Source organism: Ochotona curzoniae, unplaced genomic scaffold, assembly GCF_017591425.1.
Source record: "Ochotona curzoniae isolate NIBS_2020 unplaced genomic scaffold, NIBS_Ocur_1.0 contig_2754, whole genome shotgun sequence".
NCBI classification, from domain to species: Eukaryota; Metazoa; Chordata; class Mammalia; order Lagomorpha; family Ochotonidae; genus Ochotona; species Ochotona curzoniae.
The window spans coordinates 14,357,443-14,501,621 of record NW_024465582.1 but is presented as its reverse complement, the minus strand read 5'-3'; the positions used below and the strand labels follow the sequence as shown (position 1 = coordinate 14,501,621).

At 42.6% G+C, this 144,179-nt stretch overlaps 1 protein-coding gene across 6 annotated transcripts; it reads right to left on the bottom strand.

The window, feature by feature from the left end:
• Positions 1–80,859: 80,859 nt before the first annotated feature.
• Positions 80,860–139,245, bottom strand: NPR3 (natriuretic peptide receptor 3). 6 transcript variants are annotated; one of them, XR_005883525.1, is made up of 9 exons: positions 137,475–138,773; positions 129,145–129,267; positions 120,159–120,325; positions 96,004–96,139; positions 91,591–91,685; positions 89,327–89,462; positions 87,027–87,114; positions 81,414–86,057; positions 80,860–81,303 (listed from the first exon to the last, which is right to left on the bottom strand). XR_005883525.1 is itself a non-coding variant. In XM_040977445.1 (9 exons), the coding sequence occupies exons 1-9, from the start codon at positions 139,243–139,245 to the stop codon at positions 85,946–85,948; spliced, it is 987 nt and encodes a 328-aa protein (XP_040833379.1). In that variant the 3' UTR covers positions 80,860–85,945. The 6 variants fall into 6 exon arrangements, 5 of the variants coding, with proteins under 5 accessions (XP_040833379.1, XP_040833380.1, XP_040833381.1 ...); XM_040977445.1 differs by lacking the exon at positions 137,475–138,773 and adding exons at positions 138,910–138,930; positions 139,137–139,245 and having other exon boundaries at positions 80,860–86,057; XM_040977446.1 differs by lacking the exon at positions 137,475–138,773 and adding exons at positions 138,910–138,930; positions 139,137–139,245 and having other exon boundaries at positions 80,860–86,057; positions 87,027–87,111.
• Positions 139,246–144,179: the final 4,934 nt, after the last annotated feature.

Sequence of the window (144,179 nt, the reverse complement as noted above, 5' to 3'; positions counted from 1 at the left end):
CTCAACTGTATGTGGTGCTTAGGAACAACCTCTTTAGCTTCCCTATTTTACTGAGCCAACACACATACTCTTTGATGGAATGGGAAAGATTTGCCCCAGGAGGAGTTAGGACAGCTAGATTCCGTGTCCATCTCTGAGGCGAATCAGCTAAGTGCCCTTAGACATTTCCACCTTTCCTTGCTGTTCTCACTTCCAAACAAAAGATTTGGACTTGGATGAGCTGTGAATTCCTTTTAAACTTTACCATCCCAAGAAACCTAGAAAATAAGTAGAAGCACTGGTACATGCAGTCTTTGCCAAAATGACTCTCCAACAATTCCTTTAGCACAATGTACTGAGAGGACCCCTCAAGTGTCAGCACTGTGGTTTTTAATAAGTCACTGCCTCCTTTTTAGCCTTTTCTTTTTTACCTGTAAAATCAAGAATTGGAGGGGATCACCTATAACCTCTTATTATTCTAAGCCTGTGTAATTCCTCTGTCTGTGTGAGTGTGGGAAGGCTGCACATGGTACTTCAGAAAGGATTTGGGGAAAAGGAATTAAAAGGTGAGTTTGTCTTGATACAAAAAAAAAATCTATGCATATAAGGGCTTCAAAAGGTGCATAAGATATGTGCAGGAAAAAACTATGAATGGATTTCAAATATTTTGTGAGATAAACTCATCTTTGAATTTTGTTTTTTTCATGAACTTTTTGACGTATGCTTGTGTACCATAAACAAATTTTCACGTCTTTGAAAACAAACAACTCCTTAGAATTTTTGTGAAAAGGGTTTTAAAGAAAGCCCTTTTAATTTTGGTGCCTCATAAATTTCGATTTATTATATTTTGTCTGTTAGGCTTCAAACTGACACCTAATAAAGTATTTCATTATTAGATAATAGTTATTAGATTATTAGATACACTTAAAATAAAAGGGCCATAAAATAGAGTAATGGCTACTCTGAATAGGTGATTTACTGTGCTTTGATAAAATGTGGAGCAAATGGACTTAGTCCTTGTCCTCATTTTATGTTTCATGTTTTTCAAAAAGCTCTAGAGCTCTGAATCTCCAGAATTTCACCTGATATAGCAAGTAAATCTAAAGCCAATGGAAGAGTTATTATTTTACAAAACTGTCAATATTAACCTCACAAGAATGCTTCATTTTAAAATATTAATTGATGTTAGATTAAAACCCATAAGTACTTAAAAACCTGTGATTTAAGTTTCTATTATTTCCCGACACAAGAAAGTGGTATTTTGACAGAAAATTTTTTTTAAAAAAAAAGATGCTGCATGTAGAATTTCCTATTTGTTAAGGAGAATGCTTGTGAATACCATTGTGTATCTTCGACAGAAAGACTGCTATGAGAAGTAGAAGAGAGAGCTATGCCAAAGCACTTAGCACAGTGTTCAGTAAACATTGGCAGGTAAAGTTGCCCTTCACTCTTTTCTTCCTCCTACAAATGGATTCCAAGACAAACCTCAAAAGAATCCTGAATCCTGCAAGTCCTCAATATCTATATCCCTTGTGTCTGGAATGGTGCCTGACTTATACCTGTCCTCTGACTCATTTGCTAAATGAATGATTATGTGACTATTATTGCTATTTTCCCCATCACTCTTCCTCAGGAGTGAGCTCGTGTAGCTTATATGTCATGCGTAATAGTGTATTGTGGGGCGATATAATTTAACTTTTCAAACCATCCATTGAGGGAATAGCTGGCATTTGACACAACAAGAATGCCTGATTGACAAGATTGTTAAGAACGTCTGAGTCCCAGCTTCAGTTCCAGTTTCAGCTTCCAGCTGATGCATACTCTGAGAGGTAACAGGTGATAATTTAATTAGTTGGGTCACTGTCACCCGTGCGGGAAACCCTGGTTAAGTTCATGGCTCCTGACTTCTGCTTGGCCCACCCCAACTGTTGTAGGCATCCAAGGAGTGAACCAGAGAATGGAAGATATCTCTCTCTCCTTTACCTTTTTTCTCTGCCCTTCTTCCATCCCTTTTTTTCTATAAAGAAAATATAGATTTTTACTTTTTTAAAGTACACCATAAGAGAAATATAATTATCCCCATTTTGCCAATGAAAAAACTGAGCTACCAAGAGGAAAGATATGTTTTTAGAGTCACACTAAGGGTAGCTGGGGAAACAGAACTCACTCCCAAGAGAGCCTGGCTCCAATGTGCACAGTCCTGACCTCTGGCTAATATGAGATCTAGCAAATTACCTGTCGGGTCTTTATAGTTTCACCATTTTCACTGCAGCTTTTCTAACTTTCACTGATTATAACACATTGTTTTACATTGCTTTTCTTTCAAGGAAGCTGATATTTCACAATTATTAGCCCTTTGCGTTTCTTTGAGAAATGAAAAGGTATATGTTTTAATCAACGAGAAGGACAAAAAAAAACCCAACATTCCTAACGCATCTTGAACATGGCAATGAGAAGGCAAAGCAGTAGGTGCCAACAGCCACTGTCTCTGTCATGGCAGTGACCATTAATTTGCCCTCAGCCAGTCTCTTCCCAGAGGAGCTGGTACCCATTACTAATCACATCCACACAGCTGCACACACTGGGACCCTCCCAGGTACGGGGGAAGTGGAGTGACCCCATATCTCATTACTACCTTAACACCAACTGATTATCCCAAAGAATTTTCTTCAGCATATAATATGGCCTATAGTTCATTTTTTTTTAATTCCAGGAATTGTACAACTATCTGTACTGTTCCCTTTGACATGTCCTCTTGGGCGAAAACACATCTATTTCAGTGATGTTGTAATTACTTGAAACTTTTTATAAGACTTCCATTTGGCATCCTTTTCTGAATCAGTGACTAACATCTTTACAAATATCAATCTAAACACTCCCCTTACTCAGTTCCTTGCATGTAAAGACACTCAAGTACTTGCTGAATTCAATAAAATTAAATTATATTTCAAAGCTCAAAATTACCTTCAGGGGACCAAGATTCATTACCATTGAGTCTATTCAAAAGACATACAGGAAAAATCATTTGAAAGAAACTTGCATATATATATATATATATGCATAAAATGTATATTATAAAATGTATATTTTATGCATGTATATTTATGTATTGTGTGATATATGTGTGTATATGATGTATATATGTATATAAAATATATGTATAAAATGTTTATAATGCAAAGTCTTAGATTTTAATATTATAGATTTGAAAACCAATGATAACAAAACAAAAACCAAAGCTTTCAATATGAGCTTGCATGGCTTTTAAATTTAGAATATTCTTTTGCATTTACATGCCATGCCTCAGGTAATTTCAAAGAAGAATTTCTTAAATGTGTTACATAATATCACCACACTTGAGGTCATGTGTGCAATTTCCACAGAGATTGCATTGCATTGAAAAGGACAACACATATTTAAATGAGTATATTCTGCAATGTTTGTTTGGGGTGTTTTTTTTTAATCCACTGCTTTAGAATGGTGCTTCTATTTTAGATATTTTTGTGAATATAAGTCATGACACAGATTCCATGAGGAACATGATTTTAAAAATAAGAGGAGTAAACAATTGGCACTTAGGTCCAAGGCAGGCAGTCAACTGGCTGAAGAGTCATCTCCAAGTCTGTGTCCAGCTCTATAAAGGAGGGCAGCAACCATGCACCACCTAGAGCATCTTCCCAGGACTCAGCAGCCCAGACCTTTGCCCTGCCAGATATGTAGACTAAGAATCCACAATATCATTGCAGTTCTGTGGAATGAAATCAAAACATGGACATCCCATAGACAATATAACAAGGGCCTCTTGGCCTTTCAGACCAGACCATAAGAGGGCAGCCAAAGAGGATCCATATGAGCACACATCATTTCTGTCAGCTGTGTAACCAATGAAAATAGCCATACTCTCAATGCAAACCGCCCTTCCACCAAACTCTAATTAAACACAAACAGTTGTTATCACTCACCTATGGATAGAGTGACGGTACATGGGAAGGGTATTCCAAGCAAGAATATCCCTAATTATGAGGTTCTCTAGGAAGAGAACTTTCTGGAACTTATGGATGAAAGGATTGAGAATGGGAGTAGGGAGGGTGCCAAGATTGGTGGCTGAGGACTCCAAGCCATCAGAAGCCAGTGGTGTTTGTGTTGAAGGAGACCATTCCAGCAGCCCCTTTTGGAGCCAGTGCCCTTGGAAGGGAGCCCTGCTAAGAGCAGATGTTCCTGTGTGACTGCTGCTTTCTCTGTGGGTGAATGTGAGGCTGAGCTGAAAAGGAGGTGGGGACAGTGGGAAGCCAAGGCTGGTTCCCCTCTCCCAGTGGAAAGGAGAAGTGTGCAGCCCGTCATCAAAAGAAAACATTATAAAGTGCCTGTTTATGTGCTGAAGTAATTTCTAATTACTGGAGGCAGGGACCGTGGTCTGGTGTGGTTAACAGAGGGCGCTCAGCCCCAGGACAGTGGCCATTCTGTTCTTTCTGCCCTCAGCCTCCTCGTGTGACTGGCTACGAGTCACCCCACCTCCCTGATCCCCAGAGCCCCCTGGGCTATAAGATTTGGGTGAAACTACCCATTCATTCCGTACTTCGCATCTGGCATACTCAAGCCCTTCATAAATTTAGACTAATTAATTGCATCCCTCCAAGGCCAGAAATGATGATTATGAAGTTGAGGATGCCATTGGTGATGGGAGACACAGAGTTGCAGTGACTTCCCTACAGAGGTGAGAATCCCCAAGTGTGGCCAAGAGCTAATCTTGGGCTATCACCACTCAGCCCTACACCCGCTCAGACCACAGCAGGGAGTTCTCTGGGTGCTCTGAGGAGAAATGAGCAGTTTACACAGCCTTTGGGACAACTCAGATTAGGTGTGAAAGAAATACAAAGCATTTCTAATACAGACAGGAGCTTTGTTTTTATAAAACCACCCTGGGATTCCTGCCGCCCTTAAAGCACTGGGTACAGCTACTTCCTGGTTGGCCCCTGTGCCCTGAAGACTGCCACAACATCAAGTCATTGGGACTAGAGTGAGTAAAGCTCCTTCCCTTGGTCATTTTTCTCTTGCAAAATTTTTTACTTATTCCCTGAAAAGTAAGGTTTAAATAACCAAATGATATGCTAACTCAGGAGAGACAGAGTGAAAAAAAGAGCAGGCTTTCCTGAACATTCTCCTACCCACTGCCAGCAGCCCTCATCAGACTTATTCACACCAAATTCTCCAATTTCATGTCTTTCCAGGTAATTGCAAAAATGAAATTAATATTTGGGAAGCCAAAAAGCATACACTAACTCTCAAGTCCATGTTCTCTCTAGCTATGTAACACAGCCACCTATAAAAAAAAAAATAAAAGGAATTGTAATGTCTAACTTGTAAAGGTATTGTGAAGATTAAGATACCCATTTCAAACAGATAAGTATTTATCACTAAATTTGGGACTACATACACTCCCTCATTTTATGGAATAAGATCATTGAGAGAATGAATTTTGCAAGGTTTTTCACTCAACCTTTTGCTAAAGGGATCTGTCCCCATGTTAGGGTAATAGAACAGCAAGGGTGGTGTTGGGCTCTGTGATGACGGTGCACATGTCCTCTCTGAGAGTGCCCAGGTCCCAGTCTTGGCTCTGCTTCTGATCCCAGCTTTTTAAATGCAGATCCCTAGAGGCAGCCAGTGATGGTGCAAGCAGCTGTATCCCTGCAAGCCTCCTTGCAGATGAAGTGGGTCCCTCCTCACAGCTTCAGCCCAAAGCTTGGCCATGGCAGGCCCTGGGGGAATCCTAATCACTTCTCTCTCACTCTTGCTCTGGCTCTCCCTCTCTCTGCCTCTTTCTTTCCCTCCTTTACTTCCTCCTTTCTCCACTTCCTCATCTCCATCCCTCAATCCTTTTCAAATTAAAAAAACTACAAGTGGAATATTGATCTGCCCCATATCTTGAACAGTCAAGAAGAATGCACTAAACAGAGTAGATGCCAGGCAAAAATAGCAGGTGGGTATCAGATGAAAATGTGTTGTATCTAGGAAATAATTTTATTCTCTTTTGCCTGCACCATGCCTTTAGTTTCTTTAGAAAGCTTCATCCCTTTCAATAGTGCTTCAAAAAACATGCTGGTGTGCTTTTGTCACTGATTCTTTTGTAGTTATTCTATGTCAAAGAACATGTTCTACCTGACTTCTGTCCTTTGGCCCTGTACCTGATTGGATTTTTTAAGCTATTTCATGTGTATTATGAAAGAATTCATGTTCTTCCATAGCTAGATACAGTCTTTTCATATGGCCACAAAATCGGTGTTGTTTTAAACAGTGTGACTTCAACTTCTAAAACTGGACGAGTTTTCCTGCTTGTTGCATCGGTTATGGAGGACAGTATGTGAGACATTTCCCACTATGGTTCTTGGTTCTTCTATTTTTCCCATTTATTTTTCAAGACTGAGTAGAAGCTGAATTGCATGAGGTCCAGCTATCCTTAAAGTTCTAATCCAGTTAAAGTCTATGACCACCTTCGTCTACATTAAGCTGTCCAGTTTTGCCTGCTTGTTGGTACAGAACTGATATCACCAGTGTTTGTTTTAGAGGGATGCTACGAGGTTAAAAAATGTTTTTAACCTGATAAACTGCTCATTTATTTAATTTAATGTATCTTTTTTTAAAATGTAGTGTGTATCGCTGCTATCAAATAAAAGGACTCCTAATCAAACTATTACATATTCCTTGACAGTATGATACTAGCTTTTTGAGTATCAATGCCACAATATACTTAAATAGCAGAATGTTGGACTTGTGACTGTTGCTAAAGGACTACAGTGTTGTAATAATAAGGGGGAAACATTTATGGTGGAGAATGGAGAAGTTAAGGAAGGGGATTCCTGTACCTACAAAAGCATAGATATTATTTTTAAAAAAACAGAAAAATAGCATATCAACCCAAAAATTTCATAGATGGATTTATAGTTTTAAATGAAGCTAAAATTAGTTATTTAAATTTTTACAGAGGCAGTTAAATATTTAGTAAATAGAATTAATGATTACACTAGCTTATGACAAATATCTTGAAGGCAGCTTACAAAAGACTAATATTTAATAGACCTTAGCTAGGTAATACATTAACTAAAAGCCTATTTCAAAACAGGAAGTGTGTCTTTAAATTCCTGAACATGTATGCGTTCTGTGGGCAGACAGTAAACATAATTATGCCTCTTCATAATGCTGTAGCAGAGGTCAGGACTAATGCCAGCATTACAGACGCACAATGTTTTCAGGGCTTTGTGTTATTTATACACTATATTTTTATAGAAACTGTTTTTAGTGTTATCTAGGTATACATAATTACAATTTCTGGAGATAATATGTGCCTTTACATGTTAGTACATTTGGAAAAACAAATAGACTTAGTTTGTGTGCTGAGTGTATGGTTCCTTTGAAACCACCGATTCCAGACTGTTGATTTCAGAGTAAACTTGTGACTTGTGCTTCTTCACTTCTGGCTTTGGGACTATTTTATCAACTGTACCTGGATACAGTATGAGAGAGGAGCTACTGAAAACTTTAGTTTGTGGATGTGAAATTAACTGTTTTAAAACCACAGACACAAGCATTAGAAAATTTCCCAACAGTTTGATTGTTTCAATTCAGTGAATTTAGGCAACAATTAGCCAATAGTAACTATTTTACACCTGTAGAATGTTTTCAAATTTTTCCTTACTATAGAGAGAACAGATTTCATAGATACAATTCTAAGAAAATCATTATTCCTTCCTTCCCTTCATCCCTCTATCGCCCAAGCCTTCGAGTCTCTTCCTTCCTTCCTTTCTTTAATTTTTATAAAAACAATCTTTAAAAGACAGGAAGCACTTTACACAGCAATTTAACCTTCACACGACCTTGTAACTGAATAGAGGTTCTGCTATTCACTGTAAAAGCACCATTGGAAAGATTGCCATTAGATGTTCCCAAGTCAGAGTGTCCTTTTTGGACAGTTAGGGGCAACAGCCCATTTCCTTTTGCTCTGATTGAAAGCACTGTCTGGCAGATGGAGGTAGGCCCTTAGAGAAGATCTTTGGGAAACGTGTGGAGTAAAATGTTACAAATTTGTTTTCATAATGTTAAGTGAATCTACTAGCAAGAATGTGACTGCAAACATTTAAACATATTTTTTAAATTTGTTGCAAACTTCCTTATTCTGAAAAATATCATTTGTTCTTGAGAGGAGGTCTATGTTCTTGCCTAAACTCTTGGCTCAGAGGAAAAATGGCAATTTCCTGACAGTCAAGGAGAGCATACAAGGTTGATCTCTTTCCCATCATCTTAATTAGACTGGCATGGAGTGCATTAGCTAAACTAACGACTTTTCAAACTTGGCATCAGTAAAAAGTTGCTAGCCCCAAGTATCAAGTTCTAGCAAACTCACTGTGAGCCACTGTGACTGCCATGTCTACAGCCTATGGGCCAGGCTGCATCTTGGAGGTGGAAGCTGACATTTCTTTCTTGAGGGAACACCATCTTCCTATCATGCAGCGTCCTGGAGGAGAAACTGATGCTTATGGTGCTAATTTTAAATATGCCCATTGTCCAGCTCCAACCTGACACCACGCCCCATGGAAGTTCAGTGGGAGCTGTCCAGGTAATCAAGGTTTAGACATAAAAACTTCTGGGAACAGTTAAAAACCAAGCTGAGTTTACATTTAGCAAGTTTGTAAAACTTATCCCTAGCAATCTTCTCTTTGCAGGGTCCCTCCAGAGTTCTTGGGAGCAGTCTAAGCATTATGTGTGCATGGTTATCTGTTTTTAAAATTTGCAAGCTTAACCTACAAGTGTAAACTTTTTCTTACAAAGACCCTAAGCTATATGAACATTCTCTGCAGAGTCCAGAGCTGCCCTACCCCTATTTCAATCTGCATTGTACTTTTATTATGTTCTGCTACGTAGTACAACCTTTTTGAGGGAATTAAAGTGCCTGGGAATGATGCAGGATTATGGCAATAAGCTGGGAAAGCTGGTGTGGTGATGGGTACACTGGTTTAGAGACAGAGACATACAACGACTGTTGGGAGATCAGTAAGCCTTGTAAAAGACAGTGTGGGCCAGTGCAGGAGGGCCAGACCAAATTGGCTCATCATCACTTCTACCTGTCATAGAAGCAAAGGAGCCTATGAAGATTCTTAGAGCGGGCTCTGTGGAGCCCCTCATGTCAGAGTGCTTGCAATCAGATCCTACCTTCACTTCAGAAACCAACTTCTTACTAATGCCCCGAGAGACATTATATGACTCAAATGCTTGGTTTCCTGCTACCCACAAGAGGGGTACCCAGAGAGAGTTCCTGGCTGCTGGTTCCTGGCTTCAGGCTGGCCCAGCTCCAGCTATTGTGGACACCTGAAACATGAACAGTGCATGGAAGACCTTTCTCTCTCTCTCTCTCTCCCTCTCTCTCTCACACACACACACATACTCTACTTTTTAAATAAGTAAAATGTTTTTTATTGAAAAAAATAGAAGCTCATAAACACCACCATTTCATTGTAAAGGGGCTATTGGCTTTATATTCATTTTAGAGATTAGAAATATGGAAGAGAACAAAGATAAAGCAAATAAATTGAACAAAACTATGAAGCTAATTTGCAAAATTAACAAGAATAGAGTTCATGTCTTCCTGATTCCTGGTCAGCTTTTATCATAAGTGACACCTTAAGGGTCAGAGTTTCCATCCAAGAAAATTGAGCAAAAGAAAAAACTCAACCTTTAAGCTCTTTGACTTGCATTTGCAGTAAAATATTTACCTGTTTGCCTGAAATGCTTCCTCACACCTCCACAATTCTTGTTTGAGCAACAAATTTCAGAATAGACTTTGCAGGCAAGGCTGTGATACTCTGGCACTGATTCCATTTTTAAAAAAATCTAACCAGCCTTGTTCATCTCTGGTGACAGAAATGAGAGAGTGATTGAGGAGGAGGGAGGGGAATCGGCTGGGGAAAAGCACTCAGGGAACTTGCCTTGCTCTGCATCTTGCACGGTCATCAAAGGTCATGAAACAGAACGCCTCAGAACTCTGCCTGCCATTCTGTATTCAGTAAACATCAACAAAATACACAACTAACGAAAATAACCAAGAACCCATAAAATTAAATGGAAACTATGTAAAAGAGTGAGCAAGGGCTCTCGAGACTCAGTTCTTCCTGTTGCAAGGGAAAGCAGTTCCCAGGTAACCGTGGGTCACACATCTGCCTCCCTTGTATCTCTCACTGTCACTGGGGAACAATGCCATTGGCAGATGTAGAACGACTATCAGGCAAAACAATAATATTATTACTAGAAAAACTGCCAAATGTTTCCAGAAAAATTCCTTCCCAGCCATGGGGTCGCATTGTCTTTCTCTTTATCCTCTGATACTTTAGTTTCTCTGTTGAAGTTTGTTTATTTTTTTCTCTTTCCTTTTTTTTTTCTAAATGTATGAACTGTCAGATGACCCCATAATTCTAGGAGCTTTATGTTTCTGTTCTTCAATGCCCTAGTTCAACAAGATTAATTCCAATAAAGTTAAGTACAGACTTCGGTTTTTTTTACTCTATTTTCAAAAAGTTTGATGCTAACTACCTTCTCAGTATTTTTTAAATGTGTTTTTTCCAATTATAAAAAGAAATACTCTTTGTGTAAATGAACATGATCATAAAGGTCACCACTGTTCACATAAATGGACTTTCTTTGTCAGGTATCATATTTGAGATCATGCTACATTCTCAATCTTTATTCATTTTTTGATAACAAATCATTAGACAGCAAAAATTTTACATTTTTCAAAGTGATGTCTTATCCTTTATTTCTCCAAACTAGATCCTGTGCAGACATACTAAAACAACTTAATATGAGTTTATTTTGGTGCAAAAAAATTTTTTAACTCCATGCATAACTTTTACATAATATGGATTTTCTGTGAATTTTTTGAAAAGCTTTTATGTGAAAGAAAAAAACTATTTCCCTTTTCTTGAGAAGATGTTGATTTTTCTGGCCAGGATGGTTCAACAGGGATTAGATTTCTTGGCCAGAATATCAACAAAGAAAATAAACTGAATTGAAAGCTACTCAAACAAAAGAAGGCAGCAGAACACAAGGGTAAAGAGTCAGACAAAAAACAAGCTCACAGCTAATGTGATACATAATGGGAAACACTGAGTGTCAGAAACCAGGCAGGACTGTTCCCTTTTACCCTCCTGGCTTACCTTGTAACAGAAGACCCAGCTGGTGCAATTATGAAATCAAATCAATGAAAGTAACCATTCCATGGGGCAGGAGGGAATATGAATAAGAGGACCTAGAACAAGTGTTTTCTGGTGGGCACAGGTGCAGAGAGAACATTCTATGGTGATGGAAATGTTCCATGTCTTGATTGTGGGTGTGGCTTACACAATGGTACTTAATTGCCAACGCCAAACCATACACTTGACTTGAGTCAGTTCTATTACTTGGAAATTCTGCTTTAAATGGACATGGGGGAGATGAGGGATATTTTCTAAGTATTGACAGTGCTTACAGTATAGGAGCAAAAAAAAGAATGACTTTTACGTTTTATGTACTTGAAAAGCATTTGAAATTTATTTCCATAAACATGATAGTTTTATTAGTTTAATAAAAAATGAATACAATGATTATACAAAGAATAAAATTTCCAATTCTTATTTCTGAGCAAAAAAATGTGTAAGAAAAGTCAACAACACATCAACTGTTAATGAGTTAAGACAGGGGAGATGAAGGAAGGGGAGGAAAAAAGGAAGGTAGGAAAGAGGTCCCCAGAATCTGAACATCTCTTTCCCATAATCTTGAATATTCCAAACAGATCTTCAAAGACGAATGTCTTTAGCTTATGTAATGTTCATTATTTAGAAATCTTCAATTTAGTACTCTTCAATGCTAGACTAAAATATTCAACTCAGTCCAACGATGAACATCTACTATATACCCAAACTTGTGGGAACTATTATGAAGGATTTGAAAAAATGAATCCAAGACAAAATATAAATATTTATAGCACACATATCCTTTAAGAATTTAGTATCTTAATATTTAAAAGAACACTGAATTTCAGATTCTATTGTAATTCCTTCAGGAAAGAAACCACTAAACTCATTTTAAAAATTTCAGTCTTGGGGCCAATGAAATGGTTCAACCAGCAAGTATCAGCATCCTATATGGGTACTGGTTCTTGTCTTAGATGCTCAGCTTCCCATCCAACTCCCTGCTTGTGGCCTAGGAAAGCAGAGGAGGATGACCCAAAGCCTTGGGACCCTGCACCCACTTGAGAGATCTGGAGGAAGCTCCTGGCTCCTGACTTCAGATTGACTCAGCTTTGGCCGTTGTTACCATCTGGGGAGTGAACCAGCAGATGGAAGGTCATTCTGTCTCCTTCTCCCTCTAAATCTGCTGTTACAATAAAATAAATAAAGCTTCTTTTTAAAAAAAATAATCTACCAGAGGCTAATTCATAGTCCAATCTTAAATTTAAAAGAAAAAATGCACAAAAAAATATATCCAACAAATCACTTAAAAGTTTAGGGAATGCAGGACCCATATATGCTGATTGTTACTAAAACTGAAATTCTCCTATTGGTCTAAAGCAAAACTAGTACCCAGCCTCACAGCTTTTGTTGACTATCTGATTGTCAGGATTGATTCTACCAGGTATAATTTTCTACAGATAATCCTACAGACGCCTAAGAGTGTTTTTTTTTAAAATCAGTGTATCTCAGAATAGTAAGACAGAGGAATATAGAAGCCATGCTCCTCTAATTGATAGGTAGGATGTTCCTCTAAACTGCTCTCTCATCCTCCACTGCAACCCATGCCCCTTGAATTGTCTGCAGGGCACCCTTGGCATCCATGGAGGCCTGAAATGGATTTCTGTATATTGATATCATGCATCAGACACGATTAACTAAACAGCTAAAATAGAAACTAGCCATCAAAGTGGGCATCTAGCCGAGCAGTTAACATGCTAGTTAAGACGCCCACACGCCATATCACAATGCACGGGCTAACATCCGGTCTCAGCACTTGACTCCAGCTTCCTGCCTCTAACACTCTGGGAGGCAGCCAGCGATGGCTCCAGCAGCCAGGGTCTCATCACCCAGATAGGAATCCTAGATTGCCTTCTTGGCACCCAGCTTTAACCCCCAGACCAGAGCTGTTCTGTTTGGGAAGTAAACCAATAAATGGAAGTTCTGTGTGTGGGTGTGTGTGTTTCATAACTTTTTCTCAATTTATCATATCTAAATTTTTTTTTAATTAAAACCAGCCTTAATTCAGGAAACTGAATTGGTTCTGACTCTCTTTTTCCATGGTGGTACTGACTGTAGTGCCTCATTCCTGGTAGGAGATCTGTAACGACGTGAATATCTACACAACCTTGAGCTCTTTCCAAATAAGTGTCTGAGGAAAAGTCTTAGGGGAGTCAACTTGTGAAGCTTTATAATCTCTCTGCCTAGCTCTCTCTCTCTCTGAAGAGCATTGTTAGTAGAATGCTCTGTCTCCCTGGCTGGAGTGGTATGTAGGATCGTATCACATCCTAACATAGAAGAGAACTTGCTAACACAGAGCATGTGGCTCACGTGCTGTAAGAGGCTGCTACAAACTGTGCTGCTTTATCTTTTCTTTCCTCACAGAATAAGGAAATTGTTGACCTCACCCTCTCAATTTCAGAATTAATGATATGATAGACCTTAACGAACCCTCAGGTAGCACTAAGAACTTCACACAAAGATTTCTTTCTTCTGACCACTGGAAGATAATTCCAAAAAGCAACTTTAAATCTTGTGGCCCTCATCTCCTACCTTTGGGTGAGCCTTTCATGGTTCTGTGGGCCTCTTCTTAAACAGGTAAGGGTGTGACAGGTGAAACTAAGGAAGTGTAAATTTATATATGTAGGTAAAAAGGGGGGAAAGGACCCAAAACATTGTAAGAATGGATGAAAAAAAAAAAGAGATGAGCAAAGAATCACTTAAGATAGCTTGCTCACCTTTGGATACAGACTTTTACGCGTGATGCCTCATTCTCCTTGCATCCAGGTGGTGGCACTGGTGCTCTTTCTGCCTTCCCCTGTGGGCAGCATTCAGTTGGTTGTCCTAAAATATTAGGAAATCAAGAAGGTAAAGGAAGAGATGAAGGAGGCTTGGCTGCCCAGTACTGGGTCTAGTGAAACAAAGTTTCCTGAAGGCCACTCCCTTGTCAAGCATTACCTTAACAGCATTATAACAACCTGTAAATTAGAGAGGCAAAAAGGAAAGGAATTGAGACAATGATGGAATTTAGCTAATAGATGAGATGTCCAAGAATTGAGCAGGGAGAGTCACTTTGGTTTTAGGACCATCTTAAACATGGTTAAAATAGACCATCTAGGACCTAAATTATAAAGAGTATAGCCACAAACACATAAGTCAATTTCCATCATTCTCAAAAACTTATAGAGCCCCAGCTTTACAAGTTTCCCCATTTAGTTCCTCTCTACACAGTTTGATTTTTATAGATGCAAAGAAAAAAGAGAGAGAAGTCTTCTGGTTTATGCAAGGTCACCTAGGAAGTTAGTACTTGAGTTCTCTGGAATCTTTCAGTGGATATGCAAGAACACCAGATGACAAAAGTATCACTACCTAGACTTTGCTGTACTTGACTCTCACTTGGAGGATTTTTGGTTCAGTTGAAGAAACCTCTAAATACACCTATTTCAAATAAGCATTTTCCCACATATTTCTGAAATTCAAAACTCAAACACAGAAATGAATCTAAGCAACAAAGAGACCATCTCAGGCTTTCCTATGGTCTTGGAAGAATTATCTGATTTTGTTCATCAAACACATATATCTACATCATGACCTACAAATAAGATAAACAGTATTTTGAATCCTGTTTTTAGATTCCTCTTCAGAGAAAGAGTGATAAATGGACACTTTGGTTTCTGATTCATTTCTAGTCTCTATCCAACCGTTGAGTAACTGCCTGATCGTCTGTGTTGTTGATTACTTGTTCTGTAAAGCGGAGTCACTCAACAGCTTTCATCTTTAATTCATGTCCATCTCCATCACCCATCACGGTACTACTGAAACCCAGTTTGTGAGCAATGTCTCCCCTCCTGGAATTCCTTCTACCTAGAGAATTATTTGCTCAAGATAAGTTATCTTAAATCTAAAATCTGTATTTATTTTTAAAAAAAATGGTTTAGGAGTACCTGACTTTTTCACTTCTGTCATCTTTTCCCATAGATTTTGTGTGTGTGCATAAATTCTTTTTTTAATTAATTTATTTTATGATATAGTTCCAAAAGTTCTAGAATTTTTAGGGCCACAAAAATATGCAGTAGATAAACCCAGGCCTTGACCAGCAGAGACCATGAGAATGAATATATTTATGTCTCTTGCTTAAATACTAACTGCACTGTCAATTGGTATCTTCTGCATATGAGAGAAAGCAAGGAATAGGACAGTCTAACAATGGTTATGAGTTCCAGAAATGAATGTCATGTGAATTCTAACCATCCAATTGAAGCAATTATGGCCATCACTTCTAGGGAAAGTAAATACACACACATTAGTAACAAAGGTGACCTCTTGTGCTCACTTCGGCAGCACATATACAAAGGTGACCTCTTTTCAGCCATCTTGAGCAGTATCTTCTTGTTTAACCAAGCTGAATAGTGCAATTTTAAGAGAAAGCACTTGTATATGTAGTGGATTTGAGTTGATCAATAAAAAATACTGACCCCAACTAAGTAAACAAAAACTCAAAGTTTGAATAGTATCTCTGCCTGGGACAATTGAGTATCATCTTGTTCACTGTAACACAAAAATTTCCCTGCTGCCACCTAGCTTTTCTCTGGAACCATGAAATCATTTGTGAGTATGTCATGAATGTTTATCTTTGACTAATCATTTTTATTTAATGAGAAATTAGACAGGTAAAAAATATTATTCTTCTCTGACTCGCAGAAGTCCACATTCAGCTCAAAGATCTAATTCAAATATTTATCTAAAAACCAGACCAACCGCATGAGTACGAGTAACTCAACATTCATTAAACCATATCTCTCTAGAGTCCTGTTGTATTTTTCCTTCTTACATTTTAATAAAAAGATATTTGACAGAATCAAAACAAATGCAGTAATGAACAAATATGTAAGACTGTCGGTGCTTGGGTAGTGGGTTTATTCCAGATTTCTGAGATTGCACACACTAACATTCCACTTTCAGCTTCTCTTTTGACCTCTTCCGTATTTCACAAAACAAACCCTTTCCTTTAAGATAAAAAGTCACGGAAAGACTGTTTACAGGTCTTTGATAGTTTTCCTTATCTACAAACCCTAATAAAAGTGTTGATGGCTTTGGCAAGGAAACAAGATAACTGCCTTTTCCAACCTTAAATTGTGGTCCAGAGTCGTGGCTTTTGTGAAGTTTTAGGCAAGCAAACAAGCCGCGCTTAACCCTTCTCTGCACCTGCCCTTCAAACCTTGTTCTTTCCACATCCATCTTTGATGAAAACTGTAAAGAGAGTGATGCAGATGGGCCAACATTTTGTTCTCTTCCCACCTCCTGGTTCATCCAGATGCTTTCTCCTTTCAGGTCTATGGAGGGGAAAAAAAATTCTGACTTTTTGTCTCAGTGCTTCAAATAGCAACTCCCTTTGCTCGCACAAAATCTTCTAGAATCTCTAACTAGGTAAAGCAGTTAGAATGGTTTTTGAAATGCAGGTAGAGGTCTCAGAATCACATTTTGGTCTATCCTCTCCACTTCCTTCAATTACCTGCCTTCTTACTACTGCCTGTGAAGGGGTCTCAAAGAATTCGCAAGTTAATCATGGCTCAATTTAGAAACTGCTTTTTACTTGAAAGTATATATTCCCTCCCTCTGGACTCGTTTAATTCACTATGTCTCCCATTCATTCCTGTATCAATGGAGGATTGGTTATGAATGCCTTGCTCTTCATGATGTATGACTGACTTATCTAATTATGCTGGAAGTCTCAGTTTAAGCATCTACCATTCTGATAGACAGCGAGTTCTGCCTTAGCTATCCTGTCCCAACACAGAACTCAGAGCATAATGCATGCCTGGCTTTCTGATGTTACCTACTTTTCTCTGCTTCAATGTTTCCTTGCTAGAGAGAACTCCGCTTAGATCATACCTCCTTCACCCTGCCTGCTTCTGTCTACCTAATCTATTAAGCATTTTTCCTAAAGCACATATATGCAGCTGATAAACTATATGTGAGGGCTTCAGAAAGTTCATGCAAAATTCATGGCATGAATACACAATGTCTGGATTTCAAAAATGTTTTTGCATCAAAATAAACATGTATTTTAATTTTATTTTCCATAAACTCCCAAAATTCTATTTTCCATATTTGATGTTCCCTTGCATTTATCTGCTTTTAAGTGTGGTGCCTTTGTTTAATCACTACCACATCCCCAGTATCATGAACTAAGTTAATACCCACTAAAAATTTGTTGATTTGGCAGGTGAATAAATGAAGTGAGTAATATGACAATGTGTGGCTAGCTATTTAAAAAGGCACATTAAAATATGTGCATGGCTGATACCGCTCACTAGAAAAAACAAACTTGTTTTATGTTTCTGCTTACCCTTTATTCCTATCACTTTCTATTCCCAACTCAATGTGTTATGTATAGCAGATGCTCCATCCACTTACTGAGTAGACAAATAATGTTGTGTCAGTTTATTAGGTGTTATAGGTTTTAGTAGAAGCTTTGTCCCCAAAAGCCATGCTGATGTTTAAACACTGAGCTGCTAATTTTAGTGGTTTATGGATTAAGGGTTAAGATCTCATGTAAGTAAGGTGAACCCTGACAGGTGGGTTGAGTGGGAGGTCTTACTGGGGATGTGCCACCTGATTGATTATTTCTGTTCAGAATCTGGTTGGCTCTTCTCTGCTTCCTGACTGACACACTCCTCCTGACAACTGTAAGAATCTTTAGGGGACTCACTACAACACCCAACAGACTACCCACTTGTCTGTTCTACATGTACCTAAACAGGAAGCAGCAAGTCACCTTTGTGAAACAGAACAACACTGGAAGACAACTGGGGAAATAAAAAAACACAAAACATTACTAAGGTAAAGCTCCATTTTTACAGATGTAACTAAAAAGTTAGTACTGTGCCATGTATCCATGTGTATATACTTGAAGGGCACAGACACCAACAGTAGATACAGAGCTATGAAAACACTTCATACATTGTTTGCATTGTAGTCTTGTAAAATAGACCTAAGTGACAGGCTGTGTTGTTGTTGTTTTTGCACAACCATAGCTCTGCATTACTAATTCCCATTCAGGCTATATTCATGGTCTGTAGTCTGAGTCTTTTCCATCCCAGCCTGTAAATATGCATTCTTTCTCAGACCTGAGTCTTATTCCATAAACCCAAAAGTCAATCACTTCTCCAACTGACTTTGAGTTTAGTGAGTTGCAACCCTACACCAACAACAAATTCTGGAAGGATAAGAGGGAAGGAATTTGGAGCCAGACACTATATAGAAGAGAAATCTCCTTGGATAATTCTATAGCTTCTAGGATTCTTTTTTCAAATATCCCACTCACAGAAAAGATTTATAATGATGGCATCCCATGGAAGTATAAATATCTGTGTTAGCCTTGTCCCCGACACTAGCTCAAGCCGTCCTTGCACTTGAAATACTTTCACCCTCATGCCCATCTGAGTCTCCTTTGACTTTTATATGATAACTTAATGGACTTTAACTTCATCATGCTGAGTTATTTGTTGCTTTTTTTTTTTTAGTGTGACGTTATATGCTATATAAATACATGTACATTCTCTAAAGCAAATGTGTGAATCAGTTAACAACTGCAATTTGAATCTCTGTTAGTGGTGTCAGAACTATTGAGGATCTCACATCTGAAGTAAATTTTCCCCTTTGGAAACATGGTATGGCATTCAGAGCTTCTCTTCAAAGAGAGACAGCAACAGAGCCACTTCCATTGACGGAGCCATCATCAGAGACACCTGAGCTAGACTGGGGTACTCAGCAGTACCCTCAAAGTCTGGGGGTGTGAGCACAGAGGGATCTAATCCCCAGCACACCCAGCAGCTGGCTTCTATGGCTTTGGAGCCATGGCTTCCTAGTCTCTGAAGTCACAGGAGTGAAAGGATCCGAGAGTGATAAAGGATTGTCCTTAATGTGTTAGAGGAAGTGCCAGAGCTTCATCATTTGATGGATGCCTAAGACTTTCTTGAGGTGGTTAGGCACGGGGGAAGAATGATGACAGAGCCAAACACTCAAACAGCAACGTTCAAGATAAATTGCCATGTTGCATTCATGCACGTGTACACATGTACTTCTTTTAATTTTGGATTTGAAAATAATTTAGAATATTCAGGAAAGGTACAACATCACCTGTTATTTAAATCTGCTCTCAACTGCTTTTTCAATTGCATGTTTCTCTCTCTTTCCCTTTCTTCTCTTTCTTTGTCGCTATTAAGTGGCTTCTATATATCTAATTATTTTGAATCAATGGAGAGTAACTTGCCTGCATCATATCCCTTCTCTTCTAGATAGTTCAGTGTGATTTTCTAAGCTTGTGAACATACTTTGACATAACCACGGTGGCTATAGCTTTCAGCTTCCTAATTTCCACGGCTTTCTCATGGTGACTAAATCCACTTTGGCACTGCTTCACCATTACAATGACCCCTTTCCATTTGATTAATATGTTCAGAGTTGTTCTCATGATCTGACCCTTAAGAATTTTTCAGTGTGATTTACTATGGTGAGTAAAACTTTAATATTGCATCAAGTTTCTCCTATAAGCTCTTGGCTCTGCTGTCTTCCCTTCATACCCTCCACCAGACCACCTCTAATAACTCAGCTATCGTTACATGGAGCGTGGGGGTGGCCACTAAAAGGTTTCATTTCATGGGGCCAGTTGAAGCATTTTGTCAGAAATCCATCCACTTATCCTTAGAGAAAAATCAGATAATATATTTAGGAAAAATCAAGCTGTTTTTATTATGGGTTGTGTCATGACTTTTGGCTGCAGTTTTGGATTATTGTCCCTTAACAACTGTGAGAGATGAAGAACAGAACTAAGAATGGGGAAAGTCACATCCTGAAATATAAAAGTTGATTTCATAGAGAGGAAACAATATCTCCCACATTTTATGTTGTTTTTAAAAATGTAGTTGGGCTGAGCCACAATGTGCGCTTCCAAAAGAGAAGACATCTAATAACTGGAAGAATCAAATGTGCATATATTAATAGGGCATCTCTCCCAACATTGGACGCTTCAGTCCTACTAAGTTTCATTTTGGACTCTCCAGTGTCATCAGTCAACATAATGGCTTTTGTACATTTTCACATCTGTGTCTCCTATGAGTCACAAAATGGCTTTAGATGCAATGTCTCAATCATGTCTCTGTTTAAACCTCCTAATGACTTCCCAAGTTGTTACTATAACATGAAGTCCACAGCCCACATAATATCTTCCAACTCTACTGTACCCAGTTCCAACCACAGGCCTTTTTCATTATTTTTTAAAGATTTATTTATTTTAGAGGAAAAGCATATTTACAGAAAGAAGGAGAGACAGAGAAAGATCTTCTGTCTACTGGTTCATTCCCCAAGTGGCCACAATGGCTGGAGCTGAGCCAAAAAAGCTTGGAGCTAGAAGCTTATTCCAGGACTCCCACACAGATGCAGGGTCCCAAGGCTATGGACCGTTTTCTATCGCTTTCCCAGGTCACAAGTATGGAGCTGGATGGGAAGAGAAACAGCCAGAACGGCATCCATATGGGATCCTAGTGCTTGCAAAGCGAGGATTTAGCCAGTGAGTCATTGTGCTAAGCTCCCAAGCCTTTTTCTATCTCGTGATCATTTCTTTTGCCAGGAAAGCTCCTTGCATTCACTGCAATCTATCACCCCATATATTTTATATCATCATCTGTCACCTATTTGATTGTAAGCTTCCTGAGGGCAGCACCATATCCCTGGGACCTAGAAGAGAGCTTGATTATGTAGTAAATGTTAATTTACATTTTACAGTGAATGGACAAACCACCATCCTATCATTTTATGAGCTAAGTATCATTCACCTTTTGTGCTTACTTTTTCATCCAGATACCTAATAGTCACCATTTCCACATAGGTTTCCACCAGTTGGCCTGGCTTTATTATGATTCACTTTGGCTTCTGTGTGGATCGCTCCCTTCCTGCTGTGGAGCTTTGCTGAATGCCGAAGCGTGGGAGTCTGCTTCCCATGTGGCATCAAAGCAAGGAAATCCTTGACCACTGGGAAGGAAAGATGATCATATGCTTTCTCCTTTCATCCTCTTAGGGAAGAAATCAGCTAATGCTTTCTGTAACGTGTCAAAGAACAAATCATCTGGGTTTTTGTAGCTCACACAGTTTCTATAACAACTGCAAGATTCTACCCTCATAGATTGAAAGCAAAGGTGACAAATACATAAGCTAATGTTGTGGCTGTGTTCCAGTAAAATCTCACCTACCAAAACAGATGGCTACTGGACTTGTCCGAAGGCCAGTGTATTTCAATCCCTACTCTAGAAGGGCTTCTCAAAAGTTCCCAAAAGGAGACAGTGGCACAGTGGGTAAGATACTGTTTGGAATGCCTTCATCCCATATTAGAGTTACCTGGGATTGAGTCTCTGTTCCATTCTTAATTCCAACTTCCTACTAATGTGCACCTTGGGAGGCAACAGTGATGGCCTGAGTAGGTAGGTCTCTGAAACCACAGGAGACCCCAAGCTGAGATCCTGGCTTTAAGCAGGTTGGCCCAGCCCTAGGAAGTAAGCCAACACATGAAACATTTCTATCTTTATCTATCTAAATATCTCTATCTTTATTCTTTTCAAATAAATAGGAATGATTAATTTTTTTCAAAGTCCATAGCAGAATCTAGTGCCTTCCTTGGTTTTTTAGACCAACCATACATTGTTGCAATTACTTTCCCTCCTCCTTCACTTTCCCATTCTTCAGTAGAGCCACATTCCAGATAAATGACCTGCACACAAGATATGCAGCCTGAGACCCTGATTCTGCTCTCAGAAAACCAGGCTACACCACCACCCTCAAAAATATAAGTACATTCTTCTAATAAATCAAATGTTGTTTGATTCCTGGCAGTGAGTACAAACGTAATTTTTTTTACTTTGCTGGAAAATACACCATAAATAAAAAGTACATCATAAATAAAAATACACATGAAACCTGATTTTTCTAACAATGCAACATTATCTCTTCTGGGTTTTATGGGCCAGGTGCCCATTTTCTCATAGAAATTACTTTAAATAAACATTATAGACCTGCCAAACCAATAAGCCAAGTGTAAAATTTTATTTAGTAGAAAAAGTTAGATAGTCAAGCTGTGCAAAAGTCTTGCTTTTGTGACTCATGCCTTAATTTCATTCAACATGTTAGAAGAAGAATGTCTTATGTGAGGAAATTCAGAGAGTCATACGTTAGGAAATGCCAAACGATTTTGGCAGCAGTTTGGAAGCTGATCCAGGAATTTTAGATTTTCTACTCTTAGACTATTTCTTTTCTCTTTTTATTTTTAAGTTTTCCTATATCCTCATGGAGTTGGGAATTAATTGTTAAATATTCTGCTATATCTGTTGTCAAAAATTTTCTCTCCAATCCCATGTTGTGGAGCAGTAGTGGGTTAAGCCACTGCTTACGATGCTGGGATTCATATGGGAATGTTGGTTAGAGTCCTGGGGTATTCCGTATTCCGTTTCTCATGCAGCTCCCCCCTTTAATGCACCCAGGAAGGCAGGGATGGTGGCCTCAAGTTTTTGAGCCCTTGGCACCCCTCTGCAAAGCCAGGATGGAGTTGCTGGCCCTCTTCTGGCTATCATAGACATTTGATGGAGATCTCTCTTACTTGCTTCTACTCTCTCTCTCTCTCTCTCTCTCTCTCTCTCTTTTGTTGTTGTTGCTCCTGATTTCAAACAAACAAATAAATCTTTTTAAAAATATTTTAAATTATCTTTGTTTTCCCACCATGATTTTGGTAAGTGGTGACACGATTATATCTGCCAAAGCAATCTCTAACTTGGATCACTGCATAAATTGGGAACGTGACATCAAGTCCCATGTGATAGCAGGCTGCTGCAAGAAAGCATTAAGATCATTTGTAGTTGTAATCTACTGGTTTTTAACCATATCAACCATTTCACATAGGAGTGGTTTTATGAAACAACCACAGCTAAAATATAGATATATACTTCTGATGGTAAATTTTTCAATCTGTGAATTCTCTGTATTCCACTCTGATTGGAATGGAGGAAAACAAGTCCCTTTCTCAATTTAGGATACCAGAGTTTCCTTTAGACATCCTCTTTTTCCAATTCTTCTCCTCTGTATGCCTTGAGTTGTTGCTGTTATTTGTATTAAATCCGGAAAATGGGACTAATAATAATTGTACAACCTCATGGCATTATTGTGAAGATTAAGCAATGTTTATTAAATAGATTAGATGTAGTTCCCAGAGCAGAATAAACACTTAGTAAATGTTGACTGCCACCTCCACACTCACTGTTGTCATCATTGCCATCAAAGTCATTGTCGTCGTCATCTCCATGATTCTTTCAGCAGTTCATGTAGACGTGTTTTACCTTCTCTAGACTAACTTTTTTTTTCACTTTTCATGAAGTTTGCTTAACAACATCTGGAGCAATGTTTCGCAATAGTTTAAACTCCATTTTTATAAGCATAAAACTTTTTATAGTAACCCTACACTCTGCTATGCTATGATAAGCATCATTGAGCATCGTCTTGGATCATGGGGTATTTCATTTGAATTTTCTTTTGGCTGTATTTTCTGTAGCTGATCTTGTGAAACTATTCATATTTTCACTTCTCCAGGCTTTGATGCTGCTGCTGTGGCAACCCATACAGCAATCCCAAAGCACTACATCCTCCTTCCCATTCTCAAGGAACTTACCGACAGTGACAGACAGGCAATCCAGTAACCTATAGTATGATTTCACATGTGTGAAATAGGTGAATAAAGGAAGGCAGGATAGATTCGAGTTGTGATGGAAGGCAGATGCCTTTTTATACAACACTCCTGTTTTCTAAATTTCCCTGACTCCTCATTAAAGTGTCTCACACTGGTCAGTCCTCCCACTCAGTGGAAAATTATCTCATGATCATCATTACTACTCCCAACCCAGCTCCTCCACCATATCATCTCCCCCAAGGAAATTTCCATGAGCTCAAAAATGAGATTCCAATGAACCTTAACAACAAAGAGTAGGTCAAATCAGTTCACATTAAAAAGGATAAGTGACTCCTATCTCAATGCACTAACCCAGTGTTCACTCTTTATACTGAAATTCCCTGATTCCTGGGTTTAGTAGTGAAAGTATGAAAAGAGTATAAAAAACTTAATTAGAATATTGAGCTAATTATCCCTAAGGGCTACATTCCCAAAGGCGGAATTTCAGTATGACTAGCCTGTGTGTGTGTTGTGTGTGTGTGTGTGGTGTGTGTGTGTGGTGTGTGTGTGTGTGTGTGTTCTTGAATAGGGAAAAGTGGGGTCATTGGCCTGAATATGAACAACTGCCCTTCACATAGCTCTTTGCAAAGTAAGAATTTTTTACATATTATGTGGGTTTAGATTTGGCCCTATCTATGAAGAGAAAATTTCAAACATGATACATGAATTGCCAAGGCATATAAATGCCATATAAATTGTCTCTTGCAAATGTGTCAGTGTCCTTTTTACAATAGATAGCTTATGAGGAAAGGAGAGGCATAATTTCAAATGAAATGTAGGCGTATCGAGTGATTACGAAGTTTCAAGGTAGATGCTTAAACTGTTGGCGTCTTTGAGAAATAAAATTTAATCCAAGATGATTTGAGAAGATGAATCAGAGGTTAAAGAACACTACACAAATACTTCTGCTGTCTACAGCTAAATTGCTTGTGGGCACTTTTCCATCTGTAAAGAGGCAGGAGACAAGATTAATGTTTGTTTGACATTCTTGCCATTAGGTATAAAGTTTAGTCTTCAGTGGGGAAAGGGAATCATTTGTAGTATCCAAAAATGGAGGACAAAAAGCCTTCAGCTAAGGAAAGAAAAAGTCTAGACTAGATATTAGGAAAAAGAATGTTGTCGTGAACTAGAGCCACAGAGTATTAGAAGGTCCCTGACGGGGTCAAAAGACTTCTGTACAGAAAGAATGGCTTCATTAACATGCTCTAGGAACCCAAGGGATGGCTAGAGAAACCCAAATGGACTCGGGTCTTTTACTGATTCTATGGCCTAATAGGTCAGAGGGTTGGATCAATCAATAGGAAGCCATGTTCAAGGCACAGGGAAAAAAGCAGTCATTCCTGGAAGAATGACACTTTGTTGAAGAAAACTGAAGAGATGAAAGAATCTCTTCCTTCATGCTGACCTCTAGAAAGGTATTCAAAGAGACACCAAGCAGAGCATGTCAGTCAGACTGGAAAGAATGAAAAGTGAGCCTGAAACCCTAAACTTTAGAGAAATTCAGAGAAATGAGCATATAGTGTTTTAATTCCCTGAAGCCTTGGGGTGGAAAGATTTTTTATGAACCAGCAGCTTACTTTACAGAGAGGCCAAAGCCAGGCCTTTATGAACATACATAATAGGCCACATTTTCCAACAATAGGAACCATCTTTAATAGATATGTGAAGGTGTAATTTCTACCCCAAAAGTGTTGCACTGTGTTCCTGTCACCATATTCATTGAAATCAGCAGAACTTACTCTAAGCCATCTTTCTAAGAGCCCAGACCAAACTATGCAACTGGAATACCAACCCAACAGGGCTGGGCAATCTGTCTGAGACACCGTGTCACCCCATCCTTGGACAGAATTCATTTAGTTCAGCCTACTGGCAGGGATCATGATATGTCCATCCTGCCTCTCTCTTTCCCATTTTCATTCAAAACAGGAAGAACATCCCTAAAAGCAGGAAACTTTTAAGACTTCTCATTGTTCTAGTCGGTATGGGTATATAACAAATCATCTAAAAACTTAGTCATTTAAGAGAATAATCGTCACTTATTCTTGTTGGGTTCACCTGGAGGCCTGGGTCTGACTGGAAGATACGCTTCTGAGGTAGCTCGCTCGGCGTCACTGATGAGTTGATGCTGTCCTTTGGGCTCAGTTCCTCTCCATGTCCCCAGAGCTCTCTGAGCATCTTTACAGCATGGCAGCTGACTCCTTCCTCAGCAGATGTCCCAGTGAGGTAAAGCTACAGTGACAATCCTAGCTGGCTTTGAAGGTCACACGCCTTCACTGTATTTCCTTGGTCAAACCAGATCGAATCTGATGCAGTATAACTGGAAACTGCAAAACTAAAGAGGTTGATATGCTTACCTTCTCTCTGAGGACCCAGTTTTCACAGAAAGCAATACTGACTATGTAATGAAACATTGTACTGAAGAGGCAGTTGGGGATGCATCAATTAATCACTGAATCCAAGTTTGTCTCAGCCACTTCCAGGAACTTATCTGTTACACCTCATTGTAAAATTAGTGCTGTTCTTTCTTCTCCTGGGTCTTGGGGAAATCACGTTTTCTCTGCCTTAGTTTCAGGTATGGTTTGTCAGGTCCATGTTGAAAACGCCTGTTTTTACAGATACTAGCTCACTCTTTGTTGATTCTAGCCTCCAAATAATCTGCTCAGACATTTGGCTTTGTTCATCTAAAATTTGGTAAATGCATGCTGTACACCAGGAACCCAATATTGAATGGAGCAAATGGCATTGCTAGCTTCATGAAACTTATTCTTGTGGATTAAAGCAAACCAAAAAGAAAAAAAAAAATCCACAAGCACTTTGGGCAGGAGATGAATTGGTGAATGGGAAATATCTTTCCTTTCTCTCCATCTCTTCCTTTCCATTCTCAAGTAAATAAAAAACATATTGTAAATAGATAAATATTAAAATCTGAGAAGATGATAAATGCTAGAATGAAAATAAAATATCTGGAAGGATAGGGATAATAGGGAAAGTGGATGACTTCAGTTGTGTGACCAAGAAAGCCTTCTCTTGGGAAGCAGAGTCCTAGTTGACAAGAACTCAGGTAGGTGAGGGGCAAGAATTCCAGGCAGAATAGTGCATGCCAAGTTCAAAAGGAAAAGCAAGTGTGGTATATGTTAGGGACCAGAGAAGATCCCAAGATGAAGGGAGAGGAAGCAAGCAGGAAGGAAGAGATAATGAAGACATACAAGGATGAGAGCCAGCTCTTGAACAAACCTATGACTGTGTAAGTGGTTTGGCTCTTATCCCAAAAGTGACTGTAAGACATTCCAAGGTCCTTTATCTTATAATTAATGCTCATTATCTCTTCTTCATTTCTTTACTATTTCCTTCCTATCTACACTGGAATTTTACTACATCACCTTCTTCTAGCCTTCCATACACATAATGGAATTACATTTCTCTGCTCTCTCAAACATTGGTGAAGCCATATGACTAGTACTGGCCAATAGATTGCAGTAAAAAAAAAAAAAAGTGACTTGTAGTGCCTCTGGGTCAAATTCTTTAATTGTCAAGGTAAATTCTGCAACTTTTTCTTCCTCTTATGGTCCTTAGATGGTAAGGACCCATTTATCAGACCCAGTCCTTGAAGGACTATATAATAGTTACAAGAAGCAGAACTTTCTGTGTATGTTAAACCACAGAGATTTGGGAGTTGTGAGTTAACAAAATATGGTCTGGATTATTCTAATAAGGCACCAAATTGTTCTTCAACAAAAAATAACTTCTAAGCTGACTTGCTGCCAGTCAAGCCAACTCACACTTTTACAATGACTGCTGGTTGTTCTCTGAATAAAAATTAAATAATCATTCTTTCTGATCTTCAGTTTCTCTGAATAGTTACCTCACTTTACTCCCCAATTCTGCTCCTATATTTAGTCACTAGGAGATACTGAGTATTACCATAACTTATTAATAACTCATGAAGCTAACATTTAGGAAGTACATGTTTGCTTGTTCAGTGATAGGAATGTAGTTTATTATTTAAGTTTTAGAAGGCGGGGAGAGATTTTGTTCACAATCTGTTGCCACTCAGGTGTTGGGAAGAATCTCGGAATGGGGAATACCAACTCCATTTCTATACCCAAGACAATACACAACACACAAGGAGGAAAATAGTTACTGATCTTTTATATTTTTTCTCTTGAGACCATTCATAAGGACATATGTTTAATTTTTGATAACTCCCTCAAGATCCTTAGTGTTCATTGTGTTTGTCTAGAATGCCTTTATCAATAAAGAAAATCTTTTCCACCTACATCCATCACATGACAGCTTGATGCCTTCTGCCAGAGGTATATTATAAATGAGAATTCCAAGCAACAAAAAAAAAAATAAGCCTAGAAAAGCTTAATTTCTTTCAAATGTCCCTCTTGGCTCAAAGAACTGAATTCAGGCACAGTATTCTTTAAACCGTTTCCAATTCTTCTGATCAAACAGGCTAGACTAATATTACCTGGGGGTTTGGCTACATCCAAGAGGCCCACATTACCACGCCATCTGTTAAAGCTGCTGGATTGTTTCTGTTTGGTGAGATTCCCACATCATATGGGATATATTCTCACGCTCTGAACTATAGCCGAGACATCTTACTGGAGCAACTTACCACAATCACACATGATCTTTGCAGATATTTTCTTATTTGAAAAACTCAAATAAAATTTCATATTATAGTTTCAGCTACTCAGAAAGTTCTGCATCCATTAATTAGACATAAAGCAAGTATTCTTTCTGCTTCTAATCTTAGTGTATTTTGAGATGAGGCCTTTAGGAAGAAGGTTGGGTTTGACAAAGTCAAGTAGGAAGAACAATCACAGTAGAATCAGTGCTCTTAGGATCCCAAGGACCTGGGTCCTATTGTAGCAGGTGGAGCCACTTCCTATGATGCTGTGATGCGAGCATCCCATGCAGGCTCCAGCTCATGTCCTGGCTGCTCCACCTCCAGTCCAACTTCCTGCTGCCACACCTGGGAAGGCAGCAGGCTATCATCCAAATGCTAGGGTCCTTTCCACTCCCATGGGAGACTCGAAGGAGGCTCTTGGTTTCAGTCTGCCACAACCCTGACTGTTTTGGCTGCTTAGGGGATGAATCAGTAGATGGATCTCTCTCTCTCTCCTCTCTCTCTCTCTTTCTCTCTCTCACTGTGTGTGTATGTGTGTGTGTTTCTCCATCTCGATTTCTGCATTTCAAGTAAGTAAAAGAAATATTTCCAAAAAGAGAGATCCCAAACATCTCTCCCCTCATCTCTCCTTCCCTCTTTCTCTCTCTCTCTCCCTCCTACCCTACCTCTCTCTTTCTCTCTGCTTTGAGGATGCAGCAGGAGGACAACAAGCTGTAAGCCAAAATAAGAGCTCTAGAAACCAATCATGCTGACACCTTGACTTTAAAAATTTTTGCCAGCAGATTTTTTTTAAAATTTCATTTCCGTTGCTTAAGTTGCTCAGGTCATAGTATTTTGTTATAATCTGACCAGATAGTGATAAACAGTAATTCAAAATACACCAATAATTAAAGTGTAGGAAAAGAAACTATGAAATTCACATAAGAAAGCATAGAATGAATCTTCATGACATTGAATTTGGCAAAGGTTTCTTAGATTTGTTTACACAAAAAGCACGAGCAAAGAAAAAAAGACTAAAAAATGTACTCAAAAATAAAAAAGTTTATGTGATTCAGACATTGTTTTTTTAAAAAGACAATGTAAAGAATGAAAAAAATACTTCCAGATAATATGCTAGGTAAAGATTTATTATCCAGGATATCTGAAGGATAAAGTTCCAATTTAGAATTTATAGTCTTCCAAATACATCCATCTGCAACTTCTCATTTCAGTTTCCTCAAAATGAAAATATGGGGGTAGATATTTACTTTAGTAGCCCTGGTCAATCTATTTCATGTTGCATTGCCCAAACTGACTTAATAGCATATGTATTAAAAGTTCACATAGATTTTTTAAACTATACTATCCAGCAATCCTCTTTTCAACCCTTTATTTCATAACTGACAGAATATTGAACTAATTTGATCAATAACACTTACAAATGACCAAAGAACGCTAATTGGAAGACATCAGCTCAGCCAATCAGAGGTGTTATTTGCCTAGTAGAACACAGATGGCCAGTCTCCAGAGCTCACAAGCCGTGATATCAGTTTGCCCTGTCGTGGAAATGGGAAGAGGTAGAGACTAATAATGCAGAGAAAACATACATAAACTTGTTACCAGAGCCATTCCTGTGTTCATATGTGCATGTGTGAGTATGTGTGTATTCATGCATGTGTGTGTACATGTGGTTTTTCCTTATTTGATATTAATAAATTCCATTTATTGTTGTATATTTGTGACTCTGTGAGAATGTTTTTTAAAATTATTACAAAAGTATTCTTATTCTTCCATTATCTCTTCAGTGACTCATGTAAAGATTGCTAATGAGTTAAGATCATTTGACATAATTTCTGCAAATGTAAGATACATCAAAATATCTCCATGTCAATTATTCAAAGTCACACATTAAGTAATAATACACAAGTTTTTAAAGCTGTGCTTCTTCTAGTGTGTAAATATATGCTTGTGAATCAGAAAGTACCCACAATTACTATTTTTCTGAAACCGTAGGTCATTTATACTATAATTTCCTACTGTTTATTTTCCTTTGACCTTTTGAAGAGTAATGGACTATACATAGTTAGACTACATGTATGGTTACCTGTTACAGGTCTTAGAGATTTGATATACAGGCAGTTTGTTACCTTAGAAAGTTAAGACAAAACTTCAAAAGATCATAATTAATACTTACAGAAGATAGATGTCAGGCACTTTGTTTCCTAAGCACCTAAGCATTTTTGCTACAAAAAAAAAAAAAAAGACAACTAGCCCTCCCATCTACTGGTTCACTACCCAAATGCTCAGAACAGCCAGAGCTGAGCCAAGCCAAAACTAGGAGCCTAAAACTCCATCTGGATCTCCCATGTAGGAGGCAGAGATCCAACACCTTGAACCACAAATCATGAGACATGAATGGTGTTTCCCAGGGTGCACATCACAGAAAGCTGGAATTTTGAAGTAAAGCTGGGACCCAGATCCAGGCACCCAGTATGGGATGCAGCTGTCCCAATCAATCTTAACCACTATGCCAATACACAAATCTATGGGCATGTGTCTTTTAATTGCTGATAAACATTTTAAAGAAATTGTGCATTATCTAATGTCTTAGAAAATTAAATTGACTCCCAGATCACCAAGGTAGCGGCATAAACTGATGTGATTTGGCAAGCCCACATAGCATGACTTGGCTTTTCTATAGTGTGAGAATGTTAGTGAGACTCCAGAGATATTGGCTCAAGTTTGAGGTGGCTGAGGGACTGGGGCGAGGGGAGGTGGTACTGAAGAACCAACAGGAAAAGGTTTAGCAACAGGTCTGTGGTCCAGGGGCAGAGCCCAAAGGTTGCAACGTGAGAAAAGCATCAAGAATCCAAGAGGAGAGTTGAATTCAGACTCAGTGGAGAAAAACTGATGCTTGATGGCTTTCAGAAGCTGTTTCCTAGAGTTTCCATGGTTCAAGGAGTTTTCCATGTTTCCGTGGTTCAAGGAGAGATCTAAAATCCTTCGGTGTCCTCAGCAGACTGAAGTTCAGAAATTCTGTACCCGTATTTCTTCCCAGGAATTAATCCAACTAGAATATTCAGATACCCTAGATCTTTCTTAATGTGAGAGTCAGTGAAAGTTCTAGTCCTTTGTGGAAAGAAAAGAGTGGAAATAGAGTTGTAGGGCACTCTCAAAGAGAGAAACACCTGGGAGGAGTGGGCCTAGGCTAGAGTGACCACTTGGCATGCAGAGTCTCTGATAAATATGTTTCAGTTTTAGGAAAATGTGAATGCAAAATACATATATCAGGGTGTTTATCCTTCCATGCCAGTGTGTTTGAGAATTCTGTGCTTGTATGACCTGTACATATGTGTGTGTGTGGGTGGTGGAGGGGGCTGTTTATTTCTAACAAGTATGCTCTGGGATACATAGATGCGTAGTATATCATGTTTTCTGCCATTGTGTTTTCTTTTTAAGACTAGTAGCATTCTTTGTTGCGTGTCTTCTTATCGTGTAATTTTGTATTAAAACATATAGTCCTTTTTTCCTAATAAAATAATCATTCTTGCAAAAAAAAAAAAAAAAGAATTTTGCAGTTGCCACTGTGAAAAAAGCAGTATGGATATTTCTTTAAAAGCTAGAAATAGACTTGCCATATGAATCATTCCACTTCTGGGTACAAAGCCCAAAAGATCTAAACACTTGTATTAATGAGATACCTGCCCCATGTTTATAGCAACAGTGCTCACAATAGGCAAAATACGGACTCATCTAAGGTGCCCATTATCAAATTAATAAAGAAAATGTGGTATCAATTACGTATATATGTGTGTGTGTATATATACAGGTGCCTGATCTCGTCTGATCTCAGAAGCTAAGCAGGGTCGGGCCTGGTTAGTACTTGGATGAGAGGATTGGATACTCTATTCCAGACTCTTCCTTGCTACTTTTCTGGCTGTACAACTTTATAATTTCTTTTTAATTTTTATTTATTAATTTATTTGAAAAACAGAGTTACAGAGAGACAGAGCTCTTCCATCCACTGGTGCAACCCCCAAATGGCTGCAATATCCAACTCTGGGCCAGGCTGCAACCAGGAGCCAAGAGCTTCATCCAGGTTTCCCATTTTGATGACAGGGGCCCACACACTTGGACCATCTTCTACAGCTTTTTTTTTTCCTCAGGCCATTAGCATACAACTGGACTAGAAGCAGAGTAGCTGGGACATGAACCAGAATCCATATGGGATGCTGGTGTCACAGGCAGCCACTTTACTCACTATACCATCACCAGCCTCAACCTCAGACTCTTGAATTAGCATTTCTGAGTTTTGATTTTCTCATCTGTAAAAATTCAGTAGAAAATTGCCATTTGATTTGTTGCCAATCAGTGAGCTTTTTTAGATAACCAATAGGAAGTCTATTAGAGTCTGAGTTGTGCCCCTCAATTCACAATTTAAAGCTGTAACCCTCAGTACCTCAGAATTTGACTGTCCTTGAACACCAGACCTTTTAAATGGTGATTATGTTAAAATAACACCACTAGAAAGGCTGCTAGTCCAATCTGACTAGACCTAAATAAGAAGAGGAAATTGGGTATATGTGGGTGTGGGGGCAGCCAGAGAAGGCAGCCCCGCTACAACCCAAGGAATGAGGCCACAGGAGAAACCAAACCTGTCAGCACCTGGATGTTGGACTTCCACCCTGCAAAACCAAGGAGAAAACACATTTTGTTGTCTAAGCCACCCAGTTTGTGGCATGTTATTATGGAAGGCCTACAAGTGAACACAATATGAAAGTCTGCTGTTGAAGTTACTAATGACCAAACCTCTATAAGAAACTGCTTTTGATACAGTAGATTTTTATCTAAGAAAACTGTTTCCAACTATTTCAATCTCTCCTTTTTTCTCTCAGTTGCTTCTTCCCAATTTTTAGAAAGTTTAAACTTGTACAGCTTAAAACTCAGCTCAATAGCAGAATTAGAAATGACTTAATTTTTAAATTTATCCTTTTTAAATTAAAAGACAGAGATAAAGTTATCCAATCTACTTGTTTACTCTCCCCAAATGCCTGCCACAAGTGGAGCTGGGCCACACTGCAGTCAGGAGCTTACAACTAAATATGGGTGTATCATATGGGTCACCTAAGCCGTCTCCTAGGATGTGTGTTAGCATGAAACTGGACTCAGGAATATAACTGGAGCTTAAACCAAGCACTCTGAAGTGGGATGTGTCATCTCAAGCAGCATCTTAATTGCTGTGTCAATTATCTGCCCCTAGAAGGTACATTTTGTTCATTCTATTCCATCCCTTATTTTTATTTAAAAAAAATTGATTTTCTCTCTTTAACAGCATCTATTTTATTTTTTATTAGAAAGTCAAATTTACAAAGAGAGGAGAGACAGAGAGGAAGATCTTCCCTCTGAGATTCACTCCCCAAGTGACCACTATGACCAGTGTTGTGCTGATCCGAAGCCACGGGCCAGGAGCTTCTTCCAGGTCTCCCACATGGGTACAGGGTCCCAAGACTTTGGGCCGTCCTCAACTGCTTTCCCAGGCTATAAGCAGGGAGTTGGATGGGAAATAGAGCTGCCAGGACATGATCTAGTGTCCATATGGGATCCTGGCTCATGCAAAGCAAGGATTTAGCCGTTCTACTACTGTGCTGGGTCCCAAAATTGAATTTCAACATCACGCAATTGGACATTTATTGTAACATAAAAGACTAGTGGATAAACAACTACCTTTGCCATAGGAATGTTACAAAGAAAAACTTGGGAATGCCCTTAGTATGATGCATAGTCATTAACAAGTGTTCACTGTACAGTAGCTCCTTCTGTTTAAGAAAGGGCATTTTTTAGCTGGATCACATTGATAATTATTGATAAATCCAGCTTTCCAACAATGCTTTGGATACTAAAACTCTGATTTCTCCCCAATCCAAACCCAGTAAGTTTTCTTGATAATAATTGACCTGATCTAATTTAGATTAAATCTTTGGAAACCTGCTAAGTTCTATAATACTTAGTTTAAATCCAAGGGAACTGGAGGAACTAAGAGGTGCAGACCTGCCATTAGCCTTCCACTTGGTTCAAGGACTAGATCAAAGCCAGACTTCAATACTGAGCCTGTAAATAGCAGTCGACTCTACAGCCCATCCTCCTTTTCTTCTCGAAGAAAAAGGCAGTTCAGTGAGGGCTGGCTGGCCACTAGCTCATTCCTTGGGGCCGTTCTGATTGATAGTCTGAGTCTTCCATGAAGGAGTCCTCATAGCCCATCAGCTCCAAGCCTGATCCATTCTCCTAATCCTTTAGCGGGGAGGGGGAAGAGTGGGGAAGGGAGGAAGAACCCTGAGTTTCCTTTTGACCCTTGTCCTTGAATGTCTACATGGATTCTTTCCAGCTGTGTTGAATTATTCCTTTCTACTTTTTCATCTTTGCTTTCCCAGCGTTTCCACAGGCAGATACCCAGACTCAAGACATGTCCTAGTTTGCAGCCTGGATTTCGGTGGAATGCCCGTTCCTGTTAAACTTTGAAGGCTATAGTAAAGATTGCGTTAGGGGCAGTTACCTGCTGGCCATTAACCATTGCCTCTGGTCTGACCTGAATTCACAGAGAGCCTGGTCACCCGACAGCTTAATCAATGAGCCCCTTTGGCTTTCAGATGGCAGGGCCAAGAGTTTCATCAAAGAAGCTTATGTGCTTTCAGAAACTCAGAAGATTCCAGTTGTTTTCAGCAGGCCTGAGAGGTTAAAATAAACAAATAAGAAAAATGCCAGCTTGCCCTCTCATTTCTTCTCATACCGGGTGCCAGCCAAGGCCAGTGCCGGACAGGCCGCCCCAAAGAAACTGCGGCAATAGCCCTGAGGCCAAGCCACGCGACCAGAGCTTTCACGGCACTAAGTGCCTGCCTTTCTCTCCTCACTCCATGCTCTATTTCTAAAAGTGCATGAAATACCCATTGCTATATAATTACCAAATGAATACAAGGCCTTCCAACCCCTCTCTCTCAGCACCTAGCTCCTAATTTGAATGTGGATGCATTAACACTTTCTACAGTGTTTGAAAACAAAGTTTCATGCAGAAAAGTCCAGCAATTGTTTGTGTTTGAACACAAGATAGAAACTTGACTCCCAAGGGCTCTTTGGTCTAACTAGGCAAATATAATCTATCAGATCACGTGTCTTGGTTGCTTGCCGCTGCATAGCCAGAGGACCTAAGTGAGTGTCCCATGATGACGTTACATGGTGAATACATAGCCTCTCTGTGTGCCCTTAGCCCTCTTGCCTTTGTGAGAGCTTTTTTTAAAAACTCATAAACAGATCCCAGACAGCTCACAGCATGACTAAGGGTCCTACTTAAAGGATAACTTTTGGTCCCCAACAGCTTGGGTACCTTTTTCAGCTGCATAGATTTTCTCAGTGGGAATGGAGTTGAAAAGCGTTTGAATACTTTATTGGCCAGTTTTACTTGCCAGCCTTCAGTTTTTAGAATCTGAATACAAGAGCATTGTGCATCTTTCTTGTCCAAGATGAGAAGAAAAAGTGTATAAACCACTCATAAATGATATCCTCCAAATACCTCAAATACCTCCAAGTACCCAGCATGTGCACAATAGACTTGAACTGGCCCACCTGTCTTTCCCTTAACCTTCAGCTTCTAGATCTGCTCTGATTCTTCCATTTCCATTTGTACTTGGATCATTGAGGCTTAAACTGCCAGAATGATCTTTGATGCCTCTCTTCCTCTTCCCTTACATGGAGCAGTTAAAAAATTCATCTGGGGCCCTAGATGTCTTGTTTAAAATTTCCCTTCTCCATTCTCTTGGCCACTGGTTAAGCATCTATATTCCCACAGCATATTCCTAGGATGTCTAAGAATCACATGGCTCTCTTTCTCTGTCTTCCACTCCATCCTATGCATTACTCTCAGATTAATCAGGACTCATCATTGCTTTTTTGTATTACTCCTCACCACAAAACTCAGTGGTCTCACTGTTAGTAAAGCCCAAAGTCTTCAGCCTAAAGTTAAGATTGCTCCAGCATCTGACCACATCCTGAGTTAAAAGGGACACCTCATATTTCCTATGGAATATTTCCCATTTGCATTTATACCCTTGTTCATGCTATTTCCACCCTCTGGAATCTCCCATTTATCTTTTTCGTTCAAATTTACAGTTAGAGACTTGGCCTAAAACCCATACTCTCCTTAAGAATTTTTCAGGTAACTTCTGCCTCTGGCTCAACAGATCACAGAGATTATAATCCCAAATGACAATTGGTTTATCTGTTTTATACGGCATGTTCAGCCAAAGAGTCACAAACAAAAACAAATCTTTCTGTCCAGATAACATTCCCTACGGGTTCCGTATCATAATCGAGATTGTGGACTGAATGTTTGCCCCCATATCCATATGTTGAAACCCTAATTCGCAGTGTGGTGATATTTGGGATAAGAATCTTTGAGAAGTCCTTGGGGTTAGATGAAGTTGTCACGATAGAGTCCCTCATGATGTGATTAGCATCCTTTCAAAGAGGTGATGTCGGAGAGTTTGTACCGTACACATTTACATATACCAAGCACACTCAAAGAAGTCACCTGAAGATAGAAAGAGAAGGCAGCCATTTGCAACCCAGAATCAAGCTGTCCTGGTGCCCTGAGAAATATATTTATATTATTTAAATCACTCAGTCTATGGCATTTTATTTCGGGAGCTTGAGCCAACCAAGCCACTCATTGCGTAGTACTGTGCCTAGCACATCATAGAAACACCTAAATATTTGCCAAATGAATGACTGTATATGTCAAGTGTGTGAAAATTTCCTTCAATCAAACAGAAAGCCGGGGAACTCTCTGACACAGCCCCCATCCCAGCTCCAACTCAACTCAACCAGAGAAAACTCATCCTTACCTCTAAGCCACAGATGCTAAACAGGTAGCCCAGATGCCACGTGATTCATAACTGTTTCTCTGCCCAACATCAGAGCGATCTTCCAGTTATTACTTGCTAGAATTTTAAAAATTGGGATATTTCATATAAATATATGGATTTGTGCAACAGCAGACCCTCAGTGACAATTGACTACCATTTATAGATAAGGCTTGTATGTTTCAAAACACAAAGCAAATGGTTTTCATGACTTTTTGACCCTTGTGCAAGAGTTTGAATTTGAGACCCACAATTCACATCTTTCCCACTCGCCCTCAGCTCAGTAGCTAAATTCTACTCCTCTAATTTTGCCTTTCTCATACCTGAACTCACCAGCTACCACAGCCTTAAATTGCCTCTCCTTTTCCTCTTTGTATTTATTTTTTTAATTCTTTTTTTCTTTGAGAGACAGGCAAACAAACAGAGAACTCCCATCCGCTGGTTTGCTCCCCCAAATGCTGACAACATCTGGGGCCAAAACTGACAGCCAGGAACTCAGTCATGTTTGCCATACAAATGGCAGAAATCCAACTTCTTGGGCCACCACCACTACCTCTGTGGGTCCACAGTAATAGGATGCCAGCGTCAGAAGTTGGAGGCAGAACTTGAGTCCAAATACTCCAAAAGGATTTGGGCATCTTAACAGCATATTAACCCAAAGATGGGCTGCCCATTCCACTCTTTACAGAGCTAGCATAAACTTTCTTGAAATCAAGATGGGCCCACATTATTTCTTCTCATTTTGTCCATTTCTTCATGGAAAGAAGATTAAGAGTAGAGCTTTAGAAAGAGGTCAGAGGTTTCAATGCTCCTGAGTAGAGATGGAATTCTTATTCAGTTCAAGGTTTTATGGCTTCAGCTCTTAATCTTTATTGTGTACTTTAGCAATGGGTTTCTTCCTTTCCAGTATATGCTGTTGTTATCTGTAATTCGGCCCAACTTAAATCAGCAAATATCTATTAGGTACTGAAAATGTCACAATGATTCATTGCTGTCCTGGAATCAGCAAACATTCTCACTCTGCTTGTTGAAAATTCTTGCTCTTTGAATACCCTGCCTGTTGACAGATTACTGTCTTTAGTGAAGGGAAATAATTTTCTCCTTCACTAATTACTGTAGACTAATGAGCATCTACACTGTTAAAGCTAGATCCTAGACATTTCTGGGAAATAAAATCAATGTTTGCTTGCCAACACGAGGTTTAAAATATGTTTGTGCTTTAGTGTACATTCTGTTTTTCTGATAGATTTAAAATTCACATGGCCAGAAGCTGATTCTTAACTCAAATATGAGTTGAATTTAATCAGCACTTGGGTTCTTTTTTTTGTTGTTGGTTGTGGTGATGACAAATAGTCACTATTAATTCTAGGTAGATACTATGGTTGTCCTTACCTTTTCCATTGCCTTCCAAACCTCTACTGGTTTCTGGTAGCTGGATAACAGGGAGCAAGGAGTTATAATCCTAAGGACAAGAATCAGACCTGTTTCATGGGTGTAGGACCTGGGTGGTCACACAAGCCCTGCTCAGAGGGCCATGGTCTTGGTTAATTCACTTTTGTTACCATCTATACATCTTTAACAACTTGTGAATCATAACTCCACTACTTACTGATCAATGAGATTGAATTTGGGGTCACTTCCTATACTTTTTTGATGCCAATGCCATGAGTTTGACATTAGGTTCCTGTTAGATATATCAGCCCTGTTCAAATGCATGTTGTGAAAGATACCTCCATATGTATCTTAACAAAGTTCTGTGAGCTGAAATACAATAGAGAGTATGACGTTGGAGCAAATATTTGACTTAGCAGTAAGACTCGAGTTAAGATGTCCCCTGTTGGAATCCCTAGGTTCAACATCCAGCTCTGACATCCTGATGCAGCTTCCTGCTAATGTAGACTTTGGGAGGCAGTAGAGATGATTCAGTTAGGTTCCTGCCATCCACATAGAAAATGTGGACTGAGTTTCTAGTTCTCAAATTGACGTGGTCCAGCCCTAATCATTGTAAACATTTGGGGAATGGGCCAATAAATGGGATAAATTTCTCTCTCTCTCTCTTCTGTCTGCTTAATAATTTTTCTAAATTTAATTTCACACTTTTTTATGAAAAGGGCCCGAATTTCATGTATGTCAAATAGATAGTTTTAATTTGAATTTTTCCCTGGACATCTAAGTTTGGGAGATAAGATGGCAGAGACCTGTTGCTGTAAGTGATCTTATATCATGAAGTCTGCACCCATGGATGAGCAAGTGAAGGCCCTGAGAAATGAGCTGACTTTCCAGAGATCACCCACTTTCCCCTGGCATTTTAGAAGAGAAAATGGGGTGGAAGCCAGAATCGCTTTGCTGAGAATTCAGAGGCCTTTTTCATGAGTTGGCAGTTGGTTACAGGCTGAGAAGCCCCTGCTGTATCCAGAGCTCTGCTAACTACTTGATTACTGGGCAGTTCTTCATCTCCTACCTCATCTCTTTTTACGTAGTTTGGTTTCAAAACATGCATACATTTTTTCCTTAAATTTTTTTAAGAGATTTATTTATTTTTATTGCAAAGTCAGATATACAGAGAGGAGGGGAGTCAGAGAACAAGATCCTCCGACTGAGGATCTACTCCCCAAGTGACGGCAACAGCTAGAGTTGAGCCAATTTGAAACCAGGAGCCCAGAACCTTCTCCGGGTCTCCCACACAGGCACAGGGTCCCAATTCTTTGGGCAGTCCTCCACTGCTTTCCCAGACCACAAGCAGAGAGCTGGATGGGAAGTGGGATCGCCGGGATTAGAACTGGCGCCCGTATGGGATCCTAGCACCCAAAGCAGGGACCTCATCTACTAGGCCACCACGCCAGGCCCTGCATACATTTTTTAAAAGACAGGTTTTGCATTCTCCTTCACTTTCTGATGATCCACCTTTCTTTGGTAACTGGATATCTCACCCATGACAGAAAGGCCGTGGCCAGTCTGTGGAGTCAATGGCCAGCTTTTACTCTTTGGGAAGGAGGATGAGTCCCACCTGTAGGTGGTCCAACTCAGCACCAAGCTGCTTATCTCCACACCTGGTTCTCGTTTGTGATGCTGAAACTATTTCTTGCTTATTAGGCATCATCTGCTCTCAATTTTTAAACCCCAAGTTTGGCATAATATGTTTTTAATAAGTGGCGACAACAGAATCCACCTTTTCATTGGGATGACATCTGCTGAACTCAGCCATTGCATCTCGTAGCTTGAAATATGACTGTCACAGGAGGTGAAAAACATGAAGAATGTAAAACCTGACATTTCTGACACTCTCCTGCCCAAGTTGGGACACTTACTGATTTCCAAAAAACACATGTTTTTTAGTAAAGGGAGGACATATTAACACTATAAACTGCTAAATACTAAAATGAAAATAGACACAAGACAACTGAATAGTACCCTATAGCCATTTTAAGGTGTATAGAAGCCAGTTGTACATAAACTAAAATTGAAATGTCAATGAAGTAGTCACAGGATGTAGTTAAGAACTTGCATTTTTTAACATATTGGTTACTCAATATCATGTCAATTAATTCCATAATGTTGTAAATTGTCGTTGGTGTTATGTTAGGGCTTTTATTGCTCGGTATGGTATTCTGCCAGCTCTGCCTTCAGACCAGAGATGGTCTCCCCAAGAAACCGTTGAATTTATCTGGACAATAAGATGCTGGACTCAATGCTTGGTATATGCTGTAGTGAAAGAATCTTGACTGAATTTGCACTGTAATACTGCAACAAGGTGGAGGAATCCACCATGGGGGGAAGGGTATGGGGAGGGGTTTGGGGAATCCCAGAGCCTATGAAACTGTGTCACATAATGCAATGTAGTTAATAATAAAAAGGGGGTGTTGTTTAATAACATTTTATCTTTGCAGAGGAGTCTCCATCTGCATTTTTGTCCCTCAATTTTGAATTAAAAGATGCAGGTTTTAATTGGGTGGGTAAAGTCACTAAGGTGTTTCATCATTGCTCAGTTTCTATTTCTTCATGTTTTTCAATTTGTATCACTTGGATTTTTGAAATCCATTAGTTCTTTACATGGTATTTTGTCACTAAACTTGGCCAAGAAAGATTTAAGATATGCGTTTTGTTTTAAAATCAGAGACTAGTCCAAGTTACAAGACAAATATAATTGTAAAGTTGCAAGTTTTTAAACGTATGTAATTAATAGCTAAATTTTAATAGGATTTTTTTGGTTGCTCTATAATATGTTTTGAAATGCCCATTTGCCTAGTATTAACACACATAACCATTCATGTATTGGGCAGAGATATTTTGGTCCTGGTGTGGGCAAGGATATTTTAATTTTAGCATGCTAAGTTCTTTGATGTTGGGTTGGTGTCACAGGTGTGGGCCAGCAGAGCTCAAGTCTGAAGCCATCTCAATTCTCTTCCTTTAAATTAAAGGCCAACCTGAATTGGTGGAAATGTTTACTTTTTCTTCTAAAATAAGTGTAATAGTTGCCTTCAAGTTCTCCTCCTTTCAGGAGAAACAACCCTGCTATGAATGACCAATAACATTCTAAGCCCTTTTCCTGTTCAATTCCAAAATGAAGCTCTCTTCAGAAGAATTTCTGAGAAGCCTTAGGACATGTTTTTCAGTTTCACAGATCTGTTCTACCACAACCCTAGCCCCACCCTGTTTTTCTGATTTAATTGTCCAATGTCATTGGCTCTAAATTACACAAATTCAGAATCCCTTCCTACCTCTTCACCCATGTTCTTATAATACCTATGGAGGAGGCTACACATGAAAGGTTAATCTCTCGGGTGATGAATGAATGAATCAACGTAAATTAACAAATGAATACATTGGAAATGTATCTGTCAGGATGACCAATTGCTAAAGTTAAAAATTCAGGTTTAAACTAAGGGAACCAAATGCATACTTACCTAATCTTCTATATTATTCCTATGGATTGTATTTAGTGTTAAGGACATCTGTATGATAGTTTTCCCATAGTTGAATTCCTAATAGAATCAATGGGAAAATAGAAATTTTATGTTTTTCTCCTTAAATTTGTTCAAATTAGTAGACAGATATGAGAACTTCACAAAATATTCAATAAGATGTTTTTGTTTTCATTTTTTGTCCCTTTTGGAAGTCTGAACTAATGAGTAAAAGAAATCACAGCAGGATTTTTTGTTACATTTTTCGCATCTCAAAATTCCAGATCAGCAATTTTTTAAAAAATGATTAATGGTCACACTCCAACTAGACTTTGATATCACTACAATAAATGGTTTATCCTATTGTGTGAATCAAGCTCTTTTCTATGTAAATGAACTATGGTTCTACCACTCTCTCCTATCTTCAGCTGTTGGCATTGCTCTGCTCTCCTTGGTGTTCCTAGCCTAGCGAATAGCACGCTCCAGCATTGATGGTAGACATGGCAAGCAGTAGCATAAGGAAGCCTGGAGCTCCTTGAGACAGGAGCCTGTGTCTTGTTCACACGGACGTGTCTCTCTTACATCCTGATTTCCTCTGAATCTACCACATTGGCAGTTAACTAGTATTCAATTCCAAATCTGTTGAAATAGTAACCAGAATTTTTGTTTGTTTTTGTGTATTAGAGCTAAGCCTAGAGGGAAGAGAGTGGACAGAAGGGATTAGGAAATGAGTGATGTGTGACACTCATTTTGAGAGGAATGCCCTGTTTGATAGATTTCAAGAGCTGTCTTTAATCAGGACTTTCCTCTGAGCCAGGCACCATTTCTTGCACTGTGCGGAACTTATCTCCCATACTCTTCATACAAACTTAGGTGTTATTATCTTCACCTCCTAGGTGAGAAAAAGCAGCAGGCATCCACAACCAAGCGGGATCTCCTCTGGCACATCACAAGTGAATGGCCAGGAGCTTAAACACATCCACACGCTGAAACAGAGCAAACCACAATATGTGGGAATATATACAAAACCCTGGGAATCATTGAGTGAGATCCATTCCAAACAAAAGGAGTGAGGATTGTGACAAACTCCAGAACCCAAACCCCATTGAAAGGTGTCAGCTTTATGATATGAGAAAATGTGGTGTATTGAGACTAGAATTTAGGAGTTTTCCAAGAGAATTTGGAGTTTCAAATGTTGCTAGTTAGCCTTAATTTAAAATAGACTCTTGAGATTCAAACATCCATCCCTGGGTTATCAGTTTGCAAATTTTGTGGTACTGCTGCCCACCTAAAATATGTTTTGAGCAGCCAGGGGGCAGCATAAGGGTGTAAAGTGCTGCTGGAGGAACAAATAGATCCAATGAAAGGCAAGTTTCCTTTGCTTCTCAGTCTTGCCCAAGGAGCAGATGTCAGGAGCGCCAGTGCCAGCAGTGCTGCTGCAGAGCAAGGGCCCACAGAGGCTGGAGGAGGATGAGATAAGCCCCTCCCCGGGGCACATTCCACCGCCTGCAAGCCTCCCGGGGCAGGCACATTCCGCGTGCTCAAAAGGCAAAGCTGTTGATTTAAAAGATTCTTAGAATATTCTGGTCCATATTCTGCAGGGTATTGCTTTAAAAACAACGTATCTAGGCCCTACTTGGGACTGTGGGTGCTCAGAAAAGTGTATGGGAGACACATCCTGACACATCCCCAGGTAGAGTTTCTGAGGGTCGAGCCAGGCCCTTCATTTTTTGATTTGCTCTCAGTAAACAGGACCAGTCCCATCACTATGTCACCAGCTCCTTCCCCATTCTTTCCCATGGTTTTTTAACTTCTGCAGACAGCTGGAAGATTCAAGTGAATATGAATGTCTTATTCGAGGGAAGTTTCACAACAGTTGCAAAGTTATCTACAAAAATTACCTCTGGAAAACATAAACAGCTCAATAATGAGCCTCCCCTCCCTTGACTGCAACAGGTTCCATTGGCTTAATTAGGGAGTTTGGATGATGGACCACTGAGAAATGATGTATGTCCACAAGTCCAGGTATACGATATGGACCACTTGAATCAGAAACTGTGAACCTGTGAGCTGTGGAAGGAAAGTTGAGGCCAGGATGTGATCAGCTATTTGTATCAATGGGGCAAGAGACACCAAAACTTATCTGATAGAATGTTTTTCTGCCGTTTCTGAGAGCCTTCCCTCCCAAACACACATTGAGAACCACCGTGGTGAAATAAATAAAAATAGTAATAATGAGCAATAAGAGAATGCTTATGTAAATATGGGAGAGTCATCTAATGCCTGTTATGCAGCCTTAGAGCGCAAAGCTTATAGCAATACTATAGAAAATATTGGTGCTATTCTTTGAAACAGAAAAAAGCAACAAGAATTTTAATTGATATCAACACTATATATGATCTCAACTCTATACCAAAACATGAGTAAAAATAAATGGAAGGAGGTACAGCAGAAAGAAAGAAAGAAAGAAAGAAAGAAAGAAAGAAAGAAAGAAAGAAAGAAAGAAAGAAAGAAAGAAAGAAAGAGAGGAAAAGAGAAGAAAAGAGAGGAAAAGAGAAGAGAAGAAAAGAGAAGAAAAGAAAAGAAAAGAAAAGAAAAGAAAAGAAAAGAAAAGAAAAGAAAAGAAAAGAAAAGAAAAGAAAAGAAAGGTGAAAAGCCATGCTGAGATAGCAAAGCCTACAGATTGGCCAAACGGGACACAAAGCGTAGTGTGAGACTGAGCTCAGGGAAGATGAAAAACTTGCTGTTGAGCACATGTTCACTGTGACTGGCTCCTATAATAGTCCCTGGAGAGATGATAAATGCATGCTGCACAGAGCAATGCCCCCATTGTTCCACTCTAGCACAAGGGTCCTCAGAGGTGGTGCCCCCAGGGTTAGCCCTCATGACCCTTTAACATTCACCACCCAACAGTACTTTGCAGATAAAGATCCCTGAACTATTGTGCTCCTTGCTCAATAAAAAAGAATGGAGGCTCTGCTGCTGCAAAACAGAACACAGAAGAATGCATTCCATTATGTGCTTATTCCCTCCGCAGGGCATCTACCCCAGGAATTGTTCCTACACATACAAGCCCTCCTCCTTCTTTACTGCTTCTCCCACACTCTCCCCAAGCCCCCCCCCCACTCCTGTTTTGGTGCACTCCAATCACAGGCCAGTTCCTGTCCCTGTCCCCAGGTCTCCATCTTCACACTCCCACCCACCTGGCCCAGGGCATCAGCAGCATCCTGGGCTCTCACTAATGAATACCTCTGCTTTCAGCCTTAACAACCTTCTGTACAACCTCCCCCCCTTTACACCAGCCTGAGGAAGCCAACCTTTTTTTTTTTAACAAATGAGGGCATTAAGACAGAGAAGGTGAGAAGAAGATATGTTCAAGGTTCTAGAACCAGAAAGCAAATCCAAGTTGTTTTAGACTCCCAAGTGTATCAATTGTCACTGCAATATCCCCACCCCCACAACCTGCTTTGCTTCTAAATGCATTTCTAGTTCACTTCGTAACCCATGATAACCTTTCTGGAACCCACTTCTCTTTTCTTCCTCTTGCTCAGTCACCCAGCAAAGCTTCCTCTCTTATTTTCTGCTCATTTATGCTGACTGGCCTATTAGAGAGTTCTCTGTGTAAAAATAACATTTATCAGAGAAATCAGCAATCGTGATTTAACAGATGAACACAGACAGGACACCCAGGCAAAGCTATTCAACATTTGAAAGGTGCCTAAAGTCTTGCCCCAGAATTTCTATAGCAATGGACTTCTACCTCCTCCCACCTCTCAAAGCAAATGTACTTCTGGGTCATCAGCAAGAAAGGTCGGCTTTCTTTAAAAATTGTTTTTCACTGGATTCTATTTTACTAATGTTTGATTTAGTCTTGAAACCAGAATTGCACTATTTCAGATGTGTTACAGATTAAAGGGAACACTGCAGGCTGACCTAGGGGCACAACCACCAAAAGTAATATAGTAACTCCAAAAAGCAAATTTTCAAAATCCCCATCTATAGATGGGGAAGTTTGTATAGTTTGTCACAATGTGTGTAAAACAGTGGATATGTGTCTGTTCTCCATCCAAATCCATTCAGTTTCCTGTTTGAACAGACCGGTAGCCTCCCCTTGGACTCCATGGGGCATCATGAAGGGATTTCCACCAGGTCATTGTTTAAATGTGTATATCCCTTTCAGTGGCCTGATTACTTGAACAGCCACATGGCTCTTGATCCTTCCCTCCATTCCTGGCTCTTCCTCTGTATCCCTACTTCACTCCATCACCAAAACCCTGGCCTGCATAGCAGAGGTGATGTCTGACACTAGCCGTGACCAAGATGAGCTGAGCTGAGATGAGGCCCAGGGTTTTGTTTCTGACCAGCAGGCCTTTCTGATCTCAAATGCTATTCCTTGGAAACCCCACCTCTTTTCCTAAGGGTATTTTCAGAAAAAAAATGTCAATTGTTTGATAATCTCACATCACTTCTTTGAACATTTTCTGTGTTCAAGTTCTGGTACTTACTCAAAAATACAGTCCTGGACCGAGATTTTTTGAGAAGTGGGTCCAATTCTGTGTCAACACCATTTGTGAGACCTCAGACCAACAAAATAGTTCTATTACATGCTCTGTGAGAAAGACACTTTTGCTTTCCTCATGGAGAACCTAGCACCCTGGAGTCGGAGCTGTCTCAGCCTCAGCACCTGTTTCATTCAGATCCTAAACAGTGAGAATGTCAGTGCAAACTGGAATCAAATTTGAAAACTTATCAGATTTCTAAAAAGCAAAGTGAGAAGTCAGAAGACAGGTGTTTGTGGAAATTTTATACTGTCATTTACTTCTACTTTCCTAGTTTTCTGAAATGTGTATGTGTGTGTGTGTGATGCACACGTATACAAAAGCCATATGGAGGAGCCTTAGTTATTTCTGAACAAATATTTCCTGAGTACCTGCTGTCAGCCAGACACATATTTACGTTAAGAATAAAACAGACCAGGCCCCTTGCCTGCATGGAGTTCCTGTTCTCTCAGGCAAAGACACGAAAGTACAGTGAGTAATTCTTCCATGAATGTCACCTATGAAAAATGCAAAAATGACAAGATCTATGGACAAGAGAAGAGTGTCAAGCAGGTTCTGGTGGGTGGAGCAGGGAGGAAAGAGGAAGGGAGTGGAAGAAAGGTTCATAATGAGAAGCCTAGACCAACCAGCCCAGAGGAGAGACAGGTCTGAGCCAAAACTTGGGGGAAGCAGTCAAGGAGTAAGTTGGAGAAAGCATTGCAGGCACAAGAAACAGGAACATTCCCGACATTCAGGAAAGAATAAAAGAGTCAGTGTGGCCCAAAGGGAGAAATGGTGGGAACTACAGCAAAGGTCAGTGTGGAGCTCAGGGGCCACAGTGAAGACAAACAGGGAGCCATTGCATGTTTGAAACAAAGGAGGGATATTATCCGCTGCTTCCAGCTTCCAGTAGCTGACTTGTATGCAGGGTTAGACACTCAGAGGCTGGAGCCAGCATTAACGTGGGCCTGGGTTCACATCCAAGCTGCTCCACTTCTGATCCAGCTCCCTGACTGTGGACTGTGAAAAGCAGCGCAAGACAGCCCAAGTGGTTGGGCCCCTAATGCCCACATGGCAGAAGTGAATGAAGCTCCTGGCTCCTGGCTTCTACCTGGCCCAGCCCTAGCTGCTGCAGTCATTTGTTTAGCGAACCAATCTCTCCATCTCCCTCTCTATAACTCTGACTTTCAAATAAATATTTAAAAGCAAAAACAAAGCCTTTGGGCAGATGAGAAAGGCATCTGGCATACTCATAGTGTTTATTGCAGTGGCCCTGACGAGACATCATGGGGCAGCAGGCAGAAGGAAGACAGGGGGTGGGAGCAGTAGGCCAACTTGGGATCTATGTTGATGGACAGCCAAGATTTATAGACAGAGTGGGAGGAAATGGACAAAGTCAATAATGGCCTTGAATATTGTAATGAAAATGTTTCTGTTTGTAGCCCATAGGATAACTTTATTTTACATTCATTTAGCCCTATCTAAATTGTTAACTGCAGACATTCTGTGATCATCCTGAAAAATTTCAACCCTACTCGCTTTATTTTCCCATCATCATTTGTTTTTCACTTAAGCAACAGCAACATCTGGTACGAAGCATGTTTTACGTAAATGATTTGATTATTGCCTATCAGTCCCCATGAGAATATAAGCAACAAGTGTTCTCCACATTTGTTGCCTTATCTCTGCTGCCTAGAAGAATGTGGAGTGTAGCAAACACATATTAAATGAATGGGTTTGCATTAAATGTAAAAAAGAGAGAAGTAAGGAAAGTAGGTTGAAAAACAAGAAATTCAAGCTCTCTGGTTACAGAGACACATATATCCACACACAGATACAAAAAATAATGGAATGGAAATAAAAAGTAATACAAAATGCTAAATGAAAAAAAAATGTTGTTTTAAGAAACTAAATTCAACTTTTATGTGTTCATTTTCTACAAGTTAAATTAAGTCTGGACCCGTGTGTGTGTGTGTGTGTGTGTGTGTGTGTGTGTGTGTGTGTGCAAAAGATTTTAAATCTTATCAATGGCTATTGAATGGACGATAGAAGCTATACTAGAAATCAAAGAAACTATGATATAGATTTTTTAAATGACTCTTGAGCTAATGCAGCCAATGCTCTATTCTTCTAAACAGTGCTGAACCGTAAGAGCAACATCTGGTGGCCCTTAACTCTGAAGCGGCTCCCAGATGACACATACTACCCATTCACAAATGAACTGCAGTTTAAGGGCACAAGGTCAGCATCAGAAAGTTAACCTTTTCAACTCCAGCTCTCATTGATTCTACACCAGTATGGTCAGAAGGTGCAGAAGCCTCCTGTCACTGAAACAGTGACAGTATGCACTGCCTGCAGCCCTTCCTAGGGTTGAAAAGGGATTGACTTACATGAATTCCCATCCTAAGTAACACAAAGTGTATATTATTATGAAAGCAAGATGCCCAAAAGGGAAAGAATTCCTGAATCCCATTCTTTTGCTTTTCCCCTGCTCTAGCCAAATCAACAAGTAATCTTTTCTGTAGGATGCATGAACTGGAACAACATAGCTTAATGTCCCCAGTAGAACCAGGAGGCTTTTGGGGTCATACAGTAGCCACTCTCCTAAACCAACTGTAAAAACACAGTGCTGTGCTATGACAAAATTAATCCAGCTACACACATTCACACCTGACAAGCATGTCATTCCCTGACGGAGGCCCATCCTGTCAGGTTGGTCTGTAGAAGAGCACTCTTCCAGACAGCTGTAACTTCTCACGGTCGATCTAGATGGTGACAGCGAAATGCTAACAGCATTTGACAGTGACCTTTAAATCTGATGAACCGTTGAACTTCATGGAATTTGTTCCTCAAGTAACACAAAGGCTCCCAGTTAGGTTTGTTCTGCTTACCCTACTACAATAGTCTAAATACAAGTGTATGAAATTGTGGGGGCAGGGGGAAGACACTGCAGACCTGCATCCCACCATTTTCCAAAAACTTGTTTTTGGACTCTCCTCACTGGCCACAGAAAGTTAAAGATAAAATTCCATGCAGAACATTTTGTTCTTTTTCCAGGGAGTAAAACGAGTACACCAAGGGGGAAGAAAAGCAGCTTTGGCCAGAGATGAATCCTGCAAGGGTCAGAGTGGAGAAAAATCTCAATTTGTCCAAGCTGTTGCTATGGCCTTAAAATATGGAACCATGCAGTGTTTTTGGCTGATTTCCCAGGGGCATATAGTTTCCAAATTCCTGGTTCATCTATCAAGAGCTGTAGGTTGTTTCATGTTGCTTAAGACATTTTGGGTGTTGCCAATAGCTCCTTCCCTTCAGATAGCATCGCCCTGCTCTTCCTTGAATGTTTTCATGTTGGCTTATTTGAGCCAGAGGCCATAAAAATACATCAAGGGCTTTGCTCGGGGGTGTCACCACACCCCAATTGCATCCCATAGTCTGCACCTCTCAACACACAGCTCTCTTCCTTCGTTCTTTCCTTAAGGGTTATTTCATTTCAAGGACTAAGCTTTAGAAGGCTTAGGAAAATGGAGGTGATCAACAAGTCAACACAAAACCGTAATCCAAGATGATCGTTGCCTGGAGATTTGGGAATGTTTTTCAGCAGTCTTGTCTTCAATTAAATTATGAAATCATCTCAATGGCTTTGCCTCCTCATACTCTTCATTCGGCCCACACCTAACTATTGTTCCTTTAGCTTGATCCTGTCCAGGAGATCATTGGCTTCTATTTCCTAGTGAGTACAGAAAGCCGAGATGTGACTTACAGAATGCTATGGATCGTTCTATTACCATTGCATTTTGAGACCCTCTATCACAAATGTCCTTGGGAGATTTCTCTGAAGGACAAAGCCATTCCAGAAGCTGAAAGACTTTGAAGCCATAGGGTTCATTGACGAGGAACAGACCTTCTTATGAATGTTATGTAGAATGGTGAACATGAAAATTCAGTCAATTAACTCCCCTAAACGAATGGTTCTCAAAAAACAGGAAGGACTGGCAGCTCAATGTTCTTTTAATCAAATCATCTGAAAGCATAAACACAGGAATTCCATATCTCCAACGCCTCTGACAGATGAAAGACGACTCACATTGTTGTTTCGGGTGGCCAGCAAGGCATTATCTGGAATATTCAGAGGAAAGCAAAGTAATGCCAGTTCTTTAGAACAATTCTGGAGAAACTGCCAACAGATCTGGCATCTCTTCATAAACAGTCAGCTTCCAATGGTCCATAGAGATTAATCACCTGCAAGGAGAAATGACCTCATCAGCTTTGGCCTTGACGTCATGAAACCACTATTGCTTGCTCTTCCCACTGACAAACAAAAGGCCTTCAAAGTCCTTGGCGAGTCCATTTCCCTATTCCTGTCACCAAGAGCTCTCATGCATTTAAACGGCACTGCCTTCATAAAGGGACCCCTTGCTGCCTTGCTGATCCAGGAAGAGAGAGAGCAAACAGACGCTTATCTGCACAACCAGAGGAACAAGCTGCTCCCCAGCTTGAACATGTGCCTGCAGCCCAGCAGGACCCCAGGAGGATGCTGTCTGGCAGGAGGCCTTCCCCACCCCTCCCCCTGCAGCCCTCTCTGGAGGCCCAGCACCCTGAAAGAGCTCATTCATTCTACATGGGTGAGCAATTTCCTCCCAAGTGCCTACTCACCCATGGCCAACCCAATTACAGTCAAGATTGATGTGTCTTCCTAATGTACTCAATCTACCTTAGTTACTTTTTTTTTCTCTTTGAAAAAAAAAGAAGAAAAAGAAAACTTCAGACATACAAGATACAACATGCAAATAATGGGATGATTTGTTTAAACAGAGCTGGGACAGAAACAAAGAGGAGGGTCACAAGAAACATCTCAGAAATACTAACTTCCCATCTCCCACCTACACGCACACCCTCCAGCAAGGCCAGGAGGTGAAGACCCTTTCTCACAGTGTGGGGAAAGTCACAAGCTGTGGTGACGGGAACGCCACAGGAACCCACAGGAACGCCACACACTCTGGGCGCGTCCTCTCCCTGCCTGGCTGGGTTGCTACAGCCTGCTCTGGAGACATGCATTTGCCTCTGTCCCATTTTACCCAGAGTAGTGATGACTTGGTACAGCTGCACTGGGATCCTAAAACCTCTGAAGTTCACGACCAAAACTTTGCTCATAGGGTCAGCTACAAAATGTACAGTGCCCAGAAAAAAAAAAAAAAACAAAAAGAAAATGTAGATCATTTGGCCACAAAAGCAAGAAAAAAAAAATGTTTTCTTTCTTCTGTGGTCTGTATTGACCTTTTGAGATTGGCTTCTTTGCTAATCTTCCAGTTCCTTAGGTACAACAGGGAACATCAGAGCCAAGGAGGTTTTTCAGGTATCCAGTACCTGCCTTGCAACAGAGACACGCATGAGTCTGACCTGAATTCTCCCTTACCCCTGCCCATAGCCCCAGCAGGGGCACAGCAGGGCAGCCAATAACTAGAGAGCATCAGGGAAAGCAGGAGGAAGCCAGAGTCAGGAGGACCAGTGAAGGAAAGTTCAGACTGTTCCGTGTGTGTTCTCTCACCCTATCCAACTCCACTCAACAAAGCACAAATCCAGGGAAAAGTTTACCACGTGTGTTAGGATGGCCACCACAGGCTGTCAGACACTTCCAGACCATGGGACCCTGTACAGCTGCCCTGGTTGCCCACCCATGAAGCCAGCCCTACTTTCTTCTAACCCAAGTGAATATTCTGTGAGGAGAAAATTACAAGTTTTCTCCAGAACATAGATTGAGGTAAACAGAGGGGTACACAATACATGGTATGTAACTGGTTGTTCTCTTGTCATTTTCTTAGACTAGATGCTCAGATACAGGACAAGTGAAGCCAGGCTGTCAGCACCAGAGGGGATCTTGACACACACCAAAGGTTAGGAGGCCCTGGGCCTCCCAGTGCCACCTGCAAATTCTAACAGGACTGCTTAGCTTCATCGCTGCACGAGTGGCGAAATTTGTTTCATTTTGTTTTGTTTTGTTTGTTTTATGCCCAGGGTCACTTGAATATTTATAATATTATTCAAGAGCCATACAAAGTTATCAACTTAAAAATTAGCCATGGCATTCTGATGCAGTGAGCAAAGTCTCTGACTGCAATGCCAGCATCCCCTGCAGGTGCCAGTTTGTGTCTCAGCTGCTACACTTCCAATCCAGCTCCCTGCTAATGGCCAGGGAAAAGCAGCAGATGGCCCAAGTGTCTGGATGCCAGCCACACACATAGGAGACCCTAATGAAGCTCCTAGCTTCTAATGTCGTTTTAGAATGTGAATCAATGGGTGGAAAATCGTTGCCTCTCTGTCTTTCACTCTCTATAACTCTGACTTTCAAATAAATAAATAAATCTTAAAAAGAAAAAAGAATTATCCTGCTGCAGAGTCATTGAATACACAATTTCAAGTCCCACCCGACTGAATTATTTTGTTAATTTTATATGGCCTGCAGGCTGGAAATTCCCCATATTTGCTAGGTACCAAATGGAGCTATGTGCTGGTCAATAGTTTTATTCATTTATACATAAGAGAAGGTTAACTAATTTCTTTTAAAAAAAAAATTCTAAAGATTTATTTACTTGCAAAACAGAAGGAGAGAGTGAGAAGATTGCCCATCTGTTGATTCACGCCCCAAATGGCCACAACAGCCAGGGCATAGCCAGGCCAGAGCCAGGAACTAGGAACTCCATCCATGTCTCTGACACGGGTGGTAAGGACTACAATGCTAAGGCCATTGTCATCTGCTTCCCAGGCACACCAGCGGTGAGCTGGATCATGAGCGGAGTACCCGCAGCTCAAACCAACACTCTGAGAGTTTGCAAGCATGCCAAGTGGTGGATGCTAGGCCACAATGCCTGATACAATTTGTTTGACTTAAGATACACTTTTTGTATGTCTGAAATATTTTTGCAGTTTGTAAAACTATCCAAGTTTTAAAACATTACAGCATGCGTTTGATTTTATCATAAAACACCAATTTTTAAATGTCAGCTCTTGTGATCTTAAGGGAAAAGTCTGTATCCAGCAGGGTGGTGGGAGAGGGCGGGAAGGAGACAAGAGGAAGGGAGAGGAAAGGTTGGATTAAGCATCAGTGGGAAGCATCTTGTTTAAGATCACCTTCGTGGGTCTATCACTTGTCGCTGCTATTGGACAAGTGCAGCATCGTTGGTGTTCGTCATTAAACCTTTACCAACTGCTGCTTAGTGCCATGGCTTGGAGTGTGGATGTTTTGTTCCCCACCCTCTGCCTTCAAATAAATTGCAAGTCCTTTAGGTCTCATCCAGATTTGCCTGTTCCCCCCCCTGCTTAGCACAGTGATACGTAATTATCTCCAGACTTCCCAAAAGCCTCAGGAAAATCAAGCAGCTGGCATGGGTGAGATCCTCCAGCTTGTCTTCTCATGTTCATTCACAGCCATTACTAGGTGAATGAGTTTCAGGGAGAATCATATGGTAACCTTTAGCTGAGTAATCCATAAATTCAGAAAAGTTTGTATTGTGCACATGATAAATTAGATGCATAAATAACCTAAAACATTACTGTCACCGTATTCTCTATTTAAAAAACAAAGTTCAGACAGCATTCACTATGTGATCAATACTCTTATTTTATTCAGTTCTTATAATCATCCCAAGAAACTAACCTGCTGTTGTGTCCTCTGCTTTCCGGAGGAGGAAACTAGCTCAGGAAATGGGGTGAAACTAAGAATAGAGGTGCTGGGATGTGAACCCCCAGCCCTGGAGTACAGCAGCAGCCTCTCTAGTTCTCTGCCTCCTACAGTGTCAGTGGACTCACAATTTGAAAGCTCAGGCCAGGCCACCAACTGCTTCTTGCCCGGGAAGCCAACTTGTAGGCTTGCCAGATTGAGCAAATAAAAATATGAGACGCTCAGTTAAAATTTTATTTCAGATAAACAGTGAATAATTTTTTCAGTATAATTATATCCCAAGATGGCATGGAGACATCCTTATATTTAAAGGTCTTCATTATTTGTCTTCAATTCAAATTTAACTGAGTGCCCTGTATTTTATCTGGCCACCTTGCCAACTTGCCATCCCTCATTAACTCAAAGTGACTGTCACCAATTGCTGAGATGACAGCAATGTGACTTTTTGAGGCAGATAGAAGAGAAATTCTAGGTTGTCGCTGGTGTCAGAAACAAGAACAGACCCTGTTTGCATTGATAAAAATCTAGACTTAAATAGCGACCAAAATGAACATCTCTCTTAAACTCACCAGTTGAACTAAATGGCAGCATGGACTCCCTCCCTGCTATATCCTTAAACCTTAATCCATGTTTGCAGAACGAGGGCTTTCTGACCTTCAATTTCTCACCTTGTAAATGACAATGTTTCACTGGTCTGTTGGGAAGGTCAAGCGAGGTTACATATGTCAACATTTACTGTAATGCTGTTTTCAGTCTCATGTGTTTGGGCATATGAAATTAAGAAGTTATGTCATTTTTTTCCCCCAAGAATAAATATTGTTAATCCAGGCCACTTTCAGGGAACACAGAAACCAGGAAGTCTAATATTTAAACAGATTAAGACTAAAAACAAATGTACTTGAAAGTATATTTTTGAAAACGAACAATTTAAATTTCTGAAGCCAGTTATGAAAAGCACTTCACATCCATGCAGAGAGTCATATACAAGTTAAAATGACCATTTACACATACTCTTCATTTCCATCATTATGAGATATCAACTTATTAAAGAATTTATGTGTGTTCATTTGAAAGTTGGAGTTACATAGAGAGGGAAAGGCACAGAGCAATAGACCTTCCTTCCAGTGGTTCACTCCCCAAAAGGCTGCATCAATCAAGACCAGGCCTTGCTGAAGCCAGGAGCCAGAAGTTTCTCCTGGGTCTCCCACATGGGTAGCAAGGGTCCAAACACCTGGGCTGTCTGCTGTTTTCCCAAGCCAATCTAAGGGAACTGGATTGGAGACAAAGTAGCCAGGACACAAACCAGCACCTATATGGGATGCCAGCATTTCAAGTAGTGGCTTTATCCACTGTGCCACAAGGCCTGCCCAAGATACCAACTTTTAAAAATGATGTGCAAATCAAAAGCAATTGCTATGATTTAGGTTCATCCTTTTGAAACTAGCTAGCTACCAAAAGCAATTAGTTGGAACAAAGATGATATAACTGTGGGGGTTATATAATAGGAGGTATACCATGGGAAGAGGAAAAGAAACTATGTTATAAGTGAAAGTATTTTGATTGACCAAACTGTTCAGGTATTTCCTCAAATTCTTTGGAAAATAAAATTCTCACAAGAGAATTTCAGAGGCATGTAGTCCCCCAAATTTTTTATGATGGTATGCCTCAGTCTGACCAGGCTCTAAGTATTTGCAATATAACTCTCCTGCTAGAAATCCCAGGATGCATTTGCAGAAAGTCTAAGGACTCTGAAGAGAAATGATGGACATTGAGAAAAGAGAGAAACCACTGGGACAAATGAGACACAGCACAATCCTGGGACTCCAAAGAGCAGGAAAGAACGTAGGCCTTACAAGTCAGAAAATGCCAATTCTTGCCTTGGCTCTTCTACGGATGTGCTGGGCGACACTGAACAACTCAATCTCTCTGCTCCCCCGATTCCCTGTATTCCACATGGAGCCCGTAACACTGCCAGGAGAGCGGTCAGGGTAAAACCGTTAATGCAGCACTAAGTGAGAGGAAATAAAATGATTGCTACAAACAGTTTTCTTATACAGCATTTCTAAAATAAAGGGATCTGGTGACTGGAATGGGGAGAGATGCCACAGGCAGAAGACAGGAACTGTTTGTACGGCGCAGTTCACTGGGTGCAGGGAGAAGCAACTGGGGAAGGAAAGGCAGATACACAGCCCAGAAAAAGAACCCTACTTCCACAGAGCGCAATGTTAACTGAGACAGTGATGACTTCCAGTGTCTCAGACTGGTCACTCCGGTCACCAGACATGTAGCTCATCTTACCAAATCACTTCAAACAATAGTAACAACTGCATTTGTGCTGTGCCTGAGTTGGTTGCATGGAGCTGGTGTGAAATTGGAGTAATGAATCAGCAGAGAGCCAAGGAAACATCATGGGTGTGCAGGAGAAATTCAGGGTCGCAGGTGATGGCCAACAATTTCTACCGAACCAGATTCATGCATTCTACTTGGATGATTCCATGCGGTACAAAGGTTCTGACTAGGAAGCAGTTCTCAGACAGAAGGAAAATGAACTACAGTCAAATCAGGTCATAAATTTAGCCTCATCCTTTCCTTTTGTAATCCTGTGGGTGACATCTACCAGCTTTAAGAATAAACAAGGGGCCCGGCGCGGTGGCGCAAGTGGTTAAAAGGTCCTCGCCTTGCACCCCCGGGATCCCATATGGGCGCCGGTTCTAATCCCGGCAGCCCCGCTTCCCTTCCAGCTCCCTGCTTGTGGCCTGGGAAAGCAGTCGAGGACGGCCCAAAGCTTTGGGAACCTGCACCCGTGTGGGAGACCCGGAAGAGGCTCCTGGCTTCGGATCGGCATAGTATCGGCCCGTTGCGCTCACTTGGGGAGTGAATCATCGGACGGAGGATCTTCCTCTCTGTCTCTCCTCTCTGTATATCCGCCTTTCCAATGAAAAAATAATAAAAATAAATCTTTAAAAAAAAAAAAAAAGAATAAACAAGGCACCTCCTCTCAGCCACTTTCAAATCTCAGTAGAACACACAGAAAGGTCTGTGGGCAAATTTCTTTTTTGTTTTGTTTTCTTTTCCATTTCTTCCGGGTCTCCCATGTGGGTGCAGAGTCCCAATGCTTCGGGTCATCCTCTACTACTCTCCCAGGTCACAAGCAGAGAGCTGGAAAGGAATTGAAGCAGCCAGGATATGAACTGGCACCCACATGGGATCCTGGTGCATGCAAGGCAAGGATTTTAGCCACTAGGCTATGGCGCCAGGCCCTGGGTAATTTTCTTCAAGTACCTTTCCCACCAGGCTTCAAGCCAAAGAGAAGTATTCCCCATCTCTGGAGACCCTCTTCCTCCAGGTCGGATTACCTCCACCCTGCTGGACATGCTCTACAGAGATGTGGTGCTTCTGGTCTTATCAACCTCTTCACTAACTCACAGCCCTTTCTGGCACAGAGTGAGCTAATACAGCAGGCACAATCCTGGGTCACAAGTTTACAAAACTTGCATAAATTCTCTCAGAACCTTGCTCGAGAAGGTACATCTTGGTATCTAGTCTTTTTTCTTGGCTGCATGGGCCTCAAGCAAAACTGGATATAAAAAAATTTCATTTGGCATCTCATTTTATTAGCAACATGATAGTCAAATCTGAGGAGGTATATACAAAAGGATAAATGGTCATTTTTAGGGTTCCTTGGTGCTCAAGAAGGTAGGAATAGAGAGCATCTCTCCTCATAGAGTTCACAGTGAAGGGCAGAAGAGGGAAAGTGAGACAGCCACCACAGCTGAGACAGCATTTACAGGGAATGTTTATTGATGACTTATTATGCTCATGCTGCTGAAGTCATGGCAAACGAGAACACAGCATCGAAAATGGTAGCTGTCAGGACTTCAATGATCCATGATATGATGGCGTACAACAAATTCTGTAGTATGATGTTCCCCTCACTCGTGATTCTCAAACTTCAGTGTGCATTGGCATCATTGGAAGGCTTACTGAAAAACAACTTTCTGGCTTATTTCAGGGTAGTTGGAGCCAGAGGTTGTGCATCTGTCCAGTTCATTTAAAAAAAAAAAAATTGATTTACTTATTTGAAAGACAACATTACAAAGAGCAGATAGGAAGAAAGAGGTGGGGAGAGAAAGAGAGAGAGATCTTCCATCCACTGGCTTACTCCCTAAATGGTTGTAATGGCCGGAGCTGTAGCAGTCTGAAGCCAGGAACCAGGAGTTTCTTTTGGGTCTTCCGCATTTGTGGCTGGAGCCCAAGCATTTGAACCATCTTCTACTGCTTTCCCAGGTGCATTAGCAGGGAACTGGATTGGAAGTGGAGTGACTCCCCCACAGTTGGCCGCTTTACCCGCTACACCATAGTGCCAGGCCCTAGTTAGTTCTTAAATGAGGCTGATGATTTGAGGAACATACTTCCAGAACCACTGCTCTATGTCAAAGGGTTTCATGAAGAAGTTTTATATAAGCAAAGTGATCACAACTCATTAGAATCTCTGATTCAGCAAGAGTGATAACCATATTTGGTAAGCAAATCAGTTCAATTTTAGCATCTCAATTAGTACTGATGTTCAGTTTAGGAATACCCTAAGGTCAACTGAAGTAGTCTTCATTAATTATTAAGGACTTAGTGTTCAATGAAGTATAACCAATGAACCACCCCTAGAGAAGAGTGAGGTTTAATGTCCAACACAGGCACTCTTAGACTGCTGAAGCCTGAAGCAAATGGCTCAGCCTGACCTATAGTTTTTGATACCTCATCCTGTGCAAATCAGAGCAAAGCATGGCCAAGTCAAGAAACCATCAGAATGTCGCCAAGCACACCCGACAGAAAAGATACCGGGAGTTTTAAACTCAATATGCTTTCATCTCCAAGACAGCATGTTTTTTTCTCTTTGGTTCACTCCGTGTTTGTGACGGAAGTGAAATTCTTCTCCGACAGGCAGAAAAGATTTATGACTGTGAAAGGACAGATTTTACCTGGCAGAGAGTCTGTGCAAGGTTTGCTCTCTTTCATCCCGAGTGCAGTTGCTCTTTATTTTGCAGATACTAATATTAGGCCCAGTTAATCATTGCACATTCCTTTTATTAGGTGAGGAGTTACATTCTTGAAACCACTCGCAGGAAAACAATCCTTGCCTTCCAGACCACCCTGAGCTGTAGACTTGGGGTTTCGGCAGCGGTAGCATGGCTAGGCCATGTGGCAGACATTTGGGCAGCCCAAAGACATCTGCTGCTTAGCCTCAGTCCTTTGGAAGTGGTTCGAGAACTTCCTCTTTTCTCATTCAGTTGGCCCAGGATTGCTGCTTCTGCAAACATCATGAAGGTGTTAGTGCCACCAGAGTATTAGACCTTGTTGCCTCTTTCTCCATAGGCCAAAGTGCCTGTGATAAGGGCAAGGCTGCAGAAATAGGATATGTTCAATAGACTTAACTGAAAATCCTGATACATGCAATATTCATGCCAACTTTGTACAAAATATAAAGCTGCTAGGCCATATTCATTAATCCTAAGTTAATATTTCTTGATTCTCACAGTCTTTTCTAAGTTGATGATTGGCAAATTAGTCACTAATACACCATAAAAAACATAGTTATCGAATTCTGGAGCCAACCCCCCTAGTTCTCCTGAACTTATTTGCTGACTGAAGTATGCAGTACTATGCTAACTGTGCCACGAAATGTCATCTCCGCTTTGGAGTTATTCAATAAAAATATCTGGGTTCCAACTTGAGACTTCAGGATGTCTGTGACACAGTCCCATTCCTTTCCCCCTGATCCAGTCAGGGTGGTTAGCAGTCCCTTTGCCTGTGCCATGGGGACCCTGAGAGAGAGAGAATTCTTAGGTGAGTTCAACAGAAGTCTAGGTCCCCAGTGAACATTAGCAAACAGTAGCAATGATTCCCATTTATCATGGTGGTCCTTCATCCTTGACAAGTGACAGTGATGGAAATAGGGAGTGAGGACGTGAGGCAGTTATGTCAACAGGCAGACACAGCTCTAGCTTTGCCTCCAAGTTACAGTTAGAAGAGACTTTAGAGTCCTAAGTACTGACAGCATTTAGCCTGCTGGGGAAGATACTGACATCCCACAACTGAGCAGGGATCACCGTTCAGGTGGGAGATCTGGCTTGAGTCCCTGGTTGTGGCTCAGACCAGAACAACCCTGGCCATTGCGGGCACTTAGGAAGTGAATCAGCAGGTGGACATTCATGTTTCTCTCTCTTCAAATAAGTAAATTAAAAAGATCTCTAAATGAAATCTTGAAAAGAAATCATGAATTAGTAAGCAGTCCTCAGGATGAACACAGTGGGATAAAAGTACATGTTGCCAACAAGATACTAAGGTGACCAGCTCTACAAAATTTAATGACTGGTAAAATTGGCACATCTACATAATGTTTCCAGCATACCTGAGAACCATTTACTCTCTTAAGTCCTTATCACTTATTTCTCCGCCACCCCTAGACACCATGACATTTGAACAGGGACTTCCAAGGGGCCCAAGACTGCCCCTATGTGGCTACGATCCCACAGCCTGCTTGAGCCTATCCGAAAGAGGCTCATTTGCCTTGTTCTTTCCTACAGAGTACCTTCTAGACACCCTTCCCTCTGGAAGGTTCACTTCACGTGACCACTCCTCCAAGGAGCACTTTCTGGGCCCTGCTCATTCTAGAATCTCGGAGTCATCACCGCAGGTACCAACAAGGCCAGCCCTCCCCTGCTGCCTGAGCCAGGAAGCAGACAGCAGTGCTGGCGACAGGCAGGCCATGAGACAGGGCACAGGAGCCTCCTCTGTTTCTACCTCTCTTCTCCTTTTTAAGTGCAGGTTGGAATTTTTTTTTCTCCATGTTTCCCTGCCACTGTTCCTTTTCCTCCCCTTCAATTCTTTCTTCCTTCCTTCAGCTGTTTCCCCAGGAACTGTACATCCTGCTGAAGCACTACTGATAGGGCAAACATTCTATGTGCACTTACCTTGCTCACAGATAGGAAAGAGACACATTGTTGGGCTACAAATGATGAAAACTGGAACCCAACACAACAGTCCCAAAGAATTCTACTTGAGCAATGTTCCTTGCAGGCATTTCATGCTTTTACTGAATTTCTTCAACTGTCTTCCCAAACATGCTCTTTGGTCCATCAACTGTGTCAGTGAAACTTGAATTATGTAGGGTATGACTCCTGTAACTCTGCAAGAAATCAAGTGCAGGCCATTCATTGAGAGTAAATCTCTCTTTCTAAAAGATCGTATTGGCCGTTTCTCTAGCAGCGCTGTCACCCAGGCCACTGCCTGTCCTAATCATCACAGTGGTATCTTCCTAGGACAGCATTATTAGGACTTGGCTTACTAGCTTGAATTTCATTGCTTCTTTATAGACCCATATGAAATGGGGAACAAGTCCGTCCATTTTCCAGGGACCACATGAGAGAGAAAGTCTAGTAGCAACATGTGGTATTCCCAGCCTTACCATGCAAATCCCTTCTAAGTGAAAATCATTCATGCTAAAATTGGGGTCTTGGACAAGACTAAAAGGTAACTTCTTCCAGAATAGTGCATCTCAGTTGAGGTGAAATCATGTGACACTTCAGGGAGGGAGTGTCAAGGAAAAAGTGCCAACAACCTTGGGCTAAAGAGGGTCAGAGAAATGGAAAACTTCGCTCTCAAGCCCCCCCCCAGACTGCCTTCTGGAGTTTGATGTTCTAAATGAGCTGGATGGGTTCAGGAGGCAGCCTGAGCCGTCAGGAACCCCCTGAGATGGGAACCTCACCCAGCAAAGGCAAGCCCTCCTCTTTCACTTTGAGAAGGAGGAAAACACACCCAGGGCCTGGTTAAGCCACCAGGGAAAACAAAGTGCAGCTTGGGCAATGAGCCCAGCCAGGGAAGATTTTGTTCCTCATTACTCACTATCAGTTTGGCCGAAGAATTGTTGTGGGTTTTGAAGTGTTTTATATTTTGTTTTGTTTGCATCTGGGTGGCAAATTTCATCCAGTTGAGAATTCTGGGTGGTTTCCCCAGGGCAGAAGTTCCCAAACCTGTCCTGCAGAACTTCCCGGGGAGATCTGTTTAGCCTCAAACCTCATGTTCTTGGCACTTTCAGTCATCCTTTGGCGCGGTGAAGCAGAGCTCTCAACAGAGCTCAGAAGGATGCTCTGGAAAAGGGCCCAGCGAGGCAAGCCCTCCCCTGCTGGTCCTCCCCAGGGCCACCGCATGGTGGCATTGCCACAGAAAATGTGTGCATGCATCTGGGCCCACCAAGGCTAGGTCTTTACACACAGGGTAATAATGCATTTACAATATTGCTGGCAGCTCCTGTTCCTCTTCCTCAAGCTTATGTTCTTCAAGCAGTGACTGTACTGAATTGTAACATTCATTCTTCTGCCTTCAACAAATGGACAGGTCCAGTAGGAAATCCACATTTGCTCTTGTGAATGGCATACTTCTGTCTAAATCTCAAAAATGCTCAGAAATACTAAGTCAGGTTTTTGCCTCCTTCAAGTCTCTGGGGAAGTCTCAACTGACAGTCCGTTGTTTCAGGACACATAGGAAACAACAGTAGTGCTCCATCTTGTTTCAGTTCTTGAGAGGACTGGAAAAACGAAGGCATCCACTCCCATGATATGGAACATTTTAAAAAGTCAAAATAGTCTCCTAACAGCCAACGACAGAGCAGGTGGACTATCAGAGATTGTCCCAATTCTAAGAAAAAGTCAATGCATTTGCGAAACAAATTGTACTTTGCTACAGGCTAAATTTAAGATTATATTTTTCAGAGGTGTAATTAGACTAAAACACAGCAATATGATGCAGTGTATGCATGCACACACAGACACACACATTTACCTGAAATATGTTCTGAAACATAACTCACCCTTATCACCTGCTCTGAATTCTGTTCTGTTTCATCCCATTCGTTTCTATTTCATACTTTTTAAAAACACTAGTTGTGACCCACACAACTGATTTCCCATCCACATGCCACAGGGTTACAAACACTTTTGGTGATAGGAAGGGGTTGGGAAAAAAAGAAAGTTTCTGACACAATTTTTCTCACTTTTATTGAAGATTCCCCAAATCTGCCATTGAAAATGTCATTGCTTCAGTCAAAAAAAAAAAGTGATGTCTTAATAAAAATAAATGAACCCTAAACAGGTGACAGATTCTACCCGGTCCATCCTGAAATTAAGTGAGTTCCATCGCACTGGTGGAGAAAGGAACATGAACCCAAGAGGAAGGCGGTGGAAGTGAAAGCATGAAAGCCTGGAGGAATACAGTCTTGTTCATGTTAAAGTGGTGGTTTGGGGCAATGTGTGGCCAACTGCTCTGGGCCCCTGTACCCACATAGGAATCATGGAGAAGCTCTTGGTTCTAGCTTCGGACTGGCCCAGCTCTGGCCACTGTGGCCCCCCTGGGGAGGGAACCAGCTTGTAGAAAGCCTCTCTCTATCTCTCCTGCTCTCTCTGCAACTCTGCCTTTCAAATAAATAATAAATAAAAACCTTACAGGGAAAAAAAGTCCAGAGCGGCTGGGCAGGGGCCTTTCTGAGACATTCACAGCAACTGAAGATTCCAGGCCTTGGCTCCTTCCCCAGCTGTAGGTGGTAAGAATGTGGGCCGCTGCCCTCTCCATCCTGCTCAGATCTGGGGTGGGAAAAGCAAAGTGTATGGAAATAGAAAGGCCAAGATCAAACCCAGTGAGGCCTGCCAGGGACAGGAGGTCTGTCACCTTTGCTTATACTGCACTCCTTCTCCCTCAGGAACAACCCCCTCTTACACCCTCTGAACTCCAGCTGAACTTTCTGCTGAGACCACTTTCCTGTCCTTTCAAAGCCATCTAGGCACTGCAGACCAAGAACTGTCTTTGCTTGACCAGCCGTCTCAGCTCCTATAGTGTCAGTTCTCTGAGGGTCCTGAGGCTGTGTCTGGAAGCCAGCACAGTGGCCACATACTCATTCCCATTGACTTTTACCCTTTCATTTGGAAAATATTAATACATCACCAGTATGCATCAGCATGTAAGTGTTCATCTACAGGAGCAGCTGCCTTCTCTCTGCTTGAATGTGGTGGGTTCTTGCAGGTATTCTGTGAGACACCAACATTGGCAACACCATGAAATGGTTGGAATTGCCCCACCAAGTCTAGCTACTTTTTTCACCTTTCCCTTCACTCTGCCATCTCCTCTAAGCATGACCAAACTCCTAAATGAAAACCCAGCCTGTGTGGACCCTGATTGCTGCACCCTCAACCCTGAATACCTCACAGATGAACCTACCACTGCACTAGCCCCTCCGAAAAGCACCTTGTCACTGGTTTACTAGGAACATTGACTACACAGTTTGGCTTGGACTTGCTGGAGTTATGAATCCCAAAGCTCCTTGTAGTTCTTAAAAATTTGAGATAGCTCTTCCTCCTCCCAGCTCCCCCATAAGCACATGCAAATGGCTGTTGTGAGAAGAGCACATGTTGGCATAACTGCCTCCCTGGCTGCTAGGGAGCACTCACCAAGTTACCTATCAGAATTCTTCCACATGATTCTCCTTTTGTGCCTCACCTTGCCAGCCTCCCTCATGCATCATGGCTGACTCAGCAGCAGAAGTCAGAAGAGGTGAGACCCACAAGCATTTAAAGACCAAAATCCTGCCCAAAAGAGTCAGCACAGCACCCAAAGAAGCCAGCCGAGACCAAGAAGGGAAGGGAAGGGAGAGAGGCCCTGGTCCTTCACTCTGATTGTCCTTGGGTTCTAGAAGCCAGTAAGCTCCCTTCTTGCCCTTTTACCTAACCCCAGTTATGTGTCTGTAGCTTGCAACCAAAAATTCCTGTCTATAGCAACTTCTAATTTCTTTTTCCTGAGTGCTGACATGCTGCTCCTAAACTCAGTATCTGCATCCCATATATACATGTTTTTTAATTCAAAGGCAGACTTTCAGCTTGTTTTATTTTATTCATAATTCTAATGTAGCTAGTCACAGATCCACACACAGAGCTGTCAGTTCTACTAAAAAAACGGGCCTTCTGTTAACTTGGGGTAACTGAACTAATTCTCACAAGTTCTTGTTGGGTAATAAGTAAAACAAAAATGATTTTTCCAGTAACAGCATCTCATTCAAAAAGGTTCTTGAGGTGGAAGACACTGACTCAGTTTTTTTCTGAGTAAATCATCTGTTCTTTGGAACACTTCAGTTCCTGTTCTCCAAGATGACAACTGGTTACCGGAGAACTCATGCAGCTCCTGGTGATTTGTAAAAGGAACTAACCACAGATCCAAGTAGTATCCTCTAGTCCTCACTAGCTTACATCCTGGGCAGGTAGCTTGGTCTCACCCTAGAGGTGCAGCTGGCCAGAGATGAGCCTGGAGCATCCTCTGGCTGGAGTCAGTAGCCTTGGTGACTTTCCTCTGGCCACAAATTCACCATATGTTGCTAATACAAACATATCTAGTCTTAGTTAGGGGAGACTTAATTCAGAAAGATTGTGTAAAATGGGGAGGAGGGTTAGCAATAGGAGGAGGTGTACTGAGCCAGTATGGGGATTCTCCAATGATAAGGTCTGCAAGGTTGCAAGGATAAGGCAAGAGGGAAAGGCAGAACTTTTCCTCCATAGACAGGAGTAAACACGGATGGAAAGAACCAGGTGTGATCCAATGGGATGAAATGTGGCATGAGGTTAATTCTAAACTTGCATGTAACTTCCTGCTACACCTAAGGAAAATGACTATGGAAAAACTAGGACTGGTTTCCGGGTACCAATCTGGATGTTTCTGCAGCCCTTGGGTGTTTGGCCTTGGGAGAAGTTCCTTGGGATCCTACCTTCTTCAACTTCGTCTTGTCTTTTCCGGAGTCTGCCAGAACTACAAGCAGTGCGTGTGATAATTCATCCCTGAAAAGCAGGAACTGCTGAAGCTTCATGCCCTTGTGACTCAATGGCAAAAGATGAAAGCTGTTACAAAGAGCTGCAGAGGTGTAGACAACCTGTCCTCTCCCTAAAGCTTGTCTTCTAGAATGTGTCAGTGTGTGCACTCAGCACTTCCCACAGGAAGCTGGGTGCAGCTTTTGCCTCTACTGCAGGAGCAATGGTTTCATCCAAGCCAAGCAGTACAGGGGAAGATCACCTACAGAGACATTCACACAAAAAAACGTCCACACATACATCAAAAATACTGTCCCCACGACATCAGCCAGGATGTCACATTAGAACCTAATTACATCATCCAAATAACTTGCTAATACTGTGATCTCACTCACCCAGTTCATCTTTTGCATCTTCATGGAATCATTAATAGAGAAGACAAAATTACTGAATGACAGGAAGTGCAAGGCTCTGAGACAGACCACTAGAAATATATTTGCAAATTAACAGTGCTCCTTAGTGAAGTCATGTCCTGCCTGAAGTTTATTCCTGTGTTGGCCCAAGTGAATCATTCGTCTGGGATTGTGTTAGACAGACCCTAAGGTGACTTTTCATCATCCTCATTTTTTCTGTCCATGACCTCTTATACTCTTCTCCTCTTGGATTTGAGTGCTAATTATGAGTTGCTCTTAACCGGCAGAATGTGGCAACAACACTGCCATGTCTTACCTGTGACTGTGCTAAGTTATCTTGAACTCCATATCACTCGACACTTTCTCCTTAGCTGATTTTGAAGGAGTGCGTGGGCATGTTAGGAGGTCCAGAAGTTGAGGAGGAGAGGGTGGCCTTATGTAGCTGAGAACAGTCTCTACTCAGCAGCTGGCAGGGACCCAGGCTGACATTTTTAATCAAGAATAAAAAAAAAAAAATCCTACCAACAATGTGGGGGAGCTTGGAAATGCATACTTGTCCGGTGAGCCTTGATAAGATTCCATATGCATAGAAATTGTGAAGGTAAATACGTGTTGTGCCAATGCACTATGTTTGTACCAATTTGTTACAAACTATAGGAGACAAATACAGAGACATATGCTGAGGAAACAAAAAACTCAGAAATATGCTATGGGACCTGGCATAATGGTTCAATGACTAAATCCCCATATTCAAGGATCCCATATGTGTGCTGGTTTGTGTCCCAGTTGCCCCACATCCCATCCAATTCCCAGCTTAAGGCCTTGAGCAGCAGTAGAGGATGAGCCAAAGCCTTGGGACCCTGCACCTGCATGGGAGACCCGGAAGAGGCTGCTGGCTCCTGGCTTTGCAGCAGCTCAGCTCTGGTTGTTGTAACCATTTGGGGAGTGAGTTAGCAGGTGGAAGATCTTTCTGATTCTTCTTCTGTCCATAAATATGACCTGCCTTTCCAATAAAATAAAATAAATCTTTAAAAAGAGAGAGAGACACTATAGTTCTGATCCTTGGCTCAGATTGTATTGCCTCCATGGATAGTTGACTAAATCAAGTCTTAGAGACCTAAGAACTAAGACAAATCTCGTCAGTGGCTTTGTAACCAGCATATCCCTTCTTATCTCTGTACCTCAGCCTCCCCATTGTGAAATGAGGGCACTATACTTGGAGAGCTCTAAAGAACCTCTTAAGTCAGAAAGTTCATAACCTAAGTCTACAAAGAGGAAAGATAAGCTTGAAATTCACTTAAACTGAAATGAAACAGGAAAGAGTGAAGTTTAGAAACAGTACAACACAAAGGAGCAAATATTGAACCCCAAAAGGAAATTCAGCTCTGAATGAAGCTAGCACATGCACTCACAGCTCATAGCAGTCAATGAAATAGGGAACTGGCATTGTGTCACTGTGGGTTAAGCTGCTGCTTACAATTCTGGCACCCCGTGTCAGGACAACAGTTGCAGTCCCACTTGTTTCACTCCCAATCCAGCTCCCTTTTAATGCAGTTGGGAAATCAGAAGCAGCTTAACCCACACGGGAAAACTAAATGGAGTTATAGGTTCTTGGTTTTGGCTGCGCAGCCCCAGCCATTGCAGCCACTTGAGAAGTGAACCAGCAGGTAAAAGCTCTCTCTCTCTCTCTCTCTTTCTCTGTGTGCCTCTTTGTCACTCTGCCATCCATATAAATAAAAAATAAATATTAAAAAATCGAGGAAAGAATTCAAAAAATTAATCAAGACTGGCCACAGACATACTGCCAAATCCAGCCAACCGGGCAATGAAGCCGTTAATCCCACCCAACTTGTTTTTATGGGCATCATTCTAAAGACATCTAATGTTGAAAAATAACCTAGCTCAAGTGTCTACCAGTAGATTAAAAAGGGTGGGGGGAGAATTACCCTCAGTCCAACTCTGAGAAACTTAGAGAGGAAACCCTTCTCGTGCTTCCCACCCCTAACAACAGACATGAGACTGATGTCTCGGCTCCTGGTTAGCTGGGAAAGCCAATGTTCTTAGAAATAAGCCAGAGCAACAAACTCATGCAAAATAGTTTTGTGGCTCTCCATTTTCTAATGCTACATAAAGAGATGCTTTGAATAGTGCTGCATTCTGGAAAGAACCACGGTTAAGTATTTTCTAAGTTTTCAAAATCAATGGGGGATATAACTGAGGACATAAATTCTAAAACCATCATAAGCTGAATGTTGGAAAGAGAGAAGCAAGTGTTCTTTCCAGTGTGAGGCAGTGAGGGCGTGGGGGCGGGGCGTAACTGCTTAATAGAAACTTAGAATGAATCTACTCTTACAAGCCTAATCCATGAATAAACTAAGAAATAGAACTTTGCTGGAAAAAAAAAATTCCTTATGGATTTACAAGTTGCTATAAGTCCCCAAGGAGTTAGGGGAGTAGGGTTGGAGCTGTAAACTTGCCTGAGGCATTCAAGTCTGTACCATGTAGTGAAAACTTGGAGACTGGCATCTTTCCACAACAAAGACACTACTGATACCCCAAACCAGACCTATCTGGCTGGCTGCCCCCTCTGTTAAATAGTACTTAGTGTGGTTTTAAGAGTAACTTAATGGTTGTTGGCTTAAGAAAGGGGAACTTGGAGGGACCACAGAATATAAGAAAACAGAAAGAGCCAATCTACATTTCATAGAAACCTGCAATTTGAAAACATCTCTAAATTTCAGTAATTGTGTGTAATCTAATAAAATTTGAAGTTTTAAAGATTAATTTCATTTTTATATGAAACGCAGATATAACAGAGAGAAAGAGAGACAGAAAGAGAGGTCTTCCATCTGCTGGTTCACTCCCCAATTGGCTGCAATGGCCAGAGAACCCAGTCAGGAGCCAGGAGCGTCTTCCATAAGTCCAGGGCCCCAAGGACGTGAGCCATCCTGTGCTGCTTTCCTAGGCCATGAGCAGGGAACTGGATCAGAAGTGGAGGAGCCAGGTTACCAACTGGCACCCACATGGGATGCCAGCCAGCCCTGCAGGCATAGGTTCAACCTACTACACCACAGTACCATTCCTGAAGGTTCAAATTTGTAATTACTTAAAAACACGTAACTATAACCAGAAAATATGTAGACATACATCTTTATTCTTCTGGACTAAAGAGTTAACAGAGGCAGGTACTACAGTACCACTTGTTAATCTGCTGCTCAGAATGTCTGTACTCCATATTACAGTGCCAGTTCGACTGCCTGGGAAAGCAGTCGAGGACAGCCCAAACCCTTGGGACCCTGCACCCACGTGGGAGATCCGGAAGAGCTCCTGGCTTGTGGATTCAGATTGGCGCAGCACTAGCCATTGCGGTCACTTGGGGAGTGAATCGTCAGATGGAAGATCTCCCTCTCTGTCTCTTCTCCTTTGTGTATATCTGCCTTCCCAATAAAAATAAACAAATCTTTTTTTAAAAAAAGTTCATTCTTTATCGATCGTATGTTGAACTCTTCTCTGAAATGCCCTCATTTTGTCCCTTCATTTTACCAAGGCATTTTTACAAGATGTTTTAAAATGTGAGCAGATATGGTTCATGGGATCTTTTTGTTCATCAGGGACCACAATTTTCAGAATTACCATTCCACTCATATCACCAGAAATGCTATGATCCAATGCCAGCTTATTTTGCTAAATGCTGGAAACCAGTATTTTCAAGGTCAGAAGCTTTTAGTGTCATTGCACTGAATAGTTGAATTGTGTTTGGTCAAGTATATGTTGGCACAATGTATAGCCTTTGGAACATCTCCCAGGAAAATAAAATGTTCATCATCATGATTCACACATTCTCCCCGGCTATATACCTCACCATGTCAAAGGAGTGCAAGACCATAACTCAAGAGACAATAGGAAATAAAATTCAAGGTAAAAAATGTGATTTCTTATTTTAGCACTACCCATAAGAGATGTTCACTGGGCAGACAAGCAAAATGAGACACTATGTCTTTCTCTCCTTCAAAATAGTATGTTGCTGACCTGAAGCACAGTGTTTCCAAATTAAACAGACCAGATATTGGTTCCACAACTACAACTACAATCTGAACAACAAAATAACTTGAGACGAGAATGCTTTGCTCCTGTGACTGGTCCTTAGGGAGTCCAAGTGATTTATGTGACCTCCTAAAAAGCCAGCCACTTCAGCCTGAGGAAGCATCAAGATTCCAACAGCACTGGTCTATTATACGAAAGGCACCTACAATGACCCTGTGATGAGCTCCCAGAAGATAGCAAAAGCCAAGGGACATGAGCTTTCCATCATTAGGGACACACACAAAAGGCTTGAAAGAAGAGCCTTAGAAAGTTTGTAAAAAAAAATAAGGTGGAATTTGGCAGTGATGATTAGTAAAATGCCAGCTTAGCGTGAAACTAAAACAGGATATTCGGGATGTTTTCCACCATTGATCAGAAAACTCTTATTTTGTCCAAACTTCTCTGTATTTTGAAGACCGTTTGAATATCTTTCTGCCCTTAAAGATGGGAATACCCGAGGTTGACCAGATGTTTTCAACACATTTGGACCTTGTTATGAAGTTGAAGAAAGGTGTTGTCACTTTACATTCATGAACATGGCTAACATCTAAAAAACAATAATATAAAATAATTAGTGTTGGAAAACATATGAAGAAATTGGAACCTTTGTGCACTGTTGGTGGGACTATAAAATACAATTGTCATATAAAACAGAATGGAATTTCCTCAAAATATTAAATATAAGGATTATTATATGGTCAAGTGAGCCTATTTCTGGATATATACCCAAAAAATTTGCAGGCAGGGTTCCCAAGGGGGAGTTGCTCACTTGGAATAAAAGGTACACAATTCATGAGAATGAAGCCACAGAAGCAAGTCGTGTCTGTGTAACCAGGGTTACCTGAGCTCTAGTGAATCCATGTGGGGTAGCACTAGTCAGTCCTAAAAAGGGAGGTAATCCTGTCACATGTTAACACACGGATATATTTATTTTGAGATTTCTGTGTGTATTTGTAACACAGAGCCTCCCACTTTGGAATGTTTGTTCTGCTTTCTCTGCCTGCTCTGTTCCAAGACATCTAGGCTCTAGAATCTGTATCCCAGAGCACGCTAAACCAAGAAACTACCCTGTTTTTAAAAAAAAGAAGAAAGAAGAGGAGGAGGAAGGGGTGAATATCTGGCCCAGTGGTTAAAATTCTGGTTAAAATCCTTGGGCCAGTGCAATGGCTCACCCAGCTAATCCTTCCACCTGCATGTGCCAGAATCCCATATGGGAGCTGATTCATGCCTGACTGCACCACTTTCCATCCAGCTATCTGCTCACCACCTGGGAAAGCAGTGGAGGCTGGCCCATCTTGGAGACCAGGAAGAAGTTCCCAGCTCCTGGCTTCAGATCAGCTCATTTCTAGCCATTGCCGCCATTTTAGGGAGTAAACAGAAGATCTTTCTCTCTGTGTCTCTCCTTTTTGTAAATCTGCTTTTTCAATAAAAGTAAATAAATCTTAAGCAACAAAAAAGAAAGAAGGTTCCTTGTCCCACATCAGAGTGCACGGGTTCAGTCAACCTCTGCTTCTGACTTCAGCTTCCTACTCAGGCAGACCTTGCGAGGCAATAGTGTTGACTCCAGTTTTTGGGTACCTGCCAAGCATCTGGAAGACCTGGACTGTGTTCCTGACTCCGGCCATTGAGATCATTTAGGAATCACCCAATGAACAGGAGCTTGCCCTTGCTCTCTCCCTCACTAATGCACTCCCTGTCTCTCTCCATCCTTCTCAATGTTTTGTTTTGTTTTTGTTTTTGGAAAGGCAGAGTTACAGAAAGAAGGAGAGACAGAAAGCAATATCTGCCCAATGGCTCACTCCCTAAGTGACCACAACATCCGGAGCTGACCATCCAAGGCCAGGAACCAAGAATTTCTTCCAGATCTCCCACACAGGTGCAGAATCCCAAAGCTTTGGGCCATCCTCTACTGCTTTCTGAGGCCGTGAGCAGAGAGCTGAATGGGAAGTAGAGCAGCCAGGATATGAACCGGCACCCATATGAGATCCCATGAGCAGAGAGCTGAATGGGAAGTAGAGCAGCCGGGATATGAAACGGCACCCATATGAGATCCTGGCAGATGCAAGACAAGGAATTAGCCACTACACTACCGTGTCAGGCCCCATCCCTCTCAATTAAAAATAATAATCATTATCATCATCCTTAGAATGTTCTTTCAGAAAGATCACACAATTCTTTGCTTTGGAAGAAAGGATGAGCTTGGCCCGTTTTTGTTTTGTTTTGTTTTGTTTTGTTTTGTTTTGTTTTGTTTTGTTTTCCAAGAAGTCCAATCTCCATAACGCAGCTCTGCTCATGGCCTCCCGAAGCGGGCACCAGCTCCCAGGAGGACTGGAAGGCTCAGGGAATGACACCTACTACACATCAGGAAACTAGGAGGCGATGAAATGAGGAGTATGCAGTTACAGCAAACGGACTTTCTTATCAGCAGTGTTGCTTCTCCTCAAACAGGGAATTCTGTGTTTTCCTCAGGTCAGTTAGCCCTGAGCTGACTCTCTGAAACGCACCCAGCATTGCTGTATGTTCACCGGGAGACCCCCATTGGCATGACAAGCTGTAAATTACGCTCATTCCTGAGAGGTAACAAGAGAGGTTCTGTCAGCTGTGCGATTACTTTGTTTTGGCAGGACACTTTGGAGTCAAGAAAACATTGGCTGGAGTTCAAGGCCAAGATTTTGGATCAGCTGCCATCATAATTTTTCAAAAATGTGATGACTGTTCCTCAAGAAATAGTTTCCTAAGTAGTCTGCAGGAATGTCTCCTGTGCGTGTTCGGAAGGGATTTAAGGAATGAAGTCCCTGGGGACCTCCCAGTGAGGCTGGGGGAGCCCGGGTTTTCTAAGCCAAGGATGAGAAGCCTGTCACGTCAGGAAGGCATCAGCGCAAGGCAGTTTTCAGTTAAGTGAGTCGTGACTGGTCTCTGACTCCTCTAAAAGCAAGCACAGTTTTAAAGAAAGCTTCCAGGTTCCCAGCACTCTGCTAAACACAGCCAGGATGTCATGACAGTGAAGAGAACGATATACACATCTCACTGAGTCCTCTCCCCCAGCACTCCAGCCTCACGGACCCTTTTTCCCTCTCTGGTCTGTTCCAACTAGTGTTTTGTGTGCTAAGAAAGCATCACTCATGCTTTAAAATTGAAGGTATCATTGTAGTTTGAATGCCCAAGTCCATATGGCATGGCATAGAAAACTTTCTCTGTCCTGCTTTACATAGCATAACACTGCAAGTACGCAAACCCTCTATTATTAATACTACATACAGTGGTTGTCAAGGGAAACATTTACAAAGTACCAGAGTTTCCGTGGTAAGAAGGAAGGTGAAGTTCAAGTAGTGGAAGGGTCGGTGTGAGATCGTGCACTGCAGCGGAAAGAGCATCAAGGAAGCCTAGGCACATTTCCCGTGGAAACCTTAAACAGGCTGGGGCAAGTGAGGTACAGAGAGAAAAATCTCAGCTGCCTGAGGGCAGGAGCTGGGCTGTGCAGAAATACCCTGAAATAAGACAAGCCAGTCATTTATCACCAATGATTCTGCCCATTTGATTCATTATATAGAACAAAATTAAGCATATAGAAAAAGTTTGCTCCATAAGTGATTTGTAAAATTTTTTTAAATGTTATTGAGAGACAGAACCAGACATAGAGAGATCTTTCATCTACTGACTTACTACCCAAATGTCCCCAACAGGCAATGGTAGGCCAGGCCTAGTCCAGAAGGCCAGAACTGAACCCAGGGTTCCCAGCGGTAGCAGGGACATAAGTACCTAAGTCACTCCCTGGTGCCTCCCAAGGTGCTATGAGCAGGAAGCAGTAGTAGGACCTAGAAGCAGAACTTGAACCCAGGCATTGCTAAGGGATCTGGCATCCCAAACAACATCTTAACCACTGGACCCAGCGTTCACCCCATCAGAGGTTTTACATGAAAACGTCTGGTGTCCAGAGGGATTCATATATTTACTACGGGTGGTTTCAAAATGTGAACCTCCCATGAACTCTTTGAAGGCCCTGGTGTAGTATTTCTACTATACCTATGCAGCAAATGGAAATAATTGCAGTAACATCCATAGTAGTCAAATAATTGCAAACTGATTATTCATTGCCTTCTCTAATAAAATGTAAGTTTACTTATCAACCACCTCACAAATTCCTGAAGAGATCAGTGTTTGTTCCCACGAGCCAGCACAAACCAACTCCAGCTCACTAGCAGTACTTTGATTCCTGTTTTATATGATAGAGATCAAACCAAAAAATTTCAATGAGTTCTTCAGTAAAACTCCAAGCAGCTTTGAGCCGACGCTTCCTCAGATTGAGAAGACACAGGGTGGGTAGAAATGAGCACAACATGCAGAAGGTATCCATGCCAATAGAGATTGGGGATCAAGGTCTTTCTTTTTCTCTTAAGTCAACACACTTAAAATTAAAGAAGTCTAAAGTAAAGAAAGCAACATTTCAGTGCCATGGTTTAGAAGGCTCCGCTCAGTAATGGCAGCAGCAGCAGCTGAGGAACAGTGGTCTGCTTCAGTTTGGAAGCTGTTTATAAACATAGAAGTCAACACTGGGGACCAGTTGTTAGGAACAGCCATGTGCAGTGTAATGGCCAGATGTTTGTTTTGTCAGTAGTTCTGATTTGAGGATAATTTATTTGTCACTTGTCTATCACCAGAATATGAGCACTCACTTGAAGGAGGATGGAGACAAACTTAGGAAGCAAGGCTGGGCTGGCTGACCCCTACAAGAACCCATCAGCAGGGATTTACCCAATAGCTTTCTCTAAGTCGCTGGGATGCAAAATGAAGGGAAAGTTGAGTGCTAATGCTCAAACGCAAGGGGCCCACATTGTGGCACAGTGAGTGAAGCCACTGCCAATGACACTGCCAGCCTCAGTGAACACCAGTTCAAGCTGTGGTAGATCCACTTCTTATACAGCTCCCTGCCAATGCATCTGGGAAGAAGATGACCCGATTACTGAGGTCTCTGCAAGTTGTCAGGGAGCTCCTGACAGAGTTCCTGGCTCCTGGCTTTGGCCTGGCCCAGACCTGGTCACCACAACCATCTGAAGAGTTGAACCAATGGATGGAAGACTTCTCTGTTTCTCCTTCTCTCTTTCTCAACTCTGTCTTTCAAATAAACTATTTTTAAAAGATATAGCTCATGTCATTATAAATAAGCAAGCAGACAATATATAATTCCATCAGACTACAGACTCAAAAATGATATCCAATTCACAGATTTCTAGAATTTCAACCCTGTCAAAAAGATTCTTTTGAAGTCTGATGACGTTTGTTTTGTTCACTAAAGAAACAAAAGAAAAAAGCCACTATCACTACCATGTGGTAAAAGATATTTCATAACTCATACATAAATCATAACCTCAGACAGAAGAATTATTGCCTTAAATGTTGATATTTCATACTTATGTTTGTGAACATTTTCCTTGTACATTCATCTCCTTTGCTTCCTGAGGTGTCAGCTACCCCAGGCCAATCACAGTCCAATGATATTACAAGGAATATTCCACAAATAGTGAATAGATTTTAAATTGTGTACATTCTGAGTAATGGGTTGAAGCTCATGCTATCCTATTTGTCCTCTGTAGTGTGACTCATTCCTTTGAACAGATTATCCACACTGTATATGCTACCTGCCCATTAGCAGCCAACTTGGTCATTGCAGCATCTATAAATAAGGTTAGGTGCTGTCCGAGATTCAGACATTGATTAGTGGTCTTGGAACATACCCCTATAGATAGGAGAAAACTACTAATTTTTGTTTTTATTTCAGCACAGATGGGTAAAACTTATTGGATGGATCCCAGTCTATAGGCGAATTTTGGGAAATTCCTGAACTGCAATCTAACTTGTCCTGTAAAGTCACTCTTTTCTGATGACTATGCATGTATAAAAGACACAGGATGACAGGGACACTAGAGGGTCCTCTGGGCACACTTGAGTGAAAGCACTGAAAGTACTACTGTCTATTTCAGAGACATGGGCACTTGGGGTATGGGCAAGATTCTCCTCTGTCATACCCTGTCCCTGTCATTTCCTGGATGGGTGGATCAGGGCAAGTTGTCAAACCACTATGTGTCTCAGTGATGACCACAGTGCCTGCCTCAGGGATTTTAATGAGGATTGTGTGTGGTACAGGGCTTAGATCACCACCTCTTGTCAAGTCCAGGCCATCCACTTGAGCTCGGAGCCAGGAGCACCCCTCCCCCCCGCAATCCTGGGTATGCCTCATCTATGGCCTCATCCAAGAACTAACAATTAAGATTGGAAAGACATTACACCTGTTATAGGGTCACACATAAGTCCTCAGGGCCCCAGTTATGGACCAGTGCTGACACCAGGAGCCCAAGAATCCAAGGTATCAGGTAAAAATTTGTCTTGTGTAAATTAATGACTCCTGTTTACTGGGCCCCTGGTGCATACCAGGCCCCACTTGAAAACCCTCTAAACTGTGTATTCTTCTCCTGATTGCACAAAAAGGAAACTTCTGGAAGGCTCTGAAAGTCTCTGCATGTGGAAACCAAGAGAATAAAACAGCCGAGATGGGCACACTAGAGTTCTTCTTGTGGGAAGCCATTAAAGAATATTCCAATTTAATGTGTCAGGATGGACGAGCGGTCTAAGGCACCAGACTCAAGAATATTCCAGTTTTTTTAAAAAATAAATAAAAAGAGAAAGACATTATGGAGTGAGAGTGAACACTACAGAAGCACTATGGAGTTTCCTTGAGTTATAATTCCCCAGTGCAGGCAATATTTTATTTTGGAAACAGTTCTTGACAGGGAAGCCAAAGGAAGAAAGATAAATCTACAATGTCAAGTGTGTGAAACAGTGAATTAAGCCACCACTTTTAATGACAGCATCCCATAGCAAAAAGCCAGTTCTAGTCCTGGCTGCTCCACATCTGATCCAGTTCCCAGCTAATGCATCTTGGAAGACAACCCCAAGTGCTTGGGCCCCTGCCACCCATGTGGGGGACTCAGATGGGCGTTTCCAGCTCCTGGCTTCAGACTGGCCCAGCCCTAACCATTGCAGCCGTTTGGGTGGTGAACCAACAGTGGAAGATCTCTTTGCTTCTGTTTGTCCCTCTCTTTCTCTGTCACTCTGCCTTTCAAATAAGTAAAATAAAACATTTTTTTTTAGAAAGTAAATTTCTTCAGAGACCAGCAGCTTGGAAGCTATGCTGTCAAGAGGATAAATAAGGTACCAGTAGAAGAGATGATACAAAACTACCTGCTTATACAGCTGGCTGCTGCAAGGATTTTAGGGTTTGCAAGCCCTGAGTTCTTATACAAATTAGTAAAGAGACATGGGAATATGAATACCAGAAGCATAGGGATTCTGGCATAGCAGAAGCAATTGACCTCATCCAGACACATTCAAATTCCATTTGTTTTCCTAACCACTGATTGCCCAAACGTATCTATACCCCATTCCTTCATGCCCTTGAGACCAGTGCATGCAGCTAAGGTAGCTCTCCTTTGAAGTTAGGATGAACAGAGACAATACAATGGAAATAGGATTTGAACTGCTGTTCAAAAATGGACTTGATTAGAAAGCTAAGAGCTCTCTAGGCAAGAAGAGTGGAAATAAAATGTTGCGGTAGGTTTTGCATCCTTGTGCATGGACCTAGGAGAGGAGATATAGCCACAAGGAGCAGAGCTAGCCAGGTCACAAACTGGAAGAGTGGCCCCGATGTGCTCCCTCTTGTGAAATGAGAAAGGAGCAAAATGGCACAAAGCAGTGAGCACATCCCCCACTCCTGCCAGTGAATCTCTCCTCCTCCTCACTCCAGAACTCAACAGCCAATGATTGTCAAGGATTGTGCAATACAGTCTGTGTGTGTGTGTGAGTGTGTGTGAGTGTGTGTGTGTGTGTGTGTGTACATTTCTGCTGAAATTAATGGATGCCTTTGGAAGTTGCCATTTTTTAAGACATTTGGCCATCAGTATCTTTCACAGTAACCACTGTCATTTAAGTCATTGTAAAAAGTTCGTGATTTAGGGTTAAGGCAGAGTTCTAAATCAGTGGAGTTTAGAGCTCCCAGGGCTCCTGGAGAGAACATAGCCCCAGTAGCCGTAGTCATGGGTGACTGGTCTATCTTGGGATGTTGGGTATACATGCATGGAGTCCAAGGTGATAAGAGAGGTAAGAACAGAGTGGGAAAAATCAAGGAGGTCATGACCCCAAAGAAGATATGGAAAAGTAATGGGAATACGCCACTGTTTCCTAGTGGAGGTTCCTCAGCTCCACCCTCCTGGCTGGCCACACCCTCCATACGGTTCCCCTTTGCTTGTGAGCAGCCGCTGCTAAAGCTCCCCATACGGAGCTTCCTAATGGGAATGGCAGTTGTGTAATGGGGCGCTGTCATTGATGGCACGCGCCACTTAATTGACATCGGACTGGACGCGGAAACTAAACTCCCCGTCTTTCCTACTTCGTTTAGCGCGCCATTCAAGTTAATTCAAGGCACGAAAAATATACCCTGCCCCTCCTGCCTTCCGCATCATTCACAACTGACAGAGCGGAAATTACCCCGAAGGTTCCGCGCACCTGGCCGCTCCTGCCTCCTATTGTGCTAGGTTAAGCTTAGTTAACTTTAAGAAAAGTTGGGCTCCAGTAACTCCCTTCCTACCTGAAACTTTGTACTGCATGGCTCTTAATTTGATTGGTGGATAAGAGCTTAAAAACCCCTGACTTTGGCGGCTAGGCGCAGTGGCTCCTGGAGCGTAGCGGGAGCTGCTGTCACCAAGCTTGGGAAATAAAGATGACTCCTAACATCTACATTTGGGTCCAGTGTGATTCTTGCATTCCAGAACACCTGCAGCGTTATCAGGGACCCTACTGGTGCAGTAGAACTGGGCGGGGAGAGGAGGCATTTCTTCAATCGTGCAAGTGTTTCTTGGGCTTCAGATAAATCATGAATAATGTCTAAGACAGTGAAGCAATTTTCTTCCTTTTTAAGGTGTATTTGTTTCAAAGACAGAGTGCCAGAGAGAAGGAGAAGAGAGAGATTTTTCATCGAGTGGTTCTTTCCCCAAATCCTACAAGGGTGACAGGCACTCACGTTCTTGAACTACCAGCCTCTGTATTCCAAAGCTCTTTGTGGGAAGCTAGATCAGAAGTGGGGCTGCTGGAACTCAAACCTGATGCTCCAACATGGGGCAACCTGGAGTGCAACAGGTTTTACAGCACAGGTGCAATGAAGGCACTGCTGAGCCACCTGCTTAGGAATTTGGCACTTAGAGTCCTCACTGGAGTGGCAGAATTGATTTAGGGTATCTTTAACGAGGGCAAGAGACATAGTGGTGATAACTCACATGTAGTGCTCCCAAACTTGAAAACGCAAAAAGAAGGCATTATTGCTGAAGATTGTGTCCCCTTGTCTGCCAGTTCAAGATTTGCCTCCTGTTTTAATAACTATTAGAAATGATTTCGTGTTTCTGCAGATTTCCCTTTCGTGAGCAGAAGCTCTTTTGATTTATTTGACAAGCAGAGAGACACAGGCAGCCAGAGCTCCCATTTCCTTGCTCACTCCCCTGATGCCTATCACAACCAGGACTGAGCCACATCAAACCCAAAAGCCAGGAGCTCAATTCAATCTCCCTTGTAGGCAGCTGGGAACCAAGGACTCCACTTCATTGCTGCTTCCCAAGGTACTCCAATAGGGAATGCAAGCATCCTAGATGGTATCGCAAGCACTAGGCCAAATGCCCATTACTGAGTAGAAATTCATGCCTCTGTTCATGGTTATCATTCAAATGCTGCAATGCATCATACCCACTAATTGAGCTTTTACTTAGATTAGGTCTGGGAAAACAGAATGTCCTCAAACAATATGGATATGTGCAATGTATGTTGGTTGAATTATAAACAGGAAAAGGTTTCTGTGGGATGTACTTTTTTAATGGGAACACATTGTTATACTCCAAGGATGTGGCATTCTTGCTTAATAGAAACATTTACAAGAACACATACACATTTATAGCCAAACACCAAATGAAAGAGATATTTTAAATGACCAGTTTGCACCAGAAATAAAATACATTATACAAAACAGGAGTTATATCCACAGTCATCAATTCTCATTTTCTACACAAAATGACAATAAATTAGATCACATTATATGCAGATAGCTCTACTTACATAAGAATAATAAACCGTATGCAGCATGTGAAACTTCTCTCTTCACTCCTCTACCAAACTCATAGTCAGTTTATATTGTTGGACAGTCCTGTTTAAACTAATGATGAGTAACATGGGCAAGGGGCCAAGTGCTGTAGAACCGCCCCTCCACAGTGTGTGCCTCGTGACCTCTTGGCTTCCATCATCCTTTATCACAGGGATCAAAGCAAAGAACCACAGGACCCACCACAGATGCTGACAGATGCACAGCACCCCTGCCCTGCCCCTTGCTGTCTTGTGAAGATCTTCCCATCAACAATGTGTAGGCTACTCTACTTCAAAATCTTTCTCTGCATCCCCTGCTCGCATTTTATGTGTTATGACAGCTTTGTTCTCCTGGTAAATAAAAAACAATTTGATACCCTCTGGGGTGATTTACACTCAGTAGGTGGACCCTTCATCCCTTGTGCATAGGCATTTAGCTTTCACAATGTGAACCAAAACAAAGCAACACTTTCTGCTCTCTCCTGATCCTGCTTGTTTAGGTTCTTTCCTAGAGATCACCCCACACCTGACACATCAAAGACTCATTCTCCATTGAAACCTTTTTGTTGTTTTGGAAAAAAAAAAAAGCATACAATGTGGGTGTAAGTAGCCTCAGCTAGTTTGGAATGATTTACCTTCGGTATGAATTAACATCAGTGGTTCATGAGAAATTCAAACAGACGCCTCTCTAGCACCTTTCAAATGCTGTCTGATTTCTGCAAAAGACATTTGTGAAATCCGAACACTGAAAACCAAAGCCAAACTTTCTTGGGTGCATGCACACAACAGGCTGATGTTGCACCAAGAGTTTGCATGGCAAATTTTACGTGAGAGGTCCGACTCAAAACCTGCTGCCTTACAGCCAGTATTGTTCCATCTCTTTCACTCAGGAGGTGGGAGGCCTCCTCTTGTGTTTTCACCTGCATGAGCAAACATGCTGACACATCGTTGGAGATGTGACAGAGGGTGAATGGGAGTGCTGGGAACAAGAGGTCAAGACAGAGGCAGCCGGTAAAGCTACCCTCTTGTGTTTCTTTTGGAGAATCAAGTTCCTGAGTCTTGCTTGGTGCTTCCCAAGCTTCTTACATAGACTGATTGTAGGAAACTAAATTTTTTAGTCTGTTCTGAAGACCATTTGAAAAATAAAGCTGTCCCTCTCCAAGTGCCATCTCCTCCACTCTGCTTCCTCACTTTAAAACATATCCTGTGCTTTAAGACATTTTCTGTTTTTCCTACTGATCAGGAAATTCAGTTCTTTATCAACTTCCTTATGATGCCCTGAACCACAGGGGTTAACTAAATAAAACCCATGAATCATAGATCAGGAGGCCTAATTTTAGTTGGCATTTGCCTTTATGATCACCTACAATCAGGAACTGTTTCTTCTATGTCCCCAAAAATATGGACACTCATGCCTTCCTGTTTATAGATTTGTTATTAATACCAGTGGCAGAATATCCTGTATGGTCTCTTAAAAAGACTGCCACGAGCAGCCAGTGTCTACTCACTTTTAAAAGATGATGAGGTCCCTGAAACTTGCCTTCTGAATTGCTGCCACTGGCTGGCTGTGTTCTATACAATGACCTTAATTCTACTACCTCCTAATAAGCCCCCAAATCAGCCACAAGCAGAAAGAAAGTGGTAAGTTGGACAAGGAAGGCAACTGCGGAAAACTAACAACCCTGGAAGCCTGGCAAGGGGGAGTCGTGACTGGCATCAGCACGCCCAAGTTTCAAATTTAAGAGCAGAAAGCAGCATTCTTTTTTCATTTCTGCATTTCCTCCATTCAACAAAAAAGTTTTGGAAATGTAAAGAGGGTATGGGCTTTGGAACCATGTCCAAAGTCCAAAATAAGAAAAGTTGATGGTTCTGCAAGAGAAATATAATGTGTACAGAGCTTTCCTAATGAAGCCTGTGTGCCCAGGTCAAGGGAAGACGTGAACTCTCTGAAGAAAGTTCTTTCAAGATAGAAGTTATCATCTAGGGAAAGATTTTACTTCCAAGTTCCTCTTTGTCCCCTCAGAATTCAAAAAGACAATGACAACCATAAAACTAATACTTGTTTATACAACAAAAAAGTACATACTCCTTTCGATCTGTGTCAATATAAGCTTGTTTCACCAGATGAGAAAATATTCATAAAATAGTCATTTGAATTCTGAACACCCTAAACTTCAGGATTTAAAAAAAGTTATAAAATTATTTAAGAACTGAAGTCCTATTTACTTAACGGTATGGTATGTGGCTCCTTGCAGAATATGACTGATTAGTTGTCTAAGATGTTGCAGCACAATTGGAAGCTGAAATTGCAAAATACAATCTTGAGAAATCTCACACCAGAGTGAACTTGGGGCCAACACCTAAACTTTTGGCAGTATTTTCCCCAACTTTATGAAATTATCAAAACTGTTTGGCATTTTGTTGACCATATCAAGATTTCAAGAATATATATAAAGAATATATGATAGATGTGTAAATCAACATTTAAAATCAGTTAAATTTGCCTTAAAATAGGAAGAAGATGGCATCCAAAACCAAGAAACTGTGATTTTTACAAGAATAAATTCTTACCTTTCTTTAAGATCTTATCTAGAGATATAATATTAAGCTTAGAATTATTCCTTGGCCTTCAATAAAAGTAAATGGTATGTCCTCTAGTTTGCTAGTGGACCATCATGTAAATTCTAGAATGACTGAACAAGTCCAGAACCCAAAGTGTTCTCCACCCCTCCCCAAAATTCAGGATATAGGCACAATAAAAAATTGTTATCTCTAAAGGAGACAGAACATATCATGAGGAATTTGAATGAGAGAAAAATAGCCTCTCCAGTGCCAATGACCGATAATATGCCACTCCTTCCATTTTGCTTTCATTGGAGGGAATCCCAGCCATCAAATACTTTGTTGTCCTGGATTTTAATTACCAACTCTCTTCCCCCATTAGGATGTAGCATCACTATCTTTCTTGCCTTCTTTTCCATCCTCTTTTTTAGTCCAGCACTCTTTCCTTTGCCTCTAGCGTGACATACTGCAGCACTGCTGTTTCGGTTCATCACAGTTCGTTCTTCCAGCCTGTCCTCCCATTCTGTCGTGCCCTCATCCCTCTGAAGGCAGTGGGCTCAGGCATAGCCCTCCGGGAAAGCCAAATCAGGCGAGGTCCAGCACATGGAGCAGCCACTCTTTTCCTCCCCAACCTCCATGCTCCAACTCCCTTGTGTCTTGTTCTCTCTTTTCTAGATATTAAGACCCTTTTCAAAAATGCTTTTCAAAGGCTCAAAATGTTGAGGACATCTCCTAATCACAGAATGACAAGGTGGCACACTTATGTGATATTTCCTTTTCTTTCCTTGTTGTCGATTTTCTCCAAAGCTCTAAGTGAAAAACGACAACCTGCATATAAACCCATGTGCAGAGTACTGTGTGCAAAGTAGTCCTCCAGGAAATCCCTATTCAAAATTGTCCCAAATCCTTACACCCACACCCTGAGCCTCTGTTACAGATTATTGGTGGGTGACCCCCAAATTCTACAGGGTTGACTGGAAATGAATACTCACAAAGGAGATACATAGCCTACCCCCACACCCTGAAAACAAAAATATTATTAAAGAGGAAAAAAAAACAAATGTCACTGTGAGTTCTGGTAAGTACCAAGTATATATTTTTTCAATTTGCCATTTCAGTCTTATTGACAAATTCTAGCTCTCTCTAAAGTTGTTCTCAGGGGGAAAGGGCTACCTCCTTTTAAAACTCTGCCTAATTCTAATAATTTATGCTTCTTGATCTTAAAACTCATTATCTGGCCAGAACTGGAATGAGTGCAGCCCTACAATAGTTTGCATTTTAAATGGTTCAAACATAAAATGGTTTTAAATGGCTGCATTCTTATAGAGTCTATAATCTAAATACATTTCCATATCTTTGTAGTTAAAGTAGCAGTTAGCATTTGGCTATGACCAGGGGAAGAGAGAAACAGAGAGAAAAAGAGATATCTTCCATCATTTACTGGTTTGTTGTACACTTGACCCAAGTTTTTAAAATATAAGTGAAATTTAATCTTCAAAATGAAAAAATAGACACATTTTCTAATATCAAAATATAAGATTAACATACTTAAAAATAAAATGTTAGTGTGAAATAAGGCTTTTTACACACAAACACACACAAAATTCAGATTTGTTTTTCTTATATAAATCCTCCTACATCACTAATATTTACAACTGTCCAGAGTAGCTTTTACGAGACACTGAGACAAGGAAAAAAACCCCTTTTCAAGATTCGAAGTCAGAACCTGAATGTAGACATCGGACACAGCAGCCCTCCACCATCCCTCTTTCTACCAGCTCGAGACAGCCGTGCTCTATTTGAGACCTTCCCATTCCATTCCCTTCTTCTTGGGTGTCAAATCCTGTCCAAAGATATTCTACTTATAAAAATGATCTTTATTCTAGCTACAGAACATGATCATTTAGGAAAATCACATTTTATGTCCTTGTGTGAAATGTCCCCAAGAGCCATCAAGATACGGAGACATCAGATTTGTACAACAGAAATCCAATTCTATGCCCTTGAAGCAGCTTAAACACTTAACAGAGTGACATCATATCCTTATATTTGTCGTGAGATGAAAAGCCGAGAGGCAGATGGTGATGCAGAACAGTTCCTGAGCTTCTTCAAAATGTTGAAAACGAAATGCTGCTTAAAAGAGCAATCCTTCGGCTTCACTGATGTCTTTCATTCCATCTTAAGGAATCTCAGGCAGAATGAAAAAAAAAAATATTTATTTAGGCTTCTTATATAGCTTCTCTTAAGCCACTGAAAAATGGGATCTGATGGAATCTTCCCTTAACTCCCGATGTTTTCCAACGTTACTTTCTTCTTGCTGGTTTCGTCTCTCAATGGTTATTCTGTATTTCTTCCTGGGTAAAGGGAAAGTGAATATAGAAATAAAACCTCACTTGGTTACAAAATACTATGGTTTCTCTTACAAAGAATGCCCTCAAGGGACATCTGGGTTTGGTCTGACAAATGAGAAGTGACAGAATATAAAACCCTGGTCAAAGATTAAAGTAGTGTGCCCCTAGGCACTATGCCCTCTCTCAAGGGGGAAAATTGGCATGCTTTCCAAAACGCCATAGAACAAAACTTCTCCTTTTTCCCTGGGTGTCTTTGTGAGTTAAGTCTTGTCAATTGTGCCACACACATGCTCCCTGACTCCCAGGAAATGCCCTAGATAAAGATCAGATTAACTGTCCTGTGACTAGATGAGTACAATTGTTCCCACAAGGAATCACACACACCCAGAATTGAATGATCTGTAAGTCACAAACCCAGTCACCAAAAAGTACAAAAAAGGGCCTGCTCTCGGAGTATAGGACCAATCATCACTGTTTATACAGGTACACTGATTAGAACTGCATGACTCTGGAGACCAGCCCATAGGGACAGTTAAGTTCATCGGTCTTCTAAATACAACGTCCAGCCTGAGAGCATAGGTAATTCCCCCCCTGAAAAGGTGAACCCAGACCCTTATTCCTGAACTATGAGAAGCCTGAGAATAAGAAAGTAGATTTCCACCCTCACCCCCAAAGTCTATTTCTTCTCCGCTTCTGCATTTATTTGTGAGTGGTAGGAATTGCTTTTGGGGTATCTGTGAACAGAGGATGCCAATGTCCTGTAGGGTGTCACACTGGAAATCGTTACTCTCATAGCCAACACTGCTAACTCACTGACCACCAAGTCCAGGAACACACCCCAAGAATGGCTTACATCTTTTAACCACCACACTTCCTAGGTAAAATAAAAATGTGAAGAAGTCACAGAGAGGGTCCTGCACACAGAAGTGACAAAGGTAGTAAAGGAACATGAACCGTATGAACAATTCTCACCTGAAAAAGTAGAAGGCCATTAGCAAGCCTGCTCCTAGCAGGGCCCCAACAACAATGCCCGTCACAGCAGACTCCTCTAGACCACCTGCTTGGGAAAAAGCAGACATCAGGGTTCATTTTGAGAAAGAGCTGGAAATATCTCATCTTTCATTCACAGAAAGGTGTTTCTAAGTCCTGGTTGAGGCAATTTTTTTCTGTTTTTAGAAAGGTATTCTAGGATGTCTTGTATTTATATATTTCTTAGCCAAGTGCAAAGCTAAAGAAGCCTTTGAGAAAGTATTAGAAAAGTGATTACAAGAGAGTGGACACAATAGGGAAAACACCAGATTTAAGAGGGATTTGTGGAGGAGGGGAGAAGAGCAGTGTTGTAGCATAGCTTGGAAAGCCACTTCCAGCAACCCATGTGGTTCTGGTCCACAGCCTGTACAGCAAAGGTGGTCTAAGTGCTTAGGCTTCTGCACTCATGGGGAGACCTTGGAAGAGGCTGCTGCTTCCAGCCTTCCAATTGACCAAGCTCCAGACACTGCAGCCATGGAAGGGGAGTGAATCAACAGATTAGATTTCTCTCTCTCTCTCTCTCTCTCTCTCTCTCTTGCTCTCTGTAATTGTGACTTTCAAGAACATTAATCTTTTTTTGAAAAAGAGTAATCTGAGGGAAAGAATGCAAACAAGATTACAGATCCATCTACTCTTGCGAGTTTATAACCAAGGAAAACAGAGGGTCCACGTTCTTCATCTGGCACTTTATTTTCACAGATGGATGTGACACTTCCACATGCTGGATTTGGTGAAAAAGTCCTTGGGGCAGTGTTCCGGTTTTGGACATTCTCTCACCAAAGCCAAAGTTCACATTAAAATGTCCTACATAGTTTCATGGAAAATAGGAAGATCAATGTGAAATGCTCAACTTCAGTCGTGTCCTAGATTCATAAGAAGGATTAAACAGCTAGCTAATGCATAAAGCAAATGGCCGTCGATGCATTATTTCCTTTAATACTCAAAACAGCCCCAAGAATTCTTTCATCTTACATATGGGGAAACCGAGGCCTAAGGAAGTAACCCTCCTAGGTGACAAAACTAGCCAGTGACAAACGGGATGAGGTTTCCAATCCAGGCTGGAACCTACAGGGACTATGTTCTTTACGCCAGCTCCTTCCTTGCTATAACTACTGCATGGAAAGAAGCATTTGAAAGAGGATGCTCATGAAGGAATCTCAACTGAACTTGAACTGTGGTTATGCAGCAAGGTGGAGGAATCCACTATGGGGGGAGGATTGTGGGAGGGGTGGGGGGAATCCCAGTGCCTATAAAACTGTATCACATGATACAATGTTAATAACAATTAAAAAAATAAATATATATTTAAAAAAAAAGAAAGAGGATGCCCACTTACATAAAACACATCTGCCTGAGTATTAGCAGCAAGCCTGGATGGTTGATACTCACAGTGCAATCCCTTCTAGTTAGAAAAATTCTTCACTAAATCAGTGGTTTCTAACAATCTTCCAATTTGGAAGCAGCTTTTGAGAATGTCCACTTCCAGGGCATTACTTAAGACAGCCATACCATCTATCAGGATGCCAGGGTTGGTAGCTGCTACTCTGTGCTTCTGATGCATGCTCATGCAGACACACCTGGCAGGAGGAAGTGGACGATGCCTCCAGTGTTGAGATCCTTTCACGCACATGGGAGACCCAGAAGGAGTTCCTGGCTCCTGGTTTCCGCCTGGCCTCGGCCCAGCTGCTGTGGGTGTGGGGGCATGCACCAGTGGATCTCTCTCTCTCTCTCTCCCCTACTCCACCTTTTAAATCATCTTTTTAAAAATGTCCACCTGCTTCTCTATGTGTGAGATTGTTCCTACTAATGTAACTTTCTTTTTCTTTGCCAGTTTGTAAGTGTTCAGGTATTTCAGGTGGTATTCTCTGTTCTGAGGCTTTGGAGGATAATTGAGAACTTTGCAGATGAGATCCCCTACAAGAACCGAGAAGGTGAAGGAACATTTAGTCATGGGTCTTTTGACTTTCCCTAAAAGTAGAGACCCAAACAACTAAGAGACAACAGGAAAGAATGTAAAACAAGAGTGAAGCTTTCTACCATTTGGAGAGAATAGAGAGGAGGGAAGACCCGGGGGCTGAGGGCTGCGGTATAGGGGGAATGCGAGGCTGTGGGTTGTTGTCGCCTTGGTCTAAGGAGCGTGACCATCCAGCTCACAAGTTCCTGGAGGACACTCGTGTGTTAACTCACATTGTCCTGAGACTTGAGATGAGAAAACGCAGAGCAAATTAAGTCTCTGAACTTACATGATTTGCAAGGAGAGCTGTTCGTGTGCTCCACAAGTCTGGTTTCATCTATTCTCAATTTCAAAGGTCCCCAGGGATATTTGACATTCGGCCGCATTTCAAAACGACCTTCTTTTCCAAAGTAATCTCCAATAACCTAGAGGAAGGCAAAAAAAATTAACAAATGTACACACACACACAAGCTGTAAGGGTGAAGTTGACTGTTCGCACAGTCTATGCAACTCTTCCTCAAAGGCTCAACCAGAGCTATACGGCTGCCAGATGGACCAGACTGCACCAATTTACCTCCCGGGGCAGGGACCACAAGGGGCCCAGGGAGGCTTTCCTGCTGCACACAATAACTGTAATGATGTGTTCCTGAGAATGTAGTAACCTGAATTCACTAAGCATGTCTCTAGATGGACATAGGTAAGTGAGAACAGTGGGTCCTCCTGGCAGGCCAAGTGGCCTGTGGTGTGGATGATGTGGACAGGTGAAAGTGGAGTCACCATGAACAGGGCTCCCACCAGCATCCCCCCTGGATATCCTTTTGTTGCAAGGACAGAGAGATTTTTTTTTCCTACAAAATCAACGAGCTTAAAGTTATGGCTCAATGGACAGAGCGCTCTCTCAACCATCTGCCCAGAGCAGCCCTCATGATCTCTAGATCAGTAAGACTCAGCGGACATATGAGGACAGTGAAGGAGACCCAGGGCCCACAGAACACCCTTGAGCAGCTATGGATACCCAGTCCCACACCTGAATCAACTCGGCATGCATGAGAATACCCCAAGGCTTCAAGGACAACCTGTCTCCAAGAGGTGACCTTCCCTGGCCCTAGTTCCAGTCTGCCGCTGGGGAACTCACTGATTCTCACCCCTCTTCTGGGTTGAATTCTTTCCTTCCATTAGCTCCTTGGATGCATGGAATAATTAGTCTTTAAAGGCTCAGGCCCAGGGTCACCCCTCAGTTTCTGGTTAAAATGACTGCTGAATCAACTGTTCAAACCCGTATCTGGAAGAACCTTCTAAAAGAAACCAGCTTCTCAGGAATTTTTTCTCTTTTGTCTGGACAAGCACGCCCAGCTCCTGGGTACCCTGCGGCCTCTCCCTCATTCTCTCTTTCTCCTGTTAGAGGTCCAGGCCGATCTCACAGGTCTGTCAGGTCACAATGAGAAGAATTCTAGATCCGAGCAAGATAACAGTCACTGGCAGACACCAACCAAGTACAAAGTGTTCTATATAGCCTCACAATGGACCGTGACAGACCATCACCCCCCACCTTCTCCTAGCGAGGAGACTGGAACATAGAGGAAACTCCGCAAAGGGGAGGAGATGGGAATCATTCCAGAAACACAACAAGGGAGCCTGGGTAGTCTGGGTTCTCCCACAGAGGCAGGCATGAGGCAACGAAGAGGAAGACAGCAAGGCTCACATGTTGGAGCCCACAACAGGTAAGCAGAAGCAGGACCCTGGGCCCTCGGGGCACGATATGCTGAAACACTGCATGCTTGTGTATATACATAGATAGCATATGTGTATGCACACATATTCATGCAAATGACATATGCATGTGTCATGTAATCCATGCACATATTTATGTAATATGTATGTTGACTGTGTGATATTAATATAATGTATACAAATATATATATTTGTACATTTGTGCATATAGATTCCATATTGATATAGCTTTAGTATATACATGTGTATTTATCATTTGAAGTTTATGTGGCACTTCTCTAGATATTTTCTCTGGTCCTTACGGCTGTCATGTGACATCAGCAAGAAACACATAATGATTCGTTGATACAATTTACATGTTACAAGGAGACCACCCACCCCCATAAGCCTTGGAGCCTCCTCTTTGCAGCCAGAACATTCTTCTGTCTTGCTACCCTGAAACAAGCCATGATTTGAAAGACTTACACGCGCTCAGTTTGAAAACATCCACCCACCAAAAATAAAATAAGTGTCCCGGAAGAGGTACCAGTGCACTCCACCCCTGGTCTCCACCAAGCCTCCTACAGAGTGAGGTGTGATGCCTGGTGTATACCACATAGGTCTCCCTGCTCAGAATAAACATGGAATCCTTTCCTGAAGACTTTCCTCAACCAAAAGGGAGTCATCTCCTAGAATCCCTCCTCACTCCCCCACCCTTCCCCCATATTTTCAACTCGTTTTTGTTTAAAGGGGATAGGTCTTCAGACAAAAGAGCAACTACATTCTCAGAGTCCAAACAGACAGACAGAAGGAGCAAGTGGTGCAGAGCGGCGGCCCACTCACCTCCTGGGTGCCTGCTTCCATGTCAGTCATAGCAATCACAGAGAAGTCCCCGTATCGGTCTCCATTGGCATCTATGGACACCTGCCCGGCAATCCCTAGAGGACGAGAGGGTAGGAGCTCCAAGTTAGTGACTTGGAATACGTCCACCTGCCCATGAAAACAAGAACATGAATTGACAGGATTTAAAAAAAAGAAAAAAAAACTCCTCCCACAGGGCATCTCATCATTTGTGAACATTCTTGTTGGCATTTGGAAAGACATTGTAATTCCATCTGCATTCCTAAATTCTTAGCATTGCATTCCATTTAAAAAAAAAATAATGAGTCATCTTTGGGGAATATGTTTTCAAAAAAATTAAAAATTAAAGTTCTTCTTGGATGCAGTCTACTTATCCTAGAATTTTGTGTTTATTTTTCTTACCCTACAGAGTAAGAAAGACAAGTACAGCGCATTCACACACTTGCCATGGGTTTGCATTGTCCCTGGACAAAAAGAAGCTCATCCCAGGCCCCCGTGCTCAGTGGACACACCACATAGTGTGCGCTTTAACACCCAGCCTGCTCCATAGGTTGCTGGAGCCAATAGCTAGAGACTGCCTCTTCTGTTTTTCTCAGGGTCGTTTTCATTCACTAGTGATGTGATCCGGAAGATGACTGCTTGATGAATTAGTGCTACAGATGACACTAAGATGACTCAAGCACTCTCTCCACTCAAGGGAGGAGTAGCCTGGACTAAGAAATCGGTGTGTTCCCACCAGAATCTAACTGCTTCCATTTGAATCCCAGAGTTTTACTCATACCAGCTTCATGACCTTGGGCAAGGGGCTAGGTAGCTCTGCAAGCCTCAGCTTCCACCCCTGAAAAGCTGGAGGCTGTGGGGCTCGTTCAATGAGATAAAGCAGGTCAAGCACTTTCAACACCTGCCTAAGAGAAGCTGGTTGTTTTCTTCCACAAGTTGAGTATCCCTGAACAGAAATGTGTGAACTAGAGTGTTTGAGATGTTTGAAGTTTTTTGGATATAGATATAATGAGATTTTCCTGGGGGCAGGACCCAAGTCAAAACATGAAATTCCATGTATACCTTATACTCACACCCTAAAGTTAACTTCAAATGGTAATTTTAATAACTATCTGCATGAAAGCTTCATGATATGGAATGTTCCACATAGAGCCACAAGCTGTCTCAAGACTGCAGAGCATTTCGGATTCTGGATTTTGGATCTTCAGATTAGGAATGCACAACAACTATTCTTTGCAGTTACTCTTCTTATTGCTGCACTTGAGAACACCAGGCCATGCCCACAGCCCCCAGAGGCTGGAGAATTCATCCCACTGGAGAATTAGAGAGGAATCAGTTAAAAACAGGGAAAGGCACACTGGGGGAATGAAGAAATAAGCATGTTCTAGGCAGGGAGGGTGGTCCCATTTTTAGAGAAGCACAAGAGTCAAAAAGGACTAGAACTTTGAGATTTCTGCGGCTACAATCCATGTATACAGAGGAAGAAAGCTAGAGGTAAGGCTGGGAACCAATTTGCTTTTGCCAGCCGTGGTGACTTAGGGAAAATAATTCATGGTGGCTTAGGGTAATTCATTAAGTTAAAGCAACTATGTATCAGTGACTAATATTAAATATGTCACTGAATAGGAGAATGCAGACAACAGCCACATTCTAATGAACAAACAGGATTCGCGTCCTCTCCTCTTACATGGTGGAAGAGTCTGTGTTGTTTTCAGCTGGTGTTTCTACTGACTTGGCCCTTTCCGGAAGTCCTGACTCCTCTAGTCAAATGAAAGTCTAGGGAAAGGATCCCAAGGGAAAGTTCCATCATCCAGTGTGGTCTGGAGAGGACAGTATTTGGGTTTACTGTCCTTTGGGTTGTGGTTTGAAGACCCACTGGTTTTTCCAGAATTTGGTCTTCTTTGCTGGAAACAGAATGGAGTTACCATCCATCTTGATTTTCAGGTCTTAGTATGAAGACAAAAATAGTTACAAAGACACAAACATCTCAAATGTGCATACTTGGACAACATATAAAACTTATAGTGACAAATATGATTTTCTTTAAAAAATAATTGGTCTCTAAGCACGTGGCCTCTCCCATACCATCTGTTATTCACTCCCAAGGCGTGCCTGGCAAAGTGTTTTTGCAGAGAACTGTGTAAGACAAGTTGGCCCTCGTAAGCCAAGACCTCATTACATCTTTATGCTATTACAATTCCGCCAAGAAATGGGGTGAGATGCCTCAGGGTGGCCGATAATGCCAAGTGAGACTTAACCCGTGAGTATCACCCATAAGGTGAGACTGTGGGGCTCACAGCAGAATTTCCCTGTACATAAGTAATGAGATTGTCTACCCTCCTTTCTGTTTGCCTGTAGCAAAGCTCCAGGTCTGAGCCGCAGGCCTATTTACCTTGTCACCCTGACCTCTCACACAGAGGAAGCTCTGCCTCTTCCCAAGCCATTTATTGGAAGACTGGAGAGTTGATCACAGGTTTCATGGCAATAAACATCCAAATTTGTCCAATAACATCCAGAGTGTTTTTCCCTTAACAACTTAATGGTCACTTACAGTGGTCATTAAAATTAAAATCGGTTTTAATTTCAGGAAGGTTAGGGAATTTTTTTCTTCACATAGAGACCTTTAGAGTCCTTTTTGGGCCTACTCTTAAATGGGTGATTGTTTGGCAAATAAAATGGGCTCTCCATACAATTCAGGCCCAAAACCCATCTTGGTTTCAATGATCTCTCCATGTGGACAAATGAGAGTCTAATTTTAGACTGAACTCTACAGCTGATTGTTTTGGGACTCATTTCATGTTGCCTGCGCAGACCTGATCCTCAAAGGGAATCATCCAGATGGACTATGAGAAAACTTAGCCCATGACCTGGTTCTAAATATTCAGGTTATTGTGAATACTTGTTCTCCCTCAGCATTGCCCTCCTGTGTCCCCCAACCCTGGCTCCTGTCCCTCTGTCAAATGACCAAGAACAAATCACCACACCATGCACTTAAAGCTGAGAGCAGGATATGGACTACCAAAGGTTGTGTCCACACACCAGTTTCTCAGTGTATTGTGCTCAACTTCTGGGAAACCTAACTGTGTCCTAATATGCCCCTTGAATTGCTCTATTGGATTCCAGCTTCTCAGCTGAAGCAGCCAAAGGGCAAGTCAGACAACCCTGGATATTTTATTGCCCTTGTCCTGCATCCTATCTAAAATCAAAGGAGACAACCTCTGGTTTTGGAGAAGATATAAAGCCATCAGGAATAAATGAAATCCACCAATGCTGCCATACCTACTACCCAGACAGCTCCAGCTTGAACCCAACACCTCCCCACTATCCCACCTTTTCCAACAGCATGAACACAAGCCATGGCAGTGCATGGATGAGATCCAAATGGGAAAGAATGGGCCCCATATCACGACTTGGTAATCCTTGTTTTTGTCATTACAAATGTTTGTCAGGCTTTGCAGTTAAAATGCTGGCATCCCAGTAGGAGTGAACTCTCCCTCTCCAGTGCCTGATTCCAACTTCCTGCTATTTTTATTTGAAAAGCAGATTTTATATAGAGAGAAGACAAGACAGAAAGATCTTCCATCCACTGGTTGACTCCACAAAAGACCTCAAAAGAGCTGAGCTGATCCAAAACCAGGAGCCAGGAGCTTCTTCTAGGTCTCCCACAAGGGTACAAGTGTCCAAGGATTTGAGCCATCCACCACTGCTTTCCCAGGCCATAAGCAGGGATCAAAAGCTGAAGTGAAGCAGTCAGTACACAAACTGGCACCCATATGGGATGTCTGTCGATGCCAGCCCTGTGTTATGAGTAATTTTCAGAAGCCTAGAGTCTGGACCTGCACTATGGAGTAGTAAGTTAGGCTTCCACTTGTAATACCAGCACCCCATATCAGAGTGCTGGTCCAAGTCCTGGCTCCCCTGCTTCCAATTTAGCTCCATGTTCATGTGTCTGGGAAAGCAACAGAAGATGGTTTCAGTACCTGAACTCCTGTCACCCAAATGGGAGACCAAGGTGGAGTTCCAGGCTCCTGGCTTCAGTCTGGAGCAGCCCAGCCATTGGACCATTTGGGGAGTGGAGCATAGATGAAAGATCTCTCTGTCTCTCTTATCACTGTGCACTTCAAAATAAATAAAAATCTTTTAAAGCATAGAGTTGTTATCTAAACCACCAGAAGGAGAGGAAATATTTCCTGTTTCAGTGAGACTTTCAAAACACTTTTCACGAGCATTATATCATCAGATTCTCACAACAAGCGTGTAAAGTGAGTTGATCTTGATGTATTATCTTTTCTTTACAGTTGAACAGGAAAGGCCTCATAGCTGGAATGGAGGGAAAAAAACAACACAGGACCTGGGAAGAAGCAGCTCAGTGGGTCTTACAGTCTGAATCCCCACCTTCAAATGTTCTGTTCCAAGTCTGCTGGATGATTTTCCCTCCATCCTTCTTGCTGTAACCAGCTCTGAGTACTTCGTGTAAAGCCAGGACGTAGAGCAGGATGGCATCGTGGAATCCTTCAACAAACATGTTGACCTGTAAAGGAAACCACAGGTGGGTGAGCCCAAGCATCACATGACTCTCATTCAGGAACTACATGAGCAAATCAAGAAAGTTAACAAGAGAGATTGGGGGTCTCTGAGCAGTTGCAGAGGTGGGCAACTGGTAAGAGTCTTGTTATGGCTTTCCTGGAACTAGATGGATAAGGAGAGTCCTTCCCCAGTTGGGGAATCTGTAAAGCAGACATTATAGCAATCAAGAATACTGTGTGCATGGTAACCAGGTTAGGTAGTCCAGGGACATGGGTTGCTGTGATGGCTCCCTCTGCACAGATGTTCTCCTATCCCACATTCACTCTGCCACTCAAGCCAACCTAAGTCCAACCTCCACAGGACTTTCTCCACCTTCAAAAACCTTCACGATCACACCATTCTCACATGTGGAACATGACTGAAATAACAGTTGGATCCATTCATTAATCCTTGGCTCCTTTTGAACCACCTGCTCACATGCTAGTGTCAAAGATACAGAGAAAAAAAAAAAGTTGTTGCAGAGAAAGGTAGACAATGCCATCTCTGCCTGCCCAGTGTTCACATCCTCTCTTCAGCAGTGTTTCAGGTTCTCCTTCCAACTGAGTTTTTAGTGGTTCCAATGCATCTAACTACTTCCTACCACACTGCTACTCCTTCTCCCTGTTAAGCTCAAGGGGCGGGAGTGGACAATAGGCTTGGGCTGTTGATTTATTGCAATTGAGTCCCATCTCCAAATAACCCTCACCTGCAAGAAATTTAACAGTTGAATAAACATAAACACTAGTCTTGTGAACTTGGGGAAAGTTGCTTGATCTCTCTGAACTTCTTTTCCTCTGTATGTTGACAATGAGACTAGTAACTGCTTTGGGGTATAGTTGAAAGAACTACCAGTGTATTTCAAACATAGACAATTGGAATTGAGATAAGTTTGTTGGGGTGCCTTTGTATAATATCTTTTCATAATATGCTATTGAAATCTAAGCCTTTATATTATGCATTTTTCTATAGATTTGGATTTCAAAATTGTTCATATCAAAATAAACTGATCTCTTAATTCCATTTTCCACAAATTTTTTGAAGCCTCTTCATGAATGACACAGTAGCATAGTGATGAGTATCATAAACCTGATACATATTAAGTTTTCAGAAAATCATAAGCCAATGCCACTACGATTACTTGGCAGATTGATGGACTGAGAAGGCTCTTTGGTGTTGTTACAGACCTGTTCAGGACACAATAAGAATACAAAAGAGTATTTGGTTGATATTATTGGTGGAGGAGGAACAGACAAGACAAGCTTTAACAGTGGTGGTGAAAGCTGGCTGAGTGCTGAAAATGAAGAGGTGTTTCACTGATTGGGATATTGGAAAAATACCGAAGACAGAGTGATATGGGAAAGGGCAGACCTGTTGCCCATTTCAACAGCCTAGTGTATTTTAGGAACTCTGGATGTTTTGCTGGCTTGGGGGAGCTGGAAGGACAAGCTCACAGCAGTAGCCATGATTGGAGAGGCAAGGGGAAGTGGATCGTGGAGAACCAGGAGAACATACTGAAGAATGGAGGTTGTCTCCAATCAACACACCACGGCTTCAGTTTACTTTAATTCTTCCCTTAATTCAATCATAAACACCCGTTGGCAAGTTCTAATGATACAGCACAACTGTCAAAACACTGAGTAGCTCACAAACATACTCTTATTTTAAAAAGTACCAAATATATGCTTGCAATGAAAGAATCTTGACTGAATTTGAACTATAATACTGCAACAAGGTGGAGGAATCCACCATAGGGGGAGGGGTTGGGGGAATCCCAGAGCCTATGAAACTGTGTCACATAATGCAATGTAATTAATTTTTTAAAAATCCAAAAAAAAGTACCAGATAATCAAACTTTCTGATGGGATGGGGAAAAGAGATGAGAATGCAATGCAGGAGAATGAATCAGGCACTCCACAGAGGACCACGCTGGGACTCCTGGGTAAGGCACCGCTTGCCCATCTTTAGGGAGAAACCATGTCAGAAAACAACCACAAGCAACCTCTTGTATCACCTAATTCCAATGTGCATTTCCAGTAGGCACAGATCACTGTCAAGTTCCATGGACTCCTCCCACCCTAATGGATTTCCAGTTTCTGTGATTCAGTGCTGAGAAGTAGTTTCTAATAACAAAATGCTCTGTCACTTCCTAGCTGTGATTCTGTACATGCTCTTCACCTTGAGATGCTCATCTAGAACATAAGGGAAATACTAGTACCTATCTATGGGGTTGCTGCTAGATTTAAATGAATGAATGAATGAATGAGTGTAAGAGACTCTGAATGGGGTCTGACAAAGTCAGCACTCACTATTCGCTTCAGCGTGGCTGTTACCCACAAAAGGTAGAGTGATCATCCTGGAAATCTTGCTTCATCTTCAATTCCCAATAGCAGTATGAGAAAGCCAGTGGTTTTTCTTAAAGGTGGAACATACCATATCGCTGTTAAGCACACACTTAATAGAAACTAAGGCCCCCTCATTCAGATTTCCACAATGCCACGCCATGAATTTTGTCCAAGTACAATAGACACAGTCCAACTTAGTCAGTTCCTCTGGCCCTCTGAGAGAATAGGAGGGCAAGAGAGAGGGTTGGTTCACAGACCTCAACTGGGTGTACCCGCAACCCAGTATTCACTCCAACACCTTTCTTAATCTTTTTAATCCTCAACCTCCTATATCAAATTGATCATCACCAGCAACTCATCCCATGGATTTCTTCTAGAGACTAAAGGAAATAGCAGACATAATATATTTAAAGTAGTTCTTGGGGCCATGAAAACCACTAGTAGGCATTGGCTCTTGCTTTTAACTGTCAAGCAAAAAGTCTTGGAATCATTAATTTCACAGGCGATGAATGATGCAAAATAAATCTACCAGCCAGAGATAATTTTCTGCTGCTTTGACTATGCTAATTCTATTTTCCAAAGGAATAAGAACTTCTCACTTAGGCCATGAGTTTGTTATGACTTGAGAAATTATGCCTGCTGATGAATTTTAATCAGTGGTGTTTAATCGTGTCATTTAATTCTCAGGCCACAATGCATTTTTAAAATATATCTTTCCTTTGATAACTGCATGGAAAGCATCTTGCTATATGGAATTACAGTGTTACAGAATGCGAGTAGTGTAGGGGCTTGGTCTAACCCCCTCCTCAAAAGGGCATTGCTGACCTCAGCCTGCTTGCTCTCCGTGCTTGTCTGTTTGCAGAAGCTCCTCGTTTCAAGGATGGTCACTGCTTAAATGTCCAGCAGCTGAGCCCCTCCATACACCTTCTTGAAATCCTAGCCCAGGGCCACACACTTGTGGTCATCCCCAGTCCTGGACGTGTCCCTCAGCACCTCTCCATCGGGCCCTTCTGCTCTCTTCCTTTGTCATGTGCATTTACAAACCTTTGAGCATGCCCACAAATTGAGGTGATGAACAGTCATCTGGCCAAGAAAGGTGAATTTGACTGGCTTTGTCCCAACAGAGAGGACACATGCCCAGATCTGAAAACGCACCCTCTGTCTTGATTTGCAAGTGGATCGAGAAATTCACCTTCTTCTCTCAAAGCGGCTGAGTGTCTCCCTCTCTTGCCAAAGTCAGCAAGAGACCTGCTGATCCCACCTAGGCTCTCTGGCACCCCAGCCTGCTGCGGGGGAGGTTTCATCACACCTACCTCATCGGCCCCTCCAGCCAGAAGTGAAACCCTAGAGACTGCCTTTTCTCCAGAAGAACATTCTCACATTCACTCGTGTTTTCTAATGGGAGGAAAGCCCGTTAGCACATTATAGACACTGAAAATTAGATGTGAAAATTAAGGGGGCAAATGCAAAAAACAAAAAACAAAAGACCTCAACAGTACTAAGTTACGTTGAGAACACTTTGTGCTGAACCTCAGAACTGAAAGAACCAAGGTCATCAGCTCAGTGCCTTGACACTGTACACCTGAAGCTCAAAGTCCCGACTGGTACCCAACATGTTTTTATTGTTTGTTGCAGAAAACGGGAATCCCTGGTCTAGCATCCAGCATCTTTTCTAACCAGAATGTCGTTCCTGATCATCGTTAACCACACTCTTCATGCAATCCCTAAATACAGCCATTTCTCTGCTAGATGCTGGATAAGCTGGGTTAGAGGAACACTGCAGTTTGTAGTCTGCCCTCAACAGCACCACCACTCTACAAGGACATGCACACACAGAGCGGTGAAGTGGACCACCATGAGGGCCTAGCTTCCCTATGATCATTATTTACGCTGTAATTAAAGTGCCTGGCATTCAAACATGCTAAAGAGCATTCACCATCTTCTATTCATTCTGGGAAGTTTGCCCAAAGGCAGCATACTGCTATTAACTTATCATTGCATCCCAATTCGCTGGCTAGCAGCTGGTATGTCAATGAAAGATGCAATTTTTGATACTGACATGCTTCTCTGATAGCATCTGCCAGTCACTTGTATTTATCTATGTCTTTCTTGGTCCCCCAGCATGGGGAAAGCTAATAGAGATCATCTTGTTCATTCACTTTTTTAGCTGAGCCTAGAAACACTCTGAGAGAGAACAGTGCCTTCCTCATTTATCCCCAAGGGAGGCAAACATACTGAGCTGAATTCCTCAGTGCTCATGTTCCAAAAGAGTGAGCAAAGTATGCTGTGTGTCTCAGCTCTTCTAGAAAAAAAAGAGTTCTCTAGATTGTGGATATCTGATAGAAGCAGCTGAGAACTGCCTGCATGCAATTTCCTTTTCAACCATGAAACTGAAAGTCTCACAACCACCTCAATATCAGAGGGACCCTCCCACCTACTGGGAGACACTCGATGCCTGCCCTTCCCTATGAGCCTACCACCATGGAATTCACACTTGAGCCCTTGCTGCCTTATTTTCATCTAGTAAGAAGTCAAGCTGAAAGTTTTCATCCTTATCCAGCTGAACACCAAGGAATTTAAGCGGCAAGAGCTCACCAATGGTCAAGTTGAGAGCCTAGGTCTCCACTTATACCCAGCCCTGCCCTGGACCCCAGCATACTTAGCAAATTTCTTTCTCCCCAAACTGAAGTTAATGACTTCCTTAAGGTGGGAGTTTTGCTCTAAGCATCCCAAATAACTATCTCCAGCCTGGGCCAAGCTCTAACCCTAGACGTGTTTGGCTACGTTGAGGTTACCTGCACAAACTGCAGCACATTTGTCTGCTCTCACATCGCCTAGAACAGAACAACTCCAGCAACTAAAGCAGTCCTAGGGAGACTGTGAGGTAGAGCTATTCATTCATCTCCCAAGATGATTGCCACAGCAGTGACAGTTGAAGACAAGGTCAGAGGGTTGGCACACAAAATCCACTGAGAGCAGCCAATCCTAGCAGGGAAGCTGCTGGGGTCCACTCACGTGGAACATTGAGGAGGACTCCATGAGCTTTAATTTAAGAACCACAAGTGAAGGAGACCAGCTTTTTAAAACTCTCTCAACACTCATGCAGGGAATTCAGTCATCTGATATATTTGCCCTTTTAATGTGGCACACGCACGTCACTTAGGGATGCTGCTTGTCACCCATCATCCCGGAAGGCTTAGTTTAAAAATGCACATGCATCATGGCATAACTGTCCCTGGCTTTCAGATGAGCAAGTGACAGATGAATGTCCTTTGCCTGACCAGGATCCAGCCAGACATATCTCTGGGAAGCTGGTGACCCAGCCATTAGCACACATACTGACCCCTCTTCCCCCAAGGCTATGTGCCTGTCAAGATTTGACATTCACATGGGCAAAACCATAAATGCAAACCTATCAGGAGAAGATCAGGGGCAAGAGAGAGAACTTGAAGCTTGAGTACGACCAAGTAACAAGATTTGGAAAATAATTTGAGCTTTCCAGCAGAAATTTACCCGGGCCACACCTTAGAAGTAAAGACTATGTCCAAAGACAAAGGATTTATGTTAAAACTAAAAAGTACAACCAAAACAAGGTTACCTTAAGAAAGAGTAAAACTGGGGCCAACATGGTGGCACACCAAGTGCAGCTGCTGCCTGTGATGCTGGCACAGACACGGGCACCACTTCAAATCTCACCTGCTCCACTGCAGACCCAGTTCCCTGCTAATATAGCTGGGAAAGCAGTGGAGGATGGGCCAAAGCCTTGGGACCCTGTACCCATGTCGAAGACCCAGAAGAAGCTCTTGGTCCCTGGCTTAGAATCAGCTTAGTTCAGGCTGTTGTGAACCAGTTGATGGAAAATGTTTCTCTCTGTCTCTCCTTCTCTATTATAAATCTGACTTTACAATTAAAAAAAAAACTTGATATGTAGGGCCAAGGAAGTGTCCAGAGATCAAAGGGGAAAAAATGACTAGGTAGTGACCTGGAAATGACCCAAATGTTGGAATCAGCTATAATAAGAATGTTAAAGCAGTGAGTAAAAATATTTGAATACTTCAATAAAAAGAAAGGCACAAAGATGGACCAAATAAAGAATCTCAACAGGCAAGCAAAAGCTAAATGAAAGAACAGATGGAAATTCTAGAAGTGGAAGTTCTAGATCATCATACTATAAAATTCTAGCATCATACTGTAAAAGACAATTCCTTTAAAAAAAAGAAAAAGGAAGGAACTACAAATGTATACAATAGTACGCAAAATCTCATACATAGCATATTAAGTAAAAGAAATCAGGAAAAATATGTATTTGCTATGTGCATGAACTCAAGAATGACCAAAACTAATGTGTGGTGATAGAACTTAGAAGGATGCTTACTGATGGGTAGTGAAAACTGGCTGAAAAGGTGTGTGAAAGAACTGTACGTGATCATATAAATGTTCTATCTTTTCTGTGCTCACACAGAAGGAAGCACTTATCAAAAGTATCAAATTGTGCCATTAAGATCCAGGTTCTCACTGCATATGTGCTTTATTTGAATGAAATAATAAAGAGCCTGATGTTTTGTACATATACTAAATTATTAACAATTAAGATGATGCACTGGAGCTCTTTCAAAATTGTCAGGGGATGATGAGGGGAAAAGTGTTACAAATGGAGCCAGACTGGGCTGCTGATCGGGAGAGGTGAGCGATGGCAGCATGGAAGTTTGTTACACTGGACTCTGTGCATGTGTGTGTGTACAGTGCTCTAAACAGTCTTCTTATTAATCAATTCCTAAAATGAACAATTGAATCTGAGAAATCATGAAAGCTTTTCCACACCAGTGAATGCATTTATAACATATGAAAAATACAAAACAAGATCTTCATTTGTTTTATTCAGTTCAGTATTGTCTTTCCTTATAATTGAACCAAAATAACTTTTTTGGAAGAACACATTTATATATTTCAATAATCTGGGCCTAGCGTTATAGTGTAATGGCTAAGGTCCTTGCCGTGAATGCACCGGGATCCAATATGGGCGCCGGTCCTAATCCCGGCTGCTCCACTTCCCATCCAGCTCCCTGCTTGTGACCTTGGAAAGCAGTCGAGTACGGCCCAAAGCCTTGGGACCCTGCACCCTGCACCGGGGAAACCCGGAAAGAAGTTCCTGGCTCCTGGCTTCAGATCGGCACAGCACCAGCCATTGTGCTCACTTGGGGAGTGAACCATTGGACAAAAGCTCTTCCTTTCTCTCTCTCCTCCTCTCTGTACATCTGCCTTTCCAATAAAATAAATAAATCTTTAAATAACAATAATAATAATCTAAAAGAATAAGGCAGCACCCCAAATTATCAACACTCCCTCAGTCCCACTTGGGATGCATCATTGAAATGATTTAAATCATTCTGGAACCCATTTTAAAACAATCTTCGGAAACTATACAAATAATAAGCTTTGTGTTCTTAATATCAGGAGAAAAATAGTAACTCCTTGCAAGTATCCTGAAAGTACTCCTTTGGGTCTATTGTGTGAGAATTCAGGTAAGCCTTCAACACTCAAAGAGAAGCCTCGTTACTCTCAAGGTTGCATCGTGCTCTATCTTGCTACATATTTGTGTTTTGAAGAAATTGATCTTTTTAGCACATTTTATCACAAAATTGTCTTACTGCCTTGAACAATTAAAAGAGATTCCATTTCTTTTTTTAATGCCTTTAGGGCTAAATTACCCTGCTAAAACGAGAAGTATCGTTTCTGTTTTAAAAGTTACCAAAACTAGGAGTCAGCACAGTGGCTCATCGGGCTGATCATCACCTGCAAGTGTCAGCATTCCATATGGGCACTGGTTCTTGTCCCAGCTGCCCCACCTCCCTTTCAGCTCCCTGCCTATGCCCTGGGAAAGCAGTGGAGGATTATCAAAGTCCATGTAATCCTGTATCCATGTGAGAGAACTGGAAGAAGCTCCTGGCTCCAGGCTTTGGATTAGCTCAGCTCCTGCCATTGCAGCCATTTGGGAAGTGAATCAGTGAATGGATGATATTTTTCTCCTTCTCTCTGTAAATCTGCCTTTCCAATAAAAACAATTTTTTAAAGGGCCACCAAAACTATACAGAATATTCTTGGTGCAGACACATCATGATTCTGTGATGATGAAGATATTCCCAATACTTTGAAACACAGGACAACCTGACTTCAATAAACACATCAGTCATAGCGCGAGACAGACTCCTGGATACGTGTCTTAGGAGGTGCATTATCTTACCCTAAGCAGAAAGAATTCCAGAATCACAAAAATTTCACAACTTGAAGTGAATTTAGGGCTCATTTGGCCCCACGCAGTCTATTGTGGGGATGAGAGGCAGACACAGGTTTGACTCCCGGATTCCAGCAGCTTCATGTCAAGGGAGTAACCAGGCTGCAACCAGAATTCAAGGCTCCTGGCTCAGACAGCATAAAGGCCTCATCAGTGTTTAAGTTTTTCAAGCAAGGCATCCTTAAACACCTCTCACTCAGCAGCATGGAACCAGGTCTGTCAGCCTCTGGTTTAGGTGATTCAACAGGACAAATCAGCCCTCAGAGAAGTGTGTCTCAGCAATCATGATTATTTTAAGAATCAATAAAATAGGACCAGAGAAAGAAAAGGTAATACAGAATACTCAGTTGTTAAAGTACGCTTTAGGCTTGCTGGAGGAAAAAAAAAATCTGTACATTGACATAAAACTGGGGGAAAGGGGACTTAAGCTCATCAATTCCACTGCTGATAGAGTTAGTTGATCATGATTTAAGGACCTGTGATAATTTTTCAACAGCTGAAATGTACATTTAAAGAGGAGGGGATGCAGAAGTCCCTAGCCAGACAGGCTCTATTTAAAGAAGTGAGACACCAAGAATCCTATGCAAAGCATCAGGATCATTTGATGCAAGGCCCTCCCTCGCTCCCAAGCACAATGGATGCATTGGGAAGTTGCCTGTGGTTGGCATTTCTCCTCTCCACCCACATCAGTACAATCACAGAGAGCCACTTCACTCTCCCAGATCATCTCTATTCAGCCTTGCGATTCCCTGACCACCATCGAATCCCATAAACTCACAATTGGGCACTACTCAAGACCAACTTCTCAGATCTCAGTGCGTGTACAGTTCACTTAGGAATCTTTGTCCATTACGGATTCAGAGTCAGTTGCTACAAGGGAAGGGACAGAGAAGATCCCTCCTGTTTACAGTCTCCCAGGTGATGCTGCTCTGCTGGTCCAGACACTGCCCTTTGATAGCAAGAATCTGAAGCTAAACATCACCTAGAACTTCCAAACTTTCAAAATCCCTGGAGCATTCATTTTTACTACAATCTTCTAGTCTTCCTGCACCTCCCTTTGGAGGATCTAGTCCTTTGAGCTCAGATTTCGTTTCTCCCTCCTGGTTGCTGAGTCTCAGGGCACTGCACAAGGGACACAAGAGAGGTGGACATGGTGCTATTCAGTGGGCTGGTGGGCAGCTGGGAGAGACAGCTGTATGCAAGAGAGAAGTGAGAGATATAAACTGTGATCCTCCCCACCCAGGCAAGTGGATACACCACACACAGCTAACTTTTTAAGAGAAGAATCCTGACAAAGACCAATATTTGCAAATCAAGTGAGAAAGAAGCATCATCAGAAAAGACTAAGAAGAACACAGCACTGTAGTCAGAGAAGTTGGAGATGGTCATGTTTCAGCAACCAAGGGCAATCAGCACACACTCTTACCAAGGGAAGAGCGCAGTGACTGCTGATGGTGTACACCAGAAGCCAATCAGCAACCTTCCTTCAATCCTATCTCCACCTGCACATGCACGGTAAGAAATGGATCCAGCAATCAGCAAACACACAGGTGCACTCAGAGAAAAAGTGTCTGAAATCTGTTCAATCTAAGCAAATCCTGGCCATATGACTACCATAAATACTCCTCGGTCCTGGCTACAGAAAAGGGAATATGACCTAGGAGTAGGATAAACGTGACTCATACAACAACTATGAGCAAGTTAGTACGCCAAACACGACGAGGGATTGCTTACTAATAAAGAAATTAAATCTTTCCAAGATCTTTAGGATAGCCTAAAAAAACAACTACCCAACTCTATTGAGGCAGTAATTACCCCACACAGGGACAACTGCATAGAAGAAGTAAGGTCCCCAAATGGAGGCTAACAATCAAATTGTTTATTATGCCACCAAAAAAAAAAAAATCCTCTGCTGGTCCCTGTCCTCCCTACCTCCCATACCTGCCAGGGGGTGGGGCAGGGTCAGAGCCTCATATAATGAGGCACGTTTACCGTAGGCAGGGTGGAGAAAACTCCAAAGATTAAACAACTGATAATAATAACCCAAAATAATTTCCTACAGCTTGAGCTACTTTCCAACTTCATAACCAGTAAGAATCCCAAACAATGTATTATTCTAGTTCCCCTCTTTTACAATCGCCTAGACCCCAGCAAGGATGTCGTTTAGCTCCACTGCCACCCACGGCTCACAGCACCACGGGGCTCTCTGGCTCCACACTGCACGGCTGTTGGCTTTGCATAGTACGGCTCCAGGCGCACAGGCTTCTAAAACCCTTTTACGGTCATTTTTCATAACTTCCAAGAGCAACTCCCGGTGGTTTTCTCCATTTGGCACATGAGGTGGCAAGCCCTAGGGTCATCAATTGTTTCCGTGTCCATCAATTAATATTTATTGAACCACGACCTTGGGCCCCGTACCACATCTACCCACACAACTCAGCCTCATGAACTAGAACTTTCTGCCCTAAGACTTTAAAGACTCCTGGCTGCTACCACCTCCAACAGCAGTGGCCTGTGTTCACCCAGCGGCCTGGAGGGAAGCCGGCAGTGGCCTGTGGCCTCGCTTCCTCCAAGCTGGAAGCCTGATGCTGGGGCGTTCCTTCCTGGCTTCTGCCTAGTGACTTGAAATGCAGTTGCTTTGCTATTGTGCTGTTGGTGAAGCGCAAAGATTCATGGAGAGTAGGGGCAGGGTCAAAGCTGACAGCCGCACATTGCTTCACCACCGGGTACCCTGATGACCTACTAGAGAGGCTCCCCGTAGGAGGGACTTCTATCTTTGAGCTGCTGTCAGTCTGCAATCTCCTGGACATCCAAAGGCCACCTTCGTGGCTGTTCACTGGACACTTTCCATTTCCAGGCTCCTCCTTTTCATTTACTAGCTAGCCCCTGGCAAAGCTGGCCTGCAGAGCCCTGGAGCCCCACATGTCTGTGCAGAGTGTGAAGAAAGAGGAATGCTGCGACCCCAGGGGTACCAGGGCTGGGCGCAATGAAGGCGGCGGAGGAAATAAGCGTGAGCTGAACCCTGGCTTCCTCCCTTCCACTGGAAGGGTTAATGCTTGGAGATGGCATATGTTCTTTCCACAGCCTGAATAGCTCCCGGGTCCCTGTTCCACATTTGAAGAGATATGACTATGCAAAAAAAACAAAAAAAAAAAAACAATTTAAATGTGTATGTTTCAAAGGTGAAGAAGTTGTTGGCTAAATGAGATGAAATGGCCTTCTCTTTGCAGTAACAATGCGGGGGTGGGGAAAGGAAAGAAAAAAGCTCAGTCTTCACGTTGCGCAAGATTTTCACACTGCACTGCTATTTTAGTCATGCATACTTGAGTATATTGTCAGCAACGTTGCAAAATTTCTAACTGAAATTAATTGCATCACCATATATAATGAGAAAAAAAACAGTAACTGTCTTTCAAAAGAACAAAACAAACCGCATTACTTGGAAAAGTCCTTTTTCATAGGTACTGGGGGTCCTTTTCTTGAATATTTTCAGATTGCATTAATTCCACAGGGTTTTTACAATTAATAAATCCATCACCCCTCCTCAATATGTGGCAATCACAAGCAAGCAGATACTTAATTCACACACCAAAAACCGCTTTAACCCGTGAATTTCCAAACCCTACCACCAGCCTAATTTTGCACAATTTTAGCTATTATTTCAGGGATAAGCAGTTTAAGGCAATTATCCTCTATATTTTCAGAAAGTGAAAGTGATTTTTTTTAAAAAAATTCCATATAGCATTATTTGCATGTACTTTGAAATCCCACTGAAATTTCATTAGCAGGAGAAAACGAATGACTTTCCATAAGCCAAGCATGCCTGCCCAATTACATTTTCCCAACAAAACTAATCCGATTATTATGTGAGCATGTGAACTCCTGGTTTTTCTGTCGTTAAAAGACAGCTTGTGGTTTTGCTTTATTCTCTCAAATACAATTAGCCAAGTCCTCCAATGCCTTGAAAAGACCTTTTCATTTGGACAAATTATTTCCACCAACTGCCTTAAAGAGGGGAGGGGCTGGAGGGGAGGGCTGAGACCGAGGCTCCGCCTACTCTGACACACGGCCTACCTAGCTACTGTTTTCTCCTTCACTAAACAGAGTAAACATTTCCAATGCAATCAAATCGTGCAAGATAAGAGGGTGTGAGGTGTCCAGCCGAGATTTTATTGAGGGCCTGATCACTTTCCAGCCACAGTCACTCCTCCACACCGCTTCTAGGCCAAAACACGCACTGATGTGAACAGCTCACGGCTACGCCTTGCCCTTCCCGGGAGGAAATGAGAGCGCTGCTTTGCAACACTGCGGACCTTCCAGATTGTAATGGCTGGCTTCTTGAAGCAATTATTCTTTAAACCCTGTCCTTATTCAAATACCCCGGCTGGCTCTCCAGGATCCTGCCTCATTTTCAGTGTCAGCAGGACACCTGAGAAGGCAGGGAGTACGCACAGTCACATCTCACCTCCCTGACAATACTTCTGTGCATTGGACACTGCTGTGTGTTTGTTTAATTAGTTAAATTCTCAACTTTTAAATGAGAAGAAAAAACACGTTATGGGTGGCCTGCTAACCTCAAAAGAGCAAATATCCAAGGTTATAAAATCAACCCAGCTCAGAATGCCTGGTTAGAAATAAAAACAGCATTTACCAAATTCTACTCCAAGTCGAGAACAGAAGTCACATTAAGAAGTATGAAACGGGATTTGAAAGTTAAAGTGCTAAGTATGTAGCATTATTTCATTAAAAAAAATAGACTATGCATACTTTATAACTAAAATGTTTTTTTGAACACTACCCAAAAAATCTTTGAAATTCATTGGAGAAATACTGATCCATTCTTAAAAACTAGGCTCTAATTTTGTGTTTGCAAAAATGACACATTTGCAGTGGGATCTTCGCAAAGGCGAGTTGGGCACAGAACATTGCAATTATTTAATTTGTGTATACAACAGTGGGTTCTGCATGTACAAGCAGTTACATACCATAGAATGAGGGCCAGTTGCAGCAGCAGAAAAGCCAGCCTTTTGTAGTTTAAAGCTGGAGGAATGAAAATATACCAGAGATTTTTTTTCTGATGGATGGGTACAGTAGTAAATGGTTCTAGTTAATTTAATTTTCTTAAAATGGAGATGGAGGGTGGTTCTTAGGATTGTGACATGGTGACTTTGCAAGAAAGGTAACTCAGTAACTCAGACAATGACAAGGAAACTCAGATTATCTGCTGTGATTGATGTTAGAAAAACTCTGTGGACACATAATAAAAAAAAGCCTGAAGATGGGAAGGATTGTCAAGCTGTTGTCCAGGTCTCTGGTTGTTTTGAGAAGTCAACGGACCTCAAGATATGTGGGGATTGGGGGGAAGCATGGTGGCACCACAGGTTAGTCCTCTGCCTGCAATCCTGGCATAACATATGGGCACTGGTTCTGGTCCCTACTACTCCATTTCTGATCTAGCTCTCTGTGTATGGGTTATAAAAGTAATAGAGGATGGCCCACATCCTTGGATCCCTACACCCACATGGACACCAAGAGAAAGGTCCTGGCTCCTAGCTTCAGACTAGCTCAACTCTAGCCATTGCAGCGATCTGGGAAATGAACTAAAAGATGGAAGCTCTCTCTTTCTGCCTCTCCTCTCTGTATAAAAATATGCCTTTCAAATAAAGATGAGTAAATCTTAAAAAAAAAAAAAGATGATATTTTGAAAAATGAAGGCATTCAGAGAACAAGAGAGACTCTTGGAAATTAAAAATACCATTAACAGAAACTTACAAATTCAATACGCAAATTGGAGGATAAACTGGAGGCAATGTTTCAGAAAGTAAAAGGAAGAATACTATGTTGCTGGGCTGGTTTCTGACTGGTCCAGCCACAGGGAAGCATTGGTTGGAGACTAGGACCAGATGGAAGGAGAAAGACAGGATGTAACTCTAGTTCTCCTTTCTTCCCCTGCCCCAGGATTGTGCAGTAACAAAATACGGCTTGTTCCCATAGAAATTTGCATTGAAGCTTACTTCCTCATTATAGCAGTATTGGACAGTAGGGTCTACTAGTAAGTGTTGAATCGTTGGGTAGAGCCCTCATGGGTAAACTAATGCCAGCTGATCAGAGGCTGTCACTCCACAGAACTGGCTACCCCAAAGGGGTATTATACAGTAAGGAGACCATTCCCATCTTGTCTCTTCCACATGTACCCACTTTCCACCATGAGCTTGAAACTGAGACCATTACCAGAAGCCAAGCAGAAGCCAAGCTGACACCTTCCCTGCCTCCACAGCTTGAGCCAAAATAACCTATTCCTTGTAAGCCACCCAATTTCAAGGTTTTTGTTTAAGTGATATAAAACTGACCAAACAGGCAACACCTCTGGCCAAGGCTGCATTTGATCGATGCTTCTAGTTTGTAAAGGCAGCCCTCAATTTTCTATAACAGTGCCTCTTCCCTGATCCTTCCAGCATAGAAGTGGAACTGGCTTTCTGTTGCTGCAAGTCTCTGGCTTTCCTTCCATATGGTATCTCAGTTCTCCTTACACCTCAAAATTAGATCTTCCTATTATTTCCCTTCCACTGGATTATCTAAAATTGGCTATATTTTCCTGACTGACATAATTAAGAATACAAACAAAATGCTAAAAGTTTATTTAAAAAGAAGGTAGCAGGAAAAAAATCAGAATGGTAACACTAAAGGCTATAAAAATAATAGGATCTTGACCTCAAACCTTGAGAAAAGATAAAACTAAAAATTTTATACCCAGCTAAATTATTAAATGGCAGAATTAAACAAAAGGTTTTTGATGCATAAAGTCTCAAAAAGATTTTTTTATTGATGCTCTTTTTCTCTTTCAAAACCTAGATGAAATATAAGACAGGAGGAGATCTGATTTCCAAGAAAAAGGACATAAATACAAGAGAGAACTAAAAGACATTTCCCAGGCGGAATCAAATGACTCAATTATTCTAAACTAGGGCAGGAAGACAAAGAGTTCAAAAAAAAAAAAGTAGCATGTTAACCAAACTGTTTGACTCTGGGAAGGAATGAAAACTACATGGAAGCAATTTTATTTTTTTTTAAAGATTTATTTTTATTATTTTCTTATTGGAAAGGCGGATATACAGAGAGGAGAGACAGAGAGGAAGATCTTCCGTCCGATGATTCACTCCCCAAGTGAGCGCCATGGAAGCAATTTTAAAATCACAGTTATTAACATCAGAGAGAAGAAGAGCTACAAATGAGACAACATGTAACCATAGGAATCTGCATTCTTCCACTCTAAGTATTTATGTGGTCATAATAATGAGATCCCTGAATATGATTTTTTGTTCTCAACTATTATTTTTGGGTATATTTTTAAGTAGGAATTATGCTTCAAAATATTGGAAGTTGGTAGGAAAGGAATGTGATAATAGCCGTTTATTTCTCTGTTTCTGAAAATCAAGAGATAATTTTAAAACATAAAAATGGAACTATATATCGATTTTTAAATATGAAAAATGGAACTATAAGTAACTTTGGAAATATGGAGGAGAGGAGAACATTAGTAGACATTTTTAAACATTTGTGATTATCTCCTCTGGAACAGGATTCAGGAGAAGAGCAAAGTAGGTGATTAACATTTGTCTATAACTTCTTTAGTGCCATGAGTTTATTTTTGATTCAGTAGGAAACTTTTTTATTAACTGTATTGGATCTTTCAATCAGGAAAATCAGAGGCAATCATGGTAGTGTAGCAAACTAATCCTTCTCCTAGGGCACTGGTATCTCATATGGACACCATTCACATCCAGCTGCTCCGTCTCTGATCCAGTTCCCTGACAGTGGCCTGGGAAAGCACCAGAGGATGGCCCATGTCCTTGGGCCCCCGCACCCATGTGGGTGACCCAGAAGAAGGTCCTGGGTCCCAGTTTTGGACTATCCCAGCTCTGGCCATAGCAGCCACTTGGAAAATGAACCACTTGCATTTGGGGATGGAAGACTACTCTCTCTCTCTTCCTCTCCCTCAGTTATTCTTTCAAGTAAAATAAATAAGTATTCTCGAAATTCAAGTATTGCTTCAATTTCAACAACAACATCAGAAAAAGAAGCTGAGGTTCACCCATGGGCAGAGCCAGGTGTTAAAAGGCCAGCCAGTGAATGGGTCTCAAAAGTGCCAACCACAATAGGGAGACTATGTCAGGGCCAAGAGTAGGATTTACAGGGTGCAGAAGCCACAGAGGCTGCCAGGAGAGAAAAGTATGTCCAATCTTGGCTCAGTCTAGTCTGAGAAACGGTAGCAGGGACGAATTTAAATCTGCCTTCTTCAGGCACAATGTGACAACATTGGGAAGACTCAGAAATAAATCTAATGGTTTATGAATATCTGATTAGGGAGTATTTGAACATCTAGGTGTTTTTCCATCCTCCAGAGAAGTGATTTTTCATGCTACTCCATATAAACAGTGTTGGAGGAATCCAACTTGTTAATAAACAAGGCTCAGGACAGTACGTGGGAAAATGGCATTCTGACCAATGATGGTCTGATTCAATGATACTTGGCTTTTTGCTACCGTGACCCTGTTGAGAGTCAAATGAGAAGTATTGGTCTCATTCTCCAAAATTATACATGTGGACACTTACAAGATTCTGTACACAACTCCAAAGCGTTATCGCACCCTAGGTCAAGAAACCCTTATCCATTTAAAGAGCTCATGGAAACTTGGATGAATTTGAAAGGAGTTTCCCGCTAAAGTGAACCCACTCCCAAGGGTTTCATTTCCCTAGAAACATGGATATTTTCACGCAGGCACCACATTTGGTGTGCTGCCATCTAACACTGTCCAGACTTCCAGGCTTGCCATCAGTACATCAAAGTGTCTTACACTAACATGCACGATGCTTTGTATGCATGTTGGCACAGAAAAGCAGCTCTTGTGGGCCCCTGCAGTTCACAGTCATGAACTGTGACCACCTGAATATTTTAGAACTGATGATCCTACCCCAGATGGGACCATTCATTGTTCAGGATCAATGCCCCAACCATACCCTCCAAAGCATTCAACAAACAGCAGCTATGACCGAGCAAATGATTACACGCCAGGAAAAAAAAAAAAAAAAAAACAGGGAAAACAAATTGTAGTGTGGGAAGAGAAGACAGAGTACTAGCCAGACTTCGTCAAGTGAGTGAAAGAGGAAAGGGAAACTGATATCTTACAAGTGGAGAGGGGGAGCAGGAGGGGTGCAGGGAAGAGAAGGAAACACTGTCGCCCGAGCTGCTTGCCAGGGCTAAGAGCCTGAGACACTTAATCTTCGGGTCATGAGTTCATCACCTTATTGGGCACCTTGTTGTTGAAGGGATCAGACTGATGTAGTGGAAAATTAAAGTCACTGACCCAAGACAGGGGATGCAACTAATCTTGGCTTGGCCACCACACAGCACATTCTAAAACCAAATACCTGTGTCTGGCATGAACTCGTCTGTGTGGCAGCAGCCAAGCATCTCCATTAAGACATCCTTGAGTGAGAGCCATCACACATGTGGGCAACCCAATGAAAACCACCAAAGAAGGCCAGGCAGGCCGTTGGTAGACATATTTGAGCTCCACTGATATATGCAAGCATCTCCAGCAGAGTTCTGCCTCTCACTTCAGACTTCTATTCATGTCCACATGGCTCTCAGAGGTCCCACTGCTACTGCCCCCACAACACCATCTCCCAGTTTGAGTGAAGCTGACCACCTGGTTTGATGCATGGACAAAGTCTGAGCACAAGAGCTCAATGTGTTTGGGAAGGCCACCCCTCCAGGAGCCTCCGTAACCACACCTTGCACTCAGGGGGTTGGATTTGATGCCTTCCCATCCAACACTATCAAGACTAATACAAGTTTACCCTCCCTCCCTCTGAAATCCTTGGTGCCAGAATTGCTTTGGATTTCTGAATTTTTTTTTTCAGATCCTTAGCGTATGTACCTGTACATAATGAGATCTCCTGGGGATGGCATCCACATCTAAACACAAATTAATGTTTAGTGTCCACACACTCTGAAGTCAATCATAGATACTTTCAGTGCACCTCTATGCTGAATACCATCTACCACACAAGGTCATTCCAGAGCTCAAAAACTTCAGATTTTGAATTTTCAAAATTCACCTTGTAGTAGTGAGAAGCGTTACTTCCATTGGAGACCACAAATGCGAAGCATATGGTAAAGCGGATGCATGAGTGTGGGCCTAGCACAGTGGTTCAGTAGCTAAATCCTCATCTTGAAAGTATCAGAATCCCATACGGGCACCTCTTCATGTCTTGGATGCTCCACTTCCCATGCAATTCCCTGCTTGTGGCCTGGGAAAGCAGTGGAGGATGGAACAAAGCCTTGGGATCCTGCAACTGCATGGGAGACCTGGAAGAAGCTCCTGGCTTCAGACTGGCTCAGCTGCATTGTGGCTGCATTGCGGCCACTTGGGAAGTTAACCATCAGATGGAAGATCTCCCTCTCTGTCTCTCCTTCTTTCTATAAATTTGCTCCTCCAATAAAAATAAAATAAATCTTTAAAAAAGGAAGAAAATGATTGGAGGTAGAAGTTGGGGTTGGAATGCAAGAGTAAATAAAAACAGATGTGGATCCTGCTCTCAATGACCTTATAGTCTGGTGAAAAAGACCAGAGTTAACTAGAAAATCCCACATACGGGTATAGACTTTTCAACCTGAGAGACGTCTCTGACCTGACAGAGAGCCATGAGATGGTCTAAGGTGCCAGAAGAGAACCCCAGAAAGAGCAGTGTCTAAGACTGAAAGCAGTGAGTAGGTCATTGTGGGCAGCAGACATGAAAATACTGACCTGGAATAAAGGAAAGGAAAGTAAGAGAAATAACAGCTACCACTGACTGCGTGCTAAGTTCTTGGCATGGTACTAACACTATTTATATGCAATTCCTTTTCTAAAGGTGTATTAATTTTTCTAAAAGTCAGCATTACACAGAGCTAGAGAGAGAGAGACAAAGACAGAGAGACAGAGAGAGATTGCATCCACAGGTTCACTCCCTAGATGGCTGGAATGGCTAAGCTGAACCAGGCTGAAGTCAGGAACCAAGAGCTTTCTCCAAGTCTCCCATGTGGGTAGCAGGGATATAAACATTCAAGCCAACCATCTTCCAGTGCCCCACCCAGGCATGAGCAGGGAACTGGATCAGAAGCAGAGAGGACATAAACCAGTGACATAGTGGATGCTGGCCTCACAGGCAGTGGCCTCACTCTCTACACAACACCAGTCCCAATTCTTGAGTTCTTTTAACAATTTCATCAGTTTAAAAAAACCATCTCTGGGACCATCTCTGTGGTGGAGTAACAGGCTAAACCTCCACCTGTGGCACTGGTACTCTATATGGCCACCAGTTCAGGTCCTGGCTGTTCCACTTCCCATCCAGATCCCTACTTAAGGCCTAGGAAAGCAGTGGAGCATGACACAAGTTCTCGGGCCCCTGTAACATGTGGGAGACCCAGAGAAAGCTCCTGGCTCCTGGCTTCAACTCAAACCAACTCTAGCCAGTGGGTCCATTCAGGCAGTGAATCAACAGATGAGAGATTCTCTCTCTCTCTCTCTCTTCCTCACTCACTCACTCACTCTTCTCCTTACTTTGCTTTCTGCTGTAACTCTGCCTCAAAAAAAAAAAAAAATCTTAACAAGAAGAAAAAGAAAACCATCCCATCCACATTTTGTAGTCAGTAAGGTAAGGCACACAGTTTTAGAAATGCATGCAGGGCCCAACACAGTGGCCTAGAGGCTAAAGTCCTCTCTTTGAATGCACCAGGATCCCATATGGGCTCTGGTTCTAATCCCAGCAGCTCCACTTCCCATCCAGCTCCCTGCTTGTGGCCTGGGAAAGCAGTTAAGGATGGCCCAAAGCCTTGGGACCCTGCACCCGTGTGGGAGACCTGGAAGGAGTTCCTGGCTCCTGCACAGCACCAGCCATTGCACTCACTTAGGGAGTGAATCGTTGGATGGAATATCTTCCTCTCTGTATATCTGACTTTGTAATAAAATAAATAAATAAATAAAGCTTAAAAAACAGAAATGCATGCAAATATGCATTACCTGAATACAAAGGTCAGTAATAAAAGAGATCAAGGACTAGCAGAGAGAAAGGTTTTATAAAAGCAAACTACAACCATGCCTCAATGTAAATTTAAAAACATAAAATATGAACTGTACTAGAAACCTCATTGCCACTCCATCCTTCCAAGGCTGTAGGAGAACCTGAAAAAAGTTTTAAACTTTCAGTGTTTGCCTGTCGAAGTGACAACCTTTTCAAGGATTCTGACAGCATGCCAATGTGATGAATGTGATACTAACATATATGAAAAGGAGCAGCAACGTCACATAATAATTTATAATGCCTAAAATAGAAAGCTATGTTCAAAGCTTTTCCTTAGCCCACTTGATGTGATCCTTGATCCTTGTTGTGCTATTTTTGTTTCAGTTATCCTAGCAAAAGGTATCATTTTGCCCAAGAGGAGAACAAAATTTGTCAACAAAGAATAAAAGGGAATCTCCATACTCTGATAAAGACTCGCCCAATCCCACAATAAGCACTATGTGCTTATCCCACAATAAGTGATGATAGAAACAGGCATGTTAAGATGTCCCTTTCCTTTTATATTCTATTTGGCAGACACTGTCCTGAGGCTCTAAGTAGGCAAGCAAGAGAAGCCATCAGGACCTCAGAAAAACCTGTGCTGCCGGTGAAGCACACAGCGTTAGGTCAGAATGAGAGTCCTTGAAGCCCAGACATACCAGGCTCCTGCCTCTTGGACTCCTGCTGCTCTCCCCCCCACAGAACTCAGCATGATCTCCAGTCCAACCTAATTCTAAACATCTACAGCTAGCACACAAAGAACCCAACTGAGACACCCAGGTGGCTGAGATGCCAGTTAAGAGAGCCGGCACAGTGGCATAGCACACTAACCCTCTAGTGCAGCACCAACATTCCACATGGGCTCCAGTTCAAGTCCCAGCTACTCCACTTCTGATTCAGCTCCCTGCCGAAGGCCTGTGAAAGCAGTGGAGGATGGCTCAAGTCTTTGGGCACCTGCAACACATGGAAGACCCAGAAGCTCCTGGCTCCTGGCTCCTGGTTTCAAACCAGCCTATATCTGTCGGTTGCATCTATTTGGAGGTGAACCAGAGGATAGAACATCTTTCTCTCTCAACCTCTCTTTCTTTCTTTCTCAATCTCTGTAACTCTTTCAAATAAAATAAATAAAACTCTTTTTAAGATTTATTTATTTTTATTGGAAAGTCTGATTTACAGAAAAAGGGAGAGACAGAAAGATCTTCCATCTGCTGGTTTACTCCCCAAGTAGCCGCAATGGCTGGAGCTGAGCCAATCTGCAGCCAGGAGCTAGGAGCTTTTTCCTGGCCTCCCACATGGCTGCAGGGTCCCAAGGCTTTGTTCTGTTTTCACCTGCTTTCTCAGGCCACAAGCAGGGAGCTAGAAGGCAAACAGAGCAGCCAGGATATGAAGCGGTTCCCATGTGGGATCCTGGGAGTGCAAGGTGAGGACTTTAGCCACTAGGCTACCACACCAGGCCCAATAAATCTACCTTTGTTTTACAAAATGCCAGTTAAGATGCTCACATTCACTCTAGAATGTCTGAATTCCATCCTCACCTTTGGCTTCTGGCTCCAGCTATATGTTGCTGATAACTCTGGAAAGTAGCAATAATGGCTCAGGTAGCTCAGTTTCTGCCAACCATACCTGAATTGTGTTCCCAGCCCCTGGTTTCTGTCCAGCCCCACCCTGGCTGTTGCAGGCACTTGGAGAGCAAACTAATAAAGAACAACATTCACCCTCTCTCTCTCAATCTCTTTCCTCTCTCTTACAAATAAATAAGTAAACGTTTTAAATTAAGCAAAATATACATAAATATATAAATGGACTCATCTTCAAAGCTAGAACAAGTTATTATGATAATCTAGTTTCCACTTAGTTACATCTTTTATTTATTCCTATAAACAGAGCCACCATCTGAGAGCAACAATATTACAAGTAGTCACCACGGTGGCAAACAAGAGCTAGAAGCATTGATCCTCGATCTGGAATGTAAAATGGTTGCTGTCACAGGCATCCCAGTGAAAGTTTGCTGAGACTGCCATGAATAGAATATTTCACATTCTAAACACAGAATAGCTGAAGACCAAGAAGGACTCTGCAGCGGTGTGTGAGGATGCCAACGTTTGCTCTCTGAATATCATTATTTAGACAACTTACACTGTGATTGCTGATCCTGAACAACCTCAAGGAGGAAGCCAGACAAAATATTGACCATTGTTGAGTTTTGCTGCCATAAAATGAACAGGTGACCCAGAAAGCCAACCAACCTACTGTGGCATTCAGCATAGGCACTCGGCCAGCCCCTCCAGCGGCCCTGCCAAAGGAATCCCAATCTTGGTGTTCTGTTCCTGAGGCAAACGGTTTGGGTTTGGGTGGTGGCAGTGCTCTCCTAGGTGTCCTTAAACTTGGACTCTGAGGCAGAAATCCTTCCTGTCTCGAAGTGACCATCTCTTGTGAAGTTGGTCTTTACCCAACTAGGAAAGGAACTATCTGACTCACATATCTGACCTTAAAGAGACAGTGTAAAGGAAATAGTGTTGAAAGCCAGAACCCTCCACGTAGCTGACCCAAACGGGCTCCTTCTCATCTGATTTTTAATAATGACATGGAGCACACATAGACAAGCATGTCCCAAGCAAAAGTAATAATGGCATAGAGCGCTCTGCTGTGCCAGTCTTGGATGATTCCTCTACTTAGTTGAAAACCTGGCCCAGGTCTCTGACTCCAGTGTAAGCTCAAAAAATGAATCAGTAGCCGCAACACAAATGCAGTGGTGAACCCTGGAAAACCTGAGCAGCAAGCAGCTTGCCACAGCGAGGAACAAAGACCCAGTACGCAAGACACATAAGCAGACTAGTCATCAAACCAAGGGACTGTCATGAGAAGGAGCTTTCCGAATGTCTTCTGCCACCAAGCTTGGGAAATATGAGGCATGCAGAACTCAGGCACTCCTATAACTCTCTGTCCCCTACAACGCTCCGCTGGCAGACAAGGTGGTGGAAATCTACAGATACGCCACTCAGCACTACCCAAAGGCTTCCTGCTGAAAAAGCATCACTGAACTGTGGGGTTGACGGCAGGAATGGCAAGGGAGGTAGGGGAAAAAAGTGACCAGGTTAAAAAAAAGCAATAGTGACATTCAGACCCAGACCTGGGGAGTTTTGAATGGTTCAGCATGGGGTATTTTGCCACTTCTGATTTAATTATGAGATGGGTTTTTATTTTTTCAGGGTGTTGAAAGGCTGGGCTCTGAAACAAGCACTTACGTAATCCTCCTCGTGGAGTCCCTGCTTCTCAACAGAACTTTTCACCTCCATGGAGAACTTCTCAAACTCAGGTTTCACTGTCCTCAGGAGAGTAATGGTCTGGAGGGATGAGTATGCCTGCTTCGCGTCCAAGTCAAAGTCGTCTCCTCTCCTCCACGAGCCATCTCCTGCAGGAGAAACAGAAACACTTCTCATTCCAAGCCGGTCACGTAAAGCAGCCATGCTCCCTTTCCACCTGCGACGTGTTCCCCTGCCTGTGACCTCTGGCAGCCAGGCTAAGGGGTATTGTCATAGTTATGCACCTGCGTGTAAAGTGATAAAACAAGGTCCTCTGGACACATGCTCCTTTGGAAATCTGAGCGAGAAAACAAAGTTCTGGCCTTGTAATTGCCTTGTCCTAGCCACAGAACTGCGATCTTCAGCCCCCACAGTGGCAACTCTACAAGAGGTTTTTGGGAAATAAAGTTTTTCTTCCTTTCCCTTCTCACTATTTTTGAATACCTGCAAGCAGCTGGAAAGTTAATCGAGTTATTAATGAAATACGTGAAATATTATTAATTTCATGTTCTGCAGTGTACCTTGTCAGAGAACAGCTAGGCAGATCAATGGATATGCACAAGCATCCTATAGCTAGCACCATGAAAAGAACAAGGCTTGAAATTGCTCCAGTTTTATTTTGTTGTGTTGTATTTTGTTTTTTTTTGCACCTCTTCTGGGTGAAAAGTAGCTTAGGTAAACTTGAGGACTACAGTGGATCTATGATAATAAAATAATAATTGCATATATATATAATTATAACAGTGCTTTTATGGAATGTTTTATATACATAGGACAGTTAATTCTCACAAAACCCTATGATCATGGTCCCTCCTTTTTCACGGATGATGGAACTTAGCTATTTAGAAGGTGGGGGACCGACCACTCCCTTCACGAAACCAAAGATGAGTTACATGGACAAGAATCAATGTTCTCTTTATTTTATTTTGGGGGAATTCAGTTGGCCTGCAGGAGCCCCCAAAATTGAAGCAGCTCTCTAACTGCTGAGAATAAGCTGGGTTTTTTTTTTCTGGGAAATATGATGATTATTCCTGGACGTCTCAAAAATTCAACCTGCTAGCGCCCAGCTACCAAAGTCTTTCTGTTTACCTGAAACTCCCAGCCCACAGAAGATGCCCCAAGCCCAGCAGCTAAGCAGCAAACATCTCTGAAGCACGCAGCCAGATGTGGGGAGCTCACTCATTGCTTCTAGAACTTCAGTGAAGGCCAGGTGACCTTGGAATTTGTCAGGGCTTAAATGGGACCTGCAGGTGTGAACTACCAACTCCAGGCAGGATTGTGAGATTGCAAAGGTAGGCATCCTCAGTGTCCCAGGCTCCACCGCCTGTAACCATGAAGGGCTGTCCCAACAGCAGGCTGCAGGGAGCATCTAGGTTACAAGGAAGCAATAAGGAGTAGAGAAGAGAAGGCGATGAGCTATAGCCAAGGGGTGCGTTTCACATGACAAGGAGACCTTAGCCCCATCCTGAATATAACGGGATTCTAACAAAGACCAAGGAGACAGAGCCAAGAACACAGGCAGAGGTGCAAATGCTGTGACACCCAGCTCACAGCTGGAGTGCAAGAAAAGGCAGAGCGACAAAGAATGTGTTTGTAAGAGCATCTGTATCCTCCTTACTCTAGTCATAGCAAGCCTTATATTAACTGCTTATCGTATATGTTAGGGAGCTGCTAAAAAATAAATAGGACTGAGCTAAGGACAGAATTCATAAGGACCACACCCTGGCTCAATCAGCACCAGATGAAATTTCAAGCCACCAAACCAAGTCCTCCTCCTCTCCGGTGACGCCTCCCGAGTCCTACAGAGATGAGCATGAGCAGAGCCAGTCCTGTGTGAGGGAGCCCGTGTGTGGGGCTCCACTGTAATCAGGTGCAGGAGGTTGGGTGGGTACTGCATCCCAAGACACACACAGTGGTGTATTTGTCCAAGGGCTGCATCCATTGGCCTGAAAGACACCAAATTCTAAGAATATTTTCATGATGTGCAGGAGCCCGGCTCCTGGAGACACTCAGTCAACAGTCACTGGCTCACTTTTCATTGATGGAGACATCAGACTCTGCAGAGCTGATGTTTCTCAGGCAAAGAGAGCCAGAATTTCAACCCTTGGGGAGCCTTCTCCCCTGGGTCATGGAAGGGCAATGGTCAACTCCCTATGGCTTTACCTGTACAGCTAGAAAACACACAGAGAATTGCAAACACCACTCATCTCTGCTACCGAAAGACGTAAAATCTAGTTCAAGAAATCTGTCGACTAGAGTCTAAAAGGTGATAGGATCAGAGTTCTGTTTGTGAGTTTAAAAAAAAAAAAAGGAGGTAGTAAACAGTAACTTGATAAATGTAAGTCAAGCTAAATAGTGGTAGTGAGACTTCCAACTTTTGTGGGCGTTTCTGACTGCGCTGTCTTCGGTAACATCTCCCCGATCAGGGCTGCTACGTACTAAGTCAAGTTGGCATGATGTTCCATCAGTGGGGACAAATTTAATTCCATAGACAACTGGGTGCCTCTGGAGATTTATAGGCGGAACAGAAGAGTGACATGAAGAGAATTACGCCTTGGGAAATAGCAGCGGATTAGAGTGGGGAGACACTGAGCATTCACAGCCACGGTCATCCAGGCAAGAGGTTGTGAGAGGTCCTATGGGGGAAGTCATGCATCAAAAATGTTATAAATGGTTCTCTGCATGGTTAAAATTAGGCACAAGTTCCCTTTATTTTTTTGTTGTTGTCATTTTCTTGAATATAGTAAAAGTTTAATAGTAAAAACTTTTATAATCATAAAAAGAGGTGGAGCCATCCAAAATGAAAGCAAGCACTGTGCGGGAGGAATGTCAACATACTCTGCGGCCATTAGGGAATGAGAAACAACGCAGAGAGAGGCCCGGCCCAGACCACACCAAGGAGATAGGAAGATGGGACAATTGCCAGAAGAGATTGCAAAGCCAGGCAGATGAGGAGGAGTCAGGCAGGCACAGAGCTGACAATTGCACCAAGAGTCACCCTAAATCCAAGGGGAGACCACCCTGGAACACCCCAAGTCACAGCTTTGCTGCTGGCTCTAGCTCTGTGGCAGAAGACCATGACTCAAGCATGGAGTCCTTGCCACCCCAATGAGAAACGTGGATTGAGTTCCTGGCTCCTGCCTTCATCCTGCCCCTGCTGTACTGTTGCAGGCACTTAGGAAAAGAACCACAGGATAGAAAATCTCTCTCCCTCTCACTCTCCACACCCGCCCCCATACCGTGTTATGTGTCAATTTAAAAAAAAAATGTTTAATAAGATTGCACATGCTGTTGATAACAAGAAATATAGGAGAAAAATTAAAGTAGCAGTGGGAAAAAAAATATTACAGAAAGAAACACCCAAATGCGGTTTAGCAACTGTGACAGTTGAAGGATTGTGTAAGCATTCTTCTCCTTTTCTCTTTCTTCTAAATTGACTTCAATGTGCAAGTATCACTTTTGTGGCAAAACATCGGAAGTCCAGTCCCTCCCCAGTTTTTCTGTTAATTTTCTACTCTTAGCCAAGTGATTTAACTTGTGTGTATCACCAATCTCTACAGTGTTTCTGCCTTCACTTTCTCTGGTACCCTCTAAGCACTTAGGGAGGCTGCAAAGTTCTAGAATCGTCTTAATAACTCCATCCAGGCTCACCCAAGTAACTTTCCACATAATTCACATTATGAGAATGCCAATAGGTGTAATTAAAAACTTCATAGGGAAGTATGTATGATCCTCCCTCTATATCTTTTAAACTTGTCTTTTAAGCCTTCTCAATTACCTGAGTTATTGTCTCATTATTTATTACTCACTGAACTGTTATAACCATACAATTTGAGCAAATCTGAGAATTCTTTTGAGATTAACCAAGGCCAAACAATCTTGTAAATAATAAAAATGGACACACTATCAGTATATTTAAAAAAAAAACAGTACTGAGCATCAATTAAAATAGAAGTCTTTGTCTAGAACAAACATAACGTGAGAGGTGGATGTTGAAGATGTAATGATGAAAACATAACATCTCACAAAGGCCCTTTCCTAATGACAGCCACCAGAATCCCCGTCTACATCCTTCCATCCACCATGTGATTCCACCCCCAAGAAGGGGGGAGCCTCAGGCATGGTGGAGGACAAGGATAGCTGACTCCCTACACCATTCCCCCGTCTCCCATAGTGACTGGTTTCTGAAACGATTTAGCACATCTGTGAGTCTAGCTGAAGGCATGCACTTCCTGACCTCCCATGCAACTAGAAGCCAAAGACCAGAAGGAAATGCTGATGAGTAAGGCTTCCAGAAGAGTCCTTCCAAGAGAACCAAGCCCACAGGGAGAGCCTCTTCTGCAGCTCTGGTCTTTCCCCCATGGCCTTGTCCCCACAACCCCTGGGCCCTGAAAGCCCTCTGGAAGCTTAAGAAGGGACATTACACACAAAGACTGAGAGGAGAGGTAATCAGAATGGCTGCGTCATTCCTAGCCAGACTTCTGATCTCTGGAATGAATGAGAGATTGAGACAATAAACCTCCACCTTTGTTTACATCTCCATGGACAGTGTCTTGGTTACCCAGTGCAAATTCTATTCCTAACTTGTCTGTATATATCATAAAAACTGGCTAACTTGGGAACAGAATGGATGATCCTAAATTTATTTAGAATATTATCATCATAGAAAAAAATATGCAAACTTCTTATATATTTCAAATATTACACATAATGGTCAAAATAAATGAAGACTAGTTGCGAATACAACTAACATTTCCAACCGTTACAATGGGCCAGGAAGTTTGTTGGGTATTTCACATACATCCCCTCATTTATTGTCCAGTCTTATATCATTTGATTAAAAAAAAAAACAATCCTTAGCCTTGAAAGGAAGGGAGGCTTTGGGAGAAGGACAGGGTTGAGTCAGGTGGCCAGAGTTTTTTGTGGCCAGAGTTTTAAACCTTAGCTGCAGTCACAGAGTGTAACTGCAGCACACACTTACAGAAAGACCACAGCCCAGGGGCTGAGCAGCCACCCTGTGAAAGGAAACATGAAGCACCTTCACTCAGAAACACTCCACACTTTGTGTGACTCTGGGCAATGGAGTTTTCAAGAAGCAGGAAAACTCAACTTGCAGAACGCTGAATTTTAAAACTTGTCTGGACGTCAGTCACAGTAAGTCACATTATGGGCAGGACTTTGTGTTTTTTTTGCACTGGTCCTTGCACACATCATGTGTCCACCAACGTGCTCACAAGATCACCTCTGTAGAATTCTTGCCAAAAATGTATATTCTCAGTTCTTCTTGTGGGAAAATATCAGATAGCTCTAAACTGAGAGATATTCTACAATGTTATGGCCACCTCAAAGGTGAAGACTTAGGAATTCATCACTCGGGACACCTGCCTCCTCCATCGGAGTGTCTGGGCTTAATTCTCAGCTTTCTGTTCATGTATAGCACGCTTTCAGCAAGTGATGGCTCAAGGACCAGGTCTTCCTCACCCAGATGGGAGATCCAGCTTGAGTTCAAGGCTCCTGCTCTGGGCTCCAGCCCAGACAAGGTCCTTGTGGATGTTTGAGGAACAAACAAGCACATAGGAACACTTTCTCTGTGAATTGCAAGTAATTTTTTAATAAATAAAATCCCTAAGAATAAGCTCAATAAGAATGATACAGAAGGGGATCATATATTTCCAAATAATTAAGAAAGTAAATTTCAAGTGTAGATTCACAAAAATATGTTAAGTGAATAAAATGATAGACAATGTTAATTTGCAGATTCAATCATTCTACATTGTATATGTCAGAACATCACATTGTATTAAATTATAAATGTAATACAGTTATGATTTAGCAATTAAAGATAATATAAATTTATTTTTGAAACATTCTTTAAAATTTTGTTTGTTTTTACTTATTTAAAAGTCACATCCATTGGAAGGTGGCATTTGCACAACATTGTGATTGTCCTAAGGGCTACAGAATTATTCACTTTGAAATAGTTTGCCTTATGTCACTGAAATTTCAAATTATCTAATAAATTCATGCATTGAAAACTGCAAAACTTTGTTTATGGAGATGACCATAAAAGGAAACTCAAAACAAAAAGAAAATTAGTTATTTGTAGATAATGCAGGATTAACAAAGATGTAGGAAAAGAGACCATCTCAGAAGTGCAAACTGGTAAAGACCTCCAGAGGACAACTTAGCAATAGTCATCAAAACCCAAATATGCACAATCCTCACCAGTAATTCTACTTCTAGAAATGACTCCAACGGCTACTAGAGCTGAATAAATATGTGAATATGTGCGTGCGTGTGTATGTGTGTGTGTGTGTGTATGGACACACACAAGGCTACTCAACATAGTATGGCTCTTAATCGCCAAGAGCTGGGAACAACATAAATATTGAACATAAAGACATGGATTAAAGATGGTATGTTAACATTACATAATCCTACACAGCTGTACTATAAATAACATGATCATTTAATTGAAAATATTTCTGTAGAAATGTATATATCTCTAATATACATAAAGATGCCTGTACTTCCAAAAATTAACACTGCATTTTTATGTGGAGCAGAACTGCAGTACTCGCTTTCTTCCCTGCGCTTTTCTATGTTTTCCAAATTTTCTGTAACATTTCTAAGGGTATTTCAAAAAGTTCAAGGCCAAAGGAATTCAAAGATATGTTTGTTCTGAGTGCAAAATTTTTTGAAGTCTACGCGTTCTCATTTTGGAATGCATGAGGTAAGTTAGAAAAGGAATACAACCTTTAACTGTGCAGGGAAGAAATTCTGGCAGTTAATACATGCATGTGTACTAGGCGCCCAGTACAGGTGAGTGCCCATAATCAACACACGTGTGCATTTGTAGCATGAACTCACCTCTGCATTCTGCGTGTGAAACTGCCACCATGCAAAAACTCAGAACCAATGTTATTCATTTTTACCAACCACTGCAACTCTCTCAATAGATTCAGTAGTGCGTAATGGTGTCCTGATCTTGAGCCAAACCATCACTGTGTTTACAGGAAGGAAAGAGCAACAAGTAGGCAAGTTGGGGGGAGGCCAGAAAACAAAAGGGGGTGTTTATCCTACAAGTCTCAAATCTCCAGTTTTATCCACTACAGGAAGTGGGGGCTACTTTTGTTTCATCAACTTCTCTTTATCCCCACAAGAAGTGTGTTTTATTATCTATATACACACAATGAGCTACTGCTTGAGCAAGCCAGCGTATCAGGACAGGAAACCGGGGTGTATGTTTTAAGGTTCAGATCCGGTCAAAGCGGGTCTAAGCAGCAAGGACGGGGAAGTGGAGTTCAGGATAAATATGCCCCTTGCGATAGGCACACTGACCCTGCCCTGTAGCTTCTCAGCTTGCAGCAGCTGCATGCAGAACTTGATGTGACATTCGGTAGCTCCACTCCGTTCACTGCAGGGAAAGCCCTGGCCACACTCACACGTTTTAGCCTCCTTAAACCATCTCCATCATGTGACTCTTGCAAACTTCCCCAGACACAACAGAAAGAGTTCAATGGTTCCCAGTCTGAATCTTGCTGTTCCTGATTTTCTAGAGGAAAGGTTTAAGACACAATAATGCAGAAAAGAAGGGGGCTGGAAGGTGAAAGATTTTCACCTCAATTCACATTAATAGTATTTTACATTGATATCCAGGGCCAATGCATGTGCAACATCCATAAATGCATTTATACGCACAGTTCTGATGTACTGTAGTTTTGATTTATGATTTTTCCACTTTCCAATAGTTTAATTGGGACCTAACCCTAGAGTAAATTAAGGGTCAATTCATATGCCTTGTTAGAGTTATAAGCCGGTTTAGACTATCCTAAAATCTGCCAAGTTCAGTAAAATTATGCTTCAACACTATAAACTGCTAAATACTAAAATGAAAATAGACACAAGACAACTGAATAGTACCCTATAGCCATTTTAAGGTGTATAGAAGCCAAGTGTATATGAACTAAAATTGAAATGTCAATGAAGTAGTCACAGGATATAGTTAAGAACTTACATTTTTTAACATATTGGTTACTCAATACCATGTCAATTAATTCCATAATGTTGTAAATTGTTGTTGGTGTTATATTGGGAATTTCATTGATTGGGATGATATTCTGCCAGCTCTGCCTTCAGACCAGAGATGGTCTCCCCAAGAAATCATTGAATTTATCTGGACAATAAGATGCTGGACTCAATGCTTGGTATTTGCTTGTAATGAAAGAATCTTGACTGAATTTGCACTGTAATACTGCAACAAGGTGGAGGAATCCACCATGGGGGGAAGGGTATGGGGAGGGGTTTGGGGAATCCCAGAACCTATGAAACTGTGTCACATAATGCAATGTAATTAATAAAAGAAAGGGGGGGGCAATTGTGTCTAAAATCAACATTCCATGAAACAGCACATAATGAGTACTTCAAAACTCAAAATCCAAGCATAATTTTTCATAATACACATTTTCTATTAACTTTTAGAAGACCCCTATGTGCTAACCACAACATATATGGACATGTTCTGCTATTTTGTGTTATACCCTGTTCCAATAAGAATGTGGCCCACATCACACTAAAATTATCTCAATAGTCCATGATGACGGCAGCCACTTGCAATCGTCATAGCACTGGGCCAGGATCGTGGAGGTCTGGATTTATGGCCACATGGGTCCATGCCCACCCCTGGCTGCATTCCTTAACTTCACAGGCATTTGTGGTTTCTCTCTCTCACTCTCTCTCTCTCTCTCTCACTCTCACTGAAGTCTCAGAAAGAAAAACCTGAGAAATTATCTGAAGCTGTGCCAACGTGCAGAATCCCAAATTTCCACAATCACATTCACAGAAGGGGAAAAGCTGCAGTTTCTGCACCTTCCTTGGAGCCCCTCTCTGACACCTCTGCAGCAGACAGGTAAGCCCTTAGCAGAGTTACCGTAGGAAGAGCTGTTGAAGAGCTCGATGTTGAAGAAGGCGTAGTCTCCACCCGTCATGCCATGTCTGTGAGCTGCCAGCATGATGCTCCGGATCGTGTCACCACTCGCACACATGATTACCACTGGAGGAGGAACAGAGGACACTCATGAGACACTGCACGACACAGCTCACCCAGGACATGGGCTATAGCCTCTCAAGCGATGCGTCCCAGGACCCCTAACAAATGCCTGAAAAAAAAAAAAAACATGAATAGCACCAAAACCTTACGCAGACAGTGATAAAATTCAGGCTCACTGCTTGGAGTGTGTGTATCGTGACTGGGCCTTCACCACTGCTGATGCCTGTGCAGCGATCGGCATGCTCAGATGCACACAGGGGCATGACGACCAGCTCAACTAGGTCAGTAGGGGACATCAACTGCCTCATCAGAGGATGAAAAGCAGAACAGGTTGGACAATGTTCCTGGTCAAGCTAGCAGCATGTTCCTGGGTCTGTGGATGCACTAGGATAAACTTGGTTAACCAACAGATCTTGGAAAGATTTTCTCAGCCATGGAGCAATGAAATCAACAACTTCTCAGAACTTTCAAAATCATTCAAATAACACCCTCAGAACACTCTTCCACACATCGGGGTCAATAAGGGATTACCAAATGACCGTCCCCCATTCTGGGGTGCTAATGCAGTGTGACAGCAAGGAGTAGCCTCCTGCCCCTCCTCCCCTGTAGACACAGGAGAAGAAAATTAAAGCATTTGTCCCACCCATCTTCCTCCATACCTGACCTTTCCAACCCTAATCAGAGTCCCACATGGTCATACATCCCTCTCAATTATATAGAAAAAACTAAAATTTTTTTTAAAAAGTTAGGCTCAGTAAGAGAGGAGCAACAAGAGTAGTGAGTGATAAAATGGGATCCTTATAACAGTGTACTGTCATAAAAGTAACCAAAAAAAGTATGAATTATTTCCTTCTGGAACATTCCATACAATATATTTAACATAATCGATTGTAAATAACTGAAAGCATTGGAAAGGAAACCAACAGATATGGCAGGACTGACAAGGGGGGAAGAAAACAGTAGTTCTGCTAGAACTAGGCAAACAAGCACCAGGTGACAGAGATCAACACAGACACCCAACAACAAAGGCCTCCTGCTGCAACGCGAAGAGGACAGGAGGCATAAATAAAGGCAGCCCACATCTCATCTCGTGCAAACCCAGCCTGAGAGCACCTGCAGAGCAGTTGAACTACATGACAAAGATGCATTGAGGAAGGTTCTGGGGAGAAAGCAACTTAGAGAAGCAGAATGTTACAAGCAATAGGTGATACTGGAGTGGATTCTGGGCCTTAAAAACACAAGTAAGTCAAAGCTTTATTTTAAAGGTCACTCTGACACAACTAGTGAAATTTGCCTAAGGTCTGTGAACTAGAACATGGAATGATTTGTGTGGAAACTCGTGTCCTTCATACTGAACGCTGTTGTTACGACAGTGAACAGCCTGGCTCTTTCAAGCACTAAGGAGAAGGAAGTAGGGTCCTGGCTCTGCAGGTTAAACCCGAGTGCCAGCTAGAGTCCTGGCTACTTTGCACTTCTGATCCAGCTTCCTGCTAAGACACCTGGGAGGCAGCAAATAATGGCCCAAGTACTCAGGCCCTGCTGATGATGGAGGAGATCCACATGGAGCGCCTGGCTCCTGACCTTGGCCTGGCCTAACCCCAACTGTTTGAGGAGGGGATCAGTGGGTAGAAGATTTCTCTTCCTTCTTCTCTGTCTCTCCCTCTCACTCTAGCTTTCAAATCAAGGCTTTTTTAAACATAATTTTGTCTTTACTCTCAAACAGTTCGTGAAAAGATAGAATTCTCTGGGTGACTATGAGAGTATATCCAAAAGCTAATGGAAAAATAGAACTAAAAGAGAAGTGTGTTTTACTGCAAGAAATGTAAATCCATGTACAGTTCTTTCATAATGTGTTTTCCATGAGCTTTTTGAAGACTGAATATTTATGCATATGTATGCATATTAGCAAGTGGGGGTGGGGAGAGAAAGAAAAAGAACAGGGAGAGATTTGGAATGAAAAAGCAAATGCAGCAAATTATTGACAATTGATGAAAATCCAGGAATGGAGGTTGTACAGAGATGTTTCAAATGTATTCACATCATTTTCAATAAAATGAAATGATTTTTAAATTTTTTTAATTCATCAAATCATTAGATTAGACCAATGTAAGACAGTGAAAAGGGCCACCTGGTCTCGCTACTTAATAGCACAAAAAATAGCATTTTCCTGGAAAAGCAAACACAGAATCCGAGAGAAAATATTGCTCTGGCAAACAAGTTGCAGTGAGTGCCATGGCTTTGTGCTGCCTGCACTTGAAGAAGACGTCCTCCGCTTGTCTCCATAGGCACAGGAAATCCTCACGCAGATTCCAGGTCCCTCCCCCACGTTCTCTCGGCTCATGCCTACACTTCAGATATAAGGGCTTTAAGCAATTCCAGAAGATTTTTGGCCTGACCCATAAAAGCTGCAGGGGCGCCGCGAAGTTGGGGGCCTGGCCAGTATCCAGGGAATCTGTTCGCAGCAGATGGTCCCCAGGCCCAAAGACCAGACCGTGCTTGGCCGCCACACATGCACCCCGCGGAGTGGGCGGAGGCAAAGCTTGCCCAGCCCTGGGCACTCTATCCACATTATCATGATGAATGCCAGCCCTCTGAGGTGTGCATGTTCTTTGTAAGAGCACAGGTGCTGAAAGGCGTAGAACAAACTGCACGCTGTGTTAATATGGCCTTGGCAACCTGCAGGGATGGATCAGCTGGTGTTGACCTTTAGCTTAAACTCAGTGTCCCATCACAACTCTGACATTTCCCGTGACAAAAGGGCTCCTTGTGCCAGGTACAAAGGAGGACCAGCTTTCAAAACAATGTGAAGCCCCTCAAGGACTGTAACCACGGGAGAGGGTGTCCTTTGTGCCTGGAAATCCACTACTAGAATTATGATAGATAACCAAATTTGAAAAGGCCTCAGTAAAGAAGCTTTCAAAGGAACATCCATGTATGATGATCTTGACTTTTGTTTTAGCACTGATTTGATTCCAGCATCTTGGGTGAGAAAGGGGCCCAAAGCATGGGACAGAGCAGCCAACAAGCAGCTGAGGCTAAACCAGCAGGGAAAGTAGGCCTCTCCAAGGTGTTGGTCCCAAAGAGCTCAGGTCGGCTGCCCCCCAGGCAGCTCTATCCATTTTTGGATGAACTGAGCCAAGTGCATGGTCTGGGTCTCATTCCCAAGACCCAGAATCTTCTTCCTTGAGCACATAGAGAGAAAGTAGACATATCATGGAGGGGCAGATTCCCAGTGAACTAACTCAAGACATGTCTAGGTCACTTGAACTAGAGGTTACTTGAAGTCAGTGACAAGCAGGTTTGCGTCAGGAAGCTCTGTAAGTGGACATGCTAACTGGGGAGTCAATCAGCAGGGTAATGGTGGGGGTGAAATCATAGACCGGGCAGTAAGCTGTAAGATCAGGGGTTCAGGGCCCTGGGCTATGGGGAGGCTAAGCCCACAGCTGAAAGATGGACCAGGTCTGGGACAGAACAAACTATGTCCTAGAGCCACATGGCACAAGCTTCCCCAAGTGCCAGCTGGGTCCTGTCCAACCCCAGCCATGACGGCTCTTCTACTTGTTCATTTCCAGCCTGTCTCTTCTCTCGCCCTGCCCCCATCATCATCATCACCACTGGGCTGTTTGATGGAAAAATGTTGGCAGCTACTTAGCCAGAGGGACAGAGTAGCATGCGTTACCTGAATAGACTACTGGTGTTTTAGATTCTGTCCATTTTGTATTGAAAATGTGGTTTAACTCTGATTTCCAAGTTCATGCACAGGGCACTCTCAGAAAAAAAAAAAAATACCCACAAGGCACGTTATCATGCAGTTTCAGTTCAGACTGAAGCAAGTACTTTCAGGATATGGGCAAGACAGAGAGCAGAACCCTAATTTTCATGGCGCTCCCCAGCCTATCCTGGCCATCTCATTCATGCCTAATTGAACACTGGGTATTTTTTAGTAACTGGCCTTTAGACAATCTATCAAAGAATTAAAACAGCTTTTGTTGAAACAGATTTTCCCTCTTACTCCCATTCCATCAGTTTTCTGTTTACACATCAAGTACTTCAAAAAGTTCAGATTTTTTTCAATAATTTTATTTAGATATAAGAAATATTGAAATCCACCCAGAGTTTTTCATAGAGAACATTGTCCATGTACGTTTTGAAGACCTCCTCATAATAATTAAGGTGACATAATAGTTAAGGTAAACACAGCTGCCATGAAAGCTTTGGAGACAGGTCTGGAACACACGTGGCCTACGCAGGATGCCCACACCTGCCAAGAGTCAGCAAGATCCACAGATGAAAAGAGAGGACATGCACTAGTCCTACAAACTACATCCCTGCAGATCTGGGAGGCCCCTCTGTGTTCTGTTCTATTTAGGATTGCTAAAAATTAATTTTTATTAAACTGAAGAGGCAGGGCAGTGATGTTACATGTCTGGTAAGCTTATCTTCATCCTGCTCCTTGCTGTGGACCTAGTGAGCTTTTGGTCCAGCCCCACCACCTGGTTCCCACAGCACCTTCTGGAAAGGACCTGTCACTATGGCAACACACTCTCACAGTCACTCTAGGAAGGGCAGGTACAAGAGCAGAGGAATGGCCACAGAAGTCAACTCAGAAAACCAACAGCATCCCAGGTGATAAACCGGGTCAAGGGACTATCATGCCCTCAGCCTCAGGTGTCCCACTGGAGCAATGGCTAGTGAGTTAACAGCCCATATCTCTCTCAAAATATATAACTTCCATCTCCTTCCCCTAAACCCCAAAAAAAGGAAAAGGAATGAACTGTCCAAATGGTGAGCCTGGAGGAACTAACTGGGCCTACTGGACTCAGGCTTGTCTGCCTTCCTCTTTGAGGCATGCCTGATTGCAGAGAGCAAAGTTTTTACCAGCCACTGTGTCACATGGAAAGGGACCTTCACTGTAAGAGAGGACTTGCCAGTGAGCTGCACTCTCTGTGACTTAGTGACTATTCCTGCCTAATTTGTGGGGGAAGTAGTAGCTAGAAAACCCCTTTAGCAATAGATGCAAATCCATGTTCAATCAGTTCTATCAATAGTAAAAAGGATGTGTGCACATTCCCCATCTGACTCCTGCACCTGTAATACTGTCATCCCATATGAAGTGCCAGTTCATGCCCTGGCATCTACACTTCCAATTCACCTCCCTGTTAATGGCCTAGGAAAGGCAGCAGAAGATGGGCCAAGTGTTTGGGCCCCCTGTCACCCATGGGAGAGCCCCTGATAAAACTCCTGGCTTTGGTCTGAGCCAGCCCTGGATGCTGTGATCAGCTAGGGAATGAACCAACAAATGCAAGATTCATTCTCTCTAACTCTGACTTTCACATAAACCTCTTAAAGTTACAAAGTGAGGTACAAGAGATGGGAAGCTGCTTTCTCTACTAAGACTTGTATAATGTAACTTTATGTAGTTGGGTAACTAAAAAGAAAAATCCATTTTTTCCAAAGATGCTCTAACCAAGAGCAATGGATTTCATCTGCAGAGCTGTGGTTACAGCCCACAGAGCTCTACTCTCTTTGGGGGATCTGTGCTACAGCCTGGGAAAGCAGCCAAGGACGGCCCAAAGCCTTGGGACCTGCACCCATGTGGGAGACCTGGAAAAGGCTCCCGGCTCCTGGCTTCGGATTGGCTCAGCTCCAGCCATGGCAGCCACTTAGGGAGTGAATCAGGAGACTGAAGATTGTTCTCTCTTTCTCTCCTCCTCCCTGTATATCTGACTTGGGAATAAAAATAAAATAAATCTTTTTTAAAAAGACACTCAAATATCTGTGACTTGACTTTAAAGATGAACTTAAGCCCAAAACACTGCTAAAACCATTCTGTCCAAGAAGTGTGTATGGAAAGGAGCTCTTCTCGACTTTGCTGGTATTCCCTCTAAGGCAGTGCAATCAGAAGATGCCCCATTCTCATCCGACCTGGGCTCAGAGAAAGCCAGCGCCTGGTACAGGCCACAAGCTGCTGCAGGGAAACCACAGGCCCAGACACACCTGCCTCTGGCCCAGGCTCCTTCCACAGCTCAGCCTCATACCTATGAAATAAGAACAGCTACAATAAAGCCTCAAGTTGACTCAGCACTTGGTAAGTGCCTTGCACATTTTTGGTGCATGCTGTGGGTGTCCTTTAGTCCTCCCAGCACTCCAAAGCTGAGGGGTTGAGCACCAGGATGGCACTGAGCCTGTATCCTCAACTCTTATTGAACACACACACTGCAGATGTCCCCTGAAGGAGTTCTGTCATCCAACAGCTGTCTGTCCTGAGAGCAAAGAATTTCAGGAGTGAAGGGAGGGGTGTCAAAGAAACCCAGAGGAGAAGCTATTGCCCCACATTTCTAAGCTCTATCAGGATATGTGGAGAGACATCTTAAAATAGGAATAAAAAACTATAACCCTACCACCTCTAAAATGCACACTTCAGAGGTAGCTTCCACTACTAAATTCAACCTTGGGAGGGAAACACACATACACACACACCAACTTTGGAACACATATGAGGCTTTGGAGATTAAAAAGAAAAAAAGAATGAATCTGCAGCAGGATTCGACCCAAGTTCTCTGAAGCCAGGTGCACCAGTCCCCAAGCTCACAAGACACTGCTCCCTGACCTCGGTCACCGCTGTAAGAACGAGGGCCCCGGTAGCCCCGATCAACCCTCACTTGGTCAGACAAACCCATTCTGCGTAGCGCCCCAGGCGATGTGCGCTGTGGTGACCGCTCTCGGGACCTAAGGCACTGTGTTCATACACGCAGATTTCATTGAAGGGATGACGCGCCCTCAACCCCAGCCTGTTCTCCAACTCCAGCCCAGCCAGTCGGTGAAAACAGCCTACTTGAAGGCAGCTAGTCCTGGCAGCCAAAGGACAGACTGACTGGGACTGAGGTGACGTGGACATGTCCCTGTTCCTGCCGGTGTAGTGAGGCCACAGCGCGTAATCGCCCTGTTTCGTAATCAGCGAAGCCCGCGCCCCGCCCGCTTGGCCGACAGGGATTGGACACTACCAGCCTGGGGGTACGCTCCAACCCTGGCCACGTATCCCCACTGTCTACACCTCCACAGGGTGCGTTTGGAGGTGACCAAACTGGGAAGAGGAGTTGGTAGCAACCCTACTCTCTCTGGCTTCCCCGCCCTCTTCACCTGTTGGGAGGCTCCTAGCCCAGGGCAGCGCTCCAAGTACCCAACAGTGCCGAGCTGTGGCCGAGCCCTTTGCCTGGCTCAGTTTTGCTAGTGGCAACGGGATCGCTGGCAGTTCTGCCGGGGCCCCACCTCAACCAGGAGCTGAGGTGGGATTGCGCACAGTGCCCTCCCCTCCCCGCCCCGGGCGCCCAGCCCTGATGCCAGGAGGCGACTGCCCCGAGGCAGCCCCGAGGCTCCCCTGCAGACAAATTGGCTGCACAGGGCACTGCCCAGCCCCGTAGCCATAACCACCATTCCCCAACCTTGAGCTTTCCGTGCAGTTTTGTTATTATTCCAACCCCCTGGAGGTCTGCAGAGACACCTTGGTGGGAGCAAGGGGGCCCAAGGGAAAGGAGGAACATGCAGCGCCCATGGCCTAGTCAAGCCTAGCTCCTGGCACTTGGAAAACCGAGAGGCCAAACGCTTTGGGGAGGTGGAGGCCCCCAGAGCAAAAGAGTGCCTCCGGAGTCCAGACATAGACAGGGCTTTTTGGTGCAAATCACAGAAACTCAATTATAAGGGCGTGGAAGGGACTAGGGGAGGCATTGTAAGGGTGATACAATGAGCCTTTAAAAGAAACCTGAGTCTGTGGAAAGACCAGCCAGGGAAACCCGGGCACCGGGACTAGCCGAGCAGCGAGCGCAGAGCTGCACGGCGGTCGCCGCTTCTGCGCTCAAAGGGCGCGCACGCCCAGCCGAAGACTGGGCAAATTCTTCTGGCAGCTAGCACCGAAAGTGCGCCCCCACTGGCCAGCGAACCCGGAAAGACCAAGGGGGTGGAACCCAGGTGGTTCGACAGCACCTGTTGGATCCTGGCAAGCAGGGGTCCTGTTCCTTTCCCGGGGACCCTTCCACCGCGCGCAACGACCCGCGGAGGTCCGCTCGACCAGAAAGCGCACACCTAAACTCAGTCCTCCTTCCCTAATCCTCAGCGCCACCGAGGGGCTTCCTAGAGTCCTCAGAGGAGTGGGCCAGTGCGTGGGGAGAGCCAGCTGGGTTAGGGCCGACGGCCCGAGACTCGCTCCTGCTCACCTCGTTCGCTGGCCTGAATGTAGCGCACGATGTCGTCCACATCCAGATCTCTGGTCTCGTCGAAGTTGTAGGAGGACGTGTGCAAGCCCTCCTCCTGGAAGACCTCGTGGACGCCCTCGAGAGCGAAGTAGCAGTTCCGCTCCAACTTGTCATCGCTGTAAACCAGCGCGGCGCGGTTCCAGTGGTGATGGCGGAATAGAGCTAGCATCATTTCGCCCATCTTGGCGTAGGCTGGTGCCACGCGCGTGAGGTGCGAGTATTCGGAGTCCTTGTGTTGGAAGCCGGCGGCCAGGGCTCCGGCCGACAGCATGGGCAGGTCCCAGTGCGACGCAAGCCGGGCCACCGGAGCCGCCGCGTACTCGCACACTGGCCCCAGGATGAGGTCGGGCTTGGCGCCGCGCGCCGCCGCCACGCGGTCCACCAGGGTGAAGAGCGCGCGGTTGCCGCAGTCTGAGTCTTCGTAGGCCACCTGGAAGCGAGTGCCGGGCGGCAGAAGGCGCCTGCCGGTGCTGTTGCCCTCCACCGTGCGCAGCGCGTACTCGATGGCCGGCCGCACCCGAGCCAGCGAGAACAAGTACGAGTCGTCCCGGGGCAAAAGCACCAGCACCTCGATCTTCTGCGGCGCCAGCGCCTCTCGCTCCCGGCGCCCGCCGCCCGGGCCCGGGCCCCCGCCGCCGCCGCCACCCGCGCCTCCGGCCAGCGACGCCCAGCCGAACAGGGCGCACACGGAGAAAGTGAACGCCAGCAGCGACGGCATCGTGCGACCAGAAAGTGCTGGCCCTCCGCGCCGACTGGTCCTCGGCCCCCCACCCACCTCCCTCTGTCCTCCCCACTCTTCTCTCCGAGGTCCCTGCGCCTCCCTGGGCGCTCCAAGGAAACCGAAGACCCCTTCACAAACGCGCCAAAAGACAGAGAGGAAGAGTCCTCTGCAGTGTCACGGTTGGTTGTTGTTGTTGTTTTAAGAAAAAAAAAATAGAAAAAGTTCACCGAGTGTCAAAACCTGTGCGTCTGTAATATACACATACACTTATTATAAACATATATTTTCGCCCTTCCTGGATATATATACTATTTTGCTTAGAGGTGGCTCCTTATTTGGGCGTTGCTAAGGTTGCCTTTGGAAGCGCATTTGTCAAAGAGAAAAAAAAAAGTTAGACTTGTCCGAGTGTTTGTAATAGACGGTGCATCTCCCTCGCGTTTGATCTCATTGATTCGCGCCGGTTCCTGGATGCGCAGCCCGCGTTTAAATAGCGTGGCAGCGGCGGCGCGCGTTACCACACATGGCGCGCCCGGGCCGGGCTTGTGTTTCCAGCGGGTGGGGTGGATGCGGGTGACGGAGGTGGGGGCTGGGCTGGGGGAGCCTCTCATTAACATTCTTACATCAGGGCTCCTCCCCGCACCCCTTCCCTGCCCGGCTCTCCCGGGTCGCGGACACCCACTTCTCTCTGGCCCGCCTCTGCCTTCGGCCTTAAAGACGCCAATGCCCAGCTGCGCCGCGCGCTTAGGCGATCGCCACCTCTCCCGGGAAAGGAAAGCAAAAGTGTTTGAAAGCACAGCAGTGCACACACGCACACAAAACAACAGGGTTGGAAGACGAGGTGTTTCCAGAAATGGTTCTTTAAGTTACAAAGAAAAAGCAAATCAGTAGGTTCCCGCTCTCACCTTTTTTCTTGCACCGGATGCACGAAATACAGGCCGGCACCTGACCTCCCCTGGTGCCCGGCGCAAGGTCAGGGAACCAGGACCAAGGTCCGGGCGCAGACGGCTCCATTGCAAACCTGGTATGTGGAGCTGGCGCGCACGTCTCCCGATCTCCCGTGTGCCCCTGCCCCGCTCCGACCCCCTCCCTCTCAGGCCGCGCGGGTTCGCGGTGGAGTCGCAGCGAGTATCGGGGTCCCGGGTCCCCCTCGCGCGGAGTTTCCACCGGTGTGGAGAGTCTGAAAGCGAAACTTGTTGCTCCCGCAGGCAAGAGAACAGTTCGGCTTCTAGAGGTGTCACACAGCTTGAAACGCATCCCCCGGGCGTCCTCCGGCACTTGGGTTGCTACAACAGGTAATTAGCGCGAGGGCTCGACTTTCCCTAGAGCGCTCCCCGGAGGGTGCCGGGTTAGGGATGCGCGCTGTCCTTGCAGCCCCAGCACGCCGAGCTCCGCACGCTGCTCCTTCGCGGTACGCGCGAGGCGCTGTGCTCTCGGGGATCCGCGATGTCAACAAAGGTCCAGCCTCGGAGACCCACGTCTCCCCCAACCCCTCCTCAACTCCCACTGGCCACCGGGAAAAGAGCAAACGGATCGGGATAGAAAGATCCATGGAGCTGCTCCCCAGTCGGGGGAGCAGCGGCGTGGCTGGGCAGGTAGGCATGGCACGGTCTGACTCAAGGAGTGTGCTGGGGGCGTGGGGAAGAGGGAACGTGCTAGGTTGGATGGGTAACCCTGAAGCCTAAAACCCGCAAGTTAAAATAAATTGAAAAATGTTTGAGAACGTTCTGTGGCTTGCCTGGGGCGCCCACGGGCACACTTCACGATTCCTCTTAGACCAACGCCCTCTTTCGGCAGAAACTTTCTCGCGACTCCGAACCCTGGGGCCACCGCCCGGGGCGCTGCGTGCGCTCCTGCGTGTGAGAAGGCAAATTGGGCTTGCCGGGGCTTGTGGCAGCAGCGAGCGCCACCGCCTCATCGCCTTTCCCAGCACTGTACATGCCATTCCCGGAGACGTTTTATCCTCTGAGTCACGGAGATTTCACCTTATGGGCTGGGATGCCTACCTTGTCACATTCAAGTAGAAACTGCTGAGTCCTGCGAGAATTTTGATTTATTTAATTAAAGCCGCTAAAAAAAAATTTTTTTTAAGCCCAAGAGACAGCTATGTAAAATCTAATTCCACAAGCAGAAAAAGTCACACACAGGGAAAATTGAGATGTCGCGCTTCACAGCAGCTAAATCCTCCCTGGACTCCTCGGGGGGCGTTTGTTTATAGAATTATCACTTTAAACAGGAAAAGGAGAGAGGGAGGGGGAGAGGGAGAGGGAGAGAGCGAAAGAAGGAGAGAGAGAGAGAGAGAGAGAGAAACAACGGCTGAATGGCTGAACTCCAAATTCCTAGGGTCTTAATGGATTTCGAAACCAGTTGCCAGGCGACGTGAAGGGATCGAGGTTTCCTATTACTGCTCTGCGCGCCCGGGTTTGGAGAATCCCAGCCAATGGCGACTTGGGTCTGCAGTGTGTGATGTGGGCTTCTTCGGAGAGTCTGGGGTTTCAGCGGGACCGGGAATAAACGCATCTCACATCCCAGGCGCTGCCCGGGTTAACCGCAGGGCAGTGCGATTAGGTTAGGGTGAGCACAGCAGCCTCCTCGTGGTCTTTAACTAGGAACCTTCCACCGCCAGTTTGTCAGCAGAGAGCATCAGGAGCAAGCTGTGGAAGGGATGCTCCCCAGTCCCGGCCCATCACACACACACTAAACAGAAGCCAGAGAAACCAACAATACCACACTACTGATGCTCAACGACCCCTCAACAATTCCAGTGAGCATGGCCTGGGACTGTGGTGCAGTGGGTTGAGTCACCCAAAGCAATACAGTCAGTCACCCAAACCCTGGTCTGAGGTCTGAATTTGAGTCCCAGATGCTCTGCTTCCAGTCCGATTTCCTGCTGATGTGCCTGAGAAGAGAGGGGAAACGCATGGGCTCCTGCCATTCATGTGGGAGGTCGAAATGAAGTCCCTGGCTTGGGTCCGGACCTGGCTGACTAAGCTTTCTGGGGAGTAAACTAATGAGTGAAGGCTCTCTCTTGCTCTCTCTCTCCCATCCCCCTTTACAATAAATAAAAATTTTAGAAGACATCTATTTTTTGAAACGTGTCACCTATGATACCATGAAAAGGCAGGAAGAAGGTGAGGCTGACTTAAAGTAATAATATTGTTTGTATCAAAACATTATTTTCTATATAGCTAACTTTCAAGGTTACACAGTAGAATAACACCAAAAGTAACATCATTTTCTAATAAAAAAAATTTGCAGTCACTTTGATCATAAAAATTAATCAAAACAGCCCAGTGTGATGGTTCAGTGGCTAAGTCCTCACCTTCCAAATGCCAGGATCCCATATTCTAGCTGCTGCATTTTCCCATCCAGCTCCCTGTTTATGGTCTGGGAGAGCAGTGGAGGATGGCCCTGGGACCCTGCACCCACTGGGAGACCTGGAAGATATACCTGGCTCCTGACTTCAGATCGACTCAGCTCTGGCGGTTGCAGCCATTTGGAGAGTGAGCCAGTGGACAAAAGATCTTTCTCTCTGTCTGTGCTCTCTGTAAATCTACTTTTTCAATAAAGATAAATAGATTTTTTAAAATTTTTTTATTAACATTGATTTTTTTTTTAATGACAATATCGGAGGGTCCAGTGGGGCCCAGGTCACCTGGCCCAGGTCTTTGGGTCCACCTGCAAGAACTGGTCCTCCTCAGTGGAAAAGACAGAGCAGTGGACAGCAGACCCTGATGCACACAGAGGATATGGCAGCCCATTGGGACCTGCAGAGGACACCTGGTGCCATAGCAGAGAATGGAGAACAGAACAAATTGATCAACTACCCCAGCCAAAGGATGACAGCAAATACCTGGGTGAATGGAGATTCTAAGGTTGACTGTATCAGCCAATGGACCTTGGAAGGGCTTCCTCATCCACAGATGAGTGAAACATACAGCATTTCAGAACTATTGCATCCACCTGGGCAGAACCCTCGGAGTGGACAGCCCATCAGGACCCTGGATTGATGTTGGGTGGCCATTGTCCATCCCTGGGTACTGGGGCGGTTGGGAGGCTTGGTATAGCTTCTCCTCTTATCTCTTCCCCTACCCCCCAGAAACAGGAAGAAGAAATAGAAAATTCAAAAATAATTTTGATAACTTTCCCCTAATCCTGGATCCTTCCCACCCCAATCAATTATGTAAATATCATCTAATTTTTTAAATGAATCAAAACCAGGGGGGAAAAAAGGAAAAATAAAAATCCATCCCTCAAACCCAAATATCGAAATGTTGTTCATTTCTATTCTGTAAAACACTGGAGTGGAGGAGGAAAAAATGCTGTTTTCATGTTCAAGAAAACACTAACCAAGTGAAAGGCATGGGAGAAATGTCGCAAACTCAAACTACATTGACTGTTCGAAACTCAACAAAGTTAGCCCTAAATGTAATGCTTTAGAAACTAACACACTTGTTTTAGAATTTTAAAATGCCTTCGTTAATAGCCACAAACCATAACGTTTTTTGACCTTAAATTTACTCAAGTAAGGGGGCAAGTTTTCAACTGGCAAGTTTTCAATTATGAATTTCACAACTCTACAAAATGAAGTCCCTACACCCAAGAAAGACCATGCCACATAGTAAGGCTAATGTGACAGTCTTTAAAATGTATTAGAAATACTGTCAGAAAGAGGTTTCTGCCACTGGTCACCCTTCTCTCTGGGAACCCTGGCTGCTAGCTCCTTGGTCAACACTCATGCAGATTTTCAACAGGCCTCTTTTGGCTTGTCTGACCAGCCCTAGAATCACATGACAGACAACTTGGAGAAGCCTGCAGCCAGCAGGAGAATACTTCCTGGGGACAGAATTGTTGAAAACACACTTCCCCCTAGAGGCAGAAAAGATGAAAGAGCTGTACACATAAGTCAAGCACTTTCTGTAGTTCAGCAAGTGTTGAGATTTCATTTTTAACGTATAGTTGATGAGTTAGAGGAAACCATTCTAAAAGGGGAGAAAATTCTGTGGATGCCAAAAAAAAATCAAAACGCTGCCTTGGGGATTTTAGCTTGTCTTGGCTTTGCATAATATATAGGGATTCAATGAATAGAATGAATTCAATGAATTCACACTCCAAATAATAGTAATACTTTTGTACATTTTTCTGTTTAGATATGTGACCCAATTTCATTAGGAATATGGCCTGGACAGTGATTATTTTGAATATGCAGCTCTTGTCTTCCTATCCTGTAGGTTTCCATCTGTTCGCTCCATTTGTCTGAAGGTGGTTTGAGACAAAGTGACATTAGAAACACTTCTGAAGAATGTATTGCTAGGTTAAGATTTCACCCCGCAGTACTGGCAGGAGATTTGCAAGCTACATGACAAAGTCTCACATCATTGATGGATAGGCAAATGACTTAACAGAGTATTCCATTTACAAGAAGAAGTGTGTGGCCTCAATTTCGCACCTACCAATACTATTTATATTTACTGATTCTTTTGTTTTGCATTGCATTCTTCCAGAAATGGATGGCAGAAAGCGCATAAATATTTTAAATAGAATGCTGGAACATTTTCTTCAGGGAGAGCATACACAGTCCCTGAGCACTCCTCTGTGGTCATTGCTGCCTTTGTTAAGCCCTTGGTTGAGCTGCAGGCCTCCAAAGCTTTCTCCTTTCCCGTTTGAATTCACCACCACACCACATTTTGTTTCCATTTGCGGAGAGCTATGTCTGGCTTGGGATTTTGTGTCCAGGGTAGGTGGAAAGTAGTTAACATTCAGAAGCCTCATAAATACAACCCTAGGTTATCATGTAGACTTCTTAACCACCAGGTTGTTTGTTCCTGGTGGTTTTGTTTGTTTTTTACTCTTCTCCATTCTCTTCCTTTTAAGATAGAGATATATTGTTCTGGTGTTGAGAAGTAACGTTGAGCAAAAGCAGTTACAAAGTCTTTGATATTCAGTGG

Bases quoted from the DNA above. Each gene is read 5' to 3' on its own strand.
- NPR3 (XM_040977443.1), bottom strand. From the start codon at position 138,231: ATGCCGTCGCTGCTGGCGTTCACTTTCTCCGTGTGCGCCCTGTTCGGC. The intron at 120,326-129,144 runs GTAACTCTGCTA...TTTCTCCTGCAG, and splicing joins CTTCAACAGCTCTTCCTACG to GAGATGGCTCGTGGAGGAGA. The intron at 91,686-96,003 runs GTGGGGATTCAG...CTCGTCCTCTAG, and splicing joins TTGGAACAGAACATTTGAAG to GGATTGCCGGGCAGGTGTCC.